Source organism: Balaenoptera musculus, chromosome 19 (genome assembly GCF_009873245.2).
Source record: "Balaenoptera musculus isolate JJ_BM4_2016_0621 chromosome 19, mBalMus1.pri.v3, whole genome shotgun sequence".
In the NCBI taxonomy this organism is placed as follows: Eukaryota; Metazoa; Chordata; class Mammalia; order Artiodactyla; family Balaenopteridae; genus Balaenoptera; species Balaenoptera musculus.
The window spans coordinates 1,211,373-1,342,296 of NC_045803.1; the positions used below are offsets into that span (position 1 = coordinate 1,211,373).

Below are 130,924 nucleotides of genomic sequence, written 5' to 3' on the forward strand. Positions count from 1 at the left end.
GAAAATCCCACATGCCATGGAGCAGCTAATTCCATGCGCCACAACTACTGAGCCTGTGCTCTAGAGCCCATGAGCCACAACTCCTGAGCCCACGTGCCACAACTACTGAAGCCTATGTGCCTAGAGCCCATGCTCCGCAACAAGAGAAGCCACCACAATGAGAAGCCCGTGCACCACAATGAAGAGTAGCCCCCACTCCACGCAACTAGAGAAAGCCCTCGTGCAACAACGAAGACCCAACACAGGCAAAAATAAAATAATAAATTAATAAATTTTTTAAAATGCTGTGGAAGGGGCTAGGTGGAAGCACAGAAACCATGTAGAAGATTCTGAGTGTGAGATGATGGTGGTTCTGACTCGGAGGGAGCAGGGTGGGTGATGAAAAGTAGTCAAACCCTGGTAACTTTGGAAGGTGAAGGCAATGGGACTCCTATGTGATAGACGTGAGGAGAGAAACAGAGGCTTCGAGGATGAGTCTGAGAATTTTTGCCTGGGCAACTGGAATATGAGGTGCTCTTGAAAGAAATAGGGGCGGTTGAAGTTGGAGTAGGTTTTTATTATTTTTTAAATTTTTTATTATTATTATTATTTTTGCCCACACCACGTGACTTGCAGGATCGTAGTTCCCTGACCAGGGATTAAACCACTGCCCTCGGCAGTGGAATTGCAGAGTCTTAACCACTGGACTGCCAGCAAAGCCCCTGGAGTAGGTTTTTAGGGAAATAGAAACTTTGGTTATATTTTTGTATGGTACATGTGATGTATACAGAATTAGTACTTTAAGTCTTTATTGAATTTGTTACAATATGCTTCTGTTTTATGTTTTGGTTTTTTGGCCCCGAGGCATGTGGGATCTTAACTCCCCAACCAGAGATTGAACCTGCACCCCCTGCATTGGAAGGCCAAGTATTAACCACTGAACCGCCAGGGAAGTTCCAGTACTTTATTTTGTTTAACAGGTAAAGAATTATGTTAGGGGGAAAATTAGGGTTGGCTTCCAAAAATGTATTTTCTATATTAAAAAATAAAGTCAAGATTTGGAAAAATAAAAGAAGGAGCTTGGTTATGAACCTATTCAGTCTCAGGTACCTGCCAGACATCTAATGATAATGCCCAGTAGGAATTAGGTACAAGTCTGAAATTTGGGAGAAGTAACTTGGCTGAATACATCCATTTGAGAACTGTTAGATGGTATATCAGTCATAAGACAGGGTGAGATCCCACAGAAATGAAATAAGAGTTCAGGATAGGAAAACAGGGAGTACAGAAAAGTCTCTTGAAAAACTGTCACACAAAAGTAAGAGACATGAAAGAAGCAAAGAGCATATTTGGCCAAGGAGTAGGCAGACTATTGTTTATAGAAAAGACAGTATTTACAATGCAATTTGTAAAAGAAAAAAACAGAGCATCAGTGGTTCAAATCAATGAGATCTGATCAACCACAGGGTCAGATCCAGATTGGTCATTTTCTCCAGGAAGTTCTATCCCTTGTGCTTTTCCCATGTGAAGCTGTTTTGGTACATGCAGATATTGTATTACCATGTTTTCACAGTATATTGCACCTTTAATCACCTGAAAGATGATCATCTCTATCCCAAATTAATGACAGGGTTTTGAATTTCCTAAAATTTTGTTAAGGATGTTTTGCATCTATGTACATGTGGGTGTTGGTCTGCAGTTTGCTATTAACAGTACCGCCTGATTTTGGTATCAAGTTAAAGCTAATCTCGTAAAACTAGCTGAGAAGACTCCCATCTTACAAAAATAATAATTTGAGTGGAATTGGAATTATTTCTTCCTTAAATGTCTAGAAGAGGTCACTAGTCATCTTGGCATGAAATCATGGTAGGAAAAAATTAAAAAAAAATTTTTTTTTTGATTGATTGATTGATTTTTGGCTGCGTTGGGTCTTTGTTGCTGCGCGCAGGCTTTCTCTAGTTGCGGCAAGTGGGGGCTACTCTTTGTTGCCGTGTGCGGGCTTCTCATTGCAGTGGCTTCTCTTGTTGCAGAGCATGGGCTCTAGGCACGTGGGCTTCAGTAGTTGCAGCTCGTGGGCTCAGTAGCTGTGGCACACAGGCTTAGTTGCTCCGTGGCATGTGGGATCTTCCCGGACCAGGGCTCGAACCCATGTCCCCTGCATTGGCAGGCGGATTCTTAACCACTGCACCACCAGGGAAGGCCCAGAAAATTTTAAACTACCAATTCAATGTCTATAATAGAGGGCACTTCAGATTACTCATTTCTTCTTCAGTGAACCTGAGTAGTTGGAGTATTTCAAGAAATTTTTTGTCAATTTCTGGTTTTTGTAGAGTTGTTGGAAAGTGTTTTAAATATCACATATAGGGACTTCCCTGGTGGCGCAGTGGTTAAGACTCCATGCCCCCAGTGTAGGGGGCCTGGGTTTGATCCCTGGTCAGGGAACTAGATCCCACATGTATGCCGCAACTAAGAGTCTGCATGCTGCAACTAAGGAGCCTGCCTGCCACAACTAAGACCCGGTGCAACAAAATAAATAAAATATCACATATAATCCTTTTAATGTCTTTAGTGCTATCCCATCTTTCATTCTTCATATTGGTAATTTTTTTTCTTTTTTTCTGATCAATCTACCTAGAGATCTATCAATTCTGTTGATCCAAAGGACAGTTTTGGAGTTGGCTGATTTTTCTCCATTTTCTATTACCTATTTTATTAATCTCTGCTCTTTATTCTTTCTTTCCTTTTGCCTACTTTGGTTTTTAAATTTTTTATTTTATTTTTAAATCAAAGGGCATGGTTTATTTATTTATCTGTTTATCTATTTATTTATGGATGGCTGCATTGGGTCTTCATTGTTGTGCACGGGCTTTCTCTAGTTGGAGTGAGCGGGGTATACTCTTCATTGCAGTGCATGGATTTCTCATTGTTCTGGCTTCTCTTGTGGAGCACGGGCTCTAGGCATGCAGGCTTCAGTAGTTGTGGCACATGGGCTCAGCAGTTGTGGCTTGCGGGCTCTAGAGCTCAGGCTCAGTAGTTGTGGCACACGGGCTTAGAGCGCATGAGCCACAACTCAAGCCCACGTGCCACAAATACTGAAGCCCACATGCCTAGAGCCCATGCTCCGCAACAAGAGAAGCCACTGCAGTAAGAAGACCGCACACTGCAATGAAGAGTAGCCCCCACTTGCCTGAACTGGAGAAAGCCCGCGCGCAGCAACGAAGACCCAAGGCAGCCAAAAATAAATTAAAAAAAAAAAAAAAAAAGAAATGTCTTTTAAAAAAAAAGTGCTGAGAATTTCCCAAATCATCAAGTCTTGGGTCTTTTCTGTTTTTCACGTCTTCCCTATATTTACTTTTCCCTATCACATTTTACTATAATCAGTAAGAAGAAACGAGGCCACAACTTTCAACAATTTTTAGAAATTTCCTCAGCTAAATGTCCATAAAAATACTTGCACATGAATATTTGCAGTAGCTTTATTTTTAATATTTAGAATCTGGGGGGTGGGGGAAACTCCAAATATCATTTAAGATAAATTGATATGGTGTGGTATATCCATACAGAACATTACTCAGAAATAAAGAGAATGAGCTATGGATGATTCTCAAAATCATCATGTTGCAAGACAGCAGACAAAAATAAACTTTTAAGGTTCCACTTAAATATAATTCTAGAAAAGGCAAATTTATCTATACTGAAAGTCAAACAATGGTTGTCTACAGATGGTAGGGAAAGTATTAGGAAAGGCACTGAGAAAGGGTGATGGATATATCCAATATCATGACTAGACGATTTCAAATATGTATACATATATTAAGGCTTACCAAACTGTACAGTGTGTGCAGTATACTGCATGTTGACTACAGTTCTATTCTCAGTCCCAGGGTTCCTGCCCATGCAGCAAAGGCATCAGCTGAAGAGCCCAAGGAGGCACAGAAATTGAGGAAAACTACATTCTTTGCTCTGCCACTGACCCTGGTCATAAAATGAGACAGCCCCAGAGAGCATGACAATCTCCATACATGATCTCATCCAGCAATAGTGACTTGAATGTTCATGGATGTGTTTTTAGCATGGGCATACCCATTCTCATTTGCAGCAGTCTCTCCAATCCCAATTATTCACACCCAGTGTTTCTGTATCAATTTTGTTTCCTTCCTGGACACAGTAAGTCTTACAGCCAGTGACTCCTGTACCAGTATCTGGCCTTCAGGGCATATGGCACTTGGCAGGTCCTGAGGAACAGCTGCCCCTCAACAGTGCCAGGGAATGTGGGATATATGGTGAAAACAAGACACTGAAGCCATGCTGCTCCCAAACATGTTGTAAGTTGTTACAATACCACCCTCCTCAAGGTGATGTCTGGACCCTCTAATAACTCTGAAATCCAGACAAAATCAGATTTTTATGGACAAAATCCACAAAGCCCTGAATTCTCACCCAAGTTTTTGTCAGCAATGAAAATTAACACCAAGATTGGACTGAGAACTGTACTCTGCCAACCTGCTGTTCCATTTGAGGCACACAGTTGAGAGCCCACCACAAACAGTTTACCTCTTCAGTTTGGCAGAGTCTAACGGTTTCTAAACCACTCCAGACACTAAAAAGAACCTCCGAGATTAAAGGTGGCTTAAATAATAAGGTATTTATTACCACACAAACCAGAGCAACATGAGGCAAGTAGTTATCCAGCCTGGGTGACTTGGAGGCTGGAAAAATTCATCACAAGTGTCACATGAGACCAACAATGTCCATGAATAAAGTAAACCTTTTCTGCTACCAGAACACAGCTCAGGTCCTCTTGGCTAAAGGTGGATCATGTCATGTCCACACCTTTTCTGGTCAGAAGGGAGCAAATGAGGACCACCATTTAATTCAGGTTTCTTATAATTTCCTCCAGGGATTGAAGAGAGTATGAAGTTCTGCCTCCCTTAAGAATATTAGGGTAATTAAGCTGGTAGAGCTGAGATGGTTTCAGCCACAGGCACTGACACTAACAAATTTGGCAAGGAACCTGAGCAGGTCTGAAGGTGCAACATAACCCCTGAAAGCTTTCCCTGCACCTGGCACTCATAAATACTCCACAGTATTAATGTCCAGATATATGTGGTTCGACACGATTGATGTCTCCCTCTCTAAAGGCAGTCACAGAGTTCCTCGCCATGAGTTCTGTTGTGTTGGAAGCACTCCTAAAGCCTTCTGGCAGTGTGAACTTTCTGGTGCCTAATGAGATGGGAGCTTAAGCTATACGATTTTCCACATTCATTGCATTCATATGGCCTTTCTCCAGTGTGAACTTTTTGGTGCCGAACAAGGTGGGAGGTTCTGATGAAATCTTTCCCACATTTGCTGCACACAAAAGGCCTTTCACCTGTGTGAACTCTCTGGTGTGCAATAAAGTCAGAGCTTCGACTAAAGAATTTCCCACATTCAATGCACTCAAAAGGCCTTGCCTCAGTATGAATTCTCTGGTGTTTAATGAGGGTGTATTTGTGGCCAAAGGATTTCCCACATTCACTGCAAACATAAGGATTTTCTCCAGTGTGGATACTCTCATGCTGAACAAGTGTGGATTTGTGTCTGAAGACTTTCCCACAATCGTGGCACTTATAAGGCCTTGCTCCATTGTGAACTCTCTGGTGTACAATTAGGTTGGAGTGATGGCTGAAGTATTTGCCACATTCGCCACACTTATAAGGCATTTCTCCAGTGTGAATTCTTTTGTGCTGAGTAAGGTTGTCTTTGCGGCTAAAGGCTTTTCCACATTCACTGCACTCATAAGGCCTTTCTCCTGTGTGGATTCTCTGGTGCTGGACAAGTGTGGCTTTGCGGCTGAACGCTTTCCCACATTCACTGCACTCGTAAGGCTTTTCTCCAGTATGGATTCTCTGGTGCTGGACAAGTGTATCTTTGCGACTGAAAGCTTTCCCACATTCACTGCACTTGTAATGCATTTGTCCAATGTGATGATAGGCCTCCCTGCTCTCAGTGCTCCTTGTTTTCCTCTTGCTGTGGGTGGCCTTTTGCTGGTGACTCCCCAAACTAGTCTGGAAGTTCTTCTGCTCCTCCTCACATGCAAAGGGCTTCTCTGACAGGTGAGGTTCTTCACAAGCCCTACAGTTCTTCACAAATGAGGTCCTGCCTTTGTCTCCTCTTAATAGTTTCTCTACATTGTACAGCTTCTGGTGCTGGTCAAAGTTTGCACTGAACCAGAATTGTCTCCCACATGCCCCACATGTGTAAGGTTTCAGTCCATGGTGTGTTTCTTGGTGTTCATCCAGGTGCAAAATATCTTTCAAGATTGGGCCACATAAGTCACAAGGGTGAGCCATATTGTTTGATGAATCTGCCTTGAAAGTATGAACATGTGACACTGCTACAGAAACACTCTGTTCAGAAGGTGCCTCTTCATTCTCCACTCCATGCCAACAACCTGAAAGCAGAAAAATGCTGCTGAACAGCATGCTGACTTCAGTGGGAGATACACATCACAAATGTGTATCTAGCATACCCAGGATTGAGTCCACAGGGTTGCTGGCAGGACAACAGCTTTGGGATTAGGTTAAAGAAAGAGCTGCTGTGCAGTACTGGACTCTGTGGGTCACAGAATGGGGAAGGCCTTACAACAAAGACACAGGATGGGGTGTAGCTCAGGGAGAAGAGGCAGGCAAGCTCTCCAACTCACACCTTGCAAATGACTTTTAGGAGGGCCTTGACTATTGGTGACAGGTGAGTACTATCCAGAAACGTTATGTCCAGGCCCAGAAAATGTGATTTAAAATGAGTAACTGGTATTCAAAGACTATTTAAGGACATGTTTATGTTTCATGACACTTTAGCATTGTCCGACAGATGAGAGCACCACAGAGGGAGCAGTAGAGAGCACTGATGAGTGGGGTGGGCAGCCCTGGGTCACAGACCAGAATAGAAGTGACAAGTATGTAGAGTCCAGAATGGGGAGGAAAAGAGAAATAAGGTATGGCCTATAGCCTGGGCACCAAACAGCAGTGGGCATAGGACAGATTTCTGGTGTTATTTGAACCCATCCTTGAAGTTACATCCTGCCCAGGCTCCCACTCACCAGGGCCTGTCCATGCCTCTTTTGCTGTGGCTAGTCAGGACCTCTCAATCAGGCACTCATCTTTCCCCTGCTACAGTTCAGCAACCACAGAGGATCTAGAAGATACAAGTCACACAGGAAAGACAGGGCAAGCGAATAGGAAAGCAATGGCCCAGGGTAGCCCACCCAGAAGAGATTAAATACAAAATGAACATCTTAAAGGAACAATCCAGTGGGCCCCACAAGCAGTGACCATAACTGTAATTCACGACAGAGTTAGGCCCAAGGGAATGTCAATTAAAGAAAAGGGACATAATCTGGAGCAAAAAGGCATCATGAGTGTAGACAGAGCCATCCACCCAGAAAGAGGCCGGGCAGGGTAGTATCCACTGGGCTGACCATAAGACTCTTGACCTTCAAATCCTTCCTGGCAATTTTGGGGCAACAGAAGTCGGGAATCATAGGGAGCATACCCAGCCAAGACCTGGCACCCAGAGGACGTATGTGAGGGAGTGCCCACGGTCTAGCTATAGGAAGGAAATCGCAACTTCTAGGGGAAAAACAGGAAGAGCAAAACACAGCCCAGAAAACTGGGATATGCAGGGCCTTACCCAGGAAAACCGTAAGAGCAAAGCATAGAAGGCACTGCATTGTGATACGAGAGTCTCTGAGTTTTATCAAGAGGCCCCCATTGCTCCCAGGAAAAATACACAAACACACCCTCAAAAGTCACATGATCCTACATGAACAGGACAACAGCACAAGGGCAGCCTCTCTCCCCAGGATTTCCAGTGTATCCACCACACTTTCACATTCCTCCCCAGCTCCCCAACTCAAAACAAGACAGCAGGCCCTGGTGTAACTGATGCCTCCTCTTTCCTCATTTTCCATTAATCATTTCGCCCAGCCTAGAACAACAAGCAAGTGGACAGATAAACACTGTATAGTCTGGGCCTGGCAGGCAGGAACCAACCCTTCTCCAGCCAGCTAGTTCCCATGGGATCCAGAGATTATGCCTCTCATACACAAATTTGAGCTCTGCGTTGCCCTTAAAGCCCTCAGTACCAGAGCCCCCAGGCCATGAAGTCAGATTCCATCTCCATGGACACATCACTCTTTAGATCACACCTCTCTCGTTATCTAAGGAGGCTCCCAGAGTAGGTACCTCCCAGATGTAAACCTGCACATGGCATCCAGAGAATGCTTGGTTAATGCATCCAGGATTACATCCAGCCCCAGTCAATGGCCTCCACTGCCAAACTCAGCTTTTAATTTCTTCCTTCCTTGATTAAACTTCAGCAATTCGGAAGCACGTGCAGATTATCAGATAAAGCCAGACCTTTTCCACCTTGCTACTGCATGCTGGGGATACTATACCCTCCCTCATCAGTCACAGGCTTAACACTTACCACTAAACTCTCGTTCAAAGCCCATACCCACTGGCCTTCTACCCCAAGCATAATGACTCTGCAGCTGACCCAATTTAGCTCTGAACTAACCTACCAGCTCGACTAGAACTCCCCAGGTCCCCACCAAAGGTCACCACAAAAACCTGAGAAGCACACGGAGAGGGGAATAAGCAACAGCTTTGGTCTTTCATGTCATCTCTACTACTGCTTTACCTCAGCATTCATCTCATGTCTACTTTCTCCCTTTCATCAACTGCCAGATCCTATTTTCCCTGCTCACCATGGACACTAACCTCCCTTTTCTTGCCTCTAAGGTAACTCTTACTTCCACTCCACTGTGCCCACTTCCTTTCCAGACCCCCAAAGGCACTGCCACCATGACATAAAGGTTCTCTCTCTAAATCTGATACACAGCTCTACCCTAATCACATATTGGCTGTCACCCTGTGGATGTCTCCAACTTGAAACCCTCCTCTGAACTCCATACCCATGTGTCCAGCTGTCCACTTGATATGTCAACTCAGATGTCTTTGGACCACTGCAGATTCAACATGATCAAAACCTAACTCTGGATATTACCTCTGAAAGTTACTCTCACCACCAACTTCACTATTTCAATTGAGAATTTTTTCTTCCTTATGTCTTCTCAGGCAAAAAACTGTGGGGTCATCTCTGACTCTTCCCCGTCTTTCTCTCACACTCCACATCAGAAAATCTGGTTGGTCCTACTTTAAAAATAAAAACAAACAAACCCCACCAGAATCCAAACACTTGTCTCTTACCCCCGTAGCCACCACTCTGGCCCAGCCATCATCAGCAGTCCTCTTTACTACCCCCATAGTCTTTTCTTCACTGTGCAGCCAGAGAAACCCTGACCAGAATAAGATCACTCCCTTCTCTGCTCCAAACTTTCCATGGGTCCCACCACTTTCAGAACAGAAGCCCAGCTCCACAGGCTGCCATTTCAGAGCTGAATCCTGTCCCCTGCTCTCTGATCACTAGACATAATGGAGAACTAAAGTTCCCTGAACAAGACCAGTTCAGTCTCAAGTGATGTATTTGCATATGCTGGTTCCCATGGGCACTGTTCCATACTTCTTCCTATTGCTTGCTGGAAATGGAAATCCTTCCATATAATACCAGAATAGTTTGCAGGGCACAAGGCCTTTGGTGACACCAGGATCCCCAAACCCAATGGCAGGCAGAAGGGTAGGTTAAGATTCCCAAGACACCATTATCTGCCATAATGGGTTGCTAAGATCACTGAGAGGTAGGCAGGGCTGACTGAGGACCTGTACACTTTGCACTCACCTATGCAGGGATCATAATCGCTTCTGCCACCACAGCAATCTGGCAGGAAGAGGGAACTGGGAGTGGCAGGTTACCATAGTGGGATCTCAGAGACTGAACTGTTCCTCTCACCCCTGCCCTGCCCTTTGGTGAGGATGATTTCAGATTGCCTAACTTAAGATACTCAGACTTTAGTGCTGCCAGCTATGTGACCACGATCCAAGATTTCTCTGTGTTCTCACGTACAAAGCAGGGATAATGGTGGTATCCACCTAATAGAGCTGTTTATATCAGACGTGTTAGTACGCGTCAAGCACTCTTTGAATTAAGTTTTACCGTCCACGTGTTTAACAGTTTTGCAAATGTTTTTGGTTCAAATGAAGTACGTAATAGGTTCTTTTAAGTTCTGGGTTTGTTTTTAAATCTTTAATAAAACTTGGTATTTAAGACTTTTCATTGTAATCAAATACTTAAGAGACAAGTTTTTCAATCAATTAAGCAGTGGTATAAATTTATCATACTTAAATATTTTTAATTTTTAACTGCCTGCTAATGTATACTTGCCAGGTATACACTAGATCCTTTCACCAAACCAGCCTACCTGGTATATATTCCTCTAAAGGTGAGCATGCTGGTGGCCCTTCATTAGAGGTGTTCATCATCTCTCCTCACCTGAGGAGTCAGGGAACTGATGTAACAGTGCCCTGGATTGGGGTGGGGCTGCTCCACTAGCCTGGCTGACTTTTCCTCGGCTCCACAGAGGGGCATGCTGAGTCCACAGAGTGGCAAATTTATAGCACCTTACACCTTGCTCTCCATCTCAGGTCAGGTTCCTAATACCCTACAACCCTCTCCTCCTGCTGACTCCAGCCACAACCCTTTCATATTCCAGGAACTCTCCTTTCTGGAGGAAATCTCAGGGACGTCCACCCCTTTTCCCTGTACTCTTTCACCTCAGGGACCACATAAAATAACAACCTTAACATTCTCCCCCTAAATCTCATCTCCAGACTTTGATAAGACCTCACTCCTCAGAGGTCTCCAGCACAGCTCGCTCTGCAGAACTCCAGACCAGCATATCCAAATGCCCATGTGACGCCTCTACTGTGAAACACTATGGATTTACCATGTCCTAAGTCCAACTCCTGATCCCCCTGAAAGATGCTTCCCTCGTCCAACTTACCCATTTCCATTCTTTCAGATGTTCAGGGGAAAAACAAAACTTAGGTGGCCCTTCACATCCCGTTTTCACTCACAGCCGTATCTAACGCACCAGAAAATTCTGTTGGTTCATCTTTAAAATCTCTCCAGAATTTAATGATTTATCCAGTCCCAATCTCTCCCCTGCCACTGTTCTGGCACAGCCACCACCACAACGTTCCTGGAGTTTGTGGCCTCCTGACAGGTCTCCCTGCCTCCATCCTCATCATTTCCACCCCACCCTAGTTTGTTTTCCCCTGAGCTTTGGGAATACTTTTAAAAATCCCTGATCACATCATGTCCCTCCACGGCTCCCAACGTCCTCCTAATAAAAGCACTCGCCTCACCCTGACGTTCCAGGCATGACTACTACTCACACTCTCTGCTCCCTGATGTGAGCACCCCAGTCTCCCGAAAGTTCCCGGCTCAGTGACAACCCCAAGTCTTTGCTCCTGCTAGTGGCTCGGCGGGGTACCACTCTTAAACGTCTCACCACACTGGCTATTAGAAATGGCGGCTCCATCTGCAAACGCCCTGGAGTCTGGGCCACAAGAGCCTCAATAGGCACCACTCACTAGGGGGCCTACGATTCGAAGGTGGGGGGCGAGACGCGTCAAGACCCGGGGAACGCAGCACCCACCTAAGCGGGTCCGTCCCCAAGGCCGCCGCCATCACAGTCTGGACCACACAGATTCGGGAGGGATCCCAGGTCGGTAACCAGGCATAGCCGTTGCTCGGCCAGGCAGCAGAATTCTCGCGAGCGCTGCCACCACCGAGCCACTCTGCATCGAGAACAGTGTAGCCTCTCGCGCCTTCTCACTTTCCGTCACCGCTGAATCGAACCTCAGCTCCCGACGTTATGCTCTGATGGGTCGACCAGGAGCCAACAAAATGTCCGCCGCGAAGAAGATGCCGGAAGTCCCTCCCAGACGACTTCCGCACGTACGGAAATGCCCTTAAGAGTGCCGCCGCAGCGCGGCGCACGGGCTTCTGGGTAATGTAGTTCCCGCTGAGCCATCGGCCGCAGCGACTGGTTGACGCCCTCGCGTGGAACCACAAGGGACGCTGGGGCCTCACGGCTCCTAGGACGGGGCGGAGCTTCACTCTTCTTAAGAAGCCCGCGCCCAGTTTCCGTGTAGTGTACTCTGCAAGGATTGAAGAAATGTTTAGAAATGTTCTCTCAGATATTCCCCAAAGCTACAAAACCTAATGGACACACCACATCAAATGTCACTTTGAGTCCACTCATAGTCCACTCATATTTCCTTGTTTTTTAAATACTTACAGATGGAAGAGAGAAGCAAAGATGCAATTATGAAAAAATAAGTAAATTATACGATATGCTGTATGATGATAGGTGCCTTGGGGGAAAAAAGCTGGATTTCGGGGAAAAGCAGGGAATGAGACGGTGTAATATTAAATAGAATAGTAATGAGAAACCTCATGGATACTTCAGGCAAGACTTGAAAAATGATGAAGAATTAAGTCATGTGGCATTTTTGTGCATATCCAAGCACTGTATCAGCCAGTGTCATGTCCTAAGCAAAGCCAGGTGCTGATGCCCATGGAACTAGGTGAGTGAGGAAGGGAGTTTTAAAAAGGAGGTCAGGGACTTCCCTGGTGGCACAGTGGTTAAGAATCCTCCTGCCAATTCAGGGGACACAAGTCTGAGCCCTGGTCCAGGAAGATCCCACATGCCATGGAGCAACTAAGCCCAAGCGCCACAACTACTGAGCCTGTGAGCCACAACTACTGAAGCCCACGTGCCTAGAGCCCATGCTCTGCAACGAGAAGCTATCACAATGAGAAGTCTGCCAAAATAAATAAATAAATTTATAGTGAAAAAAAAAAAAAGGAGGTCAGAGGGACTTCCCCGCTGGTCCAGTGGGTAAGACTCCGTGCTGCCAATGCAGGGGGCCTGGGTTCCATCCCTGGCTGGGGAACTAGATCCCACACATGTGCCGCAACTAAAGATCCCACATGCTGCAACTAAGACCTAGTGCAACCTAAATAAATAAATATTTTTTGGAATATTACTCAGCCATAAAAAGGAACGAAATTGAGTCATTTGTTGAGACGTGGATGGATCTAGAGACTGTCATACAGAGTGAAGTAAGTCAGAAAGAGAAAAACAAACATCGTATATTAACGCATGTATGTGGAACCTAGAAAAATGGTACAGATGAGCCAGTTTGCAGGGCAGAAGTTGAGACACAGATGTAGAGAACAGACATATGGACACCAAGGGGGGAAAACTGCGGTGGGGTGGGGATGGTGGTGTGCTGAATTGGGCGATTGGGATTGACATGTATACACTGATTTGTATAAAATTGATGACTAATAAGAACCTGCAGTATAAACAAACAAACAAACAAAACAACTAATACTAAACTTTCATTGGCTTATCTGTACGGAAATATGTTAATATAAATGTTTCAGACATTACGTGAAATTTCTAAAAATCTTATATGTTCTGGTATAATGTCATAAGTCATAATTCTAGTTATTACTTTAAAATGTATATCTCAGAAAAAACTAAATTTCTTTGTCAATTGCACTATTATGAACTTTCCTCAAATCTTTAACTGTGGTCATTTTTGAGTCTTTTGTCATTTACAGAGTTCTGGGTGTACTCTGATGCTTTTGCAAATATGTTCCTATAAAAGGGTTTCATCTTCAAGGAATTCATAGAAAAGACTCTGACAAGTACAGGTTTCTAGTAACTGTACTGCTGAACTGAATGAATAAGCATTTTCAGAACTCTAATGAAAAACTGATGAACTCATACAAGTGCTAACAAAAGATCAAGATGAAAAAAAAATTAATTCCATGGGACTGAATGAACTGATGAGGATGATTATAATTTTTGTGACTTTGTTTGAATTAAAAAAAAAATCCCACAAGGACTCAGAGGCAAAGAATATAGAAATCAATTTTCACTGCAAAGTAAAGGAGCTGTTACAGTGGAGGATTACTGGACTGAATGTCAATATTGTGACATAGTATGAGTGTGTTTCGTGTTTGGTAATTGCAATCATTGTTGCGTTTGTTGTGGTCATCCATTTACAATGCTTGGTGTCAGTCTATTTATCTCTTGTAAAAATAAAATACAGTGTGTGTGTGTGTGTGTGTGTGTGTGTGTGTGTGAAAAAATAAATAAATAAATATATTTTTTTTTTTTTTTAATTTTACAGCTACTTTATTTATTTATTTTTGGCTGTGTTGGGTCTTCGGTTCGTGCGAGGGCTTTGTCTAGTTACGGCAAGTGGGGGCCACTCTTCATCGCGGTGCGGGGACCGCTCTTCATCGCGGTGCGCGGGCCTTTCACCACCACGGCCCCTCCCGTTGCGGGGCACAGGCTCCAGACGCGCAGGCTCAGCAGTTGTGGCTCACGGGCCCAGCCGCTCCGCGGCACGTGGGATCCTCCCAGACCAGGGCTCGAACCCGTGTCCCCTGCATTAGCAGGCAGATTCTCAACCACTGCGCCACCAGGGAAGCCCCAATAAATAATTTTTAAAATTCAAAAAAGGGAGGTCAAGAGGAACATTGGCTAAAGGCCTGTGAAGTGCCTCAGGGTCTTGTAAAACTTTTGAATTTTCTTTAAGTAAAAGGAGAAGTCTTTCCAGGATTTTAGTCAAAGATGGACACTACCTGACTCATAGTTTTAAAGGGTCATGTTGGCTGGAGAGTTGAGAATAGACTGCAAAAAAACAAGCATAGGATAGAGAAAATCAGTTAGATGACCATTGCAAAAATCCAGGTAGAGGATGGTGCTAATCAGGCTGGGGGCAGGCATGGTGATGAAAAGTGGTGAGACTCATGATATACTTTGAAAGTGGACCCAATCAGATTTCCTATGGGGCTGGTTCTGTGGTATGAGAAAAAGAATGAGTCAAGGATGATCCCTAGAGTTTTTAGTCTCAGCAACTGGAAGGATGGGGTTGGCATCGACTGAAAATGGGAAAGCTGTGGCCAGAGCAGAATTAAAAGAAAGCTCACACTGAAAACACCAAATGCTGGTGAGGATGTTTAGCAACAGGAACTCTCATTCATTGCTGGCTGGAATGCAAGTGGCACAGCCACTTTGCAAGACAGTCTGGCAGTGTCTTAAAAACTAAACATAGACTTACCATACAATCCAGAAATTTTGTTCCTTGGTATTTACCCAAAGGAATTGAAAACGTTTGTCCACACAAAAATCTGCACATCATGGATGCTTATAGCAACTTAATTCATAACTGCCAGTGTTCCATCTTGGAAGCAAGCAAGATGTCCAGGAGGTGAATGGATAAATAAACTGTGGTACATACAGACAAGGAAATACTATTCCGCTCTAAAAAGAAATGAGCTATCAAGCCACGACAAGACATGGAGGAAACTTAAATGCATATTACTAAGGCAAAGAAGCCAATCTGAAAAGGCTACGTACTGTATGATTCCAACTCTGACATTCCGGACAAGGCAAACCTATGGAGACAGTAAAAATATCAGTGGTTACCAGGCCTTAGGCAGGAGGGAGGGATAAAAAGGTGGAGAATTTTTAGGGCAGTGAAACTCATCTGAATGGAACTCTAATGGTGGATTGCAGTGTAAGCCCTGACAGTTGTTTTATTTTCTTTTTTGTAACGCAAGTGCCTGACTTAAACTTTGTTTGCCAAGGCATCAAAGAGGCATCCACTTCAAAGATGGCTATCTGGAATAAACAACATTGCCAGCCAGGTGATTAGATAAAGAGCCAGCCTGCCTTTCCCACTGGGGCTCCTTTGCTTTAGGAGCTGTTGGTTGATTTCTGTAACTGACCATTTGGGTTACTTGTTTTTTTCTCTTCCTGTGCTTTAAACTCCTACTCTTATGTTTTAAATTCCCCAATAAAGAGTGAGCCCATAAAACCCTACACCCCCACTCTTGACCACAATAAAAGCAGAACCCCAGGCCCACGTACTGTCTCTCTCCCCTCGACCTTGTTATGTGGATCCGGATGTGCTATGTAATTTCCAGGTTTGTAAATAATAAACCTATATGGACTTCTCTGGCAGTCAATTGGTTAAGACTCCACGCTTACACTGCAGGGGACGCAGGTTTGATCCCTGGTCAGGGAACTAAGATCCCACATGCTGCACGGCCAAATAATAAAAATAAATAAATAAATGTAGTAAAAAACTGTTTAAAAATAATAATAATAAACCTGTATTTTTTTTCGGTTTCCTGGATATTGCTGAAGGGCATCTTGCAATCACAATAAGAACCACAAGAGCCAGTCCAACCACAACATTGCTCACTGACAGACTGAGACCAGCTCAGATGGATACATGCCACTATACACTTATCCAAACACATAAAATGTACACCAAGGGTGAACCCTAATGTAAACCATGGTCATTGGGTGATAATGTGTCATTTTAGGTTCATCAATTGTAACAAATATATCACTCTAGTGGGGGGTGTTGATAATGGGGGAGGTTATGCATATATGCGGGCATGGGGTATATGGGAAATCGCTGTACGTTCCTGTCAATTTTGCTGTCAACCTAAAACTGCTCCAAATAAATAAATTTTTAAAAAAATTTTAAATGAAAGCTGAGAAGTTTGAAGGTGTTGAATTTGTGATGTCTACCAGATGTCCAGGAATAGGTTACAAAGTAGATCATTAGACAATCACTGGATTTTTGGATGGAGATATACATTTGGAAGTTTTGAGCTTAAAACGATATTTACAACCATGCCATTGCATAAGATTACCAACAGAATGTGTATAGGTTGTGAAGAGACAAATAACTGCTGATTGAGCTCCTGTTTATTACAATATTAAGGGAATGCATTTTAAAAAAACAAAGCCAGGGAGTTCCCTGGTGGTCCAGTAGTTAGGATTCCTTCCGGGCTTTCATGCTGTGGCCCGGGTTCAATCCCTGGTCGGGGAACTGAGATTCTGAAAGCTGCACAGCAAGCCAAAAAAAATAAATTTTTAAAAAATTAAATCAAAAAATTAAAAAAAACAAATCCAGTATATTAAGAATACAAAGGAGGGGGCTTCCCTGGCGCAGTGGTTGAGAATCTGCCTGCCAATGCAGGGGACACGGGTTCGAGCCCTGGTCTGGGAAGATCCCACATGCCTCGGAGCAACTAGGCCCGTGAGCCACAACTACTGAGCCTGCGCGTCTGGAGCCTGTGCTCTGCAACAAGAGAGGCCGCGATAGTGAGAGGCCCGCGCACCGCGATGAAGAGTGGCCCCCACTTGCCACAACTAGAGAAAGCCCTCGCACAGAAACGAAGACCCAACAGCCAAAAATAAAATTAATAAAAGAAAAAATAAAAGGAAAAAAAAAAATGGTGTCAAAAGCTCCTGAAAGGAACTTTAAGGAAAATCTTAAATTCATAGGAGTTGAGGTAATAGAAACAAAAAGAGAGAGAAAATGCTCATAAAATTTAGCCATAAAGCATGAGGGAGAGAAATGGTAGAACAGAAAATGTACTAGATCATAAAGTGAAGGGTAGCTATTTTATGAAGTACACAAATTTTATTGTTGCTATTTGTAAAACAGATTAAAAGACTGAAGATCAATGATGGGTGGTTTATCATCAATAGATTTACAAAGCCAAGAACAAAACCCCTCAGAAGCTAAGTCATGGGAAAATCATCCTTAGATGGCATTAATGGAGGGACTGACCCTAAATTGAGGGGAGGCATCACTACCTTCTCAACATAAGGGAGCCCATAAGATATTTGTTTTAGATTTGGGAGGCAGAGGGTATTGTCAAATAAAATCAAATAATGATTTTCTTTTCTCTGTATAAAGGTAGCAGAATGTTAATATAGATAGAAGTAATCCTGGGGGAACTTTATATAAAGTAACAAATAGTTCTGAGATTCTTGAGGTTTTCGGTGAATATATTAAGCTAGGAACACCATGTTGGATAGGCAAGTAGCAGAAGTGGGGAAGGTGCTGCTGGAATAGGGGACAACTGGAGCATTCAGGTAAAGTCCTTGACCAGGATTTGGAATCTTTTAAATGAGAGATCAGTAATGACAGCTTTTTAAGCAGATGGACTAAACATTTATAGATAATTAGTAGGACTAATTAGTAGGACAATTCCGGCTAGAAGAGGTCCTAGGTTATCTGGACATTCCCCAACTAAGTGATGTGAAGTTTGCAGGTGGTGGCAGTTAGTAAGGCTAATAAGTAATCGAAATATGGAGTCTTTTTAGCCAACAGGAGCAATGGAATGTTAGAGCAGTGATTGTTGAGCTCAGGAATTATGTAGCTCTGAAGAGCAGAGAATGTGTTTGTGAACCTGACGATGGATCTGGTCTTCCCCTGTATCTGCATCTTATGCTCCCTGCTGTAAGTGGCTGGCATGTGCAACTGGGCCAAGGGTTATTGGGGTAGGGTGCAAGTACACTTCCCTAACTGTTGGTATCTAGTGGTTGTGCTGTAAGGACAGTTCCCATTAGAACCACAAATAAGAATTATGTGTTCCACTACAAACGGCCTATGACACACCATGAAGATGCTACTGAGTTCATAATAAGAATTCAAGTGGGGTGAGTGTACAAAGCAAAAATAAGATTTTAAGAAGCCCTTAGCATTCTGGATGTCAGATCAAAGAGTGCAGATTTAGGGTAAAAAAACAAAAATAGGGACTTCTTCCCTGGTGGTCCAGTGGGTAAGACTCCGTGCTCCCAATGCAGGGGGCCCAGGTTCAATCCCTGGTCAAGAAACTAGATCCTGCATGCATGCTGCAACTAAGAGGTCCGCATATTGCAACTAAGATCCCGCGTGCCACAACTGGGACCTGGCACAGCCAAAATTAATTAATTAATTAATTAAAAAATAAATATTAAAAAACAAAAACTTAAGATAAAAAAAAAATCTTAGAACTACAGTTCAGCTCTGCAATATGTGTTCCCTTCAAACAAAAGGGAACTTATAGGCATACCTCATTTTATTGTGCTTTGCAGATACCGAGTTTTTTTTTTTACAGATTGAAGGTTTGTCGCAACTCTGCATCAAGCACGACTATTGGTGCTGTTTTTTTCCATCAGCATTTGCTCACTTTATGGCTGTGTCACATTTTGGTAACTCTTGCAAAAATTCAAACATTTTCATCATTATTATATTTGTTATGATCTTTATCAGTGGTCTCTGATGTTACTATTGCAAAAAATTATGACTCACTGAAGGCTTAGGGGATGGTTAGCATTTTTTTCTTTAGGAATAAAGTATCTTTTAAATAAAGTATGTTCATTGTTTTTTCAGACATCATGCTATTGCACATTTAATAGACTACAGTATAAACATAACTTTTATAAGCACTGGGAGACCAAAAAATTCATGTGACTTCCTTTACTGCAATATTTGCTTTACTGCAGTGGTCTGGAACTGAACCCACAACATCTGAGGTACTCCTATAGTGAGGCTCTTTGTAAGAGATGGTGGCTGAGCAAATGGAACATGGAGACTGCAGCAAAGGTTCTCTGGGCTGATAAAAGTGTAGGTGGAAATTGTGCAATGAGGAAGTCACCATCAATGGTCTTAATAAAATTTCCATGCAGAGACGATCCTAAAATTTAACTCCAAGTTTAATGGTAAATATCGATATGAAGATTTTTAAAACTGGTTTTAATATTTCAGAATCTCACAATTTCAGAGCCAAAGAAAGATTAATCAGCACTTTGTATTTTCCGAATTTACTTTAGATTATCAGGCTTCAATAATGTCATGTTGCGTAATTTAAGTGCTACTGATTTCTCTCACTATACCTGGGAACAATTATCACGTCCTAGATACTGCAGTTCCAAAAGTATTGTAGTTTGTAACAGCTGTACTCTCTTGAGGGTGGTCTTTGGGCCTACAAAAAAAAACCTGGTGGGGCTTCCCTGGTGGCGCAGTGGTTGAGAATCTGCCTGCCAATGCAGGGGACACGGGTTCGAGCCCTGGTCTGGGAAGATCCCACATGCCACGGAGCAACTGGGCCCATGAGCCACAACTACTGAGCCTGCGCGTCTGGAGCCTGTGCTCTGCAACAAGAGAGGCCGCGACGGTGAGAGGCCCGCACACTGCGATGAAGAGTGGCCCCCAGTCCCCGCAACTAGAGAAAGCCCTCACACAGAAACGAAGACCCAACACAGCCAAAAGAAATAAATAAAAAAAACAAAAAACAAAAAACCTGCCATCCAAGGTACTTATTAGGACCACAGAGGCCAGCAGTCTTTCCCAGAAGGCCTTGTACATTGTGTGACTTTTCTGACACCAAATATGTCATTCCAACACCAATTCTCCAATTCTCCAACACCAACTGGGTATCCTACAATTCAATTCAATTCTGACACTAACTACTTGGAGTTAGTGCAGACCCCACTGGTTAAGGACTCAGTCCCATGAGACTGCCAGCCACAAAATGGGTCCCAAGGCTACCCCCACTTCTGCCAAGTCGACTACAAATCTGGTTTGATAATTTTCTAGAATGACTTATAGAACTCAGGAAAATGCCATACTTACAATTACAGTTTATTATGAAGGACACAAGTCAACAGCCAGATAAAGAAGTGAGGTCCAGAAGAACCCCAAGCACAGGAGCCCCTAACCCAGTGGAGTCAGGGTATACCCCCTTTCCTGGTTGGATGTATTTACCAACATGGAAACTCCCCAAATCCTACTGTTCAGGGATTTTTTACTAAGGTTTCATTACATAGGCACGGTTGACTAAATCACTGGCCATTGTGATTGAACTCAATCTCCAGCTCCTTCCCCTCCCCAGATGTCAGGGGTGGGGCTTAAAAGTTCTAACCCTCTAATATCTGGTGACCAGCCCCCATGCTGAAGATCTTTACAGGCCTCCGCCTTGAAGTCATTTCATTATCACACAAAAAAACACTCTTATTACTCAGGAAATTCCAAGGGTTTTAGAAGATCTCTGCCAGGAACCGGGGACAAACATTAAGTATTTACTTTTTTATTTTACCACAGACAGGAATACAGCTTAGACAAAAACTGCAGTAAGACAGACTTTCTTACACCATACTGTTCCCTGAGACCCTCATGAAACCTGTCCACCTGTTCACACTAGCAAAGCCAAATTCTATTTTTTCTTTTTTTTTTCAAATTCTGTTTTCAACTACCCCACATGGTGAATAAAACTGTTAAGGTTAAAGGTGACTTAAACAATAAGATTTTTATTATTATACAAATCAGAGCAATATGCAGCAGATCGTTCCCAGGTTGGCGACTTGGAGGACAGAAAATGCTTCAAAAGTATCACCTAAGACCAACAACGCTATGAAGAAGGAAAACTTTACAAGCCACCAGCAGTTCCCAGACTGGGCCCTTTGGGCCCAAACTGGGTCAGGTCCGTGCCATAACTAGTTAGAGAGAAGGGAATGGGAACTCCCTAGAGGCTTGGACTATGATTTCCTCTAGAGAATGGGAGAGAGAGCACAAACATCTGTCTTCTCTGAGCATGCTGTGGTGACTGATGCACACTATGAGGATCTGCCAGATGGTAGAGGCGAGTTGACTTCTGCCACAGAACCTGGCAGTGACTTAATTATGGCAAGGTTCCTGAGCAGGTAAAATATGAAATGCCGCTCCTGAAAATTTCTCACATACCTGGAACTCATGGCAGATGGCTCCTCATAGAGGCTCTCTAGTGCTATCACACTGAGCAAAGAGATAGCACATTCCCTGAAGGTCTAAGGCCATTATCTTATGTAGATTTCCTCATGCAAAAGGTATTTTTTCCACATTAGCTGAATTCCTAAAACTTAGATCTGAGTTGTGAGATTTTTGTGTTGAATCAGAGCAGACTGTTAACTGAAGGCTTTCTCATGTTGGCTGTACTCTTGTGGCCTTTTTCTAGTGTGAAGTTTATGGTGCTGAATGAGGCTGTAGTTTTGGCTAAAAGATTTTCCACATTCACCGCATTCATAAGGTCTTTCTCCAGTGTGAATTCTCCGATGTAGAATGAGGCTGAAGCTTTGGCTAAAGGATTTCCCACATTCCCTGCACTCATAAGGCCTTGCTCCTGTATGAACTCTTCGGTGTTGAATGAGGCTGGAGCTTTGGCTAAAGGATTTCCCACATTCACTGCACTCATATGGCCTTTCTCCAGTGTGAATTCTGCGGTGCTGAATGAGGCTGGAGCTTTGGCTAAAAGATTTCTCACATTCACCACATTCATAAGGCCTTGCTCCTGTGTGAATTCTCTGATGCTGAACAAGGCTGGAGCTTTGTCTAAAGAATCTGCCACATTCAGTACACTCATAAGGCCTTGCTCCAGTGTGAATTCTCTGGTGCCGAACAAGTTTGGATTTGCACCCAAAAGCTTTCCCACATTCGGCACACTCATAAGGCCTTTCTCCAGTGTGAATACGCTGGTGCTGAACAAGTTTATATTTGAACCTGAAGGCCTTCCCACATTCACTGCATTCAAAAGGCCTTTCTCCAGTATGAAGTGTCTTGTGCCGAAGAAATGTGTGCTTGTAAGTGAAGGTTTTCCCACATTCACTGCACTCATACAGTCCTCCAGAGTGAATTCTTTGGTGCTGAACAAGTGTACGTTTGCGGCGGAAGTCTTTCCCACATTCACCACACTTGTAAGGACTTTTTCCACAGTGAAAGGCCTCCTCACAGCCAGTACTGCTGTGTATACTCAGTACCGCTTTGGGAGTGGCCTGGTACTGGAAAAGGCCCACGGTGTCCTTTCCACCCTCCCCACAGGTGAAAGGCTTCCCTGACAAATAGATTCCATAGCTCTTCAAAAAGGAGGTCCTGTTCATACCCTTGCTGCAGGGTTTTTCCCCACTGTGCTCCTTCTGGTGTTGGTGAAGATTCACCCTGAAACAGAATTGTTCCCCACATGCTACACATGTACACGATTTCTGCCCAGTATACGTTCCTTGATGCTCAGCCAGGTACAAAACGTCCTTCATGACAGGAACACACATCTCACAGAGATGAGTTTTCTGGGTTGACGGATCTGGCTTTAGAGTCCTGATTTGTGGCATTCTTTCCTGAGAAACACTCTGTCCTGAAGGAGCCTTGTCATTCTCTATGCCACACAAACAACCTGAAAACAGAAAAATGCTAGTGAAGTACGTGGGGACTTCACTTTGGGGACTGGTGGCAGCCACATCACAAATATGTGTCTGACACACCAAAGAATGAATACATGAGGTGGTTTTCAGGATGACGGAGTTGGAATCAGGACGAGGAAGGGGCTGTTTTGCAGTACTGGGACTCTAAAAGTTTACAGAAATAGGGAAGCCTCACAAGATGAAAAAATGTTAAAATGAGATGCAGCACAGTGAGGAGAGGCAGGCAGTTTTCAACTCACTTCTCACACCTTGAGCAGTGCCTTAGCTGCTGCTAACATGTGAGTGTTGTACAGAAATTTTTGTCCAGGGATAGAAAAATCCATTTGCAAATGACTAACTGGTGTTCAAGGACTATCAAGGATATGTGCACACCAACATGTGAGCCAACACTGGAGAACACTGCAGAGGCAGCAGTAGAGAAGAATAGGTAACAGGTGGAGGCAGGAAAGTTGGGTATAGCCAGGGGCCAGAAGTCAGAGTTAAAGTGACAAGCTGGCCAAGTATAAAGAACGGCGAAGAAGAGATGGAAATGAGGTGTGGCACCCAGCAGTGGCACCAAAACACTAGTTTGAACAGGTTCCTGGTATGATGTGAACACAGCCCTGATGTCATGTCCTTGCCAGGCCCCCTCTAGCCCATTGTGCCACAGTGGGCCATTCTATGAAGCACCCAGGACTCTCCCCTGCAACCCACATTAACTACATGGGACTTAGAAAATTCAAGTCCTAAGGGACAGACAGGACAGGCAAGTGGCCAATTCCAGCCCAAAGAAACATCACATAACAGAGCACAGAAAAGAAAACTAAATGTTACAAAAAGAACCTCAGATGAGGGTATCACAAAAACAGCTCATGGTGCAACTAAGTAGTGCCCATGTCCAGTGACATGCAATTCTTGGCACAGGCAGGCATGAAAGAACTGTCAGAAGAAGGGAGCAAAACCCAGGAACCATGGATCTGGAAAGTCACCCAGGCAGGGAGGAGGCAAGCAAGATGGAACCCATTTGGCTTCCTACTAGGCTTCGGAGCAGCAGGTATTAGGTCTCCAAGGAGAGAAAAGGGCAGTGCAAACAACCCAGCCCTAGCAACAGCAGCACCTTCCAAAGGAACTAGGAAAGGAAGTAGTCCCCATGGTTTGGATGCAGGAAGGACAGAGCAGCCCCTAAGGAAAAGCAGAAAGGCAAAGTCTAGCCCAGGTCATAGGGGTGGGTGTGCAGGCCTTACCCAGTGAGGATATAAGTGTAAAGATCTCCAGCATCACATCATGGTACAGGTGTCTCTGAGCCTCATCAAGGAGACTCCATTCCTCCCAGGAGAAGTATACAGCCACGTCCTCCAAAGTCACACTGCCCTGTCATGATGGGGACAGATGAAACCACTGGTCCTCTCTCCTGAGAACCCACAATCCATCCTGCACACATCCAGCCCATGCCCAAGTTTCTTCCAGGCTCCCCACTTCAGATGAGATACCAGAACCCGATGCCATTGGCACTGCTCTCTCCTCACGGTTCCAATAATCACTGTGCCCAGCCCTCAGCAACTACAGACAGGTAGGCAGAGACAGGCCATCAGAGAGATGCTCAGGGACAGAACTGCATGGCTCCATCTCTTCCTGCCAGGCAATTTCCGGGGGGTCTTCCATATCATGCCTCACAATAAAATGTGGAGTCACCCATCACCCTTAAGTCCCCTGTACCAGGGCCCAGGGGCCATCAATTCATGCTCCCTCTCTCCACATGTACCTCTCTCACATCTCCGGACCCCATGGTTGCATCCTCACAGCCACTGCCAACTCCCTGTCCCACACTATAGTCATCTTCCTAGACTCACCCCAGATAATCTGGCAAATTCAAACAGAATCCAGTTCTACCCAAGACCTCTGATGGATCCCAACACCATTTGAAGGCCTTTCTGCCTGTTTCTAATTCTAGCCTCAACATCAGTCATACAGAACCATATGTGAATTTCAGATACCCATAACCCTCTCCTACTTCTAGGCTGTACTCATTCCCTCAGCAGCCACAATCCTCCTCTCTCCACCTAACCCTCATTAAAATCCCAGCCACAATGGTACCCACACTAGGCATAGTGATTCTCACAGATGACCACATTTGCCCATTATGTTATCTACATTATCTACTGAAACATCTCACCAAAGCCCACCACAAAATTCTAGCAAATGCATCTTATCTCTATTAGTTCTCTGCCTCTGCATCTGTCTGTCTACTCTTCCTTTGGAAGTCTTGGATACCTGCCAACACCTCCGGTCCCACACATACTCCCTTCACGGCTATTTCTCTCCCACATCTGTGTTTATGATGTCCATAACCCCCAACCAGGTGCCCAAGCAATAGATCAATTCTCGGAATTCAAACACTTCTTTCTGACCTGCTAATAACATTATCACCATGGTCTGAATTCCACTTTCTAAATACAATCCATAGTTCAACACTGGTGCAGACACTAGCCACCACTTTCAGATGTCTCCATCCTGAACCATGCCCCAGATTTCCAGACCTCTGTGTCCAGCTGCCCACCTGATGCCACTACTCATTTGTTCTCTGAAGAATCTCATAAATTTAACACAGCCAAAAACAAAATTCCTGATATCCCCAATGAAAATCACTCTTACTACTGATTATCTCATCTCAGTTAATGAAGCTTCCAGTCTTTCAGCTGCTAAGACCAAAACTTTAGTGCCATCACTGACTTTTACCGTTCTCTCTCCCACCCTCAAAATCAGAAAATCTGGGCAGCCCTTCTTAAATAATGGATACAGAATCCAACCACTTCTTCCAACTCCACAGCCACTACTCTGGTCCATGAACACGCACCAGGACTTCTGCAGTACCCTCCTCCCTGGTCATCCTTCCTCCTCCCAAAGTCTGTTTTCCACTCTGTAACCAGATGGAGCCTGTTTAGACCTAAGTAAGATCATCTCCCTCCTCTGTTCCAAATCTCCCATTACCTCCACAATAGATGCTCAACTTCTCAGACAGCCACATTACAAGACTGACTCCTGTCCCCTTGCTCTCTGTTGCTAAAAGAAAGGAGACCTGCTGTGCCCTGTTCCCAGTTTGTGGACACACTACCAAACATTTGAACATGCTGGTACCTGTTTCTGGGATAACCTTCTACACCATTTTCCACAGATGACCAGAAAGCAACTCTTCCACGAAACCCTTGGCCTGGACTAGAATGCGTCTAGAGGATTTCTCCCAGGTCCCCAAACCCAAGGGCTGGGAGAATGGCAGGTGAAGAGTCCCACGACACCACAATCTCAAGTTCATATGAGTGAGATCCAAACCAGTGAGGGCCTGGGACACCCTCCACTTCCCTGTGTAGGTTCCATAAGTACTTCCTCAGCCATGGGGACCTGTGGGCAGAAGCAAGCCATAAAGGTGTATTCCAAGGGGCTCAAAACTCCCTGTACCCCTCGCCAGCCCTGGAGGCCAGATGACCTTGGGCTAAAAGACTAAACTCTCTGCTTCAGACCTCAGTGCTGCCTCTTCCCAGTTCTATGTTGGACAAGGACTCAACCTCCCTGTGCCTCACTATCCTCATCACCCCCATTCCAATCTGTTCTCCCTCAGAGTAGCTCTTGGAAAGCTTTTAAAACCCTAAATCAGACTATATCCCTCTTCTCTTCACAACCCACCATGGCTGCCATGGTCCTCAGAACGGAGGTACAAAACCCTCAGCTTGACAGTGCAGGTGTGAGTCCACCTCACACCCTCCGCTCCATGCAAATACAAGACAGTTCCAGGTTTCCCGAATCCTCCCGCCTCAGTCTCACCTCCAAGCCTTTGCACCTGCCGGTCCCTCCACCTGTGACCCTCTCCCACGCGCCGTCACACTGTCAGAAACAGAGCCCATCCACGACCGCCTCACCGTCCTGGACACCGCGGCCTGAGCTGCGGGCACGTGGGCAGGGGATTTAGTGTCTGGTGGGGTGAGGGCGGTGAGGGCCCGGAGGACAACCGTTTACCTGAGGCGGGTCCCTTAGCGCCGCCATCGCCATCGGACTCTGTGGGCGGAGCTGGGCCGGTAGGGGCGGGAGAACAGAGGGGACCCAGCCACGGCCGGCCTTATCCAGGGTCTGACGCGGGACACCCCGGGCGGTGTCGCCGAACCTCAGACCCGCCTCTGTGCAACGGGGACACCTCCACTCGGACCTCCTTAGTTCAGTCATCTCAGCCCCCACGCAGCGCTCCGGAACTAGAACAAATCCAGAGCAATTAAAATGGCCTCCACGAGGAGGAGGCCGGAAGTCCCTCTCCGATGAGAAGCGCATGCGCAGGAATGTCTTTACCCTGGGTTTTCATTGGCTTAGACACGCTGCCTCTCGGCGCACAGTCCTCTAGGAAATGTAGTTCTCAGAGGTCTAGCTAGGGCTCTAGCTGGTGGTCCCACCCCCACAAACCCAGAGGCACTGTGAGGGATCTAACTAGGCTGGAGGGGAGGCTTTCGTTACTTCTTAGAGTGGCTGTAGGGAGACTTATGGGGAGTGTTGTCTGCAAGTAATCACTAAAAGTTTTCAGAAATACTATTTCAGACCCCATGAAGCATGTTCCCAGACGGTAAAAGTAATATTGTAGGTGCTCCCAAAGTCTACAGATACATACTGGGCATATACCCTGAGAAAACCATAATTCAAAAAGAATCATGTACCACAATGTTCACTGCAGCTCTATTTACAATAGCCAGGACATGGAAGCAACCTAAGTGTCCATCGACAGATGAATGGATAAAGAAGATGTGGCACATATATACAATGGAATATTACTCAGCCATAAAAAGAAACGAAACCGAGTTATTTGTAGTGAGGTGGATGGACCTAGAGTCTGTCATACAGAGTGAAGTAAGTCAGAAAGAGAAAAATAAATACCATATGCTAACACATATATATGGAATCTAAAAAAAAAAAAAAAAAAATGAAGAACCTAGGGGCAGGACAGGAATAAAGACTCAGATGTAGAGAATGAACTTGAGGACATGAGGAGGGGGAAGGGTAAGCGGGGACGAAGTGAGAGAGTGCATGGACTTATATATAATACCAAATGTAAAATAGAAAGCTAGTGGGAAGCAGCTGCATAGCACAGGGGGATCAGCTCCGTGCTTTGTGTGACCACCTAGAGGGGTGGGATAGGGAGGGTGGGAGGGAGACGCAAGAGGGAGAAGATAATGGGGATATATGTATATGTATAGCCGATTCACTTTGTTATAAAGCAGAAACTAACACACCATTGTCAAGCAATTATACTCCAATGAAGATGTTAAAAACAAAATAAAATAAAACAAAGTCTACAGATACAAATGGACAAACAATTCCATAAAGTCATTTGGACATAAAATATGTACATTGTTAGTGCCAACTAAAGAATGCTGCTAGCCATTTGGATCTATAAGGATTGAATCATTAGCCAATGCAGTCACTGATCCCCAGCACACCCTGAAAAAAGATCAGGGCAGAGAGAAGGAATGAGGCAATCTGTGCTCTGGGAAAACTGGCAGAACAGGCTTTCAGAAAGTTACATTTTTTGAGGAGAAATTTTTTATGAACCTGGATTCTTACATCTTCCCATACTTAGAAAAACACTAAAACCATTAACTAAAATTCCTCGTGACTAGTGGCATGTGGGATCTTAGTTCCCTGACCAGGGATGGAACCTGCACCTCCTGCACTGGAAGTGCAGAGTCTTAACCACTGGACTGCCAGGGAAGTCCCCTGACCTCCCTTCTTTTCAGAACAGTTTCTCAGAGCTATCTGAGAGGCTGTCTCCTGGGCGATAGTTCTCAGTAAGATACTGAATAAACTTGACTCACAGCTTTTATTTATTGTTCCTTACATGCATGTAACCAATGCAGGGGATACAGGTTCGAGCCCTGCTCCGGGAAGATCCCACATGCTGCGGAGCAACTAAGCCCCTGCGCCAAAACTACTGAAGCCTACGCACCTTAGAGCCCGTGCTCCACAACGAGAAACCACCACAATGAGAAGCCCACGCACTGCAACAAAGGGTAGCCCCTGCTCTCTGAAACTAGAGAAAGCCCGTGTGCAGCAACGAAGACCCAACGCAGCCTCAATAAATAAATGATGCCTTTAAAAATAATAATAAAAGAAAGGAAGAGATGCAATACATGTCCTGCGTCCAATTTGTACCTTAGGAGAGGCAGTCCATGGGCATTGCCGGGGTGAAGATTTTAGTGTAAGGGGTGAAGTCAACTCCAACTTCGAGGTCTTGGGTTGGGACAACGTCATTTGAACTGTTATCATCTGAGGTGATGTCATCTCCAGCAACGAGCTCCTGGGCCAGGATGATGTTGTCTGGGATGTTGGATGGGAGTGTCCCTTCTAAGAGGGTACCCGCTTGAGTTGATGTGAACCTCAGCATTTGCCATGTTTAGTTGAAACAATGGCTTCCTTGGAGGGTTGGAGCTTCTTGAAAATTGATAAAAGTACTCAGACCAGTAGCAGAAAAATCAAGTCACAAGAATGGTGTGCAGCTGCACTTGACAGGTTTTTGGTTTTTTCGTGGAGGAAGTTTAGGTTCAAATTATAACTCCGAAGTGAAAAAGGAATATCCTGGCAAGACCTCATATTGTGGCGTTAATACATGTGGAGACGTGTGATTTTGATTTAACTGTGAAGCAAGAGATTCCTAGAGATTCTTGCTATTTTTACCGAGGGGACAATTTTTAAGTAATGACCCAACAGTTTATCATAAATGTGGAGATGTGGCCATTGTGAGCCAGGTCACCCCATGCTAAGATTCTTGCCTGAAGTTTGCCCAAGGGTGTTGTCCCTTGGGTCCTGTGTTCTATCAGGGATGTCCTGGCTAAAGGATGGAAAGAAGCAACATTTCACTGAGCTCCACCATGTCTGATGGTTGGCAGTGCTGTTCATCTTCCACTGCAGTTCACTCAGTTAATCCCAAGGGGCTCTCCAGGTAGACAAGGGGCCTGAATGGAGGTGACCTTCCAGCACCATGGAATCTGGCAAGTGACTAAAGACAGAGGATGCCACCACTCCTACAGGTGGAATATGCCAGAGGTTCCAGGTTTGTTTCCAGGCTGTTTTAATCTACAGAGGCCTCGGTAGCTGTGCTGAGATTGGACTGTGTTCTTTCCATGACTCAAAGCATGATGGGCAGCTGAATACGGAGAGTCACAGGCTCAGGCTCTGTGACAGCCTCTATTTCCAGAAGACCCAGGAGGTAGCCAGTCATCGGTGGTTTTAATGTCAGACAGCATGGGCAGAGAAGGCCAGCTTCTTGTATCAGAAGCCCCTGGTCAACTTACAGCCATCATGTGTCCAGACTCCAGCAGGTTTAAGGAGAAATTGCCAAATCCTCTATGGTAGAGTTTCTGAGGGCACTATCAGGAGTGCCTGCTGATTTTAATTTGGAAGTAAAATTTGTAATGACAAATATGTTGGAGTAGCCAGGAAAAGGTGTATTGTACCCCTCTTAAGGTAGAAACAAACTGCAGTAGAGGCTATTGAAACAGGCACTGAAGAGAACATGTCAGCCAAATCTATAGAGCAAAAAATATTCACCCGTTGTTGATTGAATAGAATCAGTAACTTTTACTGAGTATTGGATATGGAACCTTAATGGACAGGACCATAGCATTAAGGTTGCAGTAATCTATCAAGTGGTGCTCATTATTTTTTTCAGATTTAAGAACAAGCAAAATTGGACTGTAAATGGAGAAGCAGTGGGGTATAATCACCATTTTATTACACATAAGTTTTAATCCTTGAAGGTCCTGTTTTGACTTACATGGGGTCACATTTATCAAGCCAATTTGTAAATGTCAAAGTCTTAATTTTAATCCATTTCTATTGTGTCAGAGCATCTATGCCCAATATGGAATATCTGAAAGCAATGGGTACTGTGACTATGGGAGACTGAGGCAAGGCTATGTCAGGAGGGGGAAATTTCCCGCTCTACCCCTCTTGAGTTCTTGTGGCTGGACTAATAATAAAATTGACACAAGGGACTTCCCTGGCCGTCTAATGGTTAAAACTCCACGCTTCCACTTCCACTGCAGGGGGCGTGGGTTAGATCCCTGGTCCAGGAACTAAGATCCCGAATGCCGCGCAGTGTGGCCAAAAAAAAAAAAAAAAAAACCTGACACAAGACAGATTAACAGGACAAAAAGAAACACTTTAATTCATGTGCACTGAGGTCTCATAGGAACATGTCTCTTCCGTCAGTGTTTTTGTTCTAATCCCAAGTGTGAAATGTGAAACAAAATGGAGTCACTTATGTCAAGGCTTTTAAAATGGTGCTGTGGGACTTCTCTAGTGGCTCAGTGGTTAAGAATCCGCCTGCCAATGCAGGGGACACGGGTTCGACCCCTGGTCCGGGAAGATCCCACATGCCACAGAGCAACTAAGCCCGTGCACCACAGCTACTGAGCCTGCAAGCCACAACTACTGAAGCCCACACACCTACAGCCTGTGCTCCGCAACAAGACAAGTCACCTCAATGAGAAGCCCGTACACCGCAATGAAGAGTAGCCCCCCCTTGCCACAACTAGAGAAAGACCACGTGCATCAATGAAGACCCAACACAGCCAAAAATACACAAACGTTTTAAATATAAATAAATAAAACATTTTTTAAAAAGTGTTAAAAAAAATAAAATGGTGCTGGGAGTCCATTAAAGAGGTGAACCTGACACACGTCCTCAACGGGTAGAACCATGAACTTCTGATCTGGGCCAAACCACAAATCTTCCAAGAGCTCTGCAAGAACCTGTCACAGTAACGGACTTTGACCTCCCTTCAGTGATGGACTTAGCAGTCAATCATGTTCAGCCAAGACTATTTTCTGCCTCCAATTCCAATTAAAATTCTTTGTAATGCAAACCTCCTTTCCTTGTCTTTATAAGCCCCTCAGATCTGTTGCACAACAATGTGAATGTATCTAACCCTGCTGAACAGTACATTTAAAAATGGTTAAGATGATAAATTTAATGTTATGTATTTTTAACTACAATACAAAGAAAATAATCTTAAAAAAAATACAGATAAGTCTTTAAAAGTAGAGAAACTAGGACTTCCCTGGTGGCGCAGTGGTTAAGAATCTGCCTGCCAATGCAGGGGACACGGGTTCAAGCCCTGGTCCAGGAGGATCCCACATGCTGCGGAGCAACTAAGCACATCCGCCACAACTACTGAGCCTGTGAGCCACAACTACTGAGCCCGGGTGCCTAGACCCCGTGCTCCGCAACAAGAGAAGCCACTGCAATGAGAAGTCTGCGCACCACAATGAAGAGTAGCCCCCACTCGCTGCAACTAGAGAAAGCCCGCGCACAGCAACGAAGACCCAGCGCAGCCAAATATAAAAATTAATTAAAAAAACAAAAGTACTTGTAACATCCAGCAAAACCCATCAAAAACATAAATAAATAAATAAATTTAATTAATTAATTAATTAACTAATTTAAAAGAGTGGAGAAACTATCCCAGCTGCTGGGAGAAAGTTGCAGACATCAGTCAGAGATATGGCAGTATGATAAGGGCGTTTGATGCCCTATTGCTGGTTTTGAGATAACAGCTTTGTGCTAGAACCGTAGGAGCTAAGGACAGTACACGTCTGACAGCCAGCAACCTTAGTCCTGACTCAGCAAGATGGAAAGGTCAGAGCTGTCAGTCACACAAAAACCTCTGTGAAGAAACTGGGACTTCGCAGATGCCCTCAACACAACCAGAGAGCATCTAGGGAGCTAAGAGTCCTCAGTCCTACAACCACATAGAATTGAACTCTGCCAACAACCCAAACAAGCAAGAATCTGGTTCCTCAGAGCCTCCAGAAAGGAACACAACCTGCCAGCATGCAGGAGTACCTGGCGCCCCAGGGACTGGGGGAGAGCTCTGCCTCTGGGTGACTGCATTAGTGTCCAGATGACTCCTTTCCACACCTGCATGGATGTTACCCCTGCAGTTACTGTCCTGGCATCAAACATCAATTTGATTCTTCTGACTCCGATTAAACATTATCCCTAAGTTACTGATGTGATGGTTTCTACTAACCTGGACTGGGTGATTATCCTCCTCACTCAGATGAAAGATGGGATCCTGGGAAACTCCTCACTTCTTTGTTTTTATACTTTCACTTCGATCACTGGAAGAAGTCTCACACCCACAGACCAAATCCTCAACCAGCTTGTCCTAGCCAACTGCTTAGTTCTTTTCTCCAAAGGGATCCCTCAGGAAATGACAGTGTTTGGACTGAAATATTTCCTGGTCATTGCTGGATATAAACTTGTGTTCTATTTTCATAGAGTAGCCAGAGGGTTTTCCCTCAGCACTACCTGCCTCCTTGGTGGCTTCGAAGCCTTAAAGCTTTGCCCCAGTAGCTCTAAGTGGATGGAGCTCAAAATTAGAATCTCAAAGTACATTGGCTTTTGCTGTTCCTTTTGCTGGATCCTGACTCTCCTAGTAAATACACATATTGCTATAGAGGTGCATGGGGCTTCCCTGGTGGCACAGTGGTTGAGAGTCTGCCTGTCAATGCAGGGGACACGGGTTCGAGCCCTGGTCTGGGAAGATCCCACGTGCCGCGGAGCAGCTGGGCCCGTGAGCCACAATTACTGAGCCTGCGCGTCTGGAGCCTGTGCTCCGCAACAAGAGAGGCCGCGATAGTGAGAGGCCTGCACACCACGATGAAGAGTGGCCCCCGCCTGCCACAACTAGAGAAAGCCCTTGCGCAGAAACGAAGACCCAACACAGCCATAAATAAATAAATAAATAAAAAACAAATACTTTAAAAAAAAAAAGTAAAAGTCTATTAATTAAAAAAAAAAAAAAAAAAAAAAAAAGGCGCATGGCCCAAGCAACGCCAAAAATATAAGTTTGGAAAAAGTACATAAATACTGTTCTGGGCCCACTCCCGACAGACGTACAAGCTCTTAGCTTTTGACATGCCTTCCTCATTAAGCTTAATCATTTCTAGCTTCTGATTTAAAGTGAAAGACGTGAAGTGACTCCAACCTTTCACTGGAACACTGGAGGTTATTGTAGGGTTATTAATTGGCCTAATTTCAATATTGTTGTGTCTCAGGGAATAGGGAGGCCAAAGAGAGAGAGAAAGACAGGGGAATGGCCAATCAGTGGAGCAGTCAGAACACACATTTATCAATTAAGTTCACCATCTTATAGGCGTACAGCTCATGGTGCTCCAAAACAACTACAATAGTAACATCACAAAAACAAAAAACAAACTAACAAAAAAACCAACTGGGAATTTTCTGGCAGTCCAGTGGTTAGTACTCTGTGCTTTCACTGCTGAGGGCCCGGGTTCAATGCGTGGCCAGAGAACTAGGATCTCACAAGCTGCATGGCACAGACAAAAAAAAAAAAAAAAAGTAACATCAAAGATAACTAATCACAGATCTCATAAGAAGTATAATAATAATGAAAAAGTTCGAAAACTTGTGAGAATTACCAAAATGTGACACAGAGATACAAAATGAGGAAATGCTGTTTGAAAAATGGTGCCAATAGATTTGCTCAGTGCAGGGTTGCCACAAACCTTCAATTTATTAAAAAAAAAATACAGTATCTGTGAAGCACAATAAAACAAGGTACGTCTGTAGTCTGCCTTAAAGAACAAATATATTTTTGAGAAAATTGATAAAATTCAGCACTGATAAAATATTTATCACACTTTAAAATATTTTTATTTTGTGTGAGAAAGTTATTGTCATTATGGAAATACTCTTACATTTTAGAGAAGCATTCTCAAGAAACTATGTATTAAACAACACAATCTCTGGGTTTTAAGTAAAAGAACCCACTAATGTGCATGAGAGATGAAACACGAATGACTATAAACAATGACAGAAGGTTGGGGATCCATAAGACAGTCTTTTCTACTTTTGTGTATATTTGAAAATAGCAATTACAAGCAGTAGACTATATCCTGTATCAGAAATCTTGTAAGTTGAAAAGCACAAATTTAAAAAGGGCTTAAGGAAATTTTATGCATCAAAACAACAAAGTTGACATTTTTAATATATACATAAGTCAATTATATATCAATTAAACTCTTTTAAGTTACAAATATTGAAACATCATCACTCTCTAATCATTTCTCTGTTTAGAATGGTGTGATACTGCCAACTCTTCCCAACTCTATTCAGTGACATCAGGTTGGTAGTTTGAAATTGTTCATGGTATTTATACAAAAGAAACTGGCAAACACTACAAACCAAGGCTTGATTTATAGTATTACTGAATGCAATATATTGAATGTCTACACTTAGAAAAGTGATGGAGAATATGTTAATAATGCTGATGAAACTTAAATGTTTGGTATAGGTGTCCATACACTGTGCATTCCATCAAAAAAAAAAAGTAAAAAATAACAAAATATTCTTCCAGTATTCAAAAACAATTATCCCATGCAGCAAGGAAGTCACTCACATCATTGAAGAATAAGTAAAATACCAACGTGTCTTTGTTGTTTGTCTTATTGTAACTAAAAAGAAAATAGCCAAATTCACAAAATAGAAAATAGGACAAAGAAAAGAATAGACATCTTACTAAAGAAGATATATACAGCAAACACGTGAAATAATGCTCAACGTTGTAAATCCTTAGGGAAAAGCAATTAAAACCAGTGGATTACCTCTACACACTTATTTTAAAAGGGTAAAATTAAAGAGTAACCTTACCAGGTATTGACAATGGTGTGAAGGAATTAGAAGTCTCACACACTGCTGGTGGGAATGCAAAAAAACACAAACATTTTAGATTACAGTTTGGCAATTTCATAAAAAGTCATACTATTCACCTACCCCACGACTGAGGTACTGCACTCTGAGTTATTAATACAAGAAAAATGAAACATATCCATATAAGTAATTGTAAATTAATGTTCATATCAGCTCTTATTTACAAAAGCTAAACACTGGAAATAACTGAAATATCCATAAACAGATGAATGGATGAACATAGTCAATTATACATGGAAGAGAAAGCTTCCATGTCTAAGAATTCTTAGAAATAAGAATGTTCATGTAAGTACAATGAATGATTCTCAAAGTAATTATGTAGCATCAATGAAGCCAGAAAAAAATAAAGTAAACACTTTATGATCAATCATAACATTCTAGAAAATGCAATCTATTGTAAAGGAATGTAAATAAATGGTTGTCTGTATGGCCAGGGAGAGCAAGGAGACTAGAAAAGGGCATGAGGAAAATATGCTGGTGACAGATATGCTCATTATTATGATAATAATAATGGTTTCACAAGTGTATACATATGAAAACTTATCAAATTGTACACTTTAAATACGTACATTTCTATGCCCATTATACCATCATGCAGGCTTAAAAAGTGGTTCACAATAAAAATCTAAATATCCCACTCTTCAGAAAATCACTCCACTACCTCATTCCTCATGCCTTGAGGTGCAGCCTCTCCTCAGGGACAGGAAATACTGGCAAACAGTGAAGGCCATTTCCAGCTGAGTCAAGAGGACTGCTGGCTGGGTCACAAAAACCACATGCCTGGACCACAGTATCTCACCATCCTTCTTCTGTTGCCTGTATAGCACTGGCCTTGAGGTCAACAGCTCAGAAAGGCTAGAGGGATCCCCCAAAACCTTATTTTGTCTGCCAATGACTTCACAACGTAAACATACCTGGAGGTCCTGAGATTTCTGGACACACTCATCCTGCAGTCCTTGTCAGTAGAACATTTGTGGATGTACCTTTAGAAGCGGTACGTTCCACGTAGCTTGATGCAGTCTCCTCCACTCCCTAGTAACCAGTGTTTCTGTACCAATTGCGGTCTTCCCTGCCCCTGCAGCCTTACAATTATGGACACTAGCTTATGGAATTCCAGGTATCAGGGTATATGGTTGCTTTGGAGGAGAACTGGGGTTAAGATTTCCCTCAGTAGTGCTGGCCATTGTGTGTTACCCCCTGTGCGCAAGAAAAAAAAGAATCCATGTTGTCTCCAGAAGCACTAGAATGCACAGACCTCTGGCATCCAGGCAAAAAATTATAACAACAAAGTAGTCTTTCCTAGGAGGCCTTGGCAGCAATGCAAACTAGGCTAAAACGAGAGCCCTATATTTGGCCATCATACCATGTCCTCTGAGGCACCCAAAGTTTGGATCTCCATGAAAGTCATTTACCCTCAAGTTGATGGTCCTATTGTGCTTTCAAACTATTCCACACAGTGAAGAGCATTTCCAAAATTAAGGTGCTTAAACAAAAAGGCCTTTATTATTACACAAACCAAAGCAACGTGTAACAGGCAATTTCTGGTTGGGTGACTTGGAAGCTGGAAACATTCATCACAACTACCCGAGACCAACTGTGTCCTTGAAAAAGCTAGTCCTTCTCTGCAAGCTGCCAGCAGAACTCAGCGTTCTCAGGGCCAACACAGGTCAGGTCCATGCCCTAACTTGTCAGAGAAAAGGGAATGAAGACTCCATAAGGGCTCAGGATACTCACGATTTCCTCCAACAAACGGGACAGCACAGAGGCCAGTTGCTCTGAGCATACTACGCTTGTGACTGATGCCAACTGTGAGGGCCTGCCAGATGCTAGAGGTGAGATAGTTTCTGCCAGAGAAACTGGCAGTGACCTTGGGCAGGTTACACATGCTTCCCACACAACCGTGAAATTTATGGTGAATCAATCCCTAGTCTGTGGATATCCTGACGCGAGATTCAATTCACGCAGATGGTTCCTCACAGAGACTTTCGTCCAATACAATGATGCTAAGTAAGAAAAAAGCACATTCACTGCATGTGCAAGACCTTTTTCCAGTGTGAACTCTTTGGTGTTGACCAACGTCAGATTTGCAGGTAAAGGATTTCCTATACTCACTGCATGTGAGCTCTCCTGTGTCGAAGGAGACCAGAGCTCTGAGTAAAGGATCTCCCACATTCACTGCAATCAAAAGGTCTTGCTCCAGTGTGCACCGTCCGGTGTCGAATGAGGTGGGTTTTGCGGCTAAAGCATTTCCCACATTCACTGCACTCATAAGGCTTTTCTCCTGTGTGAACTCTTTGGTGCTGAATGAGGACAGATTTCTGGCTAAAGGCTTTCCCACATCCACTGCACTCATAAGGCTTTTCTCCAGTGTGAACTCTTTGGTGTTGAATGAGGACAGATTTCTCACTAAAAGATTTTCTGCATTCGCTGCACTCATAAGGCCTAACTCCAGTGTGAGCTCTCCAATGTCGAACGAGGTGGGTTTTACAGTTAAAGGCTTTCCCACATTCACTGCACTCATAAGGCCTTGCTCTAGTGTGAGCTCTCTTGTGTCGAAGGAGGCCAGAACTTTGGCTAAACGATTTCCCACATTCATTGCATTTATAAGGCCTTTCATTAGTGTGAACTCTCTGGTGTTTAATGAGGATGGATTTCTGGATAAAAGATTTCCCACATTCACTGCACTCATAAGGCCTTTCTCCAGTGTGAACTCTTTGGTGTTGAATGAGGTCAGATTTCTGGCTAAAAGACCTCTCACATTCACTGCACTCATAAGGCTTTGCTCCTGTGTGAACCCTCCAGTGTCGAATGAGGTGGGTTTTACGGCTAAAGAATTTCCCACATTCACTACACTCATAAGGCCTTTCTCCAACGTGAATTTGCTGGTGCTGAACAAATCTGTATTTGCATTTGCTACACTCATCAAGACTTTCTCCAGTGCAGACTCTCTGGTGGTGAAGTATATGAGTGTTGCCAAAAACTTTCCTGCATTCAATCCACTTGTTATGACTTTTTCCATTGTTTAAGGCCTCCCCAGACTCAATGCTGCTGTGTGGCTTCTCACTGTTGGGAGTGGTCTGGTGCTGATGAAGGCCCAAGGTAGCTAGGAAGTCTTTTCCATCCTCCCCACAGAGGAAGGGCTTCCCTGACACATGGAGTCTGCAGCTCGTCACAATCGAGGCCCTGTCCACGTCCATTTTAAAGTTTTTCTCTCCATTGCCATGCTCCTGATACTGGTGAAGGCTTGCATTCAACCAGAAGCCGCTGGACCCCCCACCAAAGTATGGTTTCTGCCCAAGATATGCTGCCTGGAGCTCAGTCAGCTGCAAAATGTCTTTCAAGACTGAGACACACTTCTCACAGGGATGAGTCTTCTGGGTCGATGGAACTGACTGAGAAGTCCTGACTTGTGATTCTCCTCCAGAAACACTCTGCTCAGAAGGAATCTCCTCATCCTCTCCTCCACACTGACAATCTGAAAGCAGAGGAATGCTAATAAAGTGCTAATGAATCCATGGGAATGTTTTCAGGATGAGGCACTAATTTGAAGGGAGGGCTGCTCTGCAGTACTGGGCCCCTAAAGATCACAGAAGGTGGGTAACTTTCCAGGACAAAGGGCACAAATACAGGGTGTAACACAGGGAGGAGAGGCAGGATCACTTACTCCCTCCTCTGCCAACAGCCTTCAGCAAGATCTTGTCAGCTGGGAACATGTCCATACTATGCAGAAGGATGGCTGTGTCCAGGCCCAGGGAAATACAATTGGAAGTGAGTAGCTGGTTTTCAAGGACTATTTAAGAATGTGTGCACACCTCACAACACTTTACAGGCATATGTCGTTATCATGGCACTTTGTTGTATTGCCCTTTGCAGATACTGCATTCTGGTTTTTTTCTTTACAAATTGAAGATTTGTGGCAACCTTACGTCCAGCAAGTCTATCGGTGCCATTTCCCCAATAGCGTTTGCTCACTTTGTATCTCTGTGTCACATTCTGGTAATTCTCACAATCTTTCAAACTGTCCCATTATTATTTGTTATGATGATCTGTGATCAGTGATCTTTGATGTTACTACTATGACTCACTGAAGGTTCAGACAATGGTTAGGATTTTTTAGCAAAAAAGTACTTTCAAATTAAAGTAGGTATATTGTTTTTTAGGCATAATTCTGCTGCACTTAATACACTAAAGTATAATGTAAACATAACTTCTATATGCACTGGGAAACAAAAAAATTTGCGTGACTCACTGTATTGCAGTGGTCTGGAACTGAACCCACATCTCCGAGGTATCTGGATAAGTGTAAGTCACTGCAGGAGAAACTACAGATGGTGCAGTGGAGAGGGACATGATGCATACAGGTCTGGAAGGTGGGGACAGTCAGAAACTGGAAATGACAAATCAGAAAAGTGTCAAGTATGCAGAAGAAAGTGTAGAAATGATTTGCGTCTAGTGGCACTTGCACCAAAACACTGGTGGACACAGGGTAGCTTCCCAGTATGATTAAACACAGCCTCATTTTCATGCCCTCCCCTCGTCCCCCCTCCAGTTGCCACTCACCAGGACCAGGTCTCCTCTGAGACTAACTTGCCATGTTCACCCTGTAAAGCAATCAGGGCTCTCCCCACACACCCCCAGTTCTGTAACTACGTGAGACCGGAATGACACAAGTCCTTAGGGAAAGACAGGACATGTGAGTGGTCAGCACTGGCTCAGAGCAACTCAGGAAACAGCAGACCACAGGAAAGGAAAGAATATTACAACAAAATCCCAAAACAGGGTCTTTCAAGAAAAGCGTATATATAAGTAGTGACAATGACAATGCCTGCAATCCTGATATAGCCAGTCACAAGAAAGTCTTAAAATTAAAAGTTCTCATCACAAGGAAAAAAAAAAATGTGTAGCTCTATATGGTGATAGATGTTAACTAGACTTACTGTTGTGAGCATTTTGCAATATATACAAATACCAAATCATTATGTAATACACCTGAAACTAATATGTCCTATGCCAATTATATCTCAAAAAAAAGAGGAAAGGGGAAGAATCTGGGGCACAAGGTACCATAGATCTGGACACAGTCATCTTGCCAAGGAGAGGAAAAGAAATGTGAGCTCTATTAGGCTGACTGCCAGATTGACTCCCAGACACTTCCCTGCATTCCTCGGGGTATCAGACATTGGGGCTGCTTGAGGAGTACAGTGCTCGGGGCAGTGTACACAGCTCAGCACTGGCACCCACAGCACATATGCCAGGCAAGTGGGGAAGTTAGCAGAGACCATGGTCTAGCCATGGAATGGACAGAGCTGCCTCTTGGACAGGGGGAAACACAGAGGACAGTTGAGGACACTGGGAGGAATATGAAGGCCTTACCCAGGGATGTTGTAAGTGTAAAGTTCTCCAGCATCACATCATGGTACAGGAACCTCTGTGCCTCATCAAGGAACCCCCACTCCTCCTGGGAGAAGTAAATGGCCACGTCTTCAAAGGTCACACAGGCCTGCCATGATGGGGACAGTTTGTTCCATGATCAGCTTCTCTCACAGGACCCCAAGTTCATCCACCCACCCACTCCTACCCTGCTCACCACCCCCCACCACTTTCTCATCTCAGAGGAGATACCAGGCCCTGGTGTCACTGATGTGCACACTCTTCTCATGGTCCCTTTGATTACCCTGTCCACCCACAGCACCAGGCAGGTGGGCAGACAGATGATATCTATGCTCTGGGCCTGGCACACAGGGAAGGACTCCCTCTTACGAGGCAATTCTCCTAGGATGCCCCAGATCATGCCTCCCGGACATAACCAAGGGTGTGGGCTCACATTTCACCCTTATGTCCTCAGTGCCAGGGCCCTCAGGCCATCAGCTTATACTCCCTTTCCACATCACTCTTTGTACAACGTGACTCTTTCACAGTCACCACCTCTTTCCTGCCCTGCAACACAGGCATCTGCCTCTCCTTCCTACGTGTCACAGAACACGTGGCATATACAGAGTGCTCAGCAAATTCAAACAGAATCCAACTACCCAGACCTCCACTGGTCCCCACTGCCATTGGCAGTCCTGCCTGACTCTGCTCCTTGCTTCAACCTCAGCCACCCAGAACCACTTGTGGATCTCATACAGCCATGTCCCTCTTCCACATGAGCTACACTTGATGTGCTCTCCCGTCACAGACTTCCTCTCCTTTCCTAACCATCATTCAAAACAGAGTCCCAGACACTTTCCACCCCAGGTCCAGTGACTCTCCCAGATGACCACTTGTGCCCCTTAAACTAATCCAGCAACCTGACTAAAAACCCCCAGAAACAGAAGGTCACAGCAAAACCCTGGTGAGCCCATAGAGCAGTGAATAAGCAGTAGTCCTGGCCTCACTGTCAATCTTGCCTCAATTGCTCCTTTGCCGCCATTTCCGTCTCATGTGCACTCATCCCTCAGAAATCTAAATCACCTGGTAGCTCATCCTCTTTCCCACACTGTTCCCAGGACCACTTATCTCCTTCACCTATGTTTGTGATGTCTATCATACTCCACCTTGGTGCCCAAGGACAAGGCCCAGCCCTCAGACCCCACTCTCCCCTTCCCGGGCTATTATTAACACTATCATGACCAAGATTATCGCCACTAAATGTGACCCACAGTGTTATGGACTGAATGTATGCATCCTCCCAAAATTTGTTATGTTGAAGCCTTAACCCCAAATGTGATGGTAGTTGGAGGCATGGCCTTTGGGAAGTAATCAGGTTTAGATTAGGTTGTAAGAAGGAACCCTTATAAGAGGAAGACAGGCATCTCTTGCTCTTTCCACCTCCTTCTACCAAGAAAAGTCTACGTGAGGATACAGGGAGAAGGGAACCATCTGCAAGATGGGAAGAGAGTCCCTCACCAGGAATCCAACCTGCCAATACTTTGATTTTGGACTTCCCAGCTTCTAGAACTGTGAGAAATAAAAAGTATTCTGTTCTAGCCATCTAAGCCAAGACACACAGCTCCACCCTGGTCCACATACTATCCACCACCTTCTTCAGGTGTCTGTCCTGAAACCCTCCCCAGAGACCTAGACCTGTGTGTCCAGCTGCCCACTTAATACCTCTACTGATTTGTTCTCTGAAACATCTCATACACTTAACATGGCCAAAACAAAAACCCTAATACCGATTGAAAATTAATTCTGGGGCTTCCCTGGTGGCGCAGTGCTTAAGAATCCGCCTGTCAATGCAGGGGATACGGGTTCGATCCCTGGTCTGGGAAAATCCCACTTGCCACGGAGCAACTAAGCCTGTGCACCACAACTACTGAGCCTGCGCACCACAACTGCTGAAGCCCACGCACTCTAGGGCCCACGCACCACAACTACTGAGCCCACGTGCTGCAACTACTGAAGCCCGTGTGCCTAGAGCCCATGCTCCGCAACAAGAGAAGCCATCACGATGAGAAGCCCGCTCACCGCAACGAAGAGTAGCCCCCCGCTTACCACAACTAGAGAAAGCCCAGGCACAGCAACGAAGACCCAACGCAGTCAAAAAAAAAAAAGAAAAGAAAAAGAAAAAGAAAAAGAAAATTAATCCTACTACCAAATTCCAGATCCCAACTGATGGAGCTTCCATCCCTCTGGCTGCTACACCCCAAAACCTTGCGGTCATCCCTGACTTCTACTCTCACCTTCAAAATCAGAAAATCTGAGCAGATCTAATGAAAAAATTGAATTCAGGATCTAACCATGTCTACCCCCTCCAAGGTCACCACACTGGTCCACATCATCAAGACTCACCTGGACTATTGCAGTAGCGTATTCCCTGGTTTTCCTACCACCTTCTTCACCGCCACCACCCCCCTCCCGCCCCATTCGGTTCTCCATTCTGCAGTCACAGGGAGCCTGATAAGAGCTGGGTCAGATCACCTCCCTCCTCCGCTCCAAACCTCCCATTGTTCCCATCACCTGCAGAATAGACACTCAACTTCTCAGAAAGCCATTCCAGTCCTGACTCCTGCACCCTGCTCTCTGTTCCCATGAGAAACAAAGGAGACTTGAGATTCCCTTGAACTAGCTCAGTCTCCCTTGCAAGCACCTACACATTCTGGTACCTATATGCGAGGCAACCAGTCTAACCCTCTGAACAGCTTTTGGAAAACTTCTGAAAGCCTAAATCAGGACAGTCCTTTTCTGTTCACAACTCTCAATGCTCCCGGCCTCCTGAAAATGGCAGCCTGGCATTCCAAGCGCGACTCTGCCTCACCTTCTCTGTTCCCTGAACGCACAAGGCAGATCTCGGGGTTCCCGTATCCTCCGGCTCAACCCGACCTCCAAGCCTTTGCACCTGCCGGTCCCTCCGCCTGTGACCCTCTGCCACGCGCCATCACACCGTCTGTCAGAAACAGGGCCCCACCCACGGCCGCCTCACCGTCCTGGACACCGGGGCCTGGGCTGCGGGCACGAGCAGGCGCCCCGCACTCGGGGCTTTAGTGTCTGGTGAGGTGAGGGCGGTGAGGGTCCGAGGACGAGCGTTTACCTGAGGCGGGTTCCTCAGCGCCGCCGCCGCCATCGGACTGTGGACGGGGCGGGGAACGGCGGGAGAGGAGGGGGAACGCGGGCACAGTGGACCCTATCCCAGGCCTGGCACGGACAGCGTCTCCTCTCCGACCTTCTCGGTCTCGACTCACAGCTGCGGAACCTGAGACGGAGCGAACACACCCCAAGTGCCTACAAAACGACCGCCACGAGGAGAATGCCAGAAGTCCCGCCCCTAGGCGATGCTCTCGCAGGGAAGTGTCCTTCTCCTGAACTTTAATTGGCTTAACGCCTAAGGCCCCCGGCGCAGCGTCCTCTGGGAAATGTAGTTCCAACAGCTCTGGGACCGAGCGTGGAGCGCTGCTCACCTGAACCGCCAGGTAAAGTGGCCCGGTTAGAGCACCTGTGCAAAGATACCAGAACCCTGAGATAAAAGTTTGGGACATCGGCCTTTCTGTTTCAACCATCTTGAAGCCTGTGGAGGCCCGCTGGGAACAGGACTTCTGAAAGGACAAATATGCCTGGAAGGCTGTGGTCCAAGGCCATTTTTGCTGGCTATAAGCCCAGTCTCTGGAACCAGAGGGAGCACACAGCTCTTAAAATTGAAGGGGTCTGGGGCTTCCCTGGTGGCGCAGTGGTTGGGAGTCTGCCTGCTAATGCAGGGGACGCGGGTTCGAGCCCTGGTCTGAGAGGATCCCACATGCCGCGGAGCAACTAGGCCCGTGAGCCACAACTGCTGAGCCTGCGCGTCTGGAGCCTGTGCTCCGCAACAACAGAGGCCGCGATAGTGAGAGCCCCGCGCACCGCGATGAAGAGTGGCTCCCGTTTGCCGCAGCTGGAGGAAGCCCTTGCACAGAAACGAAGACCCAACAGAGCCAAAAATAATAATAATAATAATAAATAAATAAATAATTTAAAAGGTGCTAATAATTTTTAAAAAAAATTGAAGGGGTCTATGCTCGAAATGAAACAGAATTCTAAATATCTAGGCAAGAGACATGCTTACGTGTACAAAGCAAACAAAGTAACTCCTGGTGGAAAACCGAACAAAACCAGAGTAACCTGGGGAAAGGTACCTTGTGTTCACGGAGATAGTGGCATTTTTCGTGCCGAATTCCCAAGCAACCTTGCTGCCAAGGCCGTGGACATAGAATCTGTGTGATGCCGTATCCCTCAAGGATTTAAACTTATTGAAAAATGAATAAATTAAAGTGTGGAAAAACCCACACACAAAAAAAAAATTGGGGGGACACCAAAATCTGATCTCTTTTATGAGAAGTGATTATTATTCCTACTGTTATAGTAGGGATTGCGTGGGCATGGGAAGTTGAGATTATTCCAGAAAAAGTTGTGAAATGAAAATCACTGAAAGCCACTAATGATTATGTACTTATTTAAAGATAATGGCTGGATAGCTCTGGGAAAATATCAGTAGAGGATTGAAAAACAAAAGTTAAGATCTCAAAGAAAACTGAACAGGACACACTGGAGTCTGAGAAGAGACAGTTATCTGAGCAGTGGCTATGCTGAAACTTTGGCCACTCAGGATTTTGTTTTAGAAATGTGATTATTTTTTCATTCGTGAAAACATTAATACTTTGAAGTATAGCTTAAAAGGACTTTCAAGGTAGCCTTGACAATAAAAAGCAAAAATGGATGTGGAATCTAGGGTGTCATGTTTAATAAATTTTTTAAAATTTAATTTTATTTGTTTTTGGGTCTTCGTTACTGCGCGCAGGCTTTCTCTAGTTGCCCCGAGCAAGGGCTACTCTTCATTGCGGTGCGCGGGCTTCTCATTGCGATGGCTTCTCTTGTTGCGGAGCACAGGCTCTAGGTGTGCAGGCTTCAGTAGTTGTGGCTCGCAGGCTCTAGAGCGCAGGCTCAGTAGTTGTGGAGCATGGGCTTAGTTACTCCATAGCATGTGGGATCTTCCCGGACCAGTGATCAAACCCGTGTCCCCTGCATTGGCGGGCGGATTCTTATCCAGTGCCCCACCACAGAAGTCCCTCAGTTCTTCAGTAAATGTTCAATGAGCATCTACTGAGTTTTAGGCACTACTGTAGGTGCATAAGAAAAGTCAGAAAACAAGACAGACAAGCCTGCCTGTGTGAGTTTTCGACCATTTAAGGAACACAGACAGGAAATATGAAGGAAGTACTAAATTAAAAGTACATTAGAACGAAAGAGGAGAGGTGAAGATGCCCTCTTAGGGCCTTGGGATGCAGGTAAGTCTGGGTTGCAAGGTTGGGGCGGCGTTTGGCCACAGTACTTTGAGGATAGCAGGAAGCCTCGGTGATGGGTACATTGTCCTGGACAGGTCCTGCTCCCTCAGGCCAGTCCCGAGATTGTCTCAGCAGTTGTGTGGTAAAGGGCTGGCACTGTTCTCAGCCACAGTCCAGGGCTCACCCTGGTGGCTTGACCCCCACACAGGACCCCTCTGCCAGCTTGGACAACTGGGAAAAGTGGAGACTATGCCCCAAGTGTGACAGGTGGTAAAGGAATTGGACAAAGCTTACTGGCCTAGAAGTCACTCAAGAGGCAGGTGGTGCTGAGGGATACCCCTCTGCCCATTCAGTGTAAATAGAACTTTACATCCAAAATCATACAGGCGGTATTGCAATCCAAAAGCTGCTATTATCAGAGGGATTTCTTTGGAGGGAAAGCACCAAAGAGCTGGCCATGACCAGCTGATTAAGAATCAAGTCAGTGGATGGAAGAATGTATACAGTGACCAAAGTGAAGTTATACAGATAAAGGAGTGAGAAAGTTCCAAGCATCCCAGCCTTAGTCTGAATGAGGAAATTAATACTCACATTTAGATTAGTAAAAACCATTATTTCTAAATTTAGAGGGAATGTTGGAGTTTGATATTATTGCAATCAGAGGACTCTGGAAACTATAAAATATTGAGTACCTGTTATTAGAGCCAGTAAACTTGTTTGCTCTCCTAACAATTATTCCAACTTTATATAAATGTTAAAAGCAGATTTTTTCACAAGCACAAAACTATTTTTGCAGCATTTTTGGTAATAACCAAGATTGAATAAATCAGGGTGCATCCTCCTAAGAGAGCACTGGGCAGCTGTGGACATGAGTAAGTTATTTCAACTATGCAGACCTAAACTGTCAGTAACTATCAGAATACTTTGTGCAGCTAGCTTTATTTTGGCAAGAAAATGAATATAATTCATATAGTTTATGCATTTCTATATATTTATGCATTTGTATCTTAATAATGGAAAAATAAAAACTGTATACAAGGGGCACCTGTGAGATGAGGAGAAGGAAGAGGACAGAGGAAAAAGGATGAAACTATAGCGCTCAGAATGTACTTGTTTTGTTTTTGTTTTAGAATTATGTAATTATTGTGCCTGAATAGATATAACAAAATAGTTTAAGATATAGTCACATAAATGAAAACAAAACTAAAATAAACCTGTGTACCAAACTTTGTATTTAGCCAAAAAAGGAATTATTTCCAATGAAAACTAAAGTCAATATGACAGTGTTCTACATTAATAAATAAGAGAAGGAAATAAAGATAAAACATTTCCATGATAATATTTTCAGTAAAATAATTATTTAAATTTTGAAATTACATACATGTTGTTTCTAAAAACTTCTTGAAAGAAATGGCATACGGGTAGGTGTGCAAACAGGAAAAGGCAAAAACATAGTGTGCTCTTTTTCCTAGTTTATTCCTAGTTCTGACCAAGTTTTTACTGTGTCACCAGGTCATCCAATCCAGATTGCTAGACCCATTCTTTTTTTAAGTTAAAAAAGTTTCAATTAAAACACTATGTGAGGAGTGACATCAGCAAAATGGTGGACTAGTAAACTCCAAGCCCTCTTTCCCCCACAGAGATTAAAAACAAAACTGTCAACTGAGAATTCTATACCTGGCAAAGCTCCCTTTAAAAAATGAGGGATGGGCTTCCCTGGTGGCGCAGTGGTTAAGAATCCGTCTGCCAATGCAGGAGACATGAGTTCGAGCCCTGATCCGGGAAGATCCCACCTGCCGCAGAGCAACTAAGCCCATGCACCACAACTACCGAGCCGGCGTGCCACGACTACTGAGCCTGCGCTCTAAAGCCTGTGAACCACAACTACTAAGCCCACGTGCCTAGAGCCCACACTCTGCAACAAGAAAAGCCACCACAATGAGAAGCCCACGCACGGCAACGAAGAGTAGCCCCCACTCGCCGCAACTAGAGAAAGCCTGTGCACAGCAACGAAGACCCAATGCAGCCATAAATAAATAAATAAATAAATAAATTTATTTCTTAAAAAAAAGAGCATATATGTATTTAAAAAAAAAAAAAAGAGGAGAGGGCTTCCCTGGTGGTGCAGTGGTTAAGAATCTGCCTACCAATGCAGGGGACACAGGTTCGAGCCCTGGTCCAGGAAGTTTCCACTTGCCACGGAGCAACTAAGCCCGTGCACCACAACTACTGAGCCTGCACTCTAGAGCCCGCCAGCCACAACTACTGAGCCCACATGCTGCAACTAAAGCCCATGTGCCTAGAGCCCATGCTCCGGAACAAGAGAAGCCACCAGAATGAGAAGCCCGGGCACCGCAATGAAGAGTAGCCCCCACTCGCCGCAACTAGAGAAAGCCGCGTGCAGCAACGAAGACCCAATGCAGCCAAAAATAAATAATAAATTAATTTTTTTTAAAATGAGGGAGAAATAAAGACATTACCAGATAAACAAAAGCTGAAGGGAGCTCATTACCACTAGACAGGTAGTGGTTTTTATGTTTTGTGCTCGACTATATCCCCAGTTTTAACAAATACCTGCATTTGATGGTAACACATGACATATATGTCAAGTTTAAATATATATTCCAGGTGGAGAGGGTGAGGGCTTTAATGGGAGGCAGCAGCAGTGCAGAGAGGAGAATCAGAATGAATCGCAGAAGAATGTAGGGAGTAGAAAACTCAAGACTGCTTCAGCACCCTGCCAAGATGATGAACCTATTAACATCCTTTAAAATTAAAAAGAGGGGCTCTTTCCCATCTTGCAATATGGCAGGTGAAAAGGCTGAGAAGCCAGATACTAAGGAGAAAAACCTGAAGCCAAGAAGGCTGAGGCTGGTGGCAAGGTTAAAAAGGTGAAGCAGGTTAAGAAGGGGAAGCCCCACTGCAGCCAAAACCCTGTCCTGGTCAGAGGAATTGGCAGATATTCCCGATCGGCTATGTATTCCAGAAAGGCCTTGTACAAGAGGAAGTATTCAGCATCTAAATCCAAGGTTGAAAAGAAAAAGAAGGTGAAGGTCCTTGCTACTGTCACAAAACCAGTTGGTGGTGACAAGAATGGTGTTACCCAGGTGGTTAAACTTCGCAAAATGCCTAGGTATTATCCTACTGAAGATGTGCCTTGAAAGCTGTTGAGTCACGGCAAAAACCCTACAGTAAGCATGTGAGAAAACTGCGCGCTAGCATCATTCTGATTATCCTCACTGGGCACCACAGAGGCAAGAGGGTCATTTTCTGAAGCAGCTGCGCAGTGGCTTGCTACTTGTGACTGGGCCTCTGTCCCTCAATCGAGATCCTCTGCGGAGAACACACCAGAAATTTGTCATTGCCACTTCCACCAAAATTGATATCAGTGGTGTGAAAATCCCCGAACATCTCACTGACGCTTACTTCAAGAAGAAGCTGCGTAAGCCCAGGCACCAGGAAGGTGAGATCTTCAACACAGAGAGAAATACGAGATTACAGAGCAGCGCAAGGTTGATCAAAAAGCTGTGGACTCACAAATTCTGCGAAGAATCAAAGCTGTTCCTCAGCTCCAGGGCTACCTCCGCTCTGTGTTTGCTCTCACAAACGGAATTTATCCTCACAAAGCAGTGTTCTAAACTTCTTACAAAGAACCTAATTAAATAACTCAGTCCATTTCCTTTGTGTTTTCTCTCTCTCTCTCTCTTTTTTTAATCTCCCTGAAGGTGTGGTATGACTCAGCCAATTTGATGGGATGTTAGCCTCTACTAAGAGGAGTGGGATTGGAGGGGAGTGCTATCAGCTGCCGTGGAATCCCCTCTTTGGATCAACATTCTTAGCTTCCTAAGTGTCTTCTCAGCTTTTTCACAAAGCACCTACCAATACAAAGTAGTGGCATTTCCCCAGCCATCACTGAACAAGTCAGTACTAACTGTACAAGAAACAACTGTGGGCTCCTCAGGCCACAAACTTCCCTCCCTTTCCATGAATTAACATCCATTTCTGCCCAATTCAGTCCTTCTCCATAGTCATTACTATTAGTTTCTTGTGTACCTAGTTTCTTAAAGCATACACAACAAATTAGTATAATTACCTTTCCCCGTTTTTAACCAAAAACCCCATGTGCAGTACATGCTGTTATACAGATAACAAATGAATTTGATTATTCCATAGGAAGTGTCCATCTTTACTGCTGCATAGTATAGTAGTGCATTCTATGGATATTTGGGTTTCCATCATTTGTAATTATACAGGTTTCCCCTGCTATCCAAAAGTAGAGTATGCCTCTGAAACCTTCTGTAAGCCAAAATGGCAAAAAGTGAAGAAATTACCTTATGACACATCTTGCTAACAGAGGCATAAAATGGGATAAAACACAGATGCTCACAGACAGTTCAAAGTGATGGCTCTGGATGCTGAGATGCCAGAGTGTAGTTCCCAGGGAAAGAGCTTGGCAGTGGCACTCCCACTGCCCAGACATGCTGCCGTCTCTAGTGGCTCTCTGCAAAACAAACTGCTGTTTTCCCCCTTTGCCTTTTTTCATAAATGTGAAAATCTCGATTTTTTTCCAGTTAACAAAGACAGGTACGAATGAAGTTCTTTCGGTTAAAGCAAACTTTCAGAAAGTACTGGGTACCGGAGTGCGATGTAGTAACTTGAGGCATGCATACAGATGAGCAAGTACCAGGTAAGAATTAGCTTTTTGCTGAGTCAAAGGATTTAGGCAGTTTTGGTAGATGGTGCCAAACTGCCTTCCATGGAGGTTGTACCAATTTATACTCATGTATAAGAGTGCCCATTACCCTACAGGCTCCCTAAAATGATGGGTCATTAGACTTGGGTTTTTAGATAGGCAATAGATAGGTGAAAAATGACTGATGGGTTTTTATTTTATTTATTTATTTTTGGCTCTGTTGGGTTTTCGTTGCTGCACGCGGGCTTTCTCTAGTTGCAGCGAGCAGGGGCTACTCATTGTTGCAGTGCACAGGCTTCTCATTGCGGTGGCTTCTCTCGTTGTGGAGCACGGGCTCTAGGCACGTGGGCTTCAATAGTTGCGGCACGCGGGCTCAGTAGTTGTGGCTCACGGGCTCTAGAGCACAGGCTCAGTAGTTGTGGCGCACGAGCTTAGTTGCTCCGCGGCATGTGGGATCTTCCCGGACCAGGGATCGAACCCGTGTCCCCTGCATTGGCAGGCGGATTCTTAACCACTGCGCCACCAGGGAAGCCCTGACTGATGGGTTTTTTAAGTTGGTTTTATTGATAATTTACATTTGGTAAAATTGACTTTTTTGTGTGCAGTGCTGTGGCATCTATACAGTTTGGGAAGCACCACCACCACCAAAGTTCCTTCATGTTTTTTCAAAAGTCAGTTCCCACTCCTAGTAACCACTGATCAAATTTTTGTTTTCCTAGTTTTGTCTTTTCCAGAACATCATGTAATATGTTTTTTGGCATAATATCTGTGACATTTGTTCACATTTTAATGGTTTAGTAGTTCTTTTTATTGTCAGTCAGCATTCTATTGTATCAATGTATCACTGTTTATTCTAAAATATACCCATTGAAAGATATTTGGGTTGTTTATAATTATTGGAGATTATGAATAAAGTCACTATAAACATTCACATACAAAAAAAAAAAAAAATTAAACAGAGGGGACTTCCCTGGTGGTCCAGTGGGTAAGGCTCTGTGCTCGCAATACAGGGGGCCCAGTGTTCAATCCCTGGTCGGGGAACTAGATCCTGAACACTGCAACTAAGTGTTCGCATGCCGCAACTAAGAAGTCCACATTCCACAACAAAGACCCCACATGCCACAACCAAGACCCAGAGCAGCCAAAATAAACTAATTAATTAATTAAATACTAAAATTAAACGAAAAAAAGAGAAATGACTAGTAGAATTATATTGATGAGGCAAAAAATTATATTGATGAAGCAAAATATAGTAAGAGCTATAAGGAAAGAAACAGAACTACTGTTAAGAGAAATTAGGAAATAAATTTGTTAAAAAGTTTGACCATCTTAGAGTAAGAATGAACAGTTTGTATTAGAGACAAGAAAGGCTTTTAAATCCAAAATTTGCCCTCCTTACTGACCACAGCTGACCCTTAAGAACTGCAGTCATTCAATAACAAATAAAGGCTCTTAACCGTCCTCTGATTAAAAAGATTCTACAGGAGCATAACTGGAGTTAATTAAGAAAATGCCGGACTTCCCTGGTGGCGCAGTGGTTAATAATCTGCCTGCCAACACAGGGGACACGGGTTCGATCCCTGCTCGGGGAAGATTCCACATGCCACGGAGCAACTAAGCCCGTGTGCCACAACTACTGAGCCTGCGCTCTAGAGCCCGCATGCCTAGCGCCGGTGCTCCGCAACAAGAGAGGCCACAGCAATGAGAAGCCCACGCACCACAAAGAAGAGTAGCACCCGCTCGCCGCAACTAGAGAAAGCCTGTGCACAGCAACGAAGACCCAACGCAGCCATAAACAAATAAATAAATGAATAAATAAATAAATTTATTTTAAAAAAAAAGAAAATGCCTCTCTCCAAGAAAGGGATATGAAGATACTCAGCACAGTGTTTGTGGTCTGAATATTGGTTAAACCAAACTGTTTAATGTCTTGTAAGTGGTACACTAAGAACCAAGAAGTATCTGAGATCTTTATACTGAATGGAGGTGAGATATTATTGGAATTAAGATATTAAGTACATATAAAACATGCTTCTATTTCACAGTAACATTTATATCTGGGGATTCTTCACATCCCTGATCATTCCTGCCATTTGAAACTTGCAAACATTCAGTGATGTTTTTCTTATGTGACTCTTTCAGTTCACAAAATGGGAAAGGACGATCATCTCTTTCAGTGATGAGAGAAATTTAGAGAAAAACTCCTCTTAACTTCCACTAGCAAATTGCACCTGGAAAAGAATTTTTAATAGTGTATGTCAACAATGGCTATAGAGATGCTAAAAGAATGCTCAGTAGCTGTGAGTTCAACACACTCTTTACTGATCTTCGCTGCATGTGTAGTGAAGGCTTTAAAATGGATGTGAGGATCAGTCAGTTTGGTCAGAAATGAAAGAGGAATTCAGACAGGCTAACAGAAAAAATGTGGAGAAGAAAATCAGGCAGCCATAAAGCAAGTAGACAAGAGTGACATGTCTCTGGGTCCCTCTATTTTCTCACAGCTCTGGGGGCTAGAAGCCTGAGATCAAGATGTCAGCAGGGTTGGTTCCTTCTGAGAGCTGTTTCATGACTTTCCCAAAACTTCTGATGATTTGTTCACAATCTCTAATGAACCCTGTTACACAGAAGCATCAACCCAATCTCTGCCTTCATCTTCACCTGGCATTCTCTTCTAAGGACTGTATCCAAATTATCTGTTCTTATATGGATTCCAGTTATATTGAATTAAGGGCTTACACTACTGCATTCTGACCTCATCCTAACTTAATTCTGGTATGTGTAACAGACGAATGCCATAGACCTAATAATGTTCAAAACAAGGAAGACACAAAAGAGAAAATTTTGTAGGTCACCACTTACTTCCACTCAATTACAGTCAAAACAAATCCATGGTGATAGTGTAAATAGTGGTTACCATTGTAGGAGGAGCTATTGACAAGGATGGGCCACCAGGAACCTACCGAAGTGTTGGAAATATTCTAAATTTTGATCTGAGTGAAGAATATTTTGGTTTATACATGTGTAAAAATTTAAGTGAACCCATAAGATTTGTGTGCATCATTGTACATTTTAGTTAAAAAATGAAATAAAGAGTAAATGGAAGGAATTCCCTGGCAGTCCAGTGGTTAAGACTCCACACTTCCACTGCAGGGGGCACGGGTTCAATCCCTGGTCAGGGAACTAAAATCCCGCATGCGGTACAGCCAAAAAACAACAAAAACAAAAAACAAAAAGAGTAAATGGGATTTAAAAAAGGAACAACACACTTCCCTTTCAAGAACTACTCAACTTCTAATAGCTTGATTTTATGAGTAAAGTCAACACAGTTTAAAGGTCATTATAGATCCAAGAATATTTTTGTTGGCTTTATTTTTCATCCAATCAGAGCATATTTTTTGTTGAGTAGAGATGATTAAGATACAGAAGATCCAGGAAATAAATGAAGCAAATTCACAGAGAAAACATGAGAAAGTATCATGCATACTCTGTTATAGCAATTGGCCATGGCCTGAAGCAAGACTTCTACTGTGGAGAATAAGAAGGGAAACAGAAGTTCCGAAACAGATATAGGTGGATCTTTAAAATTGATGACCAAGGAATAGAAGTGTATAGACTTAATTTCCACAAGGCGCTGAGATCAGGCAGGATGATCACAATGCTAATGACAGCAGGGATCAAAACCACTAACTCACCCACAGCATCAGGCTGTGTTCTGTGCTCCTCTCTTAAACATTTTATCCTAATAACAATCTTGCACAGTAGATGTCATATTACCCCATTTTAACAAGAAGGAAACTGATGTACAGAGTTCATTAACTTGCCCAGGGTCACACTGCTCAAAAGTAGCAGAGCTGGGATTTGACACCATGTGGAATGGCTCCAGAGATGTGTTCCTGGGTGCTACACTAAGGAGGAAACAGCTCATAGCAGCTGTGTGGGGCCAACAGCCATGGAGGAAAGTAGACATGAGGTAAGGGGGAAGTGTGAGTGGGAGGATTTAATGGTCACAGTGGTGGGGGAGAGGATGATTTGCTGATGATTTTGGTCCAAAGAGGACATCTCACAGACATCAACTATCATCTACTCTCACCCACATTTCATAAAAGAAAGGACTTTCGTTTTTGTTTTTTTTGGCTGCATTGGGTCTTCGCTGCTGCGCGCGGGCTTTCTCTAGTTGCAGCGAGTGGGAGCTACTCTTCGTTGCGGTGCGTGGGCTTCTCATTGCGGTGACTTCTCTTGTTGCAGAGCACAGGCTCTAGGCGCAAGGGCTTCAGTAGTTGCAGCACACGGACTCAGTAGTTGTGGCTCGTGGGCTCTAGAACACAGGCTCAGTAGTTGCAGTGTACGAGCTTAGTTGCCCCCCAGCATGTGGGATCTTCCCAGATCAGGGATCAAACCCGTGTCCCCTGCATCGGCAGGTGGATTCTTAACCACTGCGCCACCAGGGAAGTCCAAAGAAATGACTTTTACCACCAGTCACATTCTCTGCAGATCTAAGACCTTTCTTAAGTGTGAACTTTCTAGTACTAAAAAAATGTTAGACCTGGAAATGATGATTTCCCACATTTGCTTTTATGGGGCCTGTCCATGGTGTGACATTTTCAGTGGGGAATGAGGCTGCAATGTTTTCTAAATGACTTCCCACATTTGCTGCATTTATAAGGCCTCGATCCAGGGTGAATTCTCTGGTATTTAACGAGGCTGAAGTTTTGTCTAAAGAACGTCCCACATTAGCTATACTATAAAGGCCTTTTGCTGCTGTGAGTTCTCTGGTGCTGGACAAGTTTATATTTGTACATAAAGGTTTTGCCACATTCCCCACACTCATAAGGCCTTCTCCAGTGTGAACTCTCAAATGGCCATTGAGATAGGAGTTTTGGCTAAAGGATTTCCCATATTCACTGCACTACCAGTAAGGCCTTTCTCCAGTGTAGACTGCCTAGAGCTGAACACATGAGAACTTGCTGCAAAAGGCTTCCTACATTCTTTAGACTCTTAAAGCCTTATTCCAGTGCAGACTCTCAGATGGTGATCAAGTATGTCTTTGTGTGTTTTTCAAATCCTGCATTTTAAATTGTTTCAGTACATAAGTGAGCTCTGGATCCTTCCCTGCTATATTATCAGAAATAACAGCTGACTTTAACTCTTACCTTAAAATTATATGCTTCTCTCCTGGGTTCATGTTCTCTCAATTTTGATGCATAAGAATTGTCGAATAAAGAGAGGCTTTGGGGGACTTCCCTGGTAGCACAGTGGTTAAGACTCCGCGCTCAGCAGTCTTAACCAGGGGGCCAGGGTTGGATCCCTGGTCAGGGTGCTAGATCCCATATGCATGCCACAACTAAGGAGCCCACCTGGCGCAACCAAATAAATAAATTAAATAAATATTAAAAAAGAAAAGAGAGAGGATCTCAGTAGTTCTTGACCATAAAATATCATGAACTCATAGTCAGGAATATTAATCATTTGTATCTAATAAATATTTTATATTCTTTCAGAAAGATTTTTTAAAATCTTTGTGGCTGGGAAGCAGTGATGTGATCAGGCGCCCCTCACTCTTAGGACACGAGTGGGGGTAAGGTAGGGTGAGGACCTGCAGGACGCTGTATTTACCTGAGCTGGGTCCCTCCACGCGGCGACAGCCATCGCAGGTGTGGGTCGAGCCGGGTCGTAAGGGGCGGTGGAGAAGCATAGGGACGAGGGCACAGCTGTTATCCACCACCGCTGACCTTCAGATATGTCGCTGTGCAATTGGGAAGGGACAACTTTTCCATTCGAGCCTTCCCGCTCTCGTCACCTTGGGCCCAACACCGCATTCTTGAAGCTGTGATGGAGCGGACAGACGCAACAGCAGACAAAACAGCCGCTACCTGAGCGATGCCGGAAGTCCCGCCCCAAGCCTGTGGTCCAAACACACCCGCCATTACCCAGTGTTCATTGGCTTAGCGTCTGTTCCGCTTAGCAGAAGGCATTCTGGGCTGTTCCCACAGCTCCACAGGCTTCGGCAAGCGGCGCGCCGCATCAGTGACGGGGAACACAGGTTAAACGGCCCCACCAGGGACACTGGGAAGTGGAGCTGCCAACTTCCGGGCGCAGAGGCGGAGCTTAACTCCTTCTTAAAGAGGCCGAAGGCTGATTTCTGGGAATCTTGTCTGCAGGTCACCGAAGTGTTGAGAAAGGAATCACTTCAGCCTTCTTCAAGCTCAGCTACTTTTGAAGGCTAAAGATATGATTTCAGCGGCTCCCAAAGTGATGCATGGACATGGACACATCATTCTACAGAGTCACTTAGACACAACGTGGGTCTGTCCCTCCTACGTTGAAGAGGATGGACGGGTTCAGTGCGTTGGGTCAGGACGAGAGAGAAAAGACTCCAGGCTGGTTCCTTCCCAGACAAAAACATAGAGGTATGCACCAGCCACTGTCCTGGAATAGCAAATAGACTCATCCAAATAGACAGAAGAGAAGAATGTGAGTAAAGGGGGAAAAGGAGCTCATAATGATCCAGATAGTACATGTGGCTATGGCCTCAGCAGAAGATCTGGAAGATGTGTTGGACTCGCTGCCTGTGCTTGTGCTTGTGCAGGCAAAGGACGATGGAGCCACTAGTGCAGACCATTAGGCCTAAACACACAAAGTCAGTTGTGACGAATATTACTACAACTACAAACTTGGTAAGTCTGTCTGGATTCAGTGAGAAACAATATTCATAATTTATTTTCACACTAATTTTTTTAACTTTTATTCTTTTATTTATATTAATTTATTTTTTGGCTGCGTTGGGTCTTCGTTGCCGCGCGCGGACTTTCCCTAGTTGCTGTGAGTGGGGGCTACTCTTCATTGCGGTGCCCGGGCTTCTCATTGCAGTGGCTTCTCTTGTTGTGGAGCACGGGCTCTAGGCGCGCGGGCTTCAGTAGTTGTGGCATGCAGGATTAGTAGTTGTGGCGCACGGGGTTAGTTGCTCCTCAGCGTGCGGGATCTTCCCGGGCCGGGGCTTGAACCCGTATCCCCTGCATTGGCAGGCGGATTCTTAACAACTGCGCCACCAGGGAAGTCCTTCACACTAATATTTTTGCTGTGCTTTGGGCCATTCAGATTGATAGAAACAAAGATATTTACCAAGAGATGCAGGACCCAGCAAGGGAAACAGCAGAAACCAATGTACCTTGGGGATCTCATTCTGAGCTCCACCCACCTAGAGAAATTGGGGCAAAGCTTTATGGTCTGGAAGACACTGAAGAGGGGAGTAGTGGTGAGGGAAACCCCTCTGGCCACTCTGTGGAAAAGAAGAGAAGTTTACACCCAGACTCATTCAGGAAATATTTTGATCCAAAGCTGCCATTGTATGAGTGATCCCTCTGGAGAAAAGCACCAGGGAGTTGGCTAAGACGAGTTGATTAAGAATCAAGTCTGTGGGTCTTATCTGATGTCCATTGAGAAGTGTGAAGTTATAAAGACAAAGGAGGGAGAAGTTCCCAAGGATTCCCACTCCTATTTGAGAGGGGAAGATAATCCCCATTCCCCACTTGGCAGGAGCCTTCACATCAATATCTATGGGATATTGATTTTATTTGAAGCCCGATGAATGACAGTTCAACAAACAAAAACATATATGCGATAAATAAACTTTGGTACATCCAGGTAGTGGAATGTTTTTCAGCACTGAAATGAATTGAACTATCAAGCCATGAAAAAACATAGACGAAACTTAAATGCATATTACTAAGTGAAAGAAGGCAATCTAAAAAGACTACATACTGTATGATTCTAACTATTTGAAATTCTGGGAAAGGCAAAACTATGGAGACAATAAAAAGAGCAGTGGTTGCCAGGAGTAGAGAGGAGTGGGGAGGGACGAATAGACAAAGCATAGAGGATTTTTATGGCAGTGAAAATATGCTGTATGACATTATAATGATGAATGTAGTCCTTATGTATTTGTCCACACCCATAGAATTTACAACACTAAGAGTGAACCTTAAACTATGGATATCGAATGATTATGCTGTATCAAAATAGTTACATATTTGGTTAAAAAAAAATGTACCATTCTCATGAGTGATGCTGATAATGGAGGAGGCTACGCATGTGTGGAGGTAGGAGATATATAGGAAATCTCTGTTCCCTCCTCTCAATTTTGTTGTGAACCAAAACTCTTCTAAAAAATAGTCTTTAAAAAAAAAAAAAAAAGTTACCATCACCATCATGCCCAGTAACCTCCAATGCTAAATCTTACACATATTCTGTCAATTTAAATGGGCATTAAGTATGTGTGCTTTTGGGTGCAGAGGCTATTCATGGACATTCTAACTTGAAAAAACTTTAAATGTCTATCTGTATGAGTCAGATGTCTGTATTATGTCCCAGCTGCACAATAGAGTTTTCTACACCTATAAATTGAGTGAGAAGGATCTCTACACTCTGATCTGCAGTTATGAACTTTATGTCTCCTGAAGTGAAAATCCGGGTAGAGAACTCTGTAGAGTATGCTAAGTGTTTCCATGTATATTGAGGAACGAAAATATAGGCAGAGAACATATATAGAAGGGGGCAGGATTTAAAGCTAGACTTTTTAAGAAAAAAAATCTTGTTATGGTGTTTTATTTGTACAAATGTGCAAATATCACATAACTATTAAACAATAGTAAAGCAAATTTATGTTTTTAAAGTATAAAATCTAAAGGTTAAAAAATAACTGACTATCCCATTGCTTGTTTCTATATGAGAAGAAAATACTTCAAGTGAATTGAAAACACAGGATTTCAGGGAGTTCCCTGGTGGTCTAGTAGTTCGGATTCAGTGCTTTCACTGCCGTGGCCTGGGTTCAGTCCCTGGTCAGGGAAATGAGATCCCACAAGCTGTGAGGTGCGGCCAAAAGAAAGAAAAAGAAAAAAAAGAAAAGAAAACACAGGATTTTGACTTTATATCCCTAGGGAGATATATCAAGGTAAAACTACCTGCAAAGATCTTAAACTTTGTCTATGTATTTTACTAAAAGTATTGGTATGGTATTTTGGAAACGAATATATTAATATAAATGGAAAACAAAACTTTCTATGTAAGAATAAATAAATTCAAATACAAAGCCAAAGAATCTGAATAAAACTAAAACCTACATTTTATAGGAACAATCAATATTAACTCATATAGTATTTGATTTTAAAAATACATGCCTTTCCTTACTCTTTAAATTGAAAGAAAATCTAGGAATTATGAACAACCCTATAACAATGCCTAAATCTACTCACTTTACGGACTATTAATTCATTTCCCAATATAAGTAAGCAGAGTGTCTTGAGAGGGGAAAAAATCTTATTCCAAGTCTAGAGCAGGAGCTTTCCAAGAAAATCCTGAAATTACTTGTCATTTAAGGGAAGCAAGGAAACAGAACACTGAGGTCACAGGATTCCACCTGAAGAAGCTGCTCCTGCACAACTTTGGTACAGCACTAACTCCAAAGGATTGGCTCACGTGAACCAAATGCCTATAAATGACATAAAAATAACTGCAAAGGTTAATGCTGGGAGATGTTAAGGAAACAACTCATTATTCAGAAAACTGTGATGGGAAAGTATCAATCATTTCTCCAGGAATATCTATACAGACTGTATTTCACAATTAAGAAATCTCTGTGCTGGCACACAAAATTGATCTGTTTTGGATGACCCCCGTGGATGTCACTTAAAATATTTTACATCCTGGGAAAAGATACAGAGGTACAAAATTAAATAATAAAAAATAAGTTCAACAACATTTTAGGGGAGACTTCTTCATGAGAACAACTCCTTCTTCCAGATGCACTGATGTTACAGTACTGGACAATGAAATATGAGGACGTTCTCATATTGCGAAGACACAAAACCACCATGCTGGACAGCACCTTGTTGAATTACCATCTTCCTGTCATGATCATTTAATATAGCAGGAATAATAACTGTGAGATGTATTTAATTTCTATGATTGAGAAATGAAACACTTATACACTTGAGGTACACTCTAGAAACACAGGACTTGTTATTAGGATAAATGATATAATTTAGAATAGTCACAAATCAAGATTGCCAATATTTTCGTTTATACACAACAATCTCCTTAAATGCATAGGCAAAAACACACCAGTGAAAGAAATTAAGTTTTGGAAAACAACATTAAAAACTAAGTAATGTGAGGGAGTTATTGAGTGAAAATCAAAAACTGTATGCAAATCATAGGATTCACATTAAATAGCAGCAGAGAAACTTTTCCTAGTTGGAAATTTTCCCAATATTAATAATTCAATTCACACAATAAGTGTGTTATCTAATAAAATTCCGGTGAAAATGTTAACAGTTCTGAAGTTTCTACGAACATCAAAATTATACAAAAATTTTAAAATCAATTTAATGAAACGAACTATCCTTAATATGTATATATAATTTAGTAGTGACTACAGACTTCTACTGGCAAAACACAAATATGGGATAGAACAATAAGGTTGCAATATATCTACGTTTGCAGGCATTTTTAGAGGATAAGTTTATAGGAGCATATGTATAAAAAAACTAAATGATGAATTAGTTGGGAGAAGTGGCTTATTTAACAGACAGTATTAAAAATTTTGGAGATTTAATTAAGACTTTATAGGGGGACTTCCCTGGTGGCGCAATGGTTAGGAATACCCCTGCCAGTGCAAGGGGCACTGGTTCAAGCCCTGGTCCAGGAAGATCCCACATGCCATGGAGCAACTAGGCCTGTGTGCCACAACTACTGAGCCTGCGCATCTGGAGCCTGTGCCCCGCAACAAGAGAGGCCGCGATAGTGAGAGGCCCGCGCACCGCGATGAAGAGTGGCCCCCGCTTGCCGCAACTAGAGAAAGCCCTCACACAGAAAAGAAGACCCAACACAGCCAATTAATTAATTAATTAATTAATTAATTAATTAATTAATTTTAAAAAATCTATTCATGTGTTAATGGACACTTCAGTTGTTTCCACCTTTTGGCTATCGTGAATAATGTTGCTATGAAAATTGTTGCACACGAATATGGTTGAGTCCCTGCTTTCAATTCTTTCAGGTTTCCCAAGGAGTGGAATTGCTGAGTCCAGTGGCATTTCTGTATTAAGTTTTTGAGGAGCTGCTAAACCGGTTTTCATATTATTAAACTGTTTTTCACATTGCAGCATTTTACATTCCCATCAGCAATGTGCGAGTGTTCCAATTTCTCCACAGCCTCATCCATACTTGTTATTTCCCCTTTTCCCCCCATAGTTATCCTGGTAGATGTAGACTGGTATCTCACGGTTTTGATTAGAATTTCCCAGGTGCATAATGATGTTGACATTTTACTGAAAAACAGGAGTATTTTACTCCTGTTTTTATTGATCCTTTTCCTCCATTTTCCCCTCTCTTCTGACCTCCCATCAGTGAACAAACATGGACTGATACCTACTTTCTTAACGGGAAAACTCCCTTTCGCCCACCACCTCCTTAAAGCTTTATCTGTTCCATTTTCTGAGGCTCCCTGGCCCCTCTTCCCCCCTGCCCATCCCAGTCGGGCTTGCATCCCACATGTTAAATTCCTTTCCTCATAGTGTCTCTTCCATTCCCCAAATAAGTCAGGGAAAGCCATCTTTCTTTCTGTGAGTAAACTGCACATAGCAAAACTGATTCCAACAGGATGTAGACATATCCTATTAGGAACAGAGGTAGTATATAATATGACTTGAGCCTGTCATTTTGGGATTTTCCTCCCCTCTTATTCAGCTCAAAAAATAATTTCCCTAACTCCAGTAAGTCTCTTTCTAGAAGGGGCTCCTACTCAAATCAGATTTCTTCCAGCCTTTAAATTATTTGGACGTTTCATGCTGTACTATGTGGATTTCCATGTAGTCAAAGCTCAGGGCAGAGGAGGAGGCTTGAATTCCTGTGTGGACCTGACCGAAAATGGTATGTGAGCAATGAAGATGCCTCAGAAATCTGCATGGGGTCACCAGGGTGTCTGGAAGAAAGCTAAATTGTGCCTGTTCAGCGTGAGACTTCACAGGGATGCACAGAGAACTGCGGCTAGGGCTGAGAACTGGCCGGAGATTGCACAGGCTGCACAGCGCCGGTGATATTAGAATCCTGACCGACCAGAGTGGGGATACCTCCCTGAACACCTTAGGTGGTTAGTGGAGACCCCAGAAAGGCTTCACTTAGGAGTAACAGGGTGCCCTAATATATATGCTCCTACCCTGGTCAGGCAGCATTGCAGCAGCTGGTGGAGGGGCCAGGAGGGAACGAGAGCAGCAACGATCCCCTAGCTGCCTGCATTTAGGCTTTGACGGTGTCCTACTTCCCCATAGGGGTTTCCTAGTCTAGGAATTCTCTTCAAGTACTTTACAACCCTCTCTTTTAATAACGGGATGAGTTATGCTTCAGCAGAATCACGCGTTGAATTGTGTTGCTTTTCCAGACACCCCGACTCTGGGAAGACATGCAGGTGGGGGCGGTGGGGGAACCACTGCCAGCCTACCCCATCCGCAGCAGAGCCTCCTTCAGAAGGACCCTGGCCCAAGCGCAGGCTGGTCTAGGGTCCTCCCTGCGCTCCACGCTGGGGAGGCGGTTCTGTGACAATCTCTCCCTGCTCGCGTGTTCCAAGGGAACCCCATTAGTTCTTTTCCTCCAGGAACAGATGCACTTCAAGGCAGCGAAGCCATGTGTGATCTGAGGTCGCATCTTGGATAGGACAATGAGGCCTAGGCACAGTGGGTGTGGCAGGAGGGACAGGCTGCAACTCCGGACCCTACAGTGCCCACTGGCTGCAGGCTGACAGTGACTCAGGCAGAGAGGAGGGGGGCGCGGGAGCCGGAGGAGACATCCAGGGAGAGTGGGCACCTCCCTGGACGTCTTTAATGGCACTCCCCTTGGGGTTGAGTCTCCATCCCTGGCCGCAGAGTCTGCGCTCCCCCCTTTTCACCTAAGGGCAGAATCCCAACTTTCACACGCAGCCGCCAGGGGGCGCCCGCCGGTCCGGGAGACATGCGGGCTGCGGGCTGCCAACTGCCCTGGGGGCTTTCCGGGGGGAGAGCAGGGAGCTGCGGGGACGCTCAAAGGGCCTCCAGACCCCGCGGAGGCTCCCGGGTTCACCAGAGTCTTCCTGGGAAGGGTCAACCTGGAGCTCCCTGAAGGTCTCCCCCGGCCCCTCTGGGCTTCAGGCGCGAGGTCTCTACTGCTGGTCCCAGGACGAAGGTCCTCACCCCTCCCCCTGCAGAGGTCAAGCGCACCCCCCTGTCGCCAGTGACAAGTCCGCGCTGCTCTCCGGACGCCGAGTCCCCGCCTGACGCCCTTAAGGCAGAGTCTCAACTTTTCGGCTACAAAGTCAACTCCCGACCTTTCCAGACGACCCCCCAGGAGGCGCAGCCAAACCTGCCAACCCTGATCTGGTCAGATCACGAGCCCGTTTTGCGGTCAGGGGTCGCAGAGGGGTGGGAGCGGCTCTCACACCAGGGAGGGAACTCAGGACTTTTCGCAAAGGGTGCTGACTGTGTCTTCCCCCAACCCCCGCGCCGGGGGAGACCTCCCATGTAGCCCGCGACCACCCGGGTCAGCGTAGGGGTTCCCATGTGGGGTCGAAGCGTCGCCGACCCCTCATCCGGACACTTTCTGGGCAACCTCCGTACAGGCCCACAGGGTAGACCGCCGCCCGGGCCACAGAGCCCTAACACGGCCTTCGGGACTCCGCGATCTCGGTGTGGGCGTCCTCCTCTGTGGTTGGTGGGGCCATGGGAACTACGCTATCCACAATGCCGGAGGCCGGGGGCCAAGACTAGCAGCCAATGAACGCCCGAAAGCAGGGCGTTTTCTCGTTCGGACCAGAGGATCTGGGTGGGACTTCCGGCGCCGCTGTTGTGGCAGTCACTGTGGCTGCTCCAGTGTCCACCCGCGTTACGAGTCCTTTAGAAGAGCGAAGTCAGGATCGGGGTGACCAGAGCGAGGAGGCTTTAGGGGAGAGGTTGTCCCCACTGCACAGCGGCGAGTCTGCAGGGCCGCGGCGGTAGATGACGATTGTACACGAGTTCCGTCTCTGTCGCCCACCACCTAAGACCCCGCTCCTCCCAGACTCCGATGGTGGCGGCTGCGCCTAGGGACCCGCCTCAGGTAAACGCTCGTCCTGCGGGCCCTGACTGCCCTCACCCCACCAGACACTAAAGCCCCAAGTGCGGGGCGCCTGCTCACGTCTATTCAGTATAGATCCCTGTGTCCAGAAGAGTGAGGATCTCATGGGTGGAGTCCCCATATCTAAAAACCAGTGTGATGACATGTTGGGAGAGTGTTACAGGCAGAGGGACCGGTTTATGTAAAGTCGTGGAGGGGCGATTGAGCCAGAATCATTCCCACTTGGAATGGCAAGGTGAGGAGTTTTAACCTCAGGACGCCATGGAGGGTTGTGAATAGAAGAGGCACATGGTGTGAGTTAGGCTTTTCAGATTTTCCAGAAGTTGCTCCGAGTAAGAACAGACTGGAAAGGGGATGAAAACACTGAGGCACAGGGAGGTTGAGTTTTTATCCAAGATCATACAGTTGTAAGAGCACTAAGGACTGAGGCTCAGAGATAATGCAGTCATCCCAGGTCACCTTGCTCCAGGGCTGGACAGGGGTACAGTGAGGCCTGAGCCTACTGAGCCTACCATGGTTACATCCCTCTAATGACCTCCCTCTTCCTACAGACTCCCATGACTACAGAAGTGCTTATGGACTGTACAAAGGTGAGTGGAGGATATTCCAGGCCTTCAATTGTCCTGACCCACCCTTTGTCTCTGGGATTGTGTCCTGGGATTTTTCCAGTCCATGGACCTGGAGACCCTGAAGAAACCCCAAGCCCACATTTGGTTGTCTCTGGGAGGCACAATCTGGGACTCCAGGGGAATTGCCTGACAAGAGGGCATATGCCCTAATGCCAGGCTCAGAGTTTAGATGGCGTCTCCCTGCCCACGTGCTTGTTGTTGGTGTGGGCAGACACAGTGATCTTGATATCATGAGAAGAGAGCAGGTATCTGAGGCCCCAGGGCCTGATATTTCCTCTAAGGTGGGGACACTGGAAGGAGGATGAGCAGGAGATGGATGTCTGGGTGAAGGAACTTGGGGTCCTAGGAGAGAATTTGATCATGGAATGATCTGTCCTCATCCTGGCAGGGCTGTGTGACCTTTGAGGATGTGGCCATTTACTTCTCGCAGGAGGAGTGGGGGCTCCTTGATGAGGCTCAGAGATGCCTGTACCACAAGGTGATGCTGGAGAACTTCGCACTTACAGCCTCAATGGGTAAGGCCCTCACCCAAGGGTCCTGGTCTCTATCTTATCTTCTGTCCCCCAGAGGCAGCTCTGCCCTTTCCACAGACAGACCATGGGCTCTGCTAACTTCCCCACTTTCTTGGCATATGTGTTGTGGGTACCAGTGCTGAACTGTGTGCACTGCCCACCCCAAGTAATTCTAAATCCTGTTGCACCAAGCTTGCAGGGAAGCATCTGGGATTTAGGAGTCTTGCAGTCAGCCTAAAACAAAGCATCTCACCTTGTTTGCCCTCACCCTGGCAGAATGAATGTGTCCAGATCCATGACACCTGGTTTCCCAAGTTCTGATTGAGTCGGTAATTTTAATAATATATATAATTAGTATTTAACAATATGTATATATGATATATAATTTTTACTGATGTTAGGTATGGGATCCTGATGGATGGGACCACAATATTATAGTAATCCACCATGAGGCACCTTTAATTTTTCCAGATTTAAGGACAGACATAATTGGGCTTTAGAATGGAAAAGCAGTGAGGATAATCACCCCTTCATTTATTAGATTTTCTATAATAAGTTTTAATCCTTGAAGGCCCTGTTTTAACATACATTGGGCTATAATAACTATTTTAACTGGGTGGCCTGTGAGGTACCATTTTATTAAGCCGATTTGTGTCAAAGACTTATGTTAATTTAAATTTATTATTCAGCATGTTAGAGCAGCTGTGCCCAATATGGGGTAGTTTTGGGTAATGGGTGCTATGACATTGGAAAATTTAAGAAAAGCTACAGTTCAAGTGAGACATACCTATTTTTCTCTGTTTTGTATTTAGTTACATTCCTAACAGTATACAGTTATGGTGTGTAAAAATAGTGGAATCCTGGGACTTCCCTGACGGTCCTGTGGTTAAGACTCTGTCCTTCCACTGCAGGGGGTGTGGGTTTGATCCCTGGTCGGGGAATTAAGATCCTGCATGCTGTGTGGCCAAAAAAGTAGTGGAATCCTCACATATAATTTGAGCCCCACTAATAATTACGTTTAAGAAGTTTGACCATTGGTCCCTTTTAGTAAATGTTAAACGTTATTTATTTATTTATATGAACCATTGTACTGAGGAATGATTGACATTTAAAAAGGTGTACACATTTCCTGGATACAACTCAATAAGTTTGGAAATAAGTATACATCCTTGAAACCATCACCACCATCAAGACCATAAACATATCCACTGCCTCCCACCCCTTTATTATTATTATCATCATTATTAATTTGTGTGTGTGTGTGTGTGTGTGTGGTAAGAACACTTAGGTTGCTTCCATATCTTAGCTATTGTAAATAATGCTGCAATGAACAGAGGGGTGCATATATCTTTTCAAATTAGTGTTTTTGTTTTGTTCAGAGAAGTACCCAGAAGTGGAATTGCTGGATTGTATGGTAGTTCTATTTTTAATTTTTTGAGGAGTCTCCATATTGTTTTCCATAGTGGCTGCAACAATTTACATTCCCACCAATAGTGCACAAGGGTTCCCTTTTCTCCACATCCTCACCAACACTTGTTATTTCTTGTCTTGGTAACAGCCATTCTGAGAGGTGTGAGGTGATACCTCATGTGGTTTGATTTGCATTTCCTTGATGGTTAGTGATGTTGAACATTGTTTCATGTGTCTGTTGGCCATCTGTATGTCTTGTTTGGAAAACAGTCCATTCACATCCTCTGCTCATTTTTTAATTGGGTTGTTTGTTTGTTTTTTTTTTTGATATTGAGTTCACATGTGAGTTTTTAATCCATTTTGAGTTGTTTTTGTGTATGGTGTAAGGTAAGGGTCCAATTTCATTCTTTTCCATGTAGATATCCACTTTTCCCAGCACCATTTATTGAACAGGCTACTCTTTTCTAGTTTGTATTCTTGGCCCACTTCTCAAACATTAGTTGACCATATATGCAGAGGGTTATTTCTGTGCTCTCTATTCTGTTCCATTGGTCTATGTGTCTGTTTTTATGCCAGTACTATACTATTTTGATTACTGTAGCTTTGTAATATATATAATTTGAAATCAAGAAGTGTGATGCCTCTAGCTTTGTTCTTCTTGCTTAAGAATGCCTTGGCTATTCAGGGTCTTTTGTGGTTCCATATGAATTTTAGGATTTTTTTTTTTCTACTTCGGTGAAAAATGCCATTGGAATTTTGAAAAGGGTTGCATTGAGTCTGTAGATAGCTTTGGGTAGTATATTTAAGAATATTAATTTTTCCAATCCATGAACAGAGGACCTCTTGCCATTTATTTGTGTCTTTAATATTTTTCATCAATGTTTTATAGTTTTCAGTGTAAAGATCTTTTCACCTCCATGTTTAAATCTCTTCCTAAGGGTATTTTTTGTTTTGTTTTGTTTTGTTTTTTAATGATTATTCTATGTTTATTTTTATTTATTTTATTTATGGCTGTGTTGGGTCTTCGTTTCTGTCCGAGGGCTTTCTCTAGTTGTGGCAAGCGGAGGCCACTCTTCATCACGGTGCACGGGCCTCTCACTATCGCGGCCCCTCCTGCAGCGGAGCACAGGCTCCAGACGCGCAGGCTCAGTAATTGTGGCTCACGGGCCCAGCCGCTCCACGGCATGTGGGATCTTCCCAGACCAGGGCTCGAACCCATGTCCCCTGCATTGGCAGGCAGACTCTCAACCACTGCGCCACCAGGGAAGCCCTGTTTTGTTTTTTTATCATCGTAAAAGGAATTGGTTCTTAGTTTCTTTTTTGCATAATTTGTTTTTAGGGTATAGAAATGCACCTGGTTTTTGTATGTTGATTTTGTATCCTGCAACTTCACTGAATTTGTTTATTCTAACAGGTTTTTGGTGTAGTCTTCAGGGTTTTCTGTATGTAAGATTATGTCATCCACAAACAGAGATGATTTTATTTCTTTCTTTCCGGTTTGGATGCCTCTTATTTCTTTTTCTTGCCCAGTTACTCTGCTTAGGACTTCTAGTACTTTGTTGAATAGAAGTGGTGAGAGCAGTCATCTTTGTTATGTTCCTGATCTTTGCAAAAAAGCTTTCAGCTTTTCACCATTGAGTATGATCTTGGCTGTGGGCTTGTCATATATGGCCTTTATTATGTTGTATATAATAAAAACTTTCTCTATCAAGTTTGTTGAGAGTTTTTATTATGAAAGGATGTTAAATTTTGAGATATGCTTTTTCTGTATCTATTGAGATGACTCTCTGATTTTTATCCTTCTTTCTATTAATGTGGTATATCACATTTATTGTGTTTGCTGAAATGTCTTTGCATCCCAAAGATAAATCCCAGTTGAACATGTTGTATGATACTTTTTTTTTTTTAATAAATTTATTTATTTATTTATTTTTGGCTGTGTTGGGTCTTTGTTGCTGTGCACGGGCTTTCTCTAGTTGCGGTGAGCAGGGGCTACTCTTCGTTGCAGTGCACGGCTTCTCATTTTTGTGGCTTCTCTTGTTGCGGAGCACGGACTCTAGGTGCGCAGGCTTCAGTAGTTGTGGCACATGGGCTCAGTAGCTGTGGCTTGCGGTCTCTAGAGCTCAGGCTCAGTAGTTGTGGCACACGGGCTTAGTTGCTCTGTGGCATGTGGGATCTTCCCGGGCCATGGCTCCAACCCGTGTCCCTTGCATTGGCAAGCAGATTCTTAACCACTGCACCACCAGGAAAGCCCTGTATGACACTTTTAATGTGCTGTTGAATTTGGTTTACTGTATTTTGTTGAGGATTTTTGCATCTATGTTCATCAGGGATATTGGCCTTTGATTTTCTTGTGTTGTAGTGTTCTTATCTGACTTTGGTGTAAGGGTGATACTGGCTTTGTAAGATGAGCTTTGATGTGTTCCCTCCTCTTCAGTTTTTTTGAGGATTGGTGTTAAATGTTTCATAGAATTTACCAGTGAAACCATCAAACCCTGGGATTTTCTTTTGGGGGAGGTTTATTATTACTGATCCAATACCCTTACTCATTATTGGTCTTCTCTGATTTTCTATTTCTTCAAAATTAAATCTTGGTAGGTTGTATATTTCTAGGAATGTATCCATTTCTTTTAGGTTATCCAATTTGTTGGTGTATAATTATTCATAGTAGTGTCTTATGATCCTTGTATTTCTGTGGTATCAATTGTAATGTTTCCTCTTTCATTTATAATTTTATTTATTTGAGTCCTCTCTTTTTTTTTCTTAGTCTATCTAGGAAGTTTGTCAATTTTATCTTTTTCAAAAAATCTTAGTTTTGATCTTTTCTGTTGTTTTTCTAGTCTCTATTTTGTTTATTTCCACTTTTATCTTTATTGTTTCCCTCCTTCTGCTAACATTGTGCTTAGTTTGTTCTTTTTCTAGTCTTTGAAGTGTGAAGATAGGGTGTTTACGATCTTTCTTTTTTTCTTAGTGTAGATATGTATCTGCTATAACCTTCCCTTTTTAGAACTGCTTTTGCTGGGTCCCATAAGTTTTGGTATTTTGTGTTTCCATTTTCATTTGTCTCAATATATTTTTTGATTTCCCTTTTGATTTCATCTTTGACTCGTTGGTTGTTCAAGAATGTGTTATTTAATTTCCACATATTTGTGAATCTTCCAATTCTCCTCCTGTCATTATTTTCTACGTTTATCGTATTTTGGTCAGAAATGATATTTGGTATGATTTCAGTTTTCTTAAATTGGTTAAGACTTGTTTTGTAGCCTACCATATGATCTATCCTGGAGAATTTTCCCTGGAAAATTCCTGGAGAATTTTCTTGAGTAGTGTGTATTCTGTATTCGATAAAATGTTCTATATATGTCTGTTAGATCCATTTGGTTTATAGTGTTCAAGTCCACTGTTTCCCTGGCCGTGAAGGTTTTTTAAGATGTCAAAACATCATATTATACAGAAAGTTTTAAAAAGAACATGATTAATACTCTCCCACCATAATCAGCATGATTCACAAATATTTCTCTTCTTTCAGTTTGTTTGCATGGAACAGAGAATAAAGAGACACCTTCTGAGCAAAATGTTTCCCTAGAAGCTTTGTCACAGGTCAGGACTCCAAAGGTAGGTCCAATCAGCCAGAAGGCTCACCCCTGTGAGAAATGTGTCCCAATCCTGAAAGACATTTTGCACCTGGCTTACCTACCTGGGCAGAAACCATACTTGATTGGGGCATGTGCAAACCTACGACAGCTTCAGAAGCATTTCAGTGCAAAGGAAAGTGGCATGGATAGGGCATCATTTGTAAAGAGTTGCATATTCCATGTGTCAGGGCATCCCTTCACCTGTAGGAAGGTTGGAAAGGATTTCCCAGCCACTTTGGGTCTTCTCCAGCACCAGATCACTCCCACTGGTGAGAAACCCAACAAAATCACCAAGTGTTGGGAGACCTTTCATGGTAGGAAAAGTCATTACAAGTTGCGTGAATGTGGGAAAGCTTCCAGCTACAAACAGAGTCTTGTTTACCACCCAAGAGTCTCTACTAGGAAAAGGGTTTATGAGTCTAGCAAATATAGGAAAGCCTTGCGCTGTAAGTACTCACTTGTTCAGCTCCAGAGAGTCCACACTGGAGAAAGGCCTTACGAGTGCAGTGAATGTGGAAAATCTTTTAGGCAAAGAGCCACCCTCATTATACACCAGAGAGTTCACACTGGAGAAAGGCCTTATAAATGTGGCGAGTGTGGAAAATCCTTTAGTCAGTGCTCCAATCTTATTGAACACTGCAGAATTCACAGTGGAGAAAGGCCTTATGAGTGTGAGGAATGCGGAAAAGCCTTTGGGTGCAAATCCAATCTTGTTCGGCACCAGAGAACACACACTGGAGAAAAGCCTTATGAGTGCAGCGAATGTGGGAAATTCTTTAGACAAAGCTTCACCCTTGTTCAACACCGGAGAATTCATACCACAGCAAGGCCTTTTGTGTGTGTCCAGTGTGGGAAATCCTTTAGCCAAAGAGCCACTCTCATTAGACACCAGAGAGTTCACACTAGTGAAAGGTCTTATGAGTGTGGGGCATGTGGGAAAGCCTTTGGATCCAAATCCAAACTGGATCGGCACAACAGAAGTCACACTGGAGAAAGGCCTTATGAGTGTGCTGAATGTGGGAAATCTTTCAGACAAAGCTACAGCCTCGTTGAACACCAGCGAATTCATAGTAGAACAAGGCCCTTTGAGTGTGGCCAGTGTGGGAAGTCCTTTAGCAGAAGAGCCATCTTCACTAAACACCAGAGAATTCACACTGGAGAAAGGCCTTATAAATGTGGCGAGTGTGGGAAATCCTTTAGTAGAAGCACCAGCCTTATTCAGCACTGCAGTATTCACACTGGGGCAAGGCCTTATGAGTGTGGGCAGTGTGGGAAATCCTTCAGGCAAAAGTCTGTCCTTATTCAACACCAGGTAGTTCACACTGGAGAAAGGCCTTATGAATGTGGCGAATGTGGGAAGTCCTTTAGCCAGCGCTCCAGCCTCAATCTCCACCGAAAATTTCACACCAGGGCGAGGCCCCATGAACGCAGGAAGTATGGGAAATCCTTTACTCCAAACAGCTAACATTGTTTAGTACCAGGAAGTCCACACTTTGAGAAAGGCCTTAGACCTCAAGGAATTGCTGTCTCCTCGTTCATTATAATAGCACTAGACAGCTTCTGTGAGGGAGCCATCTGCCTGAAATTGAACCTCATACTTGCAAACATCCAGAGGGGCGAAATTCCCAATGAGTTCCAGGGACCTGTGAAGCTTACAGGAGCTACATTCCATGTTCTAAACTCCCCAGGGCCCTTGTCAGAGTTACATCTCTGCCATTTTCTCTGATAGAACCCATCTCACCTCTCCTGCCTTGCACAGTATTTCATCGGTCACCCTGATGTGCTAACACAAGGCAGATGTCTGAGCTCTCTCCTATTCCCTGGAGGAAATCTTGAGTAGTCTGTGCCCTTATATTTTCCTATTTCCAATTGATTAAGTATGAATCTGACCCTTCATCAAAATTGTTGGTTTCACATGACATTTGTGGTTGATTTTCCTGCCTCAAAGTCACCAACTGGTAATTGCCTCCCCTCCCCCCGCCCCCCATTGCTCTGGTTTGTGCAGCAATAAAGGTCTTATTGTTTAATCTACCTTTAATCTTGGGGGTTGTATTCACTGTGGGGGGTGGGTGGAAAACAGAATTGGCCTGTTTGTACGAAGGGATGGGCCCTCAGCCTCTTGTGCCTCAGCAGTGACAGTATAATGACAGAATAGTTTTCATTCCAGTTTTGGCCTAATTTGCATTGCTCCCCAAGACCTCCTAGGAACTAAAATAATGCTTTGTGGTCCTAATTTGGGACCTGGAAGCCTACATAATGTATGACCACAGGTTACCCTGAGGAGGGGTCACTTATTTTGGCAAGCTCCAGGGCCTTTGGGACCGCCATGACTTTGTCTCATATTCCCAGAGGGTGTCCTATAATGCCCAGCACTGTTGAGGGGAAGCTTTTCACCAGGTTCTACAAAGGAACCAAGTGTCCTGATGTTCATAATTCTGTGGACTGGTATCCCTCCTCAGACTACAGGAGCCGGGTTTCAACCATACTTGGTAGTGAAATCCTGGGTGGGATTAATAGTCAGTGGAAGAGCATGCAGCAAATTAAATGGAGTGTGCCTCTTCTAATGTGCATCCATAAATCTTCCAGTGACTATGGCTGTGAGGAATCACAGATCCTCCAAAGGCTGTGTACCTCCTATAGCTGAATTCATTGTCAGCAAATAATCTAAAGGTTTTGTGTTCTCGTTGTCTTTCTGGGCTGGTCAACTCAAGTCCGTTGCTGTAAAGGCAGGGAAATGAGAACAGAGAATGGAGATCCTGTTGTCCAGGGACGTGTCTTTTGTGGTCCAGCCAGTGGTCCTGTTGTCCCAGACTGCAATGGCCTCCATTGCTTGCCCATATTTCCAGCACTGATTCAGGGCTGCCCTTCCCCAGGAATGGGAACAAATAGAGTGGAGTCAATATTGAGTTGTTAAACCTTCTGGTTTCTAGAAAGAGTGGGAGGTCCAGATTTTTTTATTTTGAACCATTTTTTTTAGAAACTTTATTGAGGCATAATTGACATGCAATAACCTATACATATTTAAGGTGTATAGTTTGAAAAATTTTGCCATATATATAAACCAATAAAACCATCAGAATCACGATAATGAACATAACCATGATTTACCTCATGCCCCTTTACAATCTGTTGTTGCCCTTCCCAAGCCTACAGGAGTCCAGTGATTTACTGCCTTCAACAATAAATTAGTTTGCATTGTCTAGAACTTTACTTGAATTGAAGTATAAAAGTGTTTGCTCTTTTTTTGTTGTTGATATTTTTCGTACTGCCTAATTATTTTGAAATTCATCAATGTTGCTTGTATGAATAGTTCATTTTTTTACCGTTGAGTAGTATTCTTGTCTATGGATATGCTACGATGTGTTTATCCATCCATCTGCTAATGGGCAATTGGGTTGTTTCCAGTTTGGTGTTGTTAGAAATAAAGCTGCAATGAACATAGGCATACAGTTCTTTATATGAATATGTGTTTTAATTCTCTTGTGCCACTACTTCAGAGTATGTGAATGTTTCAATATTTAACAAACGGCCAAATTGTGATCTAAACTGGTTGGACCCTTCTGTGTTCCCACCAACAGTATATGAGAGCTCCTATTCCTCCACATCCTGCCAATCCTCGGTATTGTCAGTCTGTTTAATTTTAGCTGTTTTAACAGGGATGTAATAGCATCTCACTGTGATTTTAATTGCAGTTCTCTGATGTTTCATGATGTCCAGCATTTTTTTCCTGTTTATTTGCCACTTGTATGTCTTCTTTAACGACTGTTACTACCAGTTGCTTATTTTGAAATGGATGTTGGCTGATGTTTCGTTTTCCATTAATAAATAAAAGACATATGTCTAACAAAGACAGGTGTTGGAACTTCACTCATTCCTCAGCAGTGATGTGTCATCTTTAATAAAAGGAAGTATTATTTTTGAATACTATCAGAATATTTTCTCAATTGTTTGGTGCTATTCTGGGAGTGTAACACTCCCAGAGGCTATATACTTTCAAGCGTTGTCTACCTTCTTAACATATTCTCCACCACTTTCGTAAGTCTAGCCATTCAAATAAACAAGGCCCATTTTGTAGAGTTTGTCAGTTTCTCTGGTGTATCTATGCCCACCCTGGCCAATTTCAAGTTGCCAAAAGGATGGCACTAAACATGGATTTGGGAAAAGTGTGCAGTAGCACAGTATTATAATGTATTTCCACCATGCTGATGGAGTGGTCACAAATAACCTCAGGAATATATATGAGTAAAACATAGTAAAATAATTTGGAAATGACAACTTTTTAAAATTAATTAATTAATTAATTAATTAGTTTTATTTATTTATTTTTGGCTGCATTGGGTCTTTTTTGCTGCACGCGGGCTTTCTCTAGTTGTGGCGAGCGGGGGCTACTCTTTGTTGCGGTGTGTAGGCTTCTCATTGCAGTGGCTTCTCTTATTGCGGAGCACAGGCTGTAAGTGCTTGCGCTTCAGTAGTTGTGGCACGTGGGCTTCAGTAGTTGTGGCTTGCAGGCTCTAGAACGCAAGCACAGTAGTTGTGGCGCATGGGCTTAGTTGCTCCGCGGCATGTGGGATCTTCCCAGACCAGGGCTCCAACCCGTGTCCCCTGCATTGGCAGGCGGATTCTTAACCACTTCACCACCAGGGAAGCCCCAACCCCATCATTATTGATCAACTCATGGCCATTCTTGTTTCACCTGTTCTCACGCATATAACTGGGTTGTGGTACTTATAATCCCAACACCTTGTCATTCAATGCCTAATCTCCTCAGAATGTACTTCCAAAACGTAAGGACTCTTTCATAATCCTAATAACTTTTTCAGACAAAATTTTGAGGTGTTAAAAATATATTTTTGGGACTTTCCTGGTGGCGCAGTGGTTAAGAATCCGCCTGCTAATGCAGGGGACACGGGTTCTATCCCTGGTCCGGGAAGATCCCACATGCAGCAGAGCAACTAAGCCCATGCACCACAACTACTGAGCCTGCGCTCCAGGGCCCGCAAGCCACAACTACTGAGCCCGTGTGCCACAACTACTGAAGCCCACGTGCCTAGAGCCCATGCTCAGCAACAAGAGACGCCACCGTAATGAGAAGCCCATGCTCTTTGCAACTAGAGAAAGCCAGCACACAGCAACGAAGACCCAATGCAGCCAAAAATAAACAAATAAATAAATTTTTTAAAATATATTTTTTTTCAGTGTTCAGTTTCTTTTTCAATTTTCCCAAAAATATGTTCGTTCTTTAAGGCAGTCAGATCCAAAATGGATCTATATGACTTTTAGTAGATGTATCTGGGAAGTCTCAATTCACTTATAGATATCACTTCATTTTTTTAAATTCTTGGGCCATTCATTTGTTGAAGTTGCTCAGTCGTTTGCCCATCAGAATTTGCCATATTCTGGATTTGGGGTGTGTGTGTGTGTGAGAGTGTTCTCCGCCCTGGGCTGTGCTGTGCATGGTCCTTCCAGCGCCCCAAGTCCGCGCTGGAAAATCACCCGCTGGGGGCTCCCAGTCAGTCAGCCTAGCGCCCTGGAGGAACGAACCTCTCTCACCTCCCCAGCTCGGACTTGCGCTCCCCCAAGAAGCTCACCCCACCCGGTTCCCCGGAGCTGACAATCTTGTCCACAAAACGTGCCCCCTCCACGCGTCTCCGGAGCCCCAGCTCAGAACGAGGCTAACGCTCTGGTCAGACATCCTTGCATGCAGCTTCCGAAAATTCTGCCGGAATTTGACAGTAACACTAATATCCTCACATAGGCCGAGAAAAATAATAATAAATGCGCCGTTTCCATTTAAAAAGTTTAACAAAACAAAACCCAGCATGGGAAGTCGATTATCCTATTCTCTTATTTTGGACCCCCTCCGACTTTCTGCTTCCAAACGCAGTGACAATCCTAGTATTGCTCGGGCCCGGGGGCTTGGGGCGAGGGGGTGAGGGTCTGCTTCCACCGTTCGCACTGAATTAGGACTAACATCGGAAATGGGGGTTGGGGCGCTTTCCTTCCGGGACCGCGGCTTATCCCCTTGCAGTCATGGACTTGTTTCTTCTATACATGAGACCCAGAATTGTTCCGGCTCTCTCCTTACACTGGCATAAAGGCGCCCCCACCCCACCCGGGGCACAAGGGTCCGCCTTGAACACGTGCGAGTGTCCCGGGCGCTCTGCGCAACCCCGTCTGCCCCGCCCTGAATCTCCTGGCGGGCTGTACCCAGGAGCGGCTCCCGCCTGCTCCTCCCCCAAATTAGGTAATGCCCAATGGAGGTCTACGTCAGCAGGCTTCACGGACGTTCCTTGCCTTCTTGGGGGAGGTCATCCCCGAAGTCGCTCAATTTGGGGGCTGCACGGGACCCTAACACCCCATTACTTAAATGCTCCTATGATAGAGGAACACAGGCAGACGGGCGGCAGGGGCTGCGAGAGAAGCGAGGGCGGCAAAGAGGCCGCAGATGTGTCCAGGCCCGCGCGCCACCCCTCCGGCGCCGCGATGGTTTACCCCCGTGACATAAGGGCTCAGTCCTAAACACGGTTATAAAGAGTGGAGGCGGTGCCGGGTGCTCCCCGCCTCTGGGCTGCTAGCTCCTCAGGCGGGGACCCAGCCGCCGACCTGATGGGCAGGGACCGCGCCCCGCCCCGGCCCCACTCCAGCCCCACCCTACCACCAGCCTGAATTCTTCCGGCTTCAATGCACGCCACGCTTCAACGCCCGCTACCGCGTGGCGTGCTACCGCGTGGTGTCCTCCCGCTGCTGCATCGCTTTCCGGGCCGCGGACAGTTCCTCCTGCTGTCACTCCCTGACCAAGTCCTCCGGCACTGGCTCTCCCGACCATGCGCAGGAAGGCTGGGCTCGCGGGACTCGCGGTTCGGCGTCCCTCCTTCGCCAGGGAGGGAGGCTGCCCTGGCCGGAGCATCCCGGTCCTGGGAGGCCTGGACTTGCTGGAAGAGCGCGCACGCTTGTCCCGGTAAGAATGGTCCCTTTTCCGCGCCGGCTCTTTCGGAGCGCCCCGGCCCGCGCGCTGTAGCTTGTGTCCGGCGGGAGCCGAGCAAACGCGTGCCAAGCAGAGACTCGCTCACAGGAGCCCGGCTCCCCGGGGAGGCGGCAGAAAGTGGGCGCCCTCCCTCCGCTGGCAGCCTGGAGCAGGCAGGAGGGGCGGGGAGGAGGGGAAGCGGGCGGGTGTGTAAGGCGGTTCACCGATAAAAAGCGAGTTCACTCGGGAGACTCTGGAGGGGCTCCTGCGTCAGTGCAGAAGTCGGGTACATTTATAAGAACCCCCTTTCGAGCCGGTGATGCCGAGGGAATAATGGGAACGCAGTCGCAGGATGGAGGAGAAAGGCAGTGCGCGGCAGAATTCTTGGGAGGGAATGGGAGACCTTCCATCCAGGATGAGGGGACAGAATTCTTGCGAGGAAAGGGGGAGACCTTCCATCCAGGATGAGGGGCATATAAAAAGAGATGAGCAGTCCAGGACAGTTTCTCCTCCCTCTCACCCCACCTGTATCCAGAACCTGCTTGGTCCCCTCAGCTTTCCCCTTCTGTTTCCTTCTAGGACTTGTGCACAGACCTGGCCGGCTCCAGTGCCAACCTCATCCCAAGGGTGACTGCCATCCGGACCAGCCCAGACCTGCAGTGCCTGGTACGGCCCACTGAGGTGTTCTTGGCGGCCCCATCACACAAGATTCCCCCACCCATACGGAGTTCTTCTGGCCTGGATGGGGGTTATCCCGTGAAGACCATGGCAGGAAGCGGAGCTCAGGACATTGGCAGCAAGGGCAAGGTGGAACAGGTGAGGAGTCGGTGGGCACCTTCTCTCTGTAGGGAGGGCTGGGGTGGCAGCATTGGAGGAGATGGGGAGCACATGGATAGGGTGAGGCCACTGATGGAATTCACTACACATCCTGAACTGGCAACCCTGGCTCAAAGCCCTTTTCATCCTAAGTCAGACTCTGATAGTTCCACCCCAAGAAACAGCCTAATAGTTTATTCTTTAGTAGATTCCTATCTCAGGCTTGTAGACTGGGCTCTCCTTTCACTTACTGAGGATCTTGTAAAAAAGAAAAATTTTTGTGTCTATTTTAATACTTTTGTTTGGTATGTGTATTTTCTTAAACAATGTTTTTTATGGTCATATAGTTGATTTACAATGTTGTGTTAGTTTCTGGTGTACTAAATCGCTTTGCAGTACATCTATCAAAATATGAAAAAATATGTAAAATATACATATTTTACAAAATTATATATGTAGAACATATATTCTCTTTCAGATTCTTTTCCATTGCCAAGTTATTACTGGATACTGAATATGGTTCCCTATGCTATACAGTAAATCCTATTGTTTATCTATTTATATATAGCAGTGTGTATCTGTTAATCCCATACTCCTAACTTATATACATCTTTATCCATTCATCTATAGATGGACACTTGGGTTGGTTCCATGCCCTGGTGATTGTATATAGTGCTGCTATGAACATAGCAGTTCACTATCTTTTCCAATTAGAGTTTTCTCCAGATGTATGCCCAGGAGTGGGATTGCTGGATCATATGGCAACTCTATTTTTAGTTTTTTAAGGAACCTCCATACTGTTCTCCACAGTGGCTGCACCAATTTAATTCCCACCAACAGTGTAGGAGGGTTCCCTTTTCTCCACACCCTCTCCAGCATGTATTATTTGTAGACTTCTTGATGATGGCCATTCTGACCAGTGTGACGTGGTACCTCATTGTAGTTTTCATTTGCATTTCTCTAATAATTAGTGATGTTGAGCATCTTTTCATGTGTCTGTTGGCCATCTATGGACTGCCAGGGAATTCCCATTTTGTCCATTTCTCGATTGGGTTGTTTTTTGTTGTTGTTTTGTTAATTTTATTTTATTTTTGTTATTTTTTTTAATAAATTTTATTTTTGGCTGCGTTGGGTCTTTGTTGCTGAGCGCAGGCTTTCTCTAGTTGTGGCGAGCGGGGGCTACTCTTCGTTGCGGTGGCTTCTCTTTGTTTTGGAGCATGGGCTCTAGGTGCGTGGGCTTCAGTAGTTGCAGCATGCAGGCCCTACAGCGCAGGCTCAGTAGTTGTAGGGCATTCATATTTGATTTCATATTAATTTCTTCTGCTTTCTCTGGATTTCTTTTTTCTTTTCCTAGTTTCTGAGGTGGAATCTGAGTTCCTTGATTTGACACATTTTTTCTATAAGTGTTAAATGTGGGATAAGTTTTCCCTGAAGTACTGCTTAAGAAAATGCCAATAGGACTTCCCTGGTGGTCCAGTGGTTAAAAATCTGCCTGCCAATGCAGGGGACACGGGTTCGATCCCTGGTCTGGGAAGATCCCACATGTGGTGGAGCAACTAAGCCCATGTGCCACAACTACTGAGCCCACACGCTGCAACTACTGAAGCCCATGTGCTCTAGGGCCCACATGCCGCAACTACTGAGCCCATATGCTGCAACTACTGAAACCCTCATGCCTAAAGCCTGTGTGTGCTCCGCAACAAGAAAAGCCACCGCAAAGAAGAGTAGCCCCCACTCGCTGCAACTAGAGAAAAGCCTGCGCACAGCCACAAGACCCAGCACAGCCAAAAATAAATTTAATAAATTAATTTAAAAAAGAAAGAGAAGGGCTTCCCTGGTGGCGCAGTGGTTGAGAGTCTGCCTGCTAATGCAGGGGACACGGGTTCGAGCCCTGGTCTGGGAGGATCCCACATGCCGCGGAGCGGCTGGGCCCGTGAGCCACAATTACTGAGCCTGCGCGTCTGGAGCCTGTGCCCCGCAGCGGGAGGGGCCGCGATGGTGAGAGGCCCGCGCGCCGCGATGAAGAGAGGTCCCCGCACCGCGATGAAGAGTGGCCCCCACTTGCCGCAACTGGAGAAAGCCCTCGCGCGAACCGAAGACCCAGCACAGCCATAAATAAATAAATAAATAAATAAAAATTTAAAAAAAAAAAAAAAAAAAAAAAAAAGAAAGAGAAAAGAAATTGCCAATATAGGGAATGCCCTGGTGGTCCACTGGTTAAGAATCTAATCCCTGGTCAGGGAACTAAGATCCCACATGCTGCAGGGCAACTAAGCCCGTGCACCTCAACTACTGAGCCCGCGCGCTCTGGAGCCATGGGCCACAACTAGAGAAGACTGCGCAACTAAGAGCCCATGCACCGCAATGAAAAGATCCCGCATGCTGCAATGAATATCCTGCGTGCCACAACTAAGAGCCAATGCAGCCAAATAAATTAAAAACAACAAAAAAAGAAAACCCCAATAAACTGCTCCCTGCCAGGGCTGCTCCAACCCAGCTGCCCTTCCAAGGCACTCACCAGGGAGTGCCCCTGGTCTGGGCCTGCTCCAGAACAATAAGCAGCTGTCCTCCTTTTATTCTAATATGAATATTTTAATAATGGATCAAAGGTATAGTATTTCTAATAGTTCTTTTTTAAAATAAATTTATTTATTTATTTATTCTTAATTTTGGCTGTGTTGGGTCTTCGTTGCTGCACGCAGGCTTTCTCTAGTTGCGGCGAGCGGGAGTTACTCTTCGTTGTGGTGCTCAGCCTGCTCATTGTGGTGGCTTCTCTTGTTGCAGAGCACGGGCTCTAGGCACGCAGGCTTCAGTAGTTGTGGCTCATGGGCTCTAGAGCGCAGGCTCAGTAGTTGTAGTACACGGGTTTAGTTGCTCCGCAGTACGTGGGATCTTCTCAGACCAGGGCTGGAACCATGTCCCCTGCATTGGCAGGTGGATTCTTAACCACTGTGCCACCAGGGAAGTCCCTGTAATAACTCTTTGTAGATGTTTATAAGATCAAGAAGGATTGCTTCTATCCTTAGTTTAATATCTCTCTAACTGTAATAGCTATGAAAAATTCAGAAATTGAAATTTTTAAAAAAAGTTTCCATTCACAATATCATTCTATGTAGAAAATACCTGGGGATGTTTAAGTTATACAAGACTTATAAACAGAAAACTAAAAAGCATTGCTAACAAAAATTAAATAAGATCTAAATAAAAGAAGATATATCATGTTTATGAATTGGGACATTCAGTATGCCTTTCTAAATTGAAGATTAAATGCAATTCCAGTCAAAATCCTAGTTGGTTTTTGGGATGTTCAAATTCACAAGTGGATTCTAAAATTCACATGGAAAGGCAAAGGACTAAGAATGGCCATAACAACTTTGAAAAAGAAAGTCCAAGGAGTACATGACCTTGATTTCAAGGCATATTATAACAACAAATTATTCAACACATGAAAGGATTGGCATAAATAAAGTAGATAAATGCAACAGAAGATAAAGTTCAGAAATAAACATATACATATGATTGACCTTCAATGAGGATACAAAAGCAATTCAGTGGAGAAGGTATTTAAGTCAGTATCACTGCAGCAACTGGGTATCCATATTTTAAAAAGAACTTCCAAAAATGAACTAAATATGAATCATTTACATCAATAAAAAAACCTAAACTTTAAAGTTTCAGAAGGAAACATAGAAAAACTTCTGTCTTTAAATTTGGGAAACATTTTTCATTTATTGATAGAACACCAAAAGCATAAACAGTAAGAGAATAAATGGACAAATAAGACTCCATTAAAGCTGAAAACTTTTTCTCTGGAAAAGCTACTGAAATGAGAAGACCAATTCTGGATGAAAATAATGTCAGATATTTCCATTAGAGGACCTTAATCAATAATCCATGAAGAAATGTCAAAACTCAGTAATTAAGATGACAAATTATATGAACAGAAATTTCAAAAAACTATGAATGGAAATTATCACATGAAAAACCACTCAACATCATGTCAATAGGGAAATACTAGTTAAAATCACTAGATACCACTATACACCTCTTACATCACTGAAGTTAGAAAGCCTGACCATACCAAGTGTTGATAAGAATGTAAACAACAGGAACTCACGTTCTGGTGCTTCTGGTAAGACTGTATCAGGATACTACCACTCTATGAAAGTTTGGCTCCACGTAAGTTAAATTTTCACTTCCTCTATGACACCTAATCTATATGCTGCTAGATATTAACTCAAGTGAAGGAAAGCATAAGTCCGGAGGGCATTTCTCCAGTGTGAACTTTCTTGTTTTTTATGAGCCTGGAGCTGCCTGCAAAGAACTACACTCAAGGTTTTTCTCTAGTATGGATTCCCTGGTGGGCAATAAGACTTCTTCTGTAGACAAAGGCTTCTCCACATTCACTGCACATATAAGGCCTTTCTCCAGTGTGGATTCTCTGGTGGACAACAAGACTTCTTCTGTAGACAAAGGCTTCCCCACATTTACTGCATGTATGAGGCCTTTCTCCAGTGTGGATTCTCTGGTGCTCAAGAAGACTTGTTTTGTAACTGAAGGGCTTGCCACATTCATTGCAATTAAAAGGCTTTTCTCCAGTGTGGACAGTTTGGTGCCGAACAAGTGTGTACTTGAGCTTGAAGGCTTTCCCACATTGATTACACTCATAGGGTCTTTCTCCAGTGTGGATTCTCTGGTGCTCAACAAGTTTAATTTTGACCTTGAAAGCTTTCCCACATTCACTGCACTCATAAGGCCTTTCTGCAGTGTGAACATTCTGGTGTTTACTGAGGGCAGAGCTGCTTGTAAAGAACTTCCCACATTTACACCCATAAGCCTTTTCTCCAGTATGAATTCTCTTATGCACAACAAGACTTCCTTTGTAGACATAGGCTTTCCCACATTCACTGCACATATAAGGCTTTTCTCCAGTGTGGATTCGCTGGTGATCAAGAAGCCTTTTTTTGAAGATGAATGACTTCCCACATTTGCTACAACCATAAGGCTTTTCTCCAATATGGATCCTATGATGCACAAGGAGATTTTTTTTGTAAAGGAAGGGCTTCCCACATTCACTGCTCTTAGGATTTTCTCCAGTGTGGACTTTTTGGTGCTGAACAAGTGTATCCTTTTGAAGGAAGGCTTTCCCACATTGATTACACTCATAGGATCTTTCTCCAGTGTGGATTCTCTGGTGCTCAACAAGTTTATATTTGTGGGCAAACACTTTCCCACAATTACAGCACTCATAAAGCCTTTTTCCTGTGTGAACCTTCCTATGGTGAGTAAGACTGGAGGTGAGTCTAAAGAACTTCCCGCAGTCACTGCACTCATAAGGTTTTTCACCAGTGTGAACTCTCAGGTGCTCCGTGAATTTATACTTCTTACTGAAGGCTTTGCCACATTCGCTGCACTCGTAATGCCCTTCCCCAGGGTGAGAGACCTCCCTGCTCTGCCTGCTTGTACCTGGGTGCTCTCCATAGTGGGAGGGCTGGTGCGGGGGAAAGCCCAAGCTGCCTAGGAAAGCCTTCTCAACTTCTCCACATGTGAACATATTGTCGGGTAAAAAGACTTTGCAGCTCGTCACAAGCAAGGCCCCATTCTCCTCGCTTCTGAGGTGTTTCTCTCCAATGGGATGCTTCTGGTGCTGCTGTAGGTGAGAAGTGAACATTTTCCCACAAGCCCCAGAAGAGGATGGTTTCAGCCCAGGATGCACTTCTTGGTGCTCAGCCAGGTACAAAACATCTTTCTCTACCAGGGCACCCGTATCTGAAGTAAGAGTCTTCAGGATAGATAGGTCTGGATTTGGATTCCTGTCTTGTGTCACTAGTTCTACAGAAACACATTGCTCAGAAGCAGCCTCCTCAGTACCTACTGCACGCCAACACCCTGAAAGCACAAAAATGCTGATAAACTGTATGGAGACATTGGTGGGACAGGAGCCCACTACAAATCTGTGCATGACACATGTAGGTATAAGCCCATGGGTTTGTTATTAAAACAAGGGAGGAAGGGTCAAGTGGTAGAAGGGGATACTGTGCAATACTAGGCCTCTGATGGTCACAGAACAGGAAATGTCTCAAACCAGTAAGAACACAGGATACCAGGATGTGGCACCATGCTGGGAGGAGAGGCTAGAACAACCCACTCCTCAGCCAATGGCTTTCAGCAGGACTTTCTGGTGGTGACAAGTGTCAGCTCTGTAGAATGTGTTTCTCAATCCAGGAAAATGCAATTACACCTGACTATCAGTGTTCAAAGACAATATAAGTAAACATATACCTCTCATGACACATTAAGGATATTCATATACAATATAAAAAATACATAAAATTGGAGAACAGTGCAGACAGGGGGAAAGGAGAGGTGTGGAGGACACTAAGGTGGAAAACAGGAGTCAGAAATCACAGTACAAATGAAAAGTGGGCAAAGTGTCGAAATGGGGAGAAGTGGAAGAAAGAAATGAAGTATGAGCATGATGAGTCTTGACATTGAAAGAAGAGAGAGCAAAGGACATTTCCCTGTAGGTTTAGAACTCATCAATGATATCATGCCTTCCTACAGCTCCTACTCACTAGGCTCAGGATGCAATTAACCCTCTTCCTATGACTAGAGAGGGCCCCACCTCGTCAGGCACCCAGGGTTGCCTCCACCCCTCAGCTCAGGCTGGGTGACTATGAACCTTACCAGATCAAAGTCCTCAGAGGAAAATAGGGCCATTAGGAGAAAGACACTGGCCCAGAGTGAACCAATCAATGACAGATTTCAGGAAAAAAAAAGTATCACTAGAAGAACCTTAAGGAGTCTTGCAAACATAATCTAGGGTTGACCACAAATGCTGACCATGTAAGTGTCTGTAATTCCTGACACAGGCAGTGGAAAAAAAAGGGTTAAAACGTGTGACACGCATCTTGCACACATCTGAACATTCAACACACCTAGTGGTGGCAAAGCTAAGTGGCATCAGCTGGGCAGGCTTCAAGCCTCTGAGACCGAAGGCTTCTGTGAAAGGCTTCAGGGCCTATGGTATAGGGCTGAACACACACAGGGTGGGGGAACGCAGCTCAAGTGCCAGGAAATCGGGGAAGTAAGCAGTGTCCAAGGTCCAAGCTGGGAAGGACGGAGTGAGCCATGCAGAAGGAAGGGCAGAGTCCCGTACAGGGCGATGGTGTGCGAACATGGGTCCTTACCCAGGGAGGCTATAAGTGACAGGTTCTCCAGCATCACGTCACAGTAGAGGAGTCTCTGAGCATCGTTAAGGAGACCCCATTCCTCCTGGGAGAAGGACACAGCCACATCCTCAAAGATCACATGGCCCTGTCATGAGGGGGACAAGTGAGTTCACAGCAGCCTCTGCAACCAGGATCTCCAGGTCATGGTCGTCCACCCCAGTGACCCAGCTCAGAGGACACACCAGGTCCTGATACTACAGGAACCTGCTAGCGTTACGTCATTCAGTTAAAACAGAGAGGGAGACAAGCAGTCTCACAAGACGCTCTGGGGCTGCCACACAGACCCCCAGCCACTCTCCTCAGAGTCGACTCTCCTGAGATCACACGGATCACACCACATACAATGTCACTTGTGCTCAGCCCCCTGGACTAAAGCCTGGGGACAAGGGCCCTGAGTCCATGCTCACACTCCTTCACTCTTCATTGCCCAGCCCTGCAGGGTCACAACTCCCTCACGTGCCTGACCATGACCCCCACCCCACCCCACCCCACGCCACCACCTCGGCCACAGGCCTTCGGCACCTCACCGTGTTCCCCACGTGCCACCCAGCACGCGGTGCTTCCCCAGGCCTCTGCAGGACCCGCTGTTACAGGCGGTCCCAGCACTGCTTTCGTTCCCTGACCTGGCCCTGCTCCCTGTTCCCACGTCAGCACCCAGACCTCGTGTGGGGTCAGATGCCCAGAGCCCTCGTCCTCCACAGTGTCCCAAGTGCTGACCCCGCACCACTCACCCCTTCCTCTCTCTGCTCCTCTCATTCCCACCCCAGCCCCCCACCCCACAGCCCAGCCCAAGACCCTGCCCCAGCTGCGGTCATCTGCCCTCAGCTGGTCTGTCGTCCAGTGGAGTCTCACACTCTTCAGGCTCCAACCGCAGTCATCACAAGACTTTGAGCCTGTGGAGGGGAAACAATGCCCCAGGCCCTACCTCCCTGTCATCTCACCTCCATTCCTGTTTTGCCTCTCAGTCCATACCTTATCCACCCCTTCGAATCCTGTGCCACGACCAGGACCTCCCCCGAGGCCACTCCCACCCCCACACACTCATGGTCACTGCACTGCCTCATCCATCTTAGTGATGACAGCCACCCCTGTCCCTGTGCCCAGGGAGGTGAGCCAGTCCACGGAGAACACCCTCCCCACCCTACAACTTTCATGGCACCCACACATGACCTGAGGGCCTGGAATCTGACCTGGTCCACATGCCATCCACCTGCTCAGGGGTATCTTCAATCCTGAACCACACCTTCCCTGAACTCCAGGTGTGTGTTTCCAGTGGCCCACTTGACACCTCTCGCAAGACACCCCGGCAATATCTCAGACTCAGCATGGGGACATGGAACTCTGGACAGTCCTTCTGTCCATTACTCCTACTTCTGACTTCCCATCTCAGACATGGCTTCCCCACCGTCACCTAGAGTCAAACATCCTGGGGTCATGTCAGACTACTCTCTCTCATCCTGTACAGCAGAAAATCAGCTCTACCACAAACGAGAATGAGAGACTCACCTCTTCTCCTGCTACAGAGCCATTGCCAGGATCCAGTCACAATCGACATTTACCAGGACTGTGCCCTCCACTGGGCCCCCGGCTCCACCCTCATCCCCAGTCTTCCTCCTCTCGGCAGGCAGAGCAGCCTCTTCAGACCCAGCGTCAGATCACTTCCCTCCTCTGCGGCCAACGTGGCATGGACCCGCCCCCTCAGGAGAGGCCCAGCTCCTCAGGCTGCCATCCCAGGAATGACTCATGCCCTCAGTCTTTATCAGCCCACATCATGGGTCCTGCAGTTCCCTGAACACTCCCCTCTCAGTCTCATCTCCAGGCTGTGCCCAAGGACACGTCACCACTTGACCTTCTCCACTGGACACATGGGAACACCTCTGTACTACTTCTGGCTTTGATTAATGGTCCTGTGCCTGAGATGATGCCAGGGCCCAGACCTAAGGACCCAGAATCGCAGGACAACACTGTCTTCTATATCTGTGTGTCAGGACCAGGGGTAGGGATGACGTCTGGGTAGGTACTGGGGCTTCTTCCACTTACCTGTCCAGGGACCATAAATGCTGCTGCTACCATGGGAACCTGTGAAAAGAGGGAGTATCTGAGGTAAAGGTGATTATGGTGAGGATGTAAAGGCTGAGCCGTTTCTTCCCTTCCTTTTCCTGGACATGAGTCATCTGAGGCTGACCTCTGACCTCAGATCCTCAGTCTTCAGAGCTATAGCTTGACACCTCGATAGGCTTAGACAAAGACTCCACGTCCTTGGGATTTCCCTGGTGGTCCAGTGGTTAAGACTTCAAGCTTCCACTGCAGGGAGCCCGGGTGCCATCCCTGGTTGGGGAACTAAGATTCCACATGCCGTGGGGCGTGGCAAAAAAAAAAAAGACTCACCCTCTTTGAGTCTCAGTGTCTTCACGTAAACGGCAACACTTAGGATGTCTATCTCATAATGTGTACATACCAAATGCATTATTACCTCTCCCATGCTAAGATTCAGCTATTACAGAGCACAGGATTAAGATTTCTATAAATGTTTTTTAAAATTAGGTTTTTCTTACATGTCTTTCAAGGCTTTCTGAGACAAAGTATCTTTTTTCAACCACCAATTATCTAATTTTATGACACCACTGTGGTGCCCTACAGTTCATTCCTATTATTACACTACCTGAACTTAGTGATAGAATCCACAGGTTTAAGGCATCAGGCCCATAAACTGCCCTCTTTTGAGAAGCCAGTTCCGATCCCTGGTCCGCAGGCTACCAGTACTTCTGTCCCACTTGGCTACAAATTCAGGGTTTCCCATGAACCTCTTCTCGGTTTTGATAATTTGCTGAAATGACCCATGAAGTTAGGAAAACACTTTTCTTACTTTTTCTGGTTTACTGTAATGTATACAACTTAGGAACAGTCAAATGGAAGCGACGTCTAGGTCAGGGTCGGGGGGTAGAGGGCAGCAGGGGGTTTCCAGGCCCTTTCAGTACATGCCACCCTCCCAGCACTTCCACCATTTCAATGTGTTCACCAATCTGAAGGAACCTTGAATTTCATTGTTCAGCAGTTTTTATACCTAATCTCCAGCTCCCCTCCGATCCTTAGGAGATGCCGGGTAGGTCTGGGAGTTGAAACTTCTAATCACTTGTTTTTTCTAGAGAGCAGTCCCATCCTGAGGGTATCTGGAGAATCCACCCTATGTCACTTCATTATAATAAACTTCCACGTGATAAAAGGCGCTAGTTGTGAATAACAAAAAACAGTCCTAATTCCCAGGCAATTCTAAGGGGTTCAGAGCTCTATGTGAAGAGCTCAAGACAAAACCTAAACATATATATATTATTATAACACAGATATATATTCTCATTTTAAGCAGTTATTACTTGCTTACACAAGATTAACTTGCTAAATCTATACATTTTTAACCTTGTAGTTTTCTGGGAGAGCTGAGGCACGTGTGCCCTTGACTGGGCCTGGGCTGCTCCAACAGCATGGCTGACCTTTTTCTGACTCCACAAGGAGTGGGCAGTCGGCTGAGTGTTCAGAACAGTGAATCTACACAACCTCACACCTCCTTCTCCATCTCCATCTCAGGCAAGGCTCCTTACTCCTTATACCCTTGCTTCCCCAGAAAGCCCTGGAACCACAGGACCCTGCCATCTTCAGGCAGCCTCAGAAAGTCCCACCCACTTTGCCCTGCCCTCCAGCCCCAGGTCTCTCTACTTTCATCTGAGGTCCCCTTGCACAGAAAAGTGACAAGACTTTCCCTCCTAAATTTGAGATCCAGACATGGCCAGAATCCAGGACTTAAGCTGTCACCACATGGACATTGCTGAGCCAGCGACCTCCTCCCTCAATTCCAGATTAGGGACTCCAGCAGCCCCTATGTCACCAATTGGCCCCGACTGTTAACTCCTCCTTCCTTTTTTTTTTTTTTTTTTTCTGGCTGCCCCACACGACTTGCAGGATCTTACTTAGTTCACCCACCAGGGGTTGAACCCAGGGCCACAGCAGTGAAAGCACCAAGTGCTGACCACTGGACCGCCAGGGAACTCCCTCCAAAATCCAATTTTAATCTCTCCCTGACTTGTCTTCCAGATGCTCAGCCAAAAGAAAAACTTTATGGTCCTTTACTCTGTCCTTTTGCTTAGAACAACATTCATTGCCAACTGTCTTGCAAGTTTATTATGAACCTTATTATTTGTATTCCTTTGTAAAAAAATTAATAAACAGAAACCTCAGTTAGAGTTGGCACACCAGAAGGGGGAGCCCTCACTGACCTGAGACAATAACAGTATCCAAAAGGAAGAAGACGGCTCTCTTCTCTCCTGGAAAGGACTCAGGCAATGAAAAGCCGCGGACTCTTTGGTGACTATAGCCCTTCCCTCTTTAATCTCTATAAAAGTGTTAGTTCATCATGCCTGCACATCTCAATTGCAATTCCCTGATGATCCCGAAAAAAACCCATCTTTGCAGAAGAAATAGCCGGGAGGCTATTTGTTTCAGGTCAACAACTTCCATAGGCACCACTCTGGTCCAGAAACCACCTTACTCTCTGGAGTGGAATGCACTAGGCTCTCCCAGGCCTCCCCGCCTCCACCCTCAGCTCCCCCTCCCCAGTCTGTTCTCCCCTGAGCAGCCTTTGAAATACTTAAAAACTCTAACTCAGAGTGTCTTCCTGATTTATTCACAACCCTCCATGACTTCCAGAATGCCGACTGTTGGCCCAGAAGGCCCAGACTGTTGACTCCTCCATAATGCCACGTCTCTGCAGAAGGGACTCCAAACCCAGGTTTCCAGAATGTTCCCGGCTCTTGTGACCCTCCAAGGATTTGCACGTGCCAAGCCCACAGCCTTTAACACTCTCCACACGGCCTGTCAGAAATAGGGTCACCACACACGCACACCTAAAGTTCTGGAGACAGGGGCCTGAACCGCAGTGCCCTGAACAGGAGACCCTCATTGGAGGCTTGAGGATTCGGGTCAGAATTGGGGGGGGGGGGGGCCAACAGTCACCTGGGGCGGGTCCTGTAGCGTGCTGGTTGCCATAGGACCCGTTGAGCGTGGCGGGATAATGGTGGTAACGTGGCCCGAAAATTCCGGAAGCAGGTTCCGTATCCCGCTCACTCCCGCGGAGTGTGGACGGCGTCCCCTCGAGCTTTTTCCAGTTTCCGTTACCTGGGCTGCACCCAGTGATCTAGAGCTTTGGGTCCTGCAGACGCAGCAAAGGCCGCCAAACCGCCGCCAACAGAAAGACACCGGAAGTTCCGCCCCCTCGTATTTCACAATCCCGGATGAACCTCTGTTTGGGGCCTTCATTGGTGCGGAGAACAAGCCGGTCCGTGCACAGTCTTCTAGGTAATGTAGTTCCCCTCACGCCCACGAGTGCGGTGCGGACGAGGCCCACCCCCAACCAGTTGGGGCAGTAATGGGCCAAGTCGGTGTGGGAAGGACAAATTAAAAACGCGTCAAGGGGGGCCTCCCTGGTGGCGCAGTGGTTGAGAGTCTGCCTGCCGGTGCGGGGGACACGGGTTCGAGCCCTGGTCTGGGAAGATCCCACATGCCGCGGAGCGACTAAGCCCGTGAGCCACAATTGCTGAGCCTGCGCGTCTGGAGCCTGTGCTCCGCAGCGGGAGAGGCCGGGATGGTGGGAGGCCCGCGCACCGCGATGAAGAGTGGTCCCCGCTTGCCGCAGCTGGAGAAAGCCCTCGCACAGAGGCGAAGACCCAACACAGCCATAAATAAATAAATAAATAAATAAATAAATAAATAAAACGCGTCAAGGGATTTCCCTGGCGGTACAGTGGGTAAGACTCCGGGCTTCCACTGCAGGGGGGCAGGTTCGATCCCTAGTTGGGGAACTGGAGAACTAAGATTCCCCAAGGTGTGTGGCGCGGCCAGGAAAAAAATGTATTTACATCACCTGAAACTAAGGGAACCTTGTAAATCAACTATATTTCAAATTAAAGAAAAAATTAAATAAAAACACATAAAATTAGACCCAGCAAAGCCTGTATCCATAACCTTTATAAAATTCTGATTAAACTCGTATTTCTCAGCATAAAACTTGATATAGGATTAGAAAAAAATGCATTCCAGTTGTGAAAAGACTGAGACAAGCCACAGTCCTTATTTGTTGTTTTTGTTTCTTTATGAAAATCTTGGAAGAGTTTTCAAGTAAGAAAACTCAATTCAATAAGATTTTGGAATGAAAAAGGGAATTATATGCAACAAAATATCTCGGTGTGCTTCATTATTGGCTAAAATAATAACTACATAAAGTTAGATAACATTAGTCTATCGTTGATACTGTCCACCTCAGTAAACCTGAGAGGCAGTAATCAAGCACAACACATTTACTTGGGATCACAGAATTGCAATTCGGGACACGTATTCAAGTAGCAACCCAAAAGGTATTCTGCTAGGGAGTAAAATTCAGGGGATTTTAAATGCAAAGAGAGTTTTGTATTACAGAATTTTAATTGGAATTGGAGGCAGAAGCTAGTCTTGGTTGAACAGGATTGTGTACTAAGGCTATCACTAGAGGGAAGTAATAGTCCATTAGTGTGACAAGTTGCAAGTGTTATTGCAGAGTCCTTGGAATATTTGCAGGTTGGCTCAGATCAAAAGTTCACGGTTTCACCAGGTGGGGAGGTGCAGGATGTCCACTAATTAATAGCCTCCCAGCTCCACGTTAAAACCCCTTGACATCAGTGACTCCATTTTATTTCACATTCCACAACACTATTAATTTGGCATGCCTTGCAGGAGTTCTCAAAGCAAATATAAAAATTTTCACAGCATATGCACAAACTATATGATAATAACAGGCTTCTTTTATTTAAAAAAAATTAAAATTGAAACAAGAAAAAAACCCTTTAAGAAGATATTGAGCTACCTATAATTTTTAAAGAGTTAATATATAAATAATAAATTCAATAAGTACTACTATTTTTTTTTAAGTATTACAAATTTAAAAGAGGAAGAGTTAAAACCTGAGAAGGCAATATTCTTTTCTTTTCTTTTTTTGGCCCCACTGCCCGGCTTGCATGATCTTAGTTCCCCGCATAAGGATTGAACACAGGCCCACAGCTGAGTCCTAACCACTGGACAACCAGGGAACTACTGAAGGCAACATTCTTTTTTTTTTTTTAATTTATTTTATTTATTTATTGTTTTTGGCTGCACTGGGTCTTCGTTGCTGCGCGCGGGCTTTCTCTAGTTGCAGGGAGCGGGGGCTACTCTTCGTTGTGGTGCACGGGCTTCTCATTGCGGTGGCTTCTCTTGTTGTGGAGCACGGGCTCTGGGCACATGGGCTTTAGTAGTTGCAGCATGTGGGCTCAGTAGTTGTGGCTTGCGGGCTTCAGTAGTTGTGGCTCGTGGGCTCTAGGCGCGCGGGCTCAGTAGTTGTGGCTCACGGGCTTAGTTGCGCCGCAGCATGTGGGATGTTCCCGGACCAGGGATCGAACCCGCGTCCCCTGTATTGGCAGGCAGATTCTTAACCACTGTGCCACCAGGGAAGTCCCTAAATTTATTTTTAACATAAGCCCCACCATATGATTTTTCTGGCAAATTTGTTCAATATATTATCCTTTCCCCCGTACATGCCTTTGGCAACTTTACTGGAAATAAATTGACATTATTAGGGTTTATATATATCTAGATTCTCTACGCTTTCCCATTGCTCTAAAGTTAGTGTAGATATACAGTAAATTCTTAAATAAGAAGAAAAATATTTTCATATTTCTTGTTTTCAAAACATCCTTCATGCTGCTCAGCCAGCTGGTGTCTGTGTCCAGCCCTAACTCAGATCCTAATTCTGTTCCGAATGCCCATCCACCTCCTCAATCCAATGCGTCCACTTGAATGTCTCAAACACACCATGAACTCATCATGAACAACAGAAATTCATTCCCAATTTCAGTGAATAGTCTTGCCATCCAAACAAGTTTGAAATTCAGATTCATCCTTTGGCCATAATACTCCACACACAACGCTAAGAAATTGTGACTGTATCACATAAGCCTGTTCTGATGTCTGGATGTCTCTCTTTTGTGTTTGGGTTCCAATGTTATTAGTGTTTCTCTCCAGGTACCAAGTTTCCATGCATCTTTTATCTATTGTATCAGCATGCACTGATGATAATTGGGTCATTGATTATTTTATAAGCTGTTGAAACATTTCACCTACCTCTACTGCTATTTCTGCATTTATTAGCTAGAAATCCTCTGTGAAGAAGAGTTTTTCCATAATGTTCTGTTCAATTACCTCAAAATACAGTTTGTAAAGATCAGGGAGGCAAGAGCTTGATCCCTCAACTCTATTTAGCAATTTTTCAGGATAATTATTTGGACCACTAACATCATGCTCAAACCATAATGAAATGTTTATCTCAGGGATAAGGTGCACCTGTTGCACACATGCCAAGACTGTGATCGTGGTAGCCACTCTCCTAGTAGGAAAAAACATTTAGTAAGTGGCTCTTCTTTTCAGATAAGTCTCTTATTTTATTTTATTATTTAAAAAATATATTTATTTATTTATTTAGGCTGCGCCCTGTCTTAGTTGCGGTGCGTGGGATCCTCGTTGTGGCATGTTTAGTTGTGGCATGCGGGATCTTTTTTAGTTGTGGCATGTGGGCTCTTAGTTGCGGCTTGTGGACTCTTAGTTGTGGCAGGCATGGGGGATCTAGTTCCCCGACCAGGGTTCGAACCCAGGCCCCCTGCATTGGGAGCACGGAGTATCCACTGGACCACCAGGGAAGTCCATCTTATTTTATTTTATTATTTATTTATTTATTTGGCTGCGCCATGCAGCAAGCAGGATCTTAGTTTCCCGACCAGGGATCAAACCCATGCCCCCCGCATTGGGAGTGCTGAATCTTAAGCACTCGACTGCCAGGGAAGTCCCAGATAAGTCTCATATTTTAAAATTAATTTTATCTGTTTTAGTCCATTCGAACTGCTGTAAGAAAACATCATATACTGGGTGGCTTATAATCAACAGGCATTTATTTCTCGCAGCTCTGGAGGCTGGAAGTCCAAACTCAAGTTTCCCATGGATTCAGTGTCCGGTGAGAGCCCACTTCCTGTTTCATAGATAGCCTCCTTCTTCTTGCCATGTCCTCACATTGTAAAAGCAGTGAACTTTCCGGGCCCTATTTTATAAGGGCACTAGTTCCTTTCATGAGGGTAGAGCCCTTCTGACCTAACCACCTACCAAGGATCCTATGTCCTAATATCATGACATTAGGCATTAGGCTTTGAACATAAGAATTGAGGGGGAAACAAACATTAAGACCATAGCAGTATCTATTTCAGGAAATTGAGTTAGAAATATATGGAAAAAATAGTTGGACTTGCTGGGGTTTCAACAGAAACACTGAGATGTACTCATGCAGGAAAGAATTATTTTGTGTGGGAAACAGGCAGAATGCCACATCATCTACTTCCTACTTGGCCTCCTGACAGATACCATCCATTTCCCCTGTCATGATATTGGCTTAACTCTTTTTTAATTGTTCCTTGATTACACATACTGAAGCCTACAAAATTATCTCTGAAGCTTTGAGCTACATAAAGTTGAAGAGCAGTGCAGTTTATTGGGAATTCCCTGGCGGTCCAGTAGTTAGGACTTGGCATTTTCACTGCCATGGCCCCAGGTTCAATCCCTAGTCGGGGAACTAAGATCCCCGAAATCCGTGCAGCCCGGCCAGAAAAAAAAAAAAAAAAAGCATGCAGTTTGTGACTGGGTGACATTGCAGTGTGTGCATTCAGGTTTTCCTTTGTGTTCCTGTTTGCTGAATGCAGTCTACAAAACAATATCTCCCTTTAAAGGGAATACATCTTCAAAAAACAGAAGGGACAAAATAAAGATACTTGGATAATAACATATGCTTAAAATTACAATTTATGTCAAAGCACCCTCATTAAAAAAAAAAATCTACCCTATATTTTCCCAACTTACTTTTGATGAACTTCATCAATTTATTTAAAAGTTTATAGAAAAAATTTCACTACTGTCCATCTTTTTCAGGGACACACAACCTCTTCCTCCCCAACATCCCAGTAATGGCCATGTGTGAAGCCCTTTCTCTCTTGACCCTGAGCAAACATACTGAAACTCACAAAACTGATTGTAAAGCTTCCATCCACATGTATTTGAAAAGGAACAAGATGTTTATTAGTTTGCGGCTATGAGTGAAGGTACTTTGTATCTGAGTGATATCATATCATGTGTTACTCCCCCATATGGTGAAGAGAGAAGTAAGTCCCACTTGTGGGGTCTTTATGGAGCACTACAACACAGTTGTGGAAATTGTACCCTTAGAGGCATATAAAGGATTTATTATATTCACAGGTCCTATAAGAGACTGGCATGCCACCCCACAAAGGAACCATATAGGAGGAGCACCTGGGGAGCATTCTCAACGAAGCAGGAGAAGAGTGGGGCCCCCTAGGTAAGTACCATTACTGGGGATCAGGGCGGAGTACCCAGGCAAAAGTCATGAGGGGATTTCATTGGTGGGTTGGAATGTCACTAAGTCATAGGAGGACAAGAAGGGGAACTTGAGTTGGGACCACAGCCTCATCACTCTGGTGTACCCAGTCACCCGGGGTGGGGATGTGCTCACAGCCAGTCTGTGGGGATGTTGAGGCAGCAGAATACGAACATTAAAAAATTTACAATACAGTATGTCCACTTGTTATGTTCCGAGCATCTTAAATGACAAGACGCAAAAAACACAACAGGGAAATCTGGATCGTCCCTTTTAGGAACATCCCATGCCTCGCCTCCTTCATTAGAGCCTCTGCATTTCCTTTGCCAGCTCCTCTCCAGGCCTCTGGGCCCCAGGCTCCTAGAAGGAACAGAGACACCCTCTCCCGGCCGGCTGCAGAGCAAGAACTACGCTACCACGCGCGCCACAACCAGAGAAGCCCGCGGGCCCCAACGAAGACGTAGCGCATAATGAATGAATGAATGAATGAATGAGTGAGTGAATAAATAAAATATTTTTTAAAAAAGAACTACATTACCCAGCAGGCTGTGCTTTGCGTGATGGCTGTGAGGGCCGGACTGATGGCGTCACAGAAAAGGGGCGTTACTGGCTCGCGTTGTCAGGGGCGGGACTTCCTGCGCCGGAGGAGCGGGCTTTTCTTTGTGGTGAGTCTGGTGTGTCCCCACCCACTAGGAGCTCTTCCCGGGACTTAGGGACGGAGCGGGGAGGACAGCCAGGAGGGCCCACCTGCGCCTTTGTACGACCTGGGAGAGGGTCAGCTAAGCCCGCTGGACTCGCCGGTCTCCGGCGCCCTCACGTGGCCCTACGCTCCCCGCGGTGCGATGGCGGCGCTGGTGACCCAGGCGCAGGTGAGTGGACGGTGCGCCAGGCCACGCCCGCTCGGACCCCACCCACGTGGCCGAGGCGCGCTGCTGTGCAGGATGGTGGTGTCCTGTGAGTCGTCACCTTGTCCTCCCCAGGGCATTGTTTGTCGGAACCTCGGGATGGGGTCGCTTGTGCTCCGGGTGGGAATCCAGGTTAGGGGCTTCACGCGGAGGCTCCCATTTCTGTCAGTCAGTGGGACGCTGTGTGGTAGGGAGAGATGTGGCTTCTCGAATCCCCCTGACCCCATACCGCTGGCGTGGAAGGACCCGCAGGGAGGAGCGCAGGCCGCACAGTCCGGAGACCTTTCTGTGTGTTGCGGCCCCGCCCCTTCCCGAGGCTAGGACCTTGAGCAGCTTTCCCTGTTGCCCTTGGTTTCTGTTTTCTCGGGCACAAAACAGGAATATTAAAGTTCCTCCAACTGGGTTTGAGGGAACTAGAAAAAGCACGTGTATCCCCCCGAGTCCAGCACGGTGCAGGGAGCGCCACTCTGGCTCTCTTTCCACGGAGGTGCCTCCTGAGCCTTTGTTGATCTTAGAGGCTCCTCCTTGGAATCTGACCCTTGGGCTTCCCAGCTGTGTAACCTCTACAAAGATAAGGGCTGGGGTGGGGAAGAAGCAGGAGTAGCCTGCAGCAGCTTGGGGATTGCAGCTCTGCTAGGACAGAAAAGGTGTCAGGACAGGCAGGGCACCCAGAAGGCCAAGGAATTTGTCTTCCAGTTTACAGCCAGTGGAACTGGCTTCCCACTGAAACTGTTTTCCTGTTTGAGGTTCAGTTACATATGGTAAGTGGCGATAGTGTGCAGGAGTGTGGTGTCCCTTTGGACACAAAAACACAAGAGGTCCTGGGTAACTCCATAGCCGTGGCCCTGAGTACCCTCATCATAGTCCTGATTGTTGTCAGGACTTGTCTTATTTGTTAAATTCCCATTCACTTGGCTCCTTCCTCACTTTATTTCAGACTCACTCCAGTGTGCTGTCCTGAAAGAGGCTTTCCGTGGTGCCCTGTCGAAAGCAGACTGTAACCTCTTGTGTTCTCGTGCTATTTTCTTGACTTTGGAATCTTTGGGTCCCTGTGACATTGTCTTGCTCGTTTATTTAGTTGCTTGTTTAGGATCTCTTCCCAGACCCCGAGCATGAGCACTCTTGCTGCTCAGGACCTAGAACAACAGCCTGGGCTTACAAAAGGTACTCAACAAATGGTTCAGTGAATGAATGGCTCTCCCCCTCAGGTGCTTGCCTCACACTTATAATAAATGCAGTCTTTCTCCCAACTATGGCCCACAGGGCTCTCTCTACTTGATCTGCCCCTTGCTTACCCCCAAGCTTTTTTCCCTCCATTTTTCCCTCACTCACCGCACACGGCCAGGCAGTCCTGAACTTGTAAAACTCCTGCCCAGTTTGCAGCTTCAACTTGCACTTCTCTTTGTCTGGGGCCCCGTTCCCAGATCTCTGCAGGGCTATCTCTCCCCACCATTCCTGTGCATCAGTGTCACCTCTTAGGATAGTCTTTTCCTGGCTGTTTTATAATAATTCTGGCTAAGGTACCCCTGCCCCCACCTGCCAATCTTCTGGCAACTCTGTTCCCGCTTTTACTGGATGTTCAATTCCCACTTTTGCTCCTTAAATTTGAGGTTGTGGCTGATTTTCTAGAGCTGCCTGGGGCTCAGACCTCTGGCTGTGACACGGAGGTGATGATGGCATTTACCTCATGGGCTGTGGGAGGATTAGTAAGAGTCACAAAATACATTGAACACGTAACTGTGCCAGGCAGTCCAGCATCTGCCATGTAAACATTTTCTCTTTAGTTCTCCAAACTGCGTGGTGAAGTGGGACTGATTGTTGTATTGATGCAGAAATCGAGGCTTAGAGAAATGATGGGATGTCCTCCCCTGTGGTCGCACTGGCAGGAAGTGTCTAATTCCAGAGTCTTGATTCAAACCCTGGAAGTCTGGCTCCCGAGCAGGGGCTCTTATTGTGTAAAGGCCTCAACTTGGGGCAGGTGCACTGTGAGGACCAGAGAGGCTTAGCTGCTGTCACTTTACTGTTACCATTGTTGGAATTATCATCATGATCATTTTTCCCAGAGCACTTACCATCTCTCCCCAGTCCTTATGGAACAGCACTGTCTGTGTCTCTGTGACACTGTCTTTGTCTTCTCCAGTGACTTCCTTCATGGGAGACTTTTCTCTCAGCCACAATTGCATTATGTCCCAAGGTTGCATCTGCTTTCCCCTTGAGCCCAACACAGAACTTGGCGATCCGGAGGCCTCGGTGATTCAAGCCTGGGTCTCTCTGCATCTTCACCAGCAACAGAGTGACAAGGTTGATCCCATCCAAGTGCACAAGGCCAACACCACTACCTGTGTTTGACTCTCCAGGTGGTGGTGACCTTTAAGAATGTGGCTGTGACCAAGAGGAGTGGGACAACTTGACCTGGACCAGAGGACTCTGTACCAGGAGGTGATGCTGGAGACCTGTGAGCTTCTGGTCTCACTGGGTAAGTGCTCAGCTCTCACACCTGTGGGGGACCCCACCCGCCTTGTTTCTGGGCTGATCAGGAAGGTCACAGGAGTCACCTTTCCTCCTCCCCACAGGTCCTGCAGTTTTCTGGTCCCTTCTCCTGCCTGGTCTCCCTGTGTCTGTAGCAGTGATCGGTGGGATAGAAACAATGTCCTTCTGAACACCAGCCCCCATCCCAGTGCCCAGCACCCTCGGGCCTCAGTCTGAGGTCCCTGTTCCAGATTCCACAGGAGGGAAGCTGACTGGTCCAGCCTGGTGGGGTCAGGTGTCCCCACAGCCCAGTTAGCAGGGCTGTTCTCAGAAGAGAGGGTGGGCCAGGCAGACCCCTACATGGCATTTGTCATCAGTGCCACCCAGAGATCTTCCTAAACAGCACAATCTCGGTTCAAAGGTCCCTGGTGTCTACATGATCCTCACATGTTTCCTGTGGCCTGGGCAGATTGCTATGTGGCAATACTTGGAGGGCCAGGGAAAGATTCCCCAGGAAGCTGTATAGGCTCTGAATCATCAAACAACAAATAGGACTATTTGTCCCATACCCTGGATTGATGTGTCCAGGAATCAAGGGGTAGATATGTGAGTGGCACCACTGACAGTTATCCATAGAGAGGCACTAGGGGAAATTTTTGCTTCCTGTCTTCATGAAGCACTGATTGTGTCGAGGTCTTAGTTGCAAAGGGAAGAGTGCTTTCACTACTGCAGTAGAATGATTCCGTTGTCCTGGAGAGTAACACTGCCAGTCTGCCACTTTGCGCTACTCATGCTTCTGAATCAACAGGCAAAGTAAGAGTTACTGTGCTGGCTCTGGTGATTGAATCTGATTATCAGGTGCAAATTGGACTATACTTCCCCACTGCTACTTGCACAAAGGAAGTGTGTGTCTGGAATGCAGAGATCCCTTAAGATGTCTTGTCATGATCTATGGTAAAGTCAACGGAAAACTATTCACAACCTACTTCAGGCAAGACAACTCATGGCCCAGACCCTTCAGGAAAGAATGCTTTGGTCACCCAACCAGGGAATAAAACATGACCATTCGAGGTGCTGCTGAGGACAAAAGGAACATGGAATGGATTGTGGAAGAGCTACATATTAGTTAGTTCATGTGACCATTAACAGAAGTGAGGATAGTAGTCAGTAATGTCGTGAGTATTTCTTCCTGATTTTTGTCATGAATGTGTGTGTACAGCCAATACCTTTTTCTTCCTTCTTTCACCCCCTTATCATTTAACAGAAGATGTGCTGACTTCACATCACAGTATTTAAGTATTGTTAAATTTATATCATAGTATTTGGTTATAGGGTATCAAGGAGGAGAGTGAATGTTACGCAGGGAGTCTGTCTCCTTTCTGAAGAAAGAGTTATTGTATTTTTGGTTGTACACAGGATAGTTGTGTCCTGACCTTGTTGTTGTCTTTTTTTTTTTCTTTCTTTTTTTTTTTTTTTGTTGTTGTCTTTATTTGGAGATAAGGAATGGTTTAAGTTTGTATGGTGCCAAGTTGACAAGAGGTGGACTTGTGTTGATTAATTTTATATATCAACTTGACTTGGCTGTGATACCTGAATATTGTTCAAATACCAGTCTAGATTTCACTGTGAAGCTTTTTTTTGATGGACTAAATACCTATATTTTTATTTGTAATTTTTAAATTTATGGACCAAACACATATGCGAAAAGAATGGCTTCAACTTAATGGCATGTTGTCCCTTAAGAAAGTAGAAAAATAAGACAAAGCCAAATTAAGCAAGACTTTGGTTCAATATTATACTAGAAATTTTAATAAAACTAGACTTCTATTCAGTATTGAGATGGAGGTTATAGTCACAATAATGAGGCAATAAAAAGTAAAATTACTCACATTGTTAAGGAAAAAATAAAACTGATCTATGGAGAAAACTCTATGGGATCTCCAAACAAAGCATAACCCAGAATAAACATATACAATGGAATACTACTCAGCCATAAAAAAGAATGAAATTTTGCCATTTGCAACAACATGGATGGACTTGGAGGGTATTATGCTAAGTGAAATAAATCAGATAGAGAAAGACAAATACTGTATGGTATCACTTATATGTGGAATCTTAAAAATACAACAAACTAGTGACTATAACAAAAAAGAAGCTGACTCACAGATACAGAGAACAAACTAGTGGTTACCTGTGAGGAAAGGGAAGTGGGGAGGGGCCATATAAGGGTAGGGGAATCAGAGGTACAAACTGTGATGTACAAAATAAGCTACAAGGATATATTGTACAACACAGGGAATATAGCCAATATTCTATAACTATAAATGGAGTACAACCTTTAAAAATTGTGAATCACTATATTGTACTCCTGTAATTTATATAACATTGTACATCAGCTATACTTCAATAAAAAACAAAACATAACATTAACCAAAAAAACCTGCTAGAACGACTGAGTATCTGAAGCTTGAAGAATTCAAGATCCATATAAAAGAAACCATCCTATTTGCAATAGCAATAAACAGTTGAGAACTTCAGATCCCCCCTCCCCTCCCCAAATGTCTGTGTTGAAATGTACCAGGGACTTGTTTTAATCATGCACTGTGAGACATGCAGACATGGAAGTTATTATGAAGAAGGACATTACACGGTTCCCTAGAAACAGGAAGCACAGCATGTCATACTGGGCCGCATATGCTGGGCCTCCACCTTCTGCTCAGGAAGGTCAAGAAGAGCATGGCTCACAGCCTTGAAAAATTCTGGCAGACTCTGGGCTACAGGGGTCATCCCTAGTTGCCACCCAGAAGAGGACATTCACCCAATCATGAGGCACCTTTATGGCATCGGAGGACTTCCAGTCACCAGAATTGGGATAAATGAATGTCTAGTCTTCATAAATCACCCAGTCTATGGTGTTTTGTTATAGCAGACCTATAAGACTAAGACAGACAGTTTGAAATTTTTCAGCAGGCTCCGTTTTGGAAGGGTGGACCCTCGTTGTCCCGTACCTAGCTCTGGTATAGGTACCAGAGCTAGGTACCTATACCAGAGCTAGGTATGGTATAGGGCAGGGAGGATTATTGGTTTGGTGTGTGAGTTTGATAAGGTTATAGTTGGGGGTGCAGGCTCCAGATTGGTCAGTTTGTGTATAACAAGCATGCTTACAGGGGAAGGATTTGTTACCTGCAAGAATTAGCTAGCTCTGAGAGGGATAGCCTCACTAGGAATAAGTACCCAAAGGCCAGAGTAGGAAAAATACAAAAATATAAGAAAATATAGTCAATACAATTAAAATTGAGCATACCATCAGATGTAAAAAATACATGCAAGATGGGTAAACAGAATTTTAAAAATTAGAGAAAAAAAAATTAAGACCCAAGTAAAAGGAGAGATATCTCACATTTACGGATTGTAACACTCAATATTTCCTTCTAAATTGATCTGTGTGTTAAGTGAAATCCAAGTCAAAATCTCGGTAAGCTCTTTTTTTTTTTTTAATTTATTTATTTATTTTATTTTTGGCTGTGTTGGGTCTTCGTTTCGTGCGAGGGCTTTCTCTAGTTGTGGCAAGCGGGGGCCACTCTTCATCGCGGTGCACGGGCCTCTCACCATCACGGCCTCTCTTGCTGCGGAGCACAGGCTGCAGATGCGCAGGCTCAGCAGTTGTGGCTCACGGGCCCAGCCGCTCTGCGGCATGTGGGATCCTCCCAGACCAGGGCTCGAACCCGTGTCCCCTGCATTGGCAGGCAGACTCTAAACCACTGCGCCACCAGGGAAGCCCCTCTTTTTTTTTTTTTAATAGAAATTGCGAAGTGGATTCTACAATGAAAATGCAAGTGCAAAGGACCAAGAATAGTCAAAACAACCTGGAAACAAGAAAGTGCTAACGTAAATACAAATAGATAAATGTAAGGGAATAGGAGGTCTAGAAATAAACATACACACAACTGATCAGTTGTTTTTCAGTGAAGGAACAAAAGCAATTTGGTATAGAAAGAATGATTTGTTAGATCAGTGTGCGGTAGCAGTTGGGTATGCAATTGGGTATGCAAAGAGAACTTATAAAAATTAAATAACTATGGATCATAGACATATACAGAAAAACCTAAAACTGCAAGAGTTACAAAATACTGGGTTGGCCAAAAAAGTTGGTTCGGGTTTTTCGGTAGCATCTTACGGGAAACCCCGAACGAACTTTTTGGCCAACCCGATAAAACAGGAACACAGGTTTTGACCTTGTGCGGAAGTCACATGCCCTACGTCCTCTCCAGTATTGCATGTGCCTACTCTACACCAGCCACACCTTTTTTCTATCTGCCTCCTCTCATCCAAAGCCCACCCCACCTCTCCCACCACAGCCCAAGAGACTCCCAGCTGACCTCATTTACTCTTGTCTCTTCCATTATGGTTTATTACAAGATATTGAATATAGTTCCCTGTGCTCTACAGTAGGACCTTGTTGTTTATCTGTATATAGTAGTTTGTATCTGTTAATCCTAAGCTCCTAATTTATCCCTCCCTCCACTCCCTTTCCCTTTTGGTAACCGTAAGTTTGTTTTCTATATCTGTGAGTCTGTTTCTGTTTCTGTTTTTTTTTTTTTTTTTCTTGTAGAATCTTTTATTTCAGTGATTAAAAGAAGGCACTAAACGGAAACTATGCTGATTTACATTAGGCATGCACCTCTACCTGAAACTGCTGTTAGTTTTTGAGTGGCCTAAATCTTCATAACTTATTTTGTCATTTAGGCACGTCTTTAAATTTTTTTGGGCCCTGATATACAGGGTAAGTTAACTTCTTCCTTGTGGCAGTTTAGTATGAGAATTATGTTCCTTTAACCAAAGGCCTCTAGACTCTCAGGCTACCTGTACTAGCTCAAGACTGTACTTTATATAGATATTTAAGTGAATCACAGTATAAGGGAGAGAGATAATCTGGAAAGGTGAAATGTACTGTATGAATATTCCATACATCTTTTTTTCCAGCACTGATAGTCAAACACTAGATAAGGAGGCCTACAGTCAAGTACCAAATTACTCTTTCCCCCGCTGCTGCCCTTTCTGAGAGACACAAAGATGTATGTCGATCTCTCTAGAAATCTGAAATGAATCCACAGAAATAACAGATTATTACCTATGTGGTCCCACTATCAAATTATAGAGCAGTTCCACTATTAAAATTGTAGGGAGCAGTTAATGGGACTATGAGAAAAGCTTTGTCCCATATACAGTAATATACATCTAGTAGAGTTTTCCATTCATCTGTCAATTGTTTTCCCAAGATTAGCATTAAAAAACACAACCCCAAACACATTTGACCCTCAAACCCCCCCCACACAAAAATTGGTCTTTGTTCATTCTCAGATGACAGGATGTCCCAAGAGTGACAAAGGTGGGAGCCAATCCCCCTATAGCCTTTTCTTCAACCATCCCATCAACTGCTCTTCATTTCTTGAACTATCTTCCTTTTCCAAAGTGGTAATGCTGAGGTCAGTCAGAATGGCTTTCTGAGAAGACTGGCTTGGATTTCTGGGTCTCTTCCAGTTGATTCAAGTTGAATTGGCTTGTATCAATGAAGTGCCCAATGCAGTTCACAAAACAGGCCTCAGCTGGACTGTCCAACTTTGGCCCAGGCTTGTCCATGCACTTTTCCCAACGAAGTTTTGTCATCTGGTGCACCAGCTGCTGGAAGCGCTGCTTCTGAGACTGTACCTCCATGAAATGCTGCAGCTGCCAGTCAACCGAGCCCAAACCCGCTGCGGAGGAAGATGAGGAGGAATCAATCCCAGCGTGGCCACGCGTGCTGAGACGAACTCTGCACCAACTCACCAACCTTCACGTCTGCTTCTGTTTTGTTTTGTTTTTTAAGATTTTTTAATATTTCATTTATTACCATTTATTTTTGGCTGCATTGGGTTTTCGTTGCTGTGCACGGGCTTTCTCTAGTTGTGGCGAGCGGGGGCTACTCTTTGTTGGGGTGTGCAGGCTTCTCATTGCGGTGGCTTCTCTTGTTGCGGAGTATGGGCTCTAGGCGCGCAGGCTTCGGTAGCTGTGGCGCGCATGCTCAGTAGTTGTTGTTCGAGGACTCTAGAGCACAGGCTCAGTAGTTGTGGCGCACGGGCTTACTTGCTCCGTGGCATGTGGGATCTTCCCAGACCAGGGCTCGAACCCGTGTCCCCTGCATTGGCAGGCGGCTTCTTAACCACGGTGCCACTGGGGAAGCCCCAGTTTCTGTTTTGTAATAAGTTCATTTGTATCATATTTTAGATTCCATGTATAAGGGATATCATATGGTATTTGTCTTTCTCTTTCTGACTTACTTTGCTTAGTATGATAACCTCTAGGTCCATCCATGTAGCTGCAAATAGCATTAATTCATTCTTTTTTATGGCTGAGTAGTATTCCATTGTGTGTGTGTGTGTGTGTGTGTGTGTGTATACACACACCACATCTTTATCCTTCCAGCTGTTGGACATTTATGTAGTTGCCATGTCTTGGCTATTGTATATAGTGCTGCTGTGAACATAGGGGTGCATGTATCTTTTTGAATTAGTGTTTTCTCCCAATGTATGCCCAGGAGTGGGATTGCTGGATCATATGGTAACTCTATTTTTAGTTTTTTAAGGAACCTCCATACTGTTCTCCATAGTGGCTTTACCAACTTACATACCCACCAACAGCATAGGAGGGTTTTCTTTTCACTACACCCTCCCCAGCATTTATTTGTTGACTTTTTCATGATGGGCATTCTGACCAGTGTGAGGTGATACCACATTATCGTTCTGATTTGCATTTCTCTACTAATTAGCAATGTTGAGCATCTTTTTATGTGCCTATTGGCCATCTGTATGTTCTTTGGAGAAAAGTCTATTTAGGTCTCTGTCCATTTTTTTGTTGGGTTATTTGTTTTTTGTTGTTGTTATTGAGTTGTATGAGCTGTTTATATATTTTGGAAATTAAGCCCTTGTCAATCACATTCTTTGCAAATATTTTCTCCCAGTCCGTAGGTTGTCTTTTTGTTTTGTTCATGGTTTCCTTTGCTGTGCAAGAGCTTATAAGTTTGATTAGGTCCCATTTGTTTATTTTTACTTTTATTTCTTTTGCCTTGGAAGACTGACCTAAGAAAACATTGCTATGGTTTATGTCAGAGAATGTTTTGCATATGTTCTCTTCTAAGAGTTTTATGGTATCATGTCTCATGTTTAAGTCTTCAAACCATTTTGAGTTTATTTTTGTGTATGGTATGAGGGAGTGTTCTAACTTCATTGATTTACATGTGGCTGTCCAGCTTTCCCACCACCACTTCCTGAAGAGACTGTCTTTTTTCCATTGTATATTCTTTTTTTTTTAATTTTATTTATTTATTTATTTATGGCTGTGTTGGGTCTTCGTTTCTGTGCGAGGGCTTTCTCTAGTTGTGGCAAGTGGGGGCCACTCTTCATCACGGTGCGCGGGCCTCTCACTATCGCGGCCTCTCTTGTTGCGGAGTGCAGGCTCCAGATGCGCAGGCTCAGTAGTTGTGGCTCACGGGCCTAGTTGCTCCGCGGCATGTGGGATCTTCCCAGACCAGGGCTCGAACCCATGTCCCCTGCATTGGCAGGCAGATTCTCAACCACTGCGCCACCAGGGAAGCCCCCATTCCATTGTATATTCCTGCCTCCTTTGTTGAAAATTAATTGACCATAAGTGTGTGGGTTTATTTCTGGGCTCTCTCTTCTGTTCCATTGATCCATGTGTCTGTTTTTATGCCAGTACCATGCTGTTTTGATGACTATAACTTTGTAGTATTGTCTGTGGTGTGGGAGGGTTATGCCTCCAGCTTTGTTCTTTTTCCTCAGGATTGCTTTGGCAATATGGGTCTTTTATGGGTCCATATAAATTTTAGAATTTTTTTGTTCTAGTTCTGTGAAAAATGTCATGGGTAATTTGATGGAGATTTCATTGAATCTGTAGATCGCGTTGGGTAGTATGGCCATTTTAACACTATTAATTCTTCTAACCCAAGAGCATGGGATAGCTTTCCATTTCTTTGAATCATCTTCAGTTTCTTTTATCAGTGTTTTATAGCTCTCAGCATATAAGTCTTTCACCTCCTTGATCAGGTTTATTTCTAAGTATTTTAACTTTTTTAACGCAGTTTTAAAAGGGATTGTTTTCTTACTTTCTCTTTCTGATATTTCATTGTTAGTGTAAAGAAGTGCAACTGATTTCTGTGTGTTAATCTTGTATCCTGATACCTTGCTGAATTTATTTATCAGTTCTAGTAGTTTTTGTGTGGAGTCTTTAGGGTTTTCAATATATAGTATCATGTCATCTGCATATAAGGAGAATTTTACATCTTTCCTTTCAATTTGGATACTTTTTATTTCTTTTTCTTGTTTGATTGCTCTGGCTAGGACTTCTAATACTATGTTGAATAGAAGTGGTGAGGGTGGGCATCCTTGTCTTGTTCCAGATTTTAGCAGGAAGGCTTTCAGCTTTTCACCATTGAGTATTATGTTGGCTGTGGGTTTGTCATAAATAGCTTTTTTTTTTGGCTGCGTTGGGTCTTTGTTGCTGCGCACGGGCTTTCTCTAGTTGCAGTGAGTGGGGGTTACTCTTTGTTGCGGTGCGTGGGCTTCTCATTCTGGTGGCTTCTCTTGTTGCAGAGCATGGGCTCTAGGCACATGGACTTCAGTAGTTGTGGCACGCGGGCTCAGTAGTTGTGGCTCGCAGGCTCTAGAGCACAGGCTCAGTAGTTGTGGCGTACAGGCTTACTTGCTCCACGGCATGTGGGATCTTCCTGGACCAGGGCTTGAACCCGTGTCCCCTGCATTGGCAGGCAGATTCTTAAAGACTGTGCCACCAGGGAAATCCCATAAATAGCTTTTATTATGTTGAGATATGTTCCCTTTATACCCACTTTGGTGAGAGTTTTTATCATGAATGGATGTTGAATTTTATCAAATGCTTTTTCTGCATCTATTGAGATGGTCACATGGTTTTTGTCTTTTCTTTTGTTGATGTGGTGTATTACATTGATTGATTTACATATGTTGAACCATCCTTGTGACCCTGGGATGAATCCAACTTGATACTGCTGTATGATTTTTTTTATGTGTTGTTGGATTCGGTTTGCTAATATTTTTTTTTTTAAATGGGAATTATTTATTTATTTATTTATTTATTTATTTATTTATTTATTTATGGCTGTGTTGGGTCTTCGTTTCTGTGTGAAGGCTTTCTCTAGTTGCGGCGAGCAGGGGCCACTCTTCATCGCAGTGCGCGGGCCTCTCACTGTCGCGGCCTCTCTTGTTGCGGAGCACAGGCTCCAGATGCGCAGGCTCAGTAATTGTGGCTCACGGGCCTAGCTGCTCCGCGGCATGTGGGATCCTCCCAGACCAGGGCTCGAACTCATGTCCCCTGCATTAGCAGGCAGATTCTCAACCACTGCGCCACCAGGGAAGCCCCGGTTTGCTAATATTTTGTGGAGAATTTTTGCATCTATATTCATCAACGATATTGGCCTGTAATTTTCTTTTTTGGTGGTGTTTTTGTCTGGTTTTTGTATCAGGGTGGTGATGGCTTCATAGAATGACTTTGGGGGTGTTCCGTCCTCTTCAGTCTTTTGGAAGACTTTGAGATGGATTGGTATAAGTTCTTCTTTGTATGTTTGGTAGAAATTGACCTTATTTACTCTTTAGCTAATCTGTCATCCAGTCTGACACTCTATAGGCTTCACCAGGAGTTATCACAAAACTCTGAGCCTGTAGAGAGGAAAACAGCACCAGGTCTTATCTCAGTATCATCTGATTCCATTTACTGCTTTGCCTCTCAATAAATCTCTTATTCACCTCCTTGGAATTTCGTGTCACTCCTGGATCTTCATCTGAAGCCAGCTCCCACACCACACACACACATGCACGTGCGCACACACACACACACACACACACACACACACCTCTCTCTCTCTCTCATGGTCACTGTACTTCCTAACCTGTCTTAGTGATGATGACAGCCTCCCCCCCCACCCCCCACACACACACTCATGCACACACACACACTCTGTCTCATGGTCGCTGTACTTCCTAACCTGTCTTAGTGATGATGACAACCACCACCCCTCTCCAGGGGTCCAGGCAAGTGAGCCAGTCCATGCAGAATACCCTCCCTTCAGCCTTAATGGCATTGCCACATAACCTGTGGGGTGTACCTCTTAAGTCTGACATAGTCCACATGCCAACCTCCTGCTTATGGGTATCTTTACATTAACCCCCTCCTTACCTGAACTCCAGGTGTATTTCACATGCCCACTTAACACCTCCACTTAGAGATGCCTGCAATACCTCAGACTCAGCCTGGTGACACCTAACTCCTGATAGTACTGCTGTTAATTACTCCTGCTATTGACTTTGCATCTTTCGCCTAAAGCCAAACTTCTTGGATTTATGTGAGACTTCTCTCACCCTTAGAGCAGTGATCATTCCTACTTAAAAACTCAACCTAATACTACAAGCAACTTCTTAGAAGATATTTGGACATAAAGGTAAAAGTTTTTAGGGATTTCCCTGGTGGTCCAGTGGCTAAGACTCCGTGCTCCCAATGCAGGAGGCCCGGGTTCGATCCCTGGTCAGGGAACTAGATCCCACATGCAGCAACTAAGAGTTAGCATGCCGCAGCTAAAGATCCCACACGCAGCAACTAAAGATCCTGCACGCTGTAACGAAGATCCCATGTGCTGCAACTAAGACCTGACACGGCCAAGTAAAATAAAAATAAATAAATAAATAAATAAATATTTAACAAACAAAAAGGTAAAAGTCGTTACTTCATGCTGGGAATGAAGCTATAATAAAAATTTTATGGCTACAATACTAAAATGATTGTGGTACCCTCCCAAATAATTCAAAATAAAAACAATATTCAGTTGGAAAATAAATTTTTAATTAATGCAAAAATGTAATTTCCATGAGGGAGAGAAAGATTGCTGTTTATCCAGTGATAGGGGCAGTGCCTGGCAATAGCAAGCACTCCATAAATAAAATGATGGGTACAGATTTCCAGATTTTTTTTTTTATAAATTTATTTATTTTATTTTATTTATTTTTGGCTGTGTTGGGTCTTCGTTGCTGCACACGGGCTTTCTCTAGTTGCGGCGAGCGGGGGTTACTCTTCATCGCGGTGCGCAGGCTTCTCATTGCGGTGGCTTCTCTTGTTGCCGAGCACGGGCTCTAGGCATGTGGGCTTCAGTAGCTGTAGCACGTGGGCTCAGTAGTTGTGGCTCGCAGGCTTTAGAGCACAGGCTCAGTAGTTGTGGTGCACGGGCTTACTTGCTCCGCGGCATGTGGGATCTTCCCGGACCAGGGCTCGAACCCATGTCCCCTGCATTGGCAGGCGGATTCTTAACCACTGCACCACCAGGGAAGCCCCAGATTTTTTTTTTTTTTTAGCCACGCCATGCCACATGGCTTGTGGGATCTTAGTTCCCCCACCAGGGATCAAGCCCGTGCCCCCTGCAGTGGAAGTGGGGAGTCTTAACCACTGGACCACCAGGGAATTCCCTTCCTGATTCTTTCTTGAATGCCCCATTCCCCTGTCCCTGCTTCCACCCTAGCAAATGCTTACCTGGCTTTGTGGGCAATCCAGCCATGATTGGCCGGAGTCAGGTCAGTATTTGTTAATTGGATTGCACAGAACTGAAGAGGGGGAGTACCCCATACCACAAGATCACCTGAGGCGGGGATGCAGTGCCTACATCAGCCCCATCTGGGCTGGAGCTGATCTCCATGGTTACAAATAGAGCACAACGTGTGTTGCTGTCTGTTTTAGTATTGTGGCCACAAAATTTTTATTATAGCTTCATTCCCAACGCTTTTGAACAAAAAAATTTGTTGGACTTTTACCTTTATGTCCAAATATTTTCTAAGAAGTTGCTTGTAGTATTAGGTTTGTGGGAAAGAGAAGATCTGGGGTGAACCTACCCGAGACGAAATATGTCATTGTGTTGATCACTGTTTCTGAATGCTTCTCCCCTTGTTGTGTCCAGACATTTAGAATGAATAAGTTAGAGGGCGGTGGCGGTACAGTTATGTGCATTGATGTCTGGGCAATGGCTGTCTTTCTCACAGGGCTAAATTACAAGGGTAAGTTTGATCATTCATCATGAATCACTGGGGGGGGGGGTTCATTATACATAGAGGCTGCACCCATTGAAAACAGCCTAAACATGTTGCTATTTTCTCTTTCCCAAATTTGCCACTTCATACCCACAAATAAAAGACTCAGCCTGTTAGCCTTTACAAAGATTTAAAGAGCATTATATAATTTCTAAGTACCCATAAAATATAATAATATATATTCACCTTGCTTGGATGAGGGCATTCATTCATTCATTCATTCAGTAGATATTTATTGAACACCTAGTATGGGCCAGGCATTGTGCTAGGTGCTCAGTGAATATTGATACATGGAAAAGAGACCAAAAGTGTATAGATCTTAAACAAGTGTAAGAAGGGGTTTCCCCAAAGTCCTTGAAGGATTTGACTTTGGTATACATGTCTTCCTGACTTCTGTCCTCTGCTCTGAGCACAACCCTTCACCACTAGACCCACTTCCACAAAAAAATGACTACTTCTGCATGTTGTCAATGGGTTGTGCATGACAATGGGCAGTATTTATGTAGGCAGCACAGACAGTAGCTTTTCACTTAATGTAGCAATAACACAATATTAATCAATGGGGACTGCCTTCCATAGCGATTGAACAAATGCTTGACGTGGGTCAGGTCTCTTAATCCAAAAGCCACAGAGAGAGTGCAAAATGGGAAAAGTCTGTATCTGAGAAGGAACACTGCTAAGGAAAAATGAATTTGTTTTCAATTTGGTTTAAATCAGGTGTGGGATTCTACCCTCCTTTTCACTTTTGGATCCCCAAATAGGAGAATCTCAGCACATAGACAATCACAAGCTGTGTGAGTGTTGAAATCCCTGCCCTGCTGGAAGGCAGCGCCAGGCTCACAGAGGCACACATCTGTCTCAAAGTCACCCTGCCCTTTGCAAATGACAAAGATAACTTAACATGTTCTGATCTCCCCTTATTTCAAGGCTACATCATGTGAACTCCATTTAAAACAATGTGATTTTGCACTCCTGTAATGGATACCATGAGTACATTGAGATGTGAGAGTATGGGACAGGGTGGGGACACCTTTCTACCAGTGTGGGGAAACTAGGGAACAGTTCTGAGGCTCGTGGATAGGAGAAATAGGTACATGGCCCCAGTGGCTTAAACCTCAGTCCTTGAAGGATGTGCCCCCACCACCATTCATAGAAGTCCTAGCCACAGCAGCTAGGCAAGAAAAATAAAAGGCATCCAAATTGCAAAGTGAGGAAACATTGGAATCATAATGGAGTAATTATAGTTCAGGTGTACAAAGCGGATTGGGAAGACTATTGAGGTTCTGGTCTCAGACACATCCGTGTACCACTGAGAACTTGAACTTTCTGTGAAGTACCAAACCCCAGGACACCTACAGCTATATTTAGAACAACATCTGCCGGGTGTAACCTTATGGTCTCAAGGTTCCTCTTTTCAGTGCAAGAATTTCAGACCCCAACCAATGCTTGTTTAGCAAGCACTCTTCTTGCCATCTCTAAATAATTCCTTACAAACAACATACGTAACTAACTGTGCCCTTGCAGTTTTTTGCCTGTATAAGCTTCCTCCATTTTGTAATCCAGAGGAACATAGTTCAGGTGCTTCTTGAACCTGTGTCTCCCAGGCTGTAGTCTAATAAACCACAAATAAATGCCTCTTTATTTCAATAAGGTCTCCATTTCTGAAATATAGGTTAACATTGCTTGGTGTAGTTGGCATTACCCAGTGTGACCTCCAGCACTTCTTCAGACTTGGTGTTGGCATTCAGTACCTACATGGACCCATTGCGTTTAGCCATCTTTTCACTCACATAAAGACTGCAGAGAGTTCTCCTGAACCCAAAACTCTCATTTGGTCAAGGCTTAGATCATAAATAAAATTGGGTGTCTCTCAGTGTTGACTTTAGTCCTCCCTTTTGGGAGTGGAGTTTTTTGTTTGTTTGTTTTATTTTGTTTTGTTTTAATCTGTGCCACTTGGTAGGAGATTCGGGTTTCAGGTTTCTTTTGATTTTGATGAGTACTCAGAATAATGCCAAGTTCTCATTCAAAACAAAACAAAACCCTGTCAGCTTTGTGTTTAACACCTATGGGCCCTCATCCTGTAACGACCTATCTAAATGGGTCCATTTAACCTGGTATGATTTAAAATTGCCCTGGCCAAAATGGGGAGCTTTTGAAATTCCCAAATTTGTCAATCTTCATGCATGCCTAGAAAAAAATACCAGAAACAGAGAAAAATTAATGGAAAGCATATTTTAAAATATTTATTATTTATAGCTGCATTGGGTCTTCATTGCTGAGCACAGGCTTCCTCTAGTTTTGATGAGCGGGGACTACTCTTCGTTGCGGTGCACGGGCTTCTCATTGCGGTGGCTTCTCTTGTTGCAGAGAGTGGGCTTCAGTAGTTGCAGCACGCTGGCTCAGTAGTTGTGGCACATGGGCTTACTTGCTCCGTGGCATGTGGGGTCTTCCCGGACCAGGGATCAAACCCATGTCCCCTGCATTGGCAGGCAGATTCTTAACCACTGTGCCACGAGGGAGGTCCCAGAAAACATGTTTTAATTGATATTTAGAGGCCTCTAAACATAATACTGAGGAAATTGCTTCCCTCCAAGCTGTAATTAAAAATTGACTCAGACTGTTTCTAAACTTAAGAAATCATGAAATTCTTTACCCCACTCCTATTCCCCTCCCAATTCTGCACCTTCTCCTCCATTCCTTTACCCACCTCTTTCCAAACTCCGTGTTTATTTAACTTACCCCCTCTCTTCTCTTTCTCCACCAGATACCCTCCTCCTCCTCCTCCATCAGTTAACACTCCTGAGCCTAAACCTCACTCAACCCCCCTGTCCTGGCAGCCCCTATTAAAACGAAGTCCACCTGAACCCTTTATTGTCTTCGTCCCATGGAGTAAACGTGAACTTAGGGCTATAGCTAAAGAATTCTGTGATCATTTTTGGACCTCATTTCCTTTGCCAAACAACTTAATCTTGTTATACAAACCTATGAACCAGGCTATTCTGATCCTTATCAACTTATACACATGCTGGTAGGGGAAGGCAGAGCAAAAGAATGGCTTAATAAGGCGGATTGGAAGAAACATATAGAAGACTTCCAAAAGAAAACAGCTGAAGATCAAGATAGGGCCAAAGACTTAGCCAAAACCCTTTACTGGTTATTCCAGAAGTTTCCCCAAATATTACTGATTGAAACATATCCAACTGTGTACTCAAAACCTAAGGAACCTGTACTTGAATTCTTTGAAAGATTTCAAAAAACTTTCAAACAGTATTCAGGAATGGAAGATGTTAATACCAACTCATGAATGGTTTAGATTAAGAACTTGCCACTTTAGTTAAAAGGCATCAGTGAAATTGGGCAGCCATGGATGCCCATGATTTTTGCAGTATGGCACAGCAGCTGTCCAAGACCATACAAAAATAGCTAAGAAGAAGGCTACTCAAATAATGAGTTTACAGCTTCAGCAATTGACTGGCCAAAAAAGGCCAACACGCCTCCAATCTTACAATGAAAGACCCTCCAACACAGAAGACCTTCAAAGGTACCTTTGCTATTATTGCAAAAAAAGCCTGGGAATTTTAAAAAGAGCTTGCTATAAATTCTGAAAGTCACTCAGAGAGAAAACAAAATCCTGCTAGCCCTTCTCCAAACAAAGGTCCTATGCAACTTCCTTTCTGTCTCGCCTAGGGCTGCTCCAAGGAAATACCTGGGGTTTCTCCCTTTCTTCTCACTAACACTCTGGAGAAATTGAATTCACCATTGTTTGAGAACAGACAGAGCTTTAATTCTTACGGGGTACCACTCTTTCTGTTCTCAGTCCCACCACTTTGAAACATTCTCTTCTGTGGAGTACTAAAACAATTTCAATGGTGGGAGTTTCTAAGCACCCAATGACTGTTTTTAAATCTCAACCCACTCCATTCCAACTTGGCCTGTCACAGACACACATTCCTTTCTCCTTCTTCCTTCCACTCCTGTACACATCCTCAGAAGAGACTTCTTAGAGGCCCATAATGCACATGTTTCCTTCTCACAAAAGGGGGAAATGTTTTAAATCTGGAAGAACGTTCCAATCAACAAGGCCCTAATGACACAAATTTAGGCCCTGAATGTGAAGCTGCCATCATTTTTCTCATATCAATCATAACCCCAAGAAAGGATGAACTTGTACAAACACTGCGGTCCCAAATCTCTATGGATAGAGGGAAAATTCATTCAGCAACCCCAATCAAAATAGATGTAGACTCATCTTAACCCCTCCCCAACATCAAGTAATATCTCCTCAAACAGGAACCTATAAAAGGAATTCAACATATCATAAAAGACTATATTAAACAAGGTCTAGTGATTCTTTGCACGAGTCCTTGCAATACCTCCTTCCTCTCAGTTAGAAAACCTAATGGAAGAGGCATTTTGTTCAGTATTAAAGAGCCATCAATAATATAGTCATATCCCGCCATCCAGTAGTCCTTAATTCCCATATGCCTTTTTGCAGTTCCCACAGACAGCAAGGTTTTCACATGGCTGATTTATGTGGTGCTTTCTTTGTTATGCCAGTGGATCCAGACAGCCAATCCTTGTTTGCCTTTACTTGGAATGACCAACAGTACACTTGGACAGTATTGCCCCAGGGATATACGGAGAGTCCTATTTACTTTTCTCAGACCTTAAAATCATACCTTGCAGATGTTACTTTCCCAAATGACTTCACTTTACTCCAATATGTGGATAACTAACTTCTTTGCTCTTCAGGCATGCAGGCTTCTCAAAAAGACAGCCTCTAACTACTTGAGCCTGCATTATAGCAAAAGATCAAACTGTTAATATTTATACTGATAGCCAGTATGCTTTTTTTTTTTCAAACAAGAGGCATCAGCCACCATGTCCCCCTTTTTTTTTTTAATTTTATTTATTTATTTATGTCTGCGTTGGGTCTTCGTTGCTGCGCGGGGGCTTTTTCTCTAGTTGTGACAAGTGGGGGCTACTCTTCGTTGCGGTGCGCGGGCTTCTCATTGCGGTGGCTTCTCTTCTTGTGGAGCGTGGGCTCTAGGCGCACAGGCTTCAGTAGTTGTGGCACGTGGGCTCAGTAGTTGTGGCTCACGGGCTTAGTTGCTCCACGGCATGTGGGATCTTACTGGACAAGGGCTTGAACCCACATCCCCTGCACTGGCAGGCGGATTCTTAACAACTGCGCCACCAGGGAAGTCCCAGTCAATATGCTTTTGATGTTACCCATGATTTTGGTATTATATGGAAGCAAAGGGTTTTGTTTGTTTGTTTTAACTTCCACAGGACAAACTATTAAGAATAGCCAATATGTATTGGACCTTCTGGAAGCTATTAAAATGCTAAAACTTCTGGCCATTATAAATATCTCAGGTTATTCAAGGCTTGGTTCAAAGGAAAGGAAATAATTTAGCCGATACTGTAGCAATGACTGCTGCTCTCTGACCCACTTCAAAAAAGCTTTAATTATTACCTAACCTTATGTTAGCTTACGAGATTTACTGGCAGAAACCTAAAACAATGTTTCTCCAGAGGAACGAGACAAATCTTATACCGGGGATGTAAATTTTGGGAAGATCATAATTTATGGTAGGGGTCTAACAGTACTCCAGTTTTGACTCATAGCCTCCAGGAACATATTATTGAACATACATGGGGGCCCAGATAAAATGATACGTGCAAAACAATGCTACTGAAAACCATCCCACAAAATAGCCACTGAAGTATATTTGAAGTGTAATCTTTGTCCAAAACGTAATCCAGGTAAACCCATCCATTTCTCTAAAGATTGTTTTCCTTTGCCTTCAGGACCCTTTGAGGTATGGTTAATGGAATTTATCCAACTGCCACCATCTCAGGGATATAAATATGTAGTTGTACTAGTATGCATGTTTTCTCACTGGATTGAAACATTTCCATGTTGCAGGGTTATCGCACTTTTGGTAGGCAAAATTCTTTTGGAAAAAATAATTTCTACATGGAGTATTTCATCTGAGCTTCATAGTAATCAAGGAACTCATTTTACAGGGCAAGTTATTCAGTCAATCTGTAAAACTTGGCCTTTTATTTCCCCCCCAGTATTTCCACTGCCTCTATCATTCACAGTCCTCCAGGCTAGTGGAACTTACATATAGAACCATTAAGGCTCAATTGGCTAACAAGACATGGAAACAACCTAAATGTCCATCGACAGAAGAATAGATAAAGAAGATGTACATACAGACAATGGAATACTAGTCAGCCATCAAAAAGAATGAAATAATGCCATTTGCAGCAACATGGATGGAACTAGAGATTATCATACTAAGTGAAGTAAGTCAGAAAGAGAAAGACAAATACCATATGATATCACTTTTATGTGGAATCTAAAATATGACACAAATGAACTTATGTATAAAAACAGAAACAGACTCACAGACATAGAGAAGAGACTTGTGGTTGCCAAGGGGGAGAAGGGGTTAGGGAGGGATGGATTGGGGGTTTGGGATTAGCAGATGCAAACTATTATACAATATATATTGAATAGAATGGATAAACAACAAGGTCCTACTGTGTAGCACAGGGAACTACATCCTGTGATAAACCATAATGGAAAACAATGTGAAAAAGAATATATATATATGTATAACTGAATTACTTTGTTGTTCAGCAGAAATTAACACAACATTGTACATCAAGTATACTTCAATAATAATAATTTTAAAAAGACTTAATTGGCTAAACTAGTTGAATCTTTTAATCTACCATAGCCGGAACCCCTGCCCCTGGTATTGCTCAGCCTAAGGTCTACCCCCTTTGGTAAGCACTGACTTTCTTCCTTTGAAATAATTACGGGAAGAACAATGAAAATATGTAATGCACTACATGAGCCCAATGTGGTTAAAGGAGACCTCTTAACATATTGCCAAGAATTAACTAAAAACATTAAAGCTTCATGCTTACTAGTACTAGAATCTTTTAAAAGTGAGTAACCTTTTAAAAAAAAAAAAAAGTGAGTTCCCAGGAGACAAAGCCATTAAAGAAAACAATTTACAACCAGGTGACTATATTTATTGGAAAAGACACCTCCCTGGAGATGCTTTGCAACCTCAGTGGAAAGAGGTTGTTAATCAGGTATTAACAGGTTGTTCACTAAGCCATGTGCAGCAAAACCTTTGGTGTTCACTCATGGAGTCACGTTTCTCATTTTTGAAAGGCTACCAATCCTGAATGGACCTCCCAACCCATTGATGACCTCCGTCAAAACAAGAAAAACTTCCCTGGGTCAGAAGCAGATGACATCTGAGTAGACAGCTCATCGCAAGAGTCGAGACCAGGCCTGTAACCCCAACTTTGTTGATAGTTTCAAACTGTTTTTCTTTTTGTTAACTGAGGTACCTATACACTTGACTTTGTCACAGTGAGGGTCAATAAGCCTTTTTACCCCTTCCTCATGTTTTCTTTAATCCTGATAATCCTAATATTGGAATTATTCCTCTGTCATAAAATCTTTACCTTGAGGAATGACAAATTGAAATTGTAATGGTGTAATCATACTCAGGCATACAAAATGGAGTTGAGCAGCCATTGAGGATCAGATCTCAAACACATCCCTGCGTCACTGAGAATTTGAACTTTCTTTGAACTGTACCAAACCCAAGGACACCATCAGCCATATTTAGAACACCCAGCAGCTGCACCCTTTTGGTCTAAAGTTTCCCCTTGTAACTCTGCAACCGTTTTGGACCCCAACCAATCCTTGCTTAACAAGCACCCTTATTTCTTGCTTGCTCCAATTATAATTCCTGACAGACAACTATGTAACTCACTATGGCCTTGCAGTTTTTGCCTTCCATTTTAAGCTTTCTCCATTTTGTAGTAAAGTAGAATACAATTCACATGCTCCTTGACTCTGTGTGTCCTGGACTAAATACTTTTTTTGGGGCAAGGGGCGGCTTGTGGGATCTTGGTTCCCTGACCAGGGATTGAACCCGCACCCTTGGCAGTGAAAGGGCAGAGTCCTAAATACTGGACTGCCAGGGAATTCCCTCCTGGACTACATTCTTAATAAACCCCAAATAAATGCCTTTTTATTTCAATCAGGTCTCTGTTTCTGAAATTTCGGTTTACAGAAGGAAGAAGTAAAACTCACTATTTGCAGATGGCATGACACTGTATATATAGAAACCCGAAAAACTCCACCAAAGAACTGTTAGAGCTAAGTGAATTGACTAAAATTGCAGAATACAAAATTAGTATACAGAAATCTGTTGTATTTCTGTGCACTAATAATGAACTGTCATAGAAATGAAGAAAATAATCCCACTTACAGTTGCATCAAAAAGAATACAATATCTAGTAATAAATTTAACCAAGGAGGTGAAAGACTTGTAGTTTAAAAACTATAAGACACTGAGGAAAGAAATTGAAGATGATACAAACAAATGGGAAGATATACCATGCTCATGGATTGGAATAATCAATATCATGAAAATATACATACTACCCAAAGCAATCTACAGACTCAGTGCAATCTCTATCAAAATACCAATGACATTTTTCACCAGAACTAGAACAAATATTTCTAAAATTTGTATGGAACTACAAAAGACCCCAAATAGCCAAAGCAGTCTTGAGACAGAAGAGCAAAGCTGGAGGTATCATGCACCCAGACTTGAAACCATACTACAAAGCTATCATAATCAAAACAGTATGGTCCTGTCACATAGACACATAGATCAATGGAACAGAGTAAAAAGTCCAGAAGTAAACCCACAGTCATATGGTCAATTTATCTATGACAAAGGAGGCAAGAGTATACAATTGGGAAAGGACAGTTGCCTCAATAAATGGTGTTGGGAAAACTAGGTAGCTACACGTGAAAGAATAAAACTAGGGGGCTTCCCTGGTGGCACAGTGGTTAAGAATCTGCCTGCCAATGCAGGGGACACAAGTTCGAGCCCTGGTCTGGGAAGATCCCACATGCCGTGGAGCAACTAAGCCCGTGCACCACAACTACAGAGTCTGTGCTCTAGAGCCTACAAGCCACAACTACTGAGCCCACGTGCCACAACTACTGAAGCCTGTGTGCCTAGAGCCTGTGCTCCGCAACAAGAGAAGCCACCACAATGAGAAGCCTGTGCACCGCAACGAAGAGTAGCCCCCACTTGACGCAACTAAAGACAGCCCGTGTGCAGCAGTGAAGACCCAATGCAGCCAAAAATAAATAAATAAATAAATAAATAAATAAATTTATTTTTAAAAAAAGAATAAAACTAGACCACTTACACCATATACAAAAATAAACTCAAAATGGATTAAGGACTTAAATTTAAGACCCCAAAACCATAAAACTCTTTAGAAGAAAACATAGGCAGTAACCTCTTGACATCAGTCTTAGCAATATTTTTTTGGATGTGTCTCCTCAGGCAATGGCAACAGAAGCAAAAATAAATAAGTGGGATCACATTAAACTAAATAGCTTTTGCACAGCAAAGGAAACCACCAACAAAATGAAAAGGCAGCCTACTGAATGGGGGAAGATATTTGCAAATGATATATCCAATAAGGGGTTGATAATCCAAAATATATACAGAACTCATACAACTCTATATTAAAAAAAAAAATTTTTTTTTAACGGCTAAGGAGCAGAATAGACATTTTTCCAAAGAAGACATACAGATGGCCAACAGGCACATGAAAATGTGCTCAACTTCATTAATCACGATAGAAATGCAAATCAAAACCACAATGAGATACCACCTCACGCATGTCAGAATGGCTTATCAAAAAGAAAAAACAGGACCTCCTAGTGGTGCAGTGGTTAAGAATCTGCCTGCCAATGCAGGGAACACGGGTTCAAGCCCTGGTTTGGGAAGATCCCACATGCCGCGGAGCAAGTAAGCCCATGTGCCACAACTACTGAGCCTGTGCTCTAGAGCCTGTGAGCCACAACTACTGAAGCCCATGTGCCTAGAGCCCACGCTCCACAACAAGAGAAGCCACTGCAATGAGAAGCCCACACACGGCAACAAAGAGTAGCCCCCGCTCACCACAACTAGAGAAAGCCCACATGCAACAATAAAGACCCAATGCAGCCAAAAATAAATAAATAAAATAAATTTTTAAAAAAGGAAACAAGTGTTGACCAGAATGTGGAGAAACGGGAACCCTCAAACACTGTTGGTGGGGATGTAAATTGGCCCAGCCACTGTGGAAAACAGTATGGAGGTTCCTCAAAAAACTAAAAATAGAACTATCAATGGTTGAACAGTTACACTTCAGAGTATTTGAAGAAAACAAAAACACTAATTTGAAAAGACATATGTACCCCTATGTTCATTGCAGCATTGTTTACAATAGCCAAGATATGGACGGAACCTAAGTTTATCAATAGATGAATGGATAAAGATGTGGTATGTATGTGTGTGTGTGTGTGTGTATGTATAACACACACAATGGAATATCACTCAGCCATAAAAAATAAGAAATCGTGCCATTTGTGACAACATGGATGGACCTGGAGGGTGTTATGTTAAGTGAAATAAGTCAGAGAAAGAAATACTGTATGATTTTACCTCTATGTTGGATCTAAAAAACAAAACAAATGAACAAACAAAACAGAAACAGACTCATAGATACAGAGAACAAACTCGTGGTTACCAGAGGGGAGGGGGCTGAGGGAGTGGACAAAATAGATGAAGCAATTTACAAGGTAGAAACTTCCAGATATAAAATGAATGTCATGAGGATGTAATTTGCACATAGGAAATATAGTCAATAATATTGTAACCAGTGCTCAAACATAGTAACTGGTCTTATTGAGGTGATCGTTTCATAATGCACAAAAATAATGAATCAGTGTTATACACGTGAACCTAATATAAACATAAAAAAATAATGAATGAATGCAACAAAAAAGAAACCTCTCACAAATTTTCTTCTGTTGTTTTTTTCTATTCAGTTCAAAATAATTTTTCCAGTGTTTTTTTGTTTTGTTTTGTTCTGTTTTTGTTTTTGTTTTTGTTTTTTTAATTGGTGTATGTGTGAGGAGAGAGAGATGGAGAGGAGAGGGAGATCAAACTAATACAGAAGGGATCTTCTTTTATCTTATAAAATGCTTCTACAAAAGTGTGATTGCAAATGTCGTGCCTCTTTGTGCCTTATAAAATACTTCCCCGCACATTGTGAACTCCTCTATGCACTTTTATTCAGTGTTACATTGGTGTTTCTCTCTAGTGAAATACAGCAAGAAAATAAATATATAACGTTTGTGAAGGAATAAATAAAGACTTTATCACTAACCACCTTAATTATTTCCTCAAATTTCATCTACACCTGACTCCTACTATGGAGACCCAATTTACTATTGCAATGCTTCCCTACTCCCTATACTTTTCTTCACCTCTGTGTGGTTCTTCTTTTCTCTTTCCCTAAGACCTATTATTACTGTCTAAGATACTACGTAATTTAACAACTTAGCACATTGCTTGTTGTGTGTTTCCCTTAACCAGAATGCAATTTCCATGAGGAAGCATTTTTTTACTTATTATGTTCTGTGCAGTCATATATATCTAGGAATGTGCCTGACAAGGTACACAATGAATATATGTTGAAGCACTGAACAAACATGAAAACCGGAAGTTCCTGTTCATTTGTAACATTGTTTGCTATTTTTTCCAACACTGCTCATTCCCGTCTCACCCAATCAGTTTCAATACCTTCAAGGGTTCTCAGGAATGGAAAGAAGTCATATTTTGGATTCAAACGCTGAATTGACTAAGAAAGATGGATAGGATGTGCTCAGTTTTTTTCTTTCTTCTCTCAACTATTAGATTTCAGTGTCTTCTGCTCCTTTTCCATTAGGATTTTTGTTTATTTCCAAAGTAATTTCTTCCCTATCTGTTCTGCTCTCCTGTTAGATATCTTTATTAATCACTTTTAATAGCTTTCAGTGGTTGCATAACTCACAAATGTTTTCCAGAAATGATCTCAAATCCCTTTGCAGACACTATTACTGCAATTACAGATGAAGTGATTAATCACCTTCCACCAAAAAGATGAGATCATGGCATTTCAAAACCTTTACCCAGGGTTCAGAATCCCCCTTTTCCACACCTGCAGCCACTGTTCTCACAGCAAACAACAATTGGGTTAGTAGCTTTTTTTTTTTTTCTCCAGATAGGTTTCACATTCTCTTAAGGAATGTATTTCAGGAAATCTATGAAGATTATTTTCTTAAAATAATTAGGCGGGACTTCCCTTGGTGGCACAGTGGTCGAGAATCCACCTGTCAATGCAGGGGACATGGGTTTAATCCCTGGTCTGGGAAGATCCCACGTGCCGTGGAGCAACTAAGCCCGTGTGCCACAACTACTGAGCCTGCACTCTAGAGCCCTCAAGCCACAACTACTGAGTCCACGTGCCTAGAGCCCGTGCTCTGCAACAAGAGAAGCCACCACAATGAGTAGATCCCACATAACATGGAGCAACTAAGCCCATGCACCACGGCTATTGAGCCTGTGCTCTAGAGCCTATGAGCCACAACTACTGAAGCCCGCATGCCTAGAGCCCATGCTTGGCAACAAGAGAAGCCACCGCAATGAGAATCCTGTGCACTGCAACAAAGAGTAGCCCCTGCTCGCCGCAACTAGAGAAAGCCTGTGTGCAACAACAAAGACCTGATGCAGCCAAAAATAAATAAATAAGCATTTTTAAAAATAATAAGGCTTTCTGAGGTTGAAATATAAAAAAATTTAGAGACAGATAGCAGACAAACAGACAAAAACAGGAAAGGAAAGGCATTTGTTAAGGGAACCAGAGGCTATCACCACACTTGTCCACCTGCTTCAGGGCTGCTGGAGATTTTCCTTTCTCCTCCTGTTACCAGCCCTCTATGAAAACATCTCTCACTTACCCCTAGTAAGCACACTGAACCTCACAGGTTTCACTCTAAAGACTTCTTGCTACAAGCATGTGATGAGCAGTAAGACAGGGAAGATGGGTTCCCAGATGCTGAGTTTGAGAATGATAGCTGCTGCTATGCGTAAGTGCTTTTGGTGGTGTTCCTATATGTTTTGCAAAGGGGGGGAGGGGCATGTATTGTTAGCCAAAGTCTAGTATGTTTCTAAATTTCTCTCAGTTGTAAAAAGTTAACATTCATTCTCATTCAGAGAAAATTAAGTCTCGTTTATTTTGCATTTATAGAAACAAATTTTATGTGAAGAAAAACATGTTACCAAACCAGGTTCGTTTGCCCAATGTGCAGCAAGCCAAATACTGAGATGTGGAGGTTTGCAGCAGAGAAAGGGCTTATTTTTATTTGTACAAGGCAGCCAAGTGAGGAGACTGGAGAAAAAATACCAAATACACCTTTTGGGAGATGGGGAACTTGGGCCATTTATGGGTGAAGAGTGTAGTGTGGTCAGTGGTATAGGGAAGGTGATTGGAGGCAGGAAAAGGTGAAATAATCATCGTTCTGTGCAGGCACAATGGAGCTACATGCTTTCAGGGACACGTGCAAATTCAGGAGGAGTTGGTATGAAACGTTTGGGGGAATTTGGGGCCGTAAAGTTGAAGGTCACGTATCAAACAACCAAGTCTATTCTGTGCATACTCGGATTGGCCACATTGGTTTCATCTATTTTCAGCCACTTTTGTTGTGTTACAAGCCAAGGTGTTTTTAACTAGCTGCTCTGTTATCTTCTGTTCTGTCAGACAAGTTCAAGAATTTCTGTTAGTCACCAATTTCTGTTAACCCTATGGGGCACTGTTTCAGGATGGGTTTTTTAACCCTATAGGGCACAGTTTCAATCCCCCATCTTTTTTTTTTTTTGAATATTATTTTTTTATACAGCAGGTTCTTATTAGTCATCAATTTTTTACACATCAGTGTATACATGTCAATCCCAATCACCCAATTCATCACACCACCCCCACCCCCCGTCTTTTGATCATTCCTCAGTCTTAAGTGAAGAGGGGCAATGACCACTCTGGCTACTTCCTGCAGAAGAGAGGCATGGGCCTGATATGGGTTTGAGGGAGGAATGAAACTGTTTCTTATTTGATTGCAAATACTCATGATTCCCTAGATGAGGCCAAGGCTTTGGTTCTGGGCCTTTATGTTCATATGGGTTGGGGTTTTGGGTTTAAACATATGAAACAAACAGCAAGTATAGAGTTTTGACAAGAAGGAATATAAATCCTAGCAAGCATAAAACAACACCACCTAGTTAAGTAATCCCTCTAATATACACCTTATTCCTGATGGGATCCATGAGCACATATTTCCTAAGAGATTGGATCCAGGAAAATAGTCCTGGAAACCCGTTTGGACCCAGTACTTCTGGGATATTTGCTGTAGCCAGTAGTCTGTTGCCTGATTTTGTCTATATGAGTTTCCACTTCAGCTGAGGCATTAATGTATACATGACAAGAGGTATTAGCAATAACACAAACTTCACCCTGTTCAGCTAGTATATAATCTACAGCTATACGATTATCTAGGACTACTTTGGCTAACGAGTCAACTTTTTCCCATAGTACATCTGAAGTTTGTTTGTTTGGTTTTTTTTATCATAATCATAGTGAAGTTCAGGATGGCCAAAAAACTGATGACAGGCACAACCAAGGGGTCAGCATGATTATGTACAGAAAAAGGATTTAGATGACATAGCCAACATCTAGAAAGATTGCCTGTTTTTCCCAATGTTTGAGAAATCCTAATTATTCTTCCAAACCTGGAAGGATAAAATCACAGAGGAAATATAGCAAAAGAAAAGGACACTCATTTTGGTGATCTAGTGAGCTAATTATTTGTTGCTTGGCCTTGGAGCATTACCTTCTGAAGAATTTTACTTTGCCAAAGTCACCACTGTAGCCATCCCACTAGGAGCATAGATATCCCCACAAAGATTAGAGTTCCTCAGTCATAAATGTCAGGCATGCAGTTAGGTTAACAGTACTATAAAGCCAGCAGACAATCCTATTGACTGAACAAGAGCTTTGGTACCATTCACCTTAATTTCTTTTTTAAAAAATATTTTATTTATTTTATTTATTTGGCTGTGTCGGGTCTTAGTTGCAGCACGCGGGATCTTTCATTGTGGTGCGTGGGCTCAGCAGTTGCAGCACACGGGCTCTCTAGTTATGGCAAACGGGCTCTAGAGTGCGCGGGCTTAGTTGGCCCATGGCATGTGGGATCTTAGTTCCCCGACCAGGGATCGAACCCACATCCCTTGCATTGGAAGGCAGATTCTTAACCACTGGACCACCAGGGAAGTCCCTCACCTTAATTTCTTTCTCGTAACTTCCTTCTGAAAGCAACTTAAGATCTGTTGGGGTTCACTGCCCATTCAGAGAAGTCAGTATCGGGGATCTGGAATCAGCCAGGATTTGGATGATATTGGTCATGGTTTTCTTCAACAGCGTGGTTTCTGTTCCCTGTGTCGTTCCTTATAAGGTCTGGCCCAGCAAATATGGACTGGTCTTCTGGATGCTTAGTTTTCCAGTATTTCAGTAGGACCCAATCTCCAGGACAGAAGAGTTGCAGGGGAACATTTGTGGGAAATATTAACCTGCTGGAGGCAAACTTATATATAGCAGTTAGAATGGTGCCCATTAATTGTACAGACCTGTGAGTGTCTAGTTTCTTAATTCGAGTTCCTTCCAGATTTCCTAAACCATTTCTGGAACATAGAAAGGGTCTCCCATACAATATTTAAGGCCCTTTCAGCCTTGCCAAAAAAAGATTTCACTTTTTGCAGTACAGGGAAGAGGAGATGTAGGGCTGACTGAAGGGCATTACCTGACTCCTCTGCTGAGAATGGAACCCCTGGACAACAGCTGTAAACCTGATTCCTTACCTTCCCTTTCCCTTTGCTTCCCTTTCCTTTCCTTTGTCCTCTCCTTTCTGTGCCACAACGTGTACAGGATCTCAGTTCCCCAACCCGGGATTGAACCTGGGTCACGGCAGTGAAAGCGCCAAATCCTAACCATTAGACCACCAGGGAACTCCCTCTCTGCATTCTTACCCTTGCATGTGAATCACTGATTTTCACAATAAATATTTCAATTAAAAAATCCAAGGGAGGGAATTCCCTGGTGGTCCAGTGGTTAGGGGGTGTTCTCCAAGATCTTATCGAATATTTGTATGAAGTTGTCATTTCTGTCTGGAGAGATCCTCACCAATTGTGAAGTGTTCCTTCTCTGGGATGCGGACTTTGTAAGGGAGGAGGAGTGTAGTGTATCAATGTCATTATTCAGTTTAACTTTATACACCAGTGGGTTCATTCAAAATATTCATAGTAAACATTATTTTTATAATACTATTTAAGGTTGAAGTAAAAAATATCACCAGTGTGATGAAAATAGGTTACAAAACTAGAAAATGAAGCAAAATAAGGGACAAAGGAAAGAACCAGAAATCTTGATGAGAATCACCAGATGAAGACAAATAAAAACATATGCCAGGAGAATTTCCCGTGAGAATTTGGGAGTGTGCGTAAATCTGAGAGTCTAACAACCATGACGTTGCTGAGGTTGTGGATCAATCCACTCTTAATGACCTCCAGTGAGTCACAGGTAGTAAAGATTGATAACTTCCCCTGATCATAGAGGTTCTGCAGAGACACAGGAAGGGTCTAAATTAAATGCCCTGTTCTCATTGAGTGCAGGGTGATTCCATTCTTCTAAGAGGATGTCTGGTCCAAATTTTTATTTTCTGTTTAAGAAAATTATCTTATAAATGGGACATGTCATTGAGATGAAATCACAATAAGGCAAAGATGACAGAGATAGATATATAGATGATAGACATATAGGTGGATGATAGGCATACAGATGACAGAAGAATGGATCCATTTTTATAGGTGAGGAATGGAAGCCAAGGCCCTAGGAGGGTAGAGAGTGTTGATTACTATGATAAAGAGAACATCCAAGTACTTAAGATGCAATGAACAGCCTTCCGCCAAGGATAAAAATTTAGAGACACATCATTAAAGTCTCCATGACACAACATGCCCCTCATCAGCAGATACCACACAGACACTAGGCGTCTACTCAGAGTAGGAGCTCATCTTCTTCATCTTATTACTCACTACCTTATCTTGAAGCCTCTACAGTGAACCCTGTTTATGGTCAGTGTGTTTAGTGAGAAGCCAGTGAAACAAGTTTCAAAACAATGCAACTGAGGAGAGAGGGGAAGTGTCAGGCACTCCTGATGCACGTTGATGAGGGGCAACATGCCTCTGGTTTCCTCAGCAAATGCCTTTCCTGTTTTTATGGCTTTGTTCTTATGTCTGTCTATATCTATATATATAACCTATTTAAGGTGGTTCCTTTTTTATTGTCCTGACCTCAGGAAGTGAAATTTATTTTAAGAATAGTTAATTTCCGGTTTCCTGACATAAATGTTTTCTAAGAATCAGATACCTGAAGAGATACTTACCAAATGTGTATTTGCTCCCGTAACAAGGACTGCCATGGCAGCATCTGAGTGTGCAATGGGGACACGTAAGCCTGAGATAAAGGTTTAGAACCCCACGATGTCATCTGCTCCTTGGAAGTGATTACCACGTCACCTGTAAGTGCACTGACAGTGTCTGCATACGGAGAGGAGAAACACTCTGAAAAACATTTGAGACTGTGTAACTACCCAGAGCTATTAAAAGTACCTGGGCTTCCCTGGTGGCGCAGTGGTTAAGAATCTGCCTGCCAGTGCAGGGGACATGGGTTCGAGCCCTGGTCTGGGAAGATCCCACATGCCGTGGAGCAACTAAGCCCATGCGCCACAACTACTGAAGTCCGCGCACCTAGAGCCCTTGCTCCACAACAAGAGAAGCCATCCCAAAGAGAAGCCCGCACACCACAATGAAGAGTAGCCCCCACTGGCTGCAACTAGAGAAAACCCGCCCACAGCAATGAAGACCCAACGCAGCCAAAAAGAAATAAATAAATAAACTAAAAAAATAAATAAATAAAAGTGCTTAATGAGATAGATATCCATGAGGAGTGGCAGAAATTGATGGTGAAAAACTGGTTTTTGAAATAATCAAAATCCCACTGGAATGTGAGGAAAAAACCCCCAAAACTTGACATCTAATAAGTGAGAGAAGGAAACCACTAAAATGCCTACTGGGGATTCTCTAGTATATTTAAAGGCTTTTCACAAAACATAATTTCTTCCTATAACTCAGAGCATTCATGGTAGTAAAACTGAAGGAAAAGGCAGGGTGAGGAGAGTTAGAAAGTATACCCACAGTTGTGCAAATGAATGTTAAATGTGCATTATCATTTTGTTCCATATTTTAAGATGTCAGTAGGTACCACATGGGGGACTTGCCTGGCGTTCTAGTGGTTAAGACTCTGCGCTTCCATTTCAGGGGGCAAGGA

The 130,924-nt window shown here is 44.1% G+C and overlaps 4 protein-coding genes, 1 long non-coding RNA gene and 3 pseudogenes across 6 annotated transcripts; 4 read left to right on the forward strand and 4 right to left on the reverse strand.

Moving 5' to 3' along the window:
* Window positions 1-4,604: 4,604 nt before the first annotated feature.
* LOC118885227 (zinc finger protein 134-like) lies at window positions 4,605-11,849 on the reverse strand. 2 transcript variants are annotated; one of them, XM_036833727.1, is made up of 3 exons: window positions 11,579-11,840; window positions 7,061-7,155; window positions 4,605-6,412 (listed from the first exon to the last, which is right to left on the reverse strand). In XM_036833727.1, exon 3 carries the CDS (start codon window positions 6,309-6,311, stop codon window positions 5,169-5,171), a length of 1,143 nt encoding a protein of 380 aa, XP_036689622.1. In that variant the 5' UTR covers window positions 6,312-6,412; window positions 7,061-7,155; window positions 11,579-11,840; the 3' UTR covers window positions 4,605-5,168. The 2 variants fall into 2 exon arrangements, with proteins under 2 accessions (XP_036689622.1, XP_036689623.1); XM_036833728.1 differs by lacking the exon at window positions 7,061-7,155 and having other exon boundaries at window positions 11,579-11,849.
* Window positions 11,850-12,056: 207 nt separating this feature from the next.
* On the reverse strand, window positions 12,057-57,089 carry LOC118885347 (annotated as a pseudogene).
* On the forward strand, window positions 44,806-45,473 carry LOC118885232 (annotated as a pseudogene).
* On the forward strand, window positions 49,316-50,387 carry LOC118885228 (annotated as a pseudogene).
* A 7,960-nt stretch (window positions 57,090-65,049) lies between the features above and the next one.
* On the forward strand, window positions 65,050-73,347 carry LOC118885177 (zinc finger protein 416-like). The gene is made up of 4 exons (XM_036833614.1): window positions 65,050-65,321; window positions 65,891-65,929; window positions 66,357-66,483; window positions 71,420-73,347. The coding sequence occupies exons 1-4, from the start codon at window positions 65,289-65,291 to the stop codon at window positions 72,988-72,990; spliced, it is 1,770 nt and encodes a 589-aa protein (XP_036689509.1). The 5' UTR covers window positions 65,050-65,288; the 3' UTR covers window positions 72,991-73,347.
* Window positions 73,348-78,104: 4,757 nt separating this feature from the next.
* Window positions 78,105-96,949, forward strand: LOC118885183. The gene is made up of 3 exons (XR_005017458.1): window positions 78,105-78,483; window positions 79,069-79,305; window positions 96,885-96,949. It is a non-coding gene; the product is annotated as an uncharacterized LOC118885183 (long non-coding RNA).
* Window positions 82,218-91,855, reverse strand: LOC118885174 (zinc finger protein 883-like). The gene is made up of 4 exons (XM_036833611.1): window positions 91,542-91,855; window positions 88,578-88,616; window positions 86,496-86,622; window positions 82,218-85,194 (listed from the first exon to the last, which is right to left on the reverse strand). Exons 1-4 carry the CDS (start codon window positions 91,842-91,844, stop codon window positions 83,636-83,638), a joined length of 2,028 nt encoding a protein of 675 aa, XP_036689506.1. The 5' UTR covers window positions 91,845-91,855; the 3' UTR covers window positions 82,218-83,635.
* Window positions 96,950-105,884: 8,935 nt separating the features above from the next.
* LOC118885348 (mitochondrial import inner membrane translocase subunit Tim8 A-like) lies at window positions 105,885-112,161 on the reverse strand. Its single transcript, XM_036833969.1, has 2 exons — window positions 112,094-112,161; window positions 105,885-106,197 (listed from the first exon to the last, which is right to left on the reverse strand). The coding sequence occupies exons 1-2, from the start codon at window positions 112,159-112,161 to the stop codon at window positions 105,885-105,887; spliced, it is 381 nt and encodes a 126-aa protein (XP_036689864.1).
* Window positions 112,162-130,924: the final 18,763 nt, after the last annotated feature.

Excerpts from the sequence above, each read along its gene's own strand:
- LOC118885227 (XM_036833728.1), bottom strand. The coding sequence starts at position 6,311 with ATGGCTCACCCTTGTGACTTATGTGGCCCAATCTTGAAAGATATTTTG.
- LOC118885177 (XM_036833614.1), top strand. The coding sequence starts at position 65,289 with ATGGTGGCGGCTGCGCCTAGGGACCCGCCTCAG. Across the intron at positions 65,930-66,356 it reads TGCTTATGGACTGTACAAAG|GGCTGTGTGACCTTTGAGGA; the intron begins GTGAGTGGAGGA and ends TCATCCTGGCAG. Across the intron at positions 66,484-71,419 it reads CGCACTTACAGCCTCAATGG|TTTGTTTGCATGGAACAGAG; the intron begins GTAAGGCCCTCA and ends CTCTTCTTTCAG.
- LOC118885174 (XM_036833611.1), bottom strand. The coding sequence starts at position 91,844 with ATGAAGGCCCCAAACAGAGGTTCATCCGGGATTGTGAAATACGAGGGG. Across the intron at positions 88,617-91,541 it reads CGCTACAGGACCCGCCCCAG|GTTCCCATGGTAGCAGCAGC; the intron begins GTGACTGTTGGC and ends CTCTTTTCACAG. Across the intron at positions 86,623-88,577 it reads CATTTATGGTCCCTGGACAG|GGCCATGTGATCTTTGAGGA; the intron begins GTAAGTGGAAGA and ends CCCTCATGACAG.
- LOC118885348 (XM_036833969.1), bottom strand. The coding sequence starts at position 112,161 with ATGGAGATCAGCTCCAGCCCAGATGGGGCTGATGTAGGCACTGCATCC. Across the intron at positions 106,198-112,093 it reads CCGCCTCAGGTGATCTTGTG|CACGCGTGGCCACGCTGGGA; the intron begins GTATGGGGTACT and ends AGTTCGTCTCAG.